Genomic DNA, 134,711 nt, shown 5'->3' with positions numbered 1-134,711 from the left:
CTACTACCTCGACGTCGTCGTGACAGACCTTGAGTCGTCGTCTGTCAGCCGAGACATTGTGAGGGCAACGTACGCGGCATATCGGGCGCTGCAAGCCCCGAAACCTTCGTACAGCCACTTCCTTCGGGATAATGCCCCGGACGACAATGAGGTTTGGCACAGCCGTCTGCGGCTGCTACAACTTCTGGGAGATGCGCATGACTATGATGCTGCGGCAATCAGAGATCGCATCTCTACTCTACCAGATGACCTGCTTGTTCCCGAGACCATCATCCTTGCTGGCCGCGAACAGAAACATGACGACGCCCTCCGTCTCTTGATCCACAACCTTGGCGATTACGACACAGCTGTCTCGTACTGCCTCCGAGGAGGAGCTAAAACCTCGGGCGCCGCCCCTGCTGAGCGACCCTCGATTGAGGACCAACACCGCCTCTTTCACGTTGTACTACGCGAGTTCCTCGCGATAGAGGATGCCAGCGACCGTGTAGAACAGACAGGTGCCCTGTTGGAACGCTTCGGTGTGTGGTTTGAGATCGACGAGGTCCTGGGACTCATCCCAGATGACTGGTCGGTCGACATTGTTGCAGGCTTCCTTGTTGGAGCACTCAAGCGTCTTGTCGGCGAGCGACGCGAGACTATGCTTACGAGAGCGCTCAGCGGGGCAGAGAACTTGCGAGTGAATTATGATCTTGTGGTCAAGATAGAGGAGAAGGGACCAAGTGTTGAGGCGCCCAATTGACGAGCCAATGGCAGGGAGCTGGGCTGCCATTTTAATATAGATGATATGATGTGATGGGTGGAAGAGAAGGATTTCTTGGCGGATTTGTGTACGGTCGAGGTATATTCAACCCATTCAACGGCCACGTCCAGCTATGATGATGTTTGCTTTGATCTCTCACGATACATTGACCGGTCATGTTCAGGTCTAGCTACAATCCTACACCGTCTTTCTACCTCTGTTACATGGCTCATTTACTATGCTTAGTCTAACTCCTCCGTCGATCCATGGGTGTCTTGTGCTCTGGGTCAATCTTACGCCCCCTCACGACCGCCGTGCTCCGCCCCAATGCTGCGGGCGGTAGTGAGACGCGCAAGCGGGCAGAGAACCAATCACCCAGGGCTAATGAACAGAGGCCGTACGGCATTGTCTTGCTCCGCCACGGGTGATACCGAGGGTTCCGGGTGTTGCGAGGGGTCTGTGGTCGTGGGTATAAATGAGCCTCTCAACCCCCTTTTTCCCCTTGTCACTATTCCACCACTTGACGAACCGAGTCTCCCTCACGATGTCGAAATCCACTTGAGCGAAGCGACGACGAGCCATCTCTTCCTCACGGTGACGTCGTCTTCTCTGTCGGTATCCCATGGTCTCTCCTCGCCGTTGCAGTCCCTCTCCCAGATCCTCTCGGCCTTGAGTCCGACCTCCTTCAACGCCTCCGCAGCGTAAAAGCCTCGCATCTTTTCCCGGCCCGTATGGAATCCAGCGACGACCCAGCAACGAGCCTCAGGTGTACGCCGTAGGAAGAAGGCGATGGAGCGGTGGAGGTTAGCGTGCTGCCAGGGCATCCAGAGACAGTCGGCGACAATAACACGGTCGAAAGCGTGTTGGTTGGAAGAGCTTAGGGAATCTGTCAACTCGCCCCACGAATGACCCTCGACGACGATGGACGATGTTGGTGTCACTACTTCAGGGGATGGTGAGAAGGATGATTGGATATTGCGGGCGACGTTTGTGCGGAGCGTCTTGAGGACGGGTTCAGCTGGATAATCGGTCACGACGACTCTCTTGGCGCCCAACAACCCTCCCATGATGCTAGGAAGCGCAGTTCCAGCACCGAGCTCAAGCGTATCCAACCCCTTGACATCAAACGAAAGACTATCCTGCGCCTCGCGGGGTTTTTCGAGGGGAATACCCAACGAGTCAGCCTCGATGAACTCGGCCAGCAGGAGAGATGCGTTCCAGAGGTAATGAGAAAAGAGCTTGCGGTCATCTTCCTTGACGGGGTCGGCGAGGTCGATGAGGAGAGTCTTGGGGAGGTGCGGCGATGCATACGAGAGGGAGTGCTCTGCGTCGCCGTGCTGGTTGGTGATGTCGTCGGGGAAGATGACGCCGAGGGCCGTGGAGAGGTAGTCTTCTGGCTGGTCGGCGGTTTCTCCCTTGAGGGAGATTCTCCAGGTGAGGGACATATTTTGCCAATGATTGAAGTTTTGAGTGGTGATGTCTTGTTTTTGGTGTTGATGCCTAACCAGCTCACGCGAGCACCTTGATGACTCCCCGAGAACCACTTGGTCTCATAAAACAGGCTCTAGAATGAATAATTAAGTCCGTCTAGTGTGACAAGACAGGGATTTTCAAAGAGAGATGAGTTGCAACTGTTGAAGTGCAAGAGTTGAGTGAGTGAGCGACAGCGCAGTAGGGGCAGATATCTAGTTATCGATCGATCTGGTGGGGCAAACGCAACCTTTCCATCGATGGAACTAGAAAATTTGCCAAGTCCGACCGCTTTTCACTGAGTAACACGGATGCCAACATGAGTAGGGCCACGAGTTTCTCTTTAATTAAGGGTTGAAATTATTATCATGTTTTGGCGTCTCTCTTGAGTGAGTAAACATGTTGTTTGTGTAGGCAACGTCCCGTCTTCAGGGTCTAAACCACCCTTGATATCCAACCTCGTGGGCAACTAAAGCAATCGTGACCAATCCTTTCCTCCAGAAATCTCGTAATATAGGACCTCTGACACTAGTATACATACCTTATACAGAGTTGGAGTTGTCGGCACACGACCAAGCCGCTGCCCCTTTCGTCTCCTTGAAAGCCTTGATAACCCCAACAACAGTCCCATACGTCCCAGCAACCGTGAGAAACATTCCCGAGACGACGACAAACACAGCAACGCAGGCCTGGACAGTCCATCCGAGACTCCTCCCCCCGGAACGGCCACTGCTCCAGTTGTCGTACAGCCACATGCACCCCATCGGCTGGAAGCACATGAGCGTGCCCAGGAGGGCTCCCACAAGGGAAACGAGGGCATGGAAGATGGGGACACCGCTAGCGATGGCATATGCGCTTAGTGAGACTGTGAATGTGCAGCCGAGCCAGCATGCCCAGTGGGTGAATGTGTTGGCGGTTAGATGCCTCGATCCGCGGAGGAAGCGGATAAACGGGTACTTGCTTGCGGCCTGTGACTCTTAGCCATGCCCCCCTTACAAGTCGACTCTTGTTTACTTACGTGGGCATTGATGGTTGCGCCAGCAAGAAGACCAGGGAGAGCAAGTCCATAAGCAATCTTCTTGATAACAGGCCCGGCAGAACCCAAAGCCGGCGACGCAACAAAAGAACCACAGTAGTAGTACACCATGATGCCGATGATGATGTACGTAGCTGTGACGGTCGACTGGCAGAGTACCAACGCCTTGGTGTACTGCCGCGGATCCCGCATCTCGGCCGCGATGGGGAAGAAGAGCGGCGTGCCGGCGTAGGCAAACACAAAGGTGCAGATGGCAGAGATGGCGTCGGCAAAGCTGGGGTTGTTGGAGAGCTTGTAGTCGGACACCCAGAGTCCCTCCTGGGGGGCTTCTGAGGGACGGTCTTGGACTGCTGCGGCGATGGTGACGATGTAGACTGACGAGTTATAGTTGGCATAGGTGTATCAGGGGTTACGGTAGGGGTTTACTTGCCTGCGATCGTGAGGGAGATTACGCCGCCCCAGGCAATCCAACTTATATTTGCCAGAGTGCGGATACTGCTGCAGGCAAAGACTGCGATGGAGGATACGGCGACGAAGACGGCGGCGCAGGCTCCGTGAGTCGACATGGCGTTTAAACTGATCGAGATGCCAAGAATCCCCGACGCAGCAACAAAGATGGTATCTACATTACATCAGTTAATTCATACAATTAATGAAGAACTCTCACTTACACAGAACAAACGCAGCGCCGAGGAACTCTTGCCCAACTTTACCAAACATGAGCCCGGCGGCATCATCAATGCCCCAGATCTCTCGATGCCTCAGCTTAAACATGCCAATCACGTAGTCCGACCAGCTCGTTAATGCTGCAACGGTCAAGAGACAGATGATGCCCGGGATGATGCCCAGCGCGTCAAACGCTGACGGGATCGAGAGGACGCCGAGGCCGATCTGGGACTTCATCATGAGGGCAGCCGAGCTGAGCCATCCGACCTATTCACAATTAGTCCTTGTTAAGGGGTAGTAGATACGGGATATGCACGTTGCGGTAGTTGGGTCCTTTTTCGGTGATGTTGCCAAAGACTGCATCATGGGCGAGTGTAGGATCGTTGTCGACTTCCCCCGCTCCGGAAGGCAGAGTGGCGAGTCCCTCCTCTGTGTCTTCTTTGCTACCTCTCATTGTGCTGACGGTATCATGTAGTAAAAGGTTGTTGTACGGACGGAAACTTGGTGTTGTTGTCTAGACACCTGCGTATAAAGAAGACTACCAAGATTCGATTGAGGAAACGTAGCCGTGTGGCAGACATGACAGCAAACGGCAGACATGGATATTTTATACCTGGGCCTTATCATTCAAAGGCCATATCCAAAGGGATTCAGTTGCATCACCATGCACGCCCATTACCGCCTCAACGAACCTTGTTCCACAATCTCCTATGTTTTCCCCCTGATTGAACCCCCAGTCAACTATCCTCCTCGTCAACTTCGTGTTCCAACGTTTCCCTCCTTCATACCCAAGATTCTCTAAACAAGGCATCTCCTATATCTTGGAGGGGCTTGGGAAGAGTTGATCATGGAGATTGTGTAGTGTCTAGCCAGCCAGGATGTCGATTGATATACAATTACATGTTCTCGGCGAAATTGGCCGTCTTATGGTCACGCGACAGAGACTTGTTCTCTGTTATCAGGGTCAACGACCATAAACTCTAAGCTTGCCAGGTGACGCCTACAATATGCACCTCCTATCATGTGGAAGCCAGTCTATGAGGGGATAGTCGATATCAAGGGTTAGAAATCGCTTCTTTATCATAATCAAAGCTGTGGGAAAGAGGGATGATTTGTGTCGATGCCGTTTTCAGGGGCCGGGATACATACACTTCGCCCAGGCACGTTCATGCGTGCGTAACCAAGTCAGTGTGAATGGAGACGAAACTTGAGCCTCAAGGCAATTGGATTAAACTCTCTAGTTGCTTACGAAATTCCAAAAGATCTACTACATTAGAGGTCAAGACCATCAGGAGACCCCTATACAAAGTCAATAAAGCATCACCTGCTTTGTCTCGGTTCACCAACAAGCATAGTTTACCTTGAGAACCTCAAGCTAAACAATACATCTACACTCGGCTCAAGTGTCCTCAAGAATCACATCGAATGAACCAAATTGTGTTGGGCATTGTACATTATCATTCATCACTATATCAGGTTGATGTTTCCTCCGATATGTGGTCCCCTTTCCATCGCAACTCCTTTCCAAGTCCTCCTCCATTAATATACACCCACCCCCATATTGCGTTCCAGCTCTGCCGAGCAATGCATAAAAACTAGTCATGTCAGACAAGCCCCGAGAAGCCATGTAGACAACATATGCAAAACAAAGATCCAGGTCCATTCAGAAAGTGATTTGTCAAAAATCGTCCATTATCATCAAGCCATCAGATCGGGTTGTCGGGAGATGCCAGTCCCAAAAGAAAGAAAAAGTCCAAAAAGACAAGAACGAATAAAACAGGGGTATCGATGCGTCAACTCCCGGCGCAGCAAACAAAAGCCCAATAATCCAAAGGGAGTGTTTTCCCTTTCCTGTCGTCCCATCCCGATTGTCATGAATAAAAATGTGTCCCGATCCAGAACCCGTCATAAATAGTAGTAGTAGTCCGTACCCATCTGGATATTCCTTTGCTCTAGTACAGTTCGCGTGCGCCGCCCTTGCCATGCCTTGCCTAGCCTAGCCTTTTTTGTAAACAGTTTTCTGTTGCGTGTGCTTAAAGAAATGGAGTGTTGTTGGTTTCATAAGGTAGATGTTGATGTGTTGAGGTCATTAAACGGTCGTGGTGCTGCTGGCAAGCATCTGCTGCATCTCGTGGAGTTGCTCGACAGTAGGGTCGTCAGAGATCCAGGGGCCCTTCTCCTCATCCGTGGCACCGTGGAAGCCGGCGGCTCGCTTGAGGGTCTGGACATCGAGATCCGTGACGTAGGACTTGCCATCAGACAAGGGGATGCGCACCTCGTGGTCGGTGGAGAGCATCATGTCGTCCTTGGCAAGGCGACGGGGACCATCAAAGACGGCCATGACTCGCTTCTTCATGGTCATCTGGCCCTTGTCGAAGCCCCATGAAGAAGGATAATCGCGACGGTTCTTGCGGCTGCGTGTCTTGGTCGTCAGGGTAACACCACCTCGAGAGTGAGTGACACCCCGAGACTTCTGAACACCGTTGGGAGGGTTGCCCTTCTTGCGGGTGGTGGGAGACGTGTTGGTTCGTGGCGAGTTATCCTCGTCCTCATCACCAGTGTCGGCCTCCTCATCGTCATCCTGAGTCATGGTGGCCTCGGTAGTAGTGGGGAGGTTGTTCTTCTCCAGAGTCATGTGGACATCCTTATCGTTCTCAACCTCAGCCAGGCGCTTGGCGTTGATAGCCTCGGCAGGATCCTCCTGCTGGACAATGCGCAGGACACAGTCGTCAAGATGCTCGTAAAAGTCCTGAGCGTTGGAGAAGGTCTGAGAACAAGTGCTACACTTGCCAGTGGCATCGGGAGCATAGCCAGTGAGCTTCTTGGCAGCATTGACACCAGTCGAAGACTTCTTGCGGCTGTTGGGGGGAGTCTGCTCAACACCGTGAACAGCAGTCAGGTGGCGCTTGAAGACATCGGCGCGGTTGAACGACTTCTCCGCGGCTGATCCGGATCCAGGGCAGAAGCCGCAGACCATGGTGCCCTTGTAGTGAGTGAGAGTGTGGCGGTTCTTGTCGTACTTGCGAGCAAAGCCCTTGGTGTGGTACTCGCAGGTCTGTATGGGGCACTTTTCGGGGCGCTCGTTCTGGTGTGTGAGCATGTGCGCCTTGAGGTCCTTGAAGGTCTTGCCACAGTCGGGCCAGGTGCATCGCTGCTTCTCCTTGGACTCATTGTCGCTGTACTCGCCAGGCGTAGGAGGGACAAACTGGCTCATACTAGGGGCGCGGACGTGGTTGTCGATGGGGGCACCGTAGGGGCTGCTGGGGAAGGCGGATTGGAAGGTACCGTTGTGGAGGAAGGGCGAGGAGCTGTTGGTCCTCATCATATGAGGCTGAGGGGACGAGGATGACACAGAGGGAGAGGTGGGATAGGTGTGGTTGGGCTGCTGGAAGTGAGTATCATAGGAAGGGATTCCCATGGGAGGTCGGGTAATCTCAGGCTGAATGAGAGTAGGATCTATCATGGAAGGTGCATGGTCAGCAAGCAGAGTCCAAGTCTGAGTGTGAGACTGAGAAACAGTTGTGGTGGAGTTGTGGATGTGAAAGCGAGAGCGAGAGTGGGAGAGGGGGGACGGTGACAGCTGCAGCACCCTGGACTGGGAACCATTGGAGCTAAGCCCAAACGAGGTTTCCAGCTGGCCACTGCCGTGAGAAAAGCAAGCAATGTCGCGTATCGATGGCGGCGGAGGGAGACAGTCAAGTGCCGATTGGGTTGATTGGTGAAATGTCTCAGTTGGACAAGCAGGCGACGGGCTAAGCCGTCGCTTGCAAGACGAGGCCAGGTACGGAGAAGACGTTGACACTGGCACCGACAATGATGTGACCGAGGTGGATGTGGATGCCGCAGTGGAGGGGACGGGGCTGGAAGAGGCAGGGGACGACACGGCCAAGAGACAGGATGAGGAAAGGGCAAGATGGGGATCGACACCCTTCAGCTCGCCTTGCACCGCTTGGAGAGCCGACGACGTGGTAGAGACAGACGCAGTTCGACACGTCGACTCGGCATGTCCAAGAGAGCAGGGATGTGAGGGAGCTAGGGCATGGTGGTGGTGGGGAACATGAGGCCTCGGGCTGGGGCTCTGCCTGTGCCTGTGTCTCTTGGTCTGCCAATGCCCTTGCGAGGCAGGGAAACGGGAGCGCCGAGCGCTTCCAAGCGAGGAATTGGACAATGATAGTAGTAACTTACCGACGAAGCCCTTTGCCGCAGGGAAGTCAAAGTTGAGCTCCTCCATGCCGGGCCCAGCAAACGAAGCGAAGTCGGCCCCGGTCATGAAGTCGCTGCCTACAATAGCTGGTTGAACTCCGAGGCCTTGGGGCGCCCACTCGGGCACAGCACCCATCTGGCCGTGGTTGGACTGGGGCGATCCAATCGCCGAAGATGCGGCCGAGGGAGCAGAGGCCGTCGAAAGGCTAGACGAAGAGAGTCTCATGTCCGACTCGTCCGTGTACATGCCCGGCGAAGCCCGGCTGTTGAGCATGTAATTGGGAGCCTCGGCGTACAGAGGCTGTTCAACAAAGCCCATCGATGAGGCGAATGCGTCCTGGCCGGCAGTCTGCTGAAAGCTGAAGGCATCCGCGGGGATGCTAACGTTCATGGGGCCGGTGGTGAAAACGGCCTGGGCACCAGAGTGGTCCGGATACCGGCCGAACTCGTCCGAGGAGTCGGTCTGGTGAGCAAACATGGCGAAGGGTTGCTCTGTCAAGGATGTCATGGTGTGTTGGTCGAAGAGGCGAGATAGAGAAGCGTGGGGATAGGCGAAAGACCCGATGTGGGTTTGTTCGAGGCGAAGGCGAAGACGGGCTTGAAGCGACGGAAGCTCAAGCTCGGGATGCGATCACCTTTATCTAGAGTCGCAGCACCAGGCAAATGTCAGATTCGGAGCTCCAGGTAGAGCAGAAGAGGATATGTTGCAGGTGTCCAGAGTATGGATCAGATGTCATATTCCCGGGGAAGCTCACCTGCACTTCGCATTCCAGAGACGGAGTGAGGCTTGGTGTGAGTCGACGTCTCGCAGGGTCCAAGATGTTTCTGGTAGATGTGGACGTGGACGTGGACACAACGGACAAGGTACCTATTATGGTCGACTGATGGGACTTGTATCCAGTTGACGACCTTGGCGGTTTGGAATCCTGTTGCTCAAACCAAAGTGAATAGGTGAGCAATACTGTGTATGTCTGCGCTGGTGAGGCCGAAGCGTGGTGCCGGTGGTGGGTAGGCGAGAGGAACACTGATGGTGAGGGAACCTCTTTTATCTCTTGTTGTCGTCAAGACGTGCAAGAGTCAAGAGACAGTGTCGTTCGTAGAGAACAATGTCGTGATGATAGGACTGGTAGAGGTTATAGAGCAACGAACTCTTCCTGGACCCAAGGAACGGGTTGGGGGCTGCCAAAGTAGATATAGACAAGGCACCACTGCAACCTGCATCCGGGCCCCGTCCGCAACGGATCGGCTCTCTCCAGTTGGAGTGATGGAGACGAGCTTGAGCCCACGACAAGAGGAGGCTGCTGGGGTAGACGAGCCCAGAGGAGAGACGGACAGGCCTGGTACATTGGTACACTGGTAGGGCAGGGCCTAGTGGAAGTAGGGGCCAGGGGGGGAGGGTGAGCCCACGCCCCATTCGCCAGACAGCCAAAGCCCATCTGCCCAGGCGACGAGGGTGTGTATGCGTGCATGTGTGTGTGTGTGGTTGCAGGGGCACAGCCGTGTCAATAATAGAGTTGTGTGGGTGACTTGAGTGAGAAGACAAGGCCAAAAACTAAGGTCAAAGTGGTGGCAGAGGTCCAGCGCCAGACAGCGCCAGCCTCGAAATAGGAACCAGGGTATCCGTACAGAGACATTTAGTTGCAGAAAAAAGTTACTCACGAGAATGTCATGCCGTGCCTTCAAGTCAGTTCCAGACTCGGTATTGAATGGCAGCAGTGTCTGGGGGTCCTTGACATGGGTTTCGGGAGAATCATGGAGGGGGAAGAGACAGAGGTTGAGGCGTGTCGCCTCCCGTCTGTCAATCGTCTGTCTGATGAGACTCGTGAGATCAACTCGTCCTGTCGAGACATGGCAACCCGTCTGCCAGGACAGCAAGTCCCTGCGCCGCCGGCCTACTTCTGGTGACTCGACGTCCGGCTGAGGCCATTCCAAAGGGGAACATCTCGAAAAAGGCGGATGTTACAGAGCATCGCGAGGTAAGAGAAGAGAAACCCACGGATACGGAGACGGGGTGTGTGCCCTGACGACCGAGGCGTGCGCCGCGGACACAATTGATCTGCCCATGGAGGGTGGATAGACCTACCTCTGAAGTACCGATACAAGACAAGCAGGCCTCCCGGCATGCCAGGGCCGCAGCTTGGCTCTCTGACAGGGCAACTCGCAGGGATTCACAGGGGCAAGGGCTCTGACCGGGGGCGCTCTAACAAAGTCTCAGTACAAAGAAGCAAGTACTTCTCGGAGGCGGACCAGGGGGACAGACAGCAAATCCTCGCCCAAATCGATTGTCAGTGGGACTGTCTCCATCCGCAGTCGATGGTCCCACAGCCGCCTTTCCCATCTTCAGGGGTCCCCAAGTCAATCCCGCGTCACGGGCGGCCCAATCTGTATAGCAGGTACCTGGCCGTCGAGCGCCTGGTACCTCTCGTCTCCTGCCGGCCCAGGTCTTCCGCCTTCCGTGGGTGTGCGTGTTGCGGGATGAAGTTGTCTCTCAAACTCATTCATGGCACTGTTTGTATGCTGGTAAACGGCCAGGTTAACCGCCATAGCAAGGGAAATTCGAGTATTTGGCCCAGTCGAGTTAGGATAGAAGCTTAACCCAAATCAAAAGAATGAAGAAAGGACGGGATGGAGCTCAAACCTTAAGGACATTCTCCCCTCGTCCGCCCTCCATGGTCCGCCATGATCCGCCTGATGCTTGCTGCTTGCTTGCTTGCTTGCCTTGCCTGGTGTTTGCCTTTGTTGACCCCTCCTCCTCATCACCGTCATCATCAACCATCATAGTCTTCCATTCCCCTCCCTGCCCTCCCTTCTGCTGCCCCCCATCCCAATGCAACCTCTAACTGGCCCCCCGTCAGTTGTCCATGGGCTATCTGTCTGATCTGACATGGACCAGCCCGTCGGTGAGCGCCAGGTATCGAGGCTCGAATTGATGAAATTGACTTTTCAATGTCCGCGACGCTGCATCCATTACCGCCTGCACCAGCCAACCGTTCAAGTCTGGCGTTGCGAGTGTGTCGCCGCCACGAGGTCAGTCTGTACTGTAGTCCCAGGTACTGTGGCCTGACGTTAGCCACGCACAACGTTTTCTTCCATTCTATGACTGCGCTACTTCCAACGTCACATGCGCAGCACTCCTCACTCTCCCGAAATCAACTTACACATACATAATTCTAATCGGCTTCAGGGTAAGTATCAGGCATCCCGCGTCTGCAAGCCCCCTCCCCAGAACGTGGTGAAGGAGGCTTTGCCCTCCAAGCGGTGGAGGCTCTGGTGCCCTAGCTCGAGGGGATATTTTTATCCATGGATCCCAAGTTATGTAGCCCCCTGTCCTAGGGCTCGAAGGGTGCGTTGTGGTGCTGCGGTGTGCTGTGCTGTGCCTCTCGTCCTTGCCGATATGCAAGCGCGGGTGCTGTGCAAGATGTCTCCCATCGCTGGGACCAATCCGATGCCTCGGTTGCAGGAAGCCCAAATCGGCCCCGAGCTCCAGAGGCACAGCCCGGCCTCGCCCGTCTTGCCCCTGTCCTGTCTGCTTCCTCTTGCCCCATCTCCCCCTGTCGAAACGTTTCCTGATCACCGTTGCTCGTGGCCGCCTGGTCGCTGCTCGTTTCTCGTTGGCTCTCAGTCGAATCTCCCGGGGAAAGCGTCTCGGGCATCTCATTCATCCCTCTGCTATTCCCAATTTGGTCACTCGTGTCTGGGGCCTTGCGCTCCCGGAAGATCACTGATGTCAATGACTGCCCCATATGAATCTCTTACACTTTGATGACGGTCGACATGCTTGTCAATCTCTTTGCGCTTAGCCCAACTAGTCGAGCGCCCCCAGATCTCTATCAACGTCCAACGTCTTTGCTCTGTGGTTGTTGAAGTTGGTGCGTGTTTCACCCTGAACTATCGCCCCCATAATCCCCATCTCACCATCTCACTCCAGAAGCTCTGTCGAACAAAATTGTCCGGCCACCTAGCATGACGCCGACATGCGTTCTCCACATGGCGCCGACTCAACTCGGCGCGCAACGAGAAAAATATCGGAATCCCAACGGCCGAGGCGGTGGAGTCGGGCCATTGAGGGCTCCATGATGGGAATAATCAGGGAAATGGGCTCCAAATATCTGCATTTCCAAGCCTTCCTGTGCTCTTGTCGGTGGGAAGACCACCCAGTGAGATCCTCCACAGCACGACTGGTTTGCGCACTCGCCGTCTGGTGCTACAAGAGCGGCTCACACCGTGGTGGTCCACATATCGACCTCCAGCCCAAATTACGAGAAGAGCAGTGACTGTTTAACCAAAGGCGTATCGTTTCACCAGAGTCATCCGAGGGAACTCTCCTAGTGAATTTGACACGGAGCACAAGTGTGAGTGTTAGCAGTTGAGTCGAGCTTGTTCTCACAGGCGGCCGCCCATATTACCAAGGCCGCAGAAGATAGAAGGTAGAAGCCACATTCCATGCCTCGCAGCAAACTCTGGACGCAATAGGAGTTGCCAATGCTGAGATATCGACTTGTTGGCTCTCAGACAGCAATTAGATGATGCAAATCCTCTCGCCCGGAGACCCTTGTGGCGCCGGGGCTTACACCGTTTGAGGTTGGAGATGCCCCCGCCTCTGAGCGCCATGTCCGGCACTGCTTGCTGGAGCTCGAGGTGAAACGGTAAAAGACGCCTTGAGAAGGTTGAATCCCAAGCCTCATCCCCCACCAGGTCCTCCCACTACATGTTGTGCAGAGTTCCTGCGTTTGGCGGCGGCGGTGATGGTTCGAGTCTCGGAGCTGCAACCGGTCTAGCGCGGGCTGAGCCATTGTTGACGGGCATGTGCCTCTTGTTGGATGCCGTGCGCCAACACCCCTCGCCCACTGGGCATCCACCCAATCGTAGAGGGCCTGTCAGTCAAGTGGTTGAGGTTTAAAAAAAGAAGCGGGATGGCTGTGCAACGCATGTCTGGTTGCTCGATCAATCCTCGATAATACCTATGCAGCGCACCCAAGAGAGGACTCCAACCATGAAAGCATTAGGCAAGTTCATGTGGGAAGAATGATGGGCGTCAGTAACATCCCGCCGAGAGTGTTCTTATTGCCAGCCATTCATGGATGCATTCCTCTCTCCCAGCGAGTCAGGGGGTACCGGATGTATGGATGTAACGAAATCCATGGCCTCGCAGCATTTGCGGTCGTCTTGTCGTCGCATCTCATTGTATCGCGTTTCCGCTTAAGCATTTCCATTAGCGCTTGTCATATCGAGCGCCTGTGAAAGCTCCAACGTCATAGGCGGTAGGTAGTGCGCGGGCCAGTGCTCGGTACATGGAGCACAAGAAGGCGTAGTAAGGGATAGGCAGTTCACCTACCCAACTGGGCAACCTTGCTCGACGATTCAAATGCTGCCGTCGGGCAAGGCAGCCGTCTCTCCGATGCAGACTCGGCTGCCTACCCAGGTAGGTCACATCGGGATTGCTGCCTGGGTACGGAGTATGGTTCCATTGAGATCCCAGGATTGAGCAGTGCACAGTCTCTCGGTCAGAGGTTGGGAGTAACACCTTGCTGATCAGAGAGTCATTGAATCGAATGGGCAATGGCGTATGGCTTCTGCCGCGGTGTTGGTGTATCCAATAAGGTGATCCGGACCAGGTGGTCAGTCTTTGGTTCCCACGGCAAGGAGGTCGCGACTCGAATTGACTGTCCCCTATTACATGCAGGCACTTCGACGCCGTGAAGGTTGATAAACGGGGAGATGATGATGATTTCGGGGACTGATGTGGGCGCCTTGTCACCCTCGGGGACCATTCGGGCACTGGCATCCAATCGTTTCAGATTAGCTCCTGAGCCTGATACGTTGTGCACAACCAGACTTTGTCCATCCTTGACGTGGCTTACCCATATCGGCACGCCAAGGCTGCCAACGGCTATGCCTCCCCCGGCTTGCAGTGACACTTCCTGGGTGCCATGTCCTAGTTCACGATGATCCGACACCCTGGTACAGAGAAATCATGATATAGGCAAAGAAGTAATATCAGGGCCATAACTTGGGTAACAAGAAGCGAAAAAAAGCAACGATGCAAGAAAATACTCCGCCAACAAAAATGACATGATGAACGACGAGTTTTCTGGCTCGGAGAAATCTCCCATGGTGAACGGGAAACGGAAGGGGCAGACATTGAAGGGCACTTGCAGGGGTTAACAAGTGGGTCACGAGAAACGAACCTCGAAATCCAACACAGCGGCCTGGCCGCTCATTTGCTGCTACAATGATCCTTCCTTACATGCACCACCCGGCCACACAGTTCTGTTCTCGCATTCCACAATTAATCCCATACAGTACATCGCCTGGCTGGCATAATTTGTCCTCGGGCTCTCACATCTCACATTTTTCTCCTGCTCTTGTTGCTCCTCATCTCCGGGTTCGATGTCTTCCCCCCGATCACTTGGGGTCGAATCGAATCCTGCTGGCCGGTTCTGTGGCTGACTGAAAGACCCGTCGTCAGCATGCGTCAAGTGCATCGGTCAAGGCCGAATTAACTTATTCCAGCGATTTGGCAACCCAAGCATGCAGATGAGGGGCTCCCGAATGAGACCCTGCGCCGGTGCCCTCTCACCAGCCGACGACGCACACCACGAACACGACGTTGAGCCAATAGCCACGCATACCCATTGGCCGTTTATCGGCTATGCGCAGCGCAGTGCACCAACCTTGCACACGGGTGCACCGCCATCACGATGTGGCACCGAGGTACGAAATACTCAGCCCTATCAATCTCGATACCTGGCTTGCTACCCGCACTCCGTATTATGGTGGATGAGCAAATACGACCGAGGCTACTTCCTGTTTGACGGATATCATCGATACGGGACATGAATGGCCATCAAAGCATCGACAAGTCAAGCAGTAAGACGGAGAGACACCAACAGTCCGGTCGCCTGCCCCTGTCCCGTCCGAGCCGACTCTAGTGTCCGATGCCCATTGATCGTAACATCGGGAAGAAACAGCCACAGGTTCAACAAGACCCCGGGTCTGGTCTATCGTCTTGTTCCCGGCGGCCGCTCGTTTTACCTCAACATTTAACGCGTGGGAGCCTCGCGTGTCTGAGTCGTGCCGTTGATGGCGGCTCAGAACTTGGGTGACCACTCGTCTCGTTTGCTTAGGCGCGATTCCGCTCGTGGCTTTCCGCGGCGTTCATTTGCCCAGAGCGCTTTTGGCGAATGCGAGCGGCACGGGCCAGTAATGGACCGAGCTTGTTTCCCAAACAGTCAATGCCCAAACTCACGCCCTCCGCCGACTAGTCCTATTCTGTAAAGGCGCGCTCTTCCCCCTGACCCCTGCTTGGAGGCTTGGGCGGCGGAGAGGACGACCCTGGGCATCACCAACAGAAGACATCGAGGATCCGCCTTGGCGTCATCAAAATGTTTTCTAGTCACATTTCACATTATCGCGATGCTTTTTTCAGCGAGATTGTCCACGTTTCGTGACAAGGTCGTCATGGCCACATGGTGGCTCGTCTATGCTAGCCCATCAGATGAGAGTCTGTTGAGTTGGGGAATCAATGCCTCGTCCCAAGACACGGCACGACATTCGAGAGAGAGGTTCCAGACCACGCGGGACCAGCACATGTATCGCTCGACGACACAACGGCGCCATCAGGATGCCGGCAGTTACTGGATCATGGATTTCCTGCCCGATATGGAAAGTAAAGACCGAAAAGATCAACGAGGCCGATGTTTGTCTTGTAAGGGCGGAGGCACCGCTGCATTTGCTTATCTCTTGCATAAGGTTATGTGTCGTGGGCTCCCACGAGTTCTCCATCATTGAGCGATGCAATGCACATGCCTCAATGGCTAACAAAAGACATCCGCTGCAGAGACACAGCCTTCACCGTCTCTTCGCGATGGTGTTGCTCTGGCTTTGTTGGTGCACACTGAGTGGGTGTGGGCTGGCGGGAACGGCAACGCTAGGCGTGGCTGATGACGCTAATAATAAAGGGTCGCATTTGGTGACCAGGCTCCTCACTTTGCTGGGAGCGAGCCGGTGTGTAGGGCTGAGCACAGACAGGGCGGGCAGGTATGGACGGTACATGTGGCTACCCTCTACCGTACCGCGATCTGAACAAGCCCGGCAGTACCGCTTGGTACGTACCTGCCTGCCTGCCTCCACACCCACCCACGTCCATCTGATCCACCTGTCTCCCTGCAGTCGAACTCCCAGGCTGTGCCTCCCAGCGATTCATTCATTGCTGCGACCCCATGTAACCTCCGCCATTTTCCCCAAGGACTTCCCGCCCTCAGACCAGCGGCCAGCCCAAGCGTCCTCATTCAACCCTAGATGCCAAGCCCACACGGCGTCGTCCCCCGTCCGATTCATCCAGCAAGTATGCTCCTCGAAGTGGTAATGTGCAGCGCATCTGCCAACCGTCTGTCTGCCTGTCTCGCGTCTGTGAGGACAGCATGCCACGGGGGCCTCTGTCGCATCACCGCCGTCACCGTAGCCGCCCGCCATTCATCGACGTCGCTTGACATCTGCCGCTATCATGAAAATCCACATAGGGCCAAGACCATGTCAGGCTGAGCAGCAACCATCACCTTGCGACCTGCGGCCTAAGCGATGATACCACAGGGTACGGAGGACCTGAGACAGTGAGTTGACTGTCGAGATTGTTTACATCATTGGCGGTGCGATGATGTCGCTTGTCTGACATGCCTGTATCTCGTCAGAGTCTTCAGTCAAGACGCATTCCTCAGCTCCTAGTCGTCGCGGAGTTTCTACCAAACTCGGCGCTTGGAGGACCCTCACTCCAAGGCAGGGTATGCATCCTTCAATGTCCCCATGAAAGGCAAAGCGACGCCAGCAAAGCAAGGGAAAAAGCAAAACATGTCGATGAGGACAGTGGGAATACGGAGCTACGCAAAAGCAACATCTCCGGCATCCTAGTCACCGGCGCGCCAGACTAACACTGTTGGACAGCTTTCAGAGCCTCGGCACCCGCGCTCCTATCCCTCCACATGCCCACCCACAGGAAACGCATTCCAGAGTCGGCCGCCCGAGCAAGCTCCCTGAGCGCCGTTACCCTGTCCTTTAGCGCCCTCTCATTGGACGCGGCCATCCTAGCAAATCGATAAAGTTGCCAAGCCCTTTCGGCCTCGCCGATGCGACTAACCAGCCATCAATCTGACTGCCCGCACCGTCCGGCGCCGCCATTTCCGTGGCCCGCCCTCCGCCTCGTCCTCTTTCAGAACTGACTTCATCACGGGTTCTTCCATATTGGGATTGAAGGGAGCCGAGGGACATACATCATCACCACATCACAATGGGAGGAGGCTGTTCATCAGTCCACCCTGGCGCGAATCTGTCCCTCTTGAGCAAGACGAGGGTCGATTTCATTCAGACAGGTAGAATGACGGCCCAGCATGTCAGACAGACAACGAAATGGCCCCCACCCCTAGCCGAGACAAAGTGACACCAACAATACGACACGATTCGGAAAAATCAATTATGCCAGCCCTTGAGATCTTGCGCCGTTTCTTTTAGCACTTGAGAAATCAGGCCACTGCTGTCCCGCAATTCAGACCCCTCAAGGACACCACCCGTCTCATCACGGACGACGGGTGATTTGCAGATCCCCAATGACAGCGGCTAGGGGCAGAACTTGGGCGTCTGCCCTACGCGCTTTGGGAGATGCAAGGACCCGTTTAATCTCAGATATGGACTCGAGACTGCAACAACCCATCTCCGAAACTCAAAGGAATCACTGGGCGTCCTATCAAACTCGGGAACCGCTCCACTAGGAAATGCTCCGCATTTCTAGGCTGCATTGAGTATCGCCCGTGTTTATCACCACTTGTCTGAGACGCAATGTCTCCGGGCTCCTGCTTCGGCAAGAATCACCATTCGTTTCCCTCGTGTTGCGCTGCCAAAGACAAAATCCTGTGTTGAATCTTGGCACCGGTTGACCGCCTGCAAGCCGACTTCCCGGGCGTGATCACGCGGGCCCAAACAACACACCATTTTTTGGATCACAAGCCTAATGGGTTCGCAGTCGCCTCCTGAAGCGGCAGAAACAAGCTCAATAAAGGTTACTACTACATGTCAGTTAACCTTATATCACCACGCTTTCCCAGCCATCCACGAGACACGACACATTTTACGGACCCAGCATGGATTTTCCTCTGAAGCATGTGAAAAGACCACCTCCCCATGTCTATCAGAGGATGTCACGCGAAGCAGCGGCACGATACAAGTTACGGTACTCATACCTCAAGACAATATCCTCCTTCATCAGATAACATGCTTCCTCTCCCATGCACACCGAGGCTCCACTCGTCTGAATTTCCATAGACTTGCTTGACTGTGCCTCCTGGGGTATTACATTCACAAGCGAGGAGGGGTTGTAAGCACGGTCAAGCTCTGTCGATCATGGGCTTCGACCTTGCTGTAAACGTTTTTATGAGAGTGAGCGAGTGCCCAGAGACCGACCGTGGTGTTCCGCCTTACCCCCACTGCCCCAGCCTGATTTCGCTCGTCATATCATGAATGAGAGTCTGGACAGCGGGACAACTGATCTCCCGCAATACTCCGCTCAAAAGCCAACTCGGAGAATTAGACACGCCTCGTTCTCCAAACTTCTCCCAGCGGTGCTAACTCGCCCGTAGCCCACCGCTTCTTTCTTGACAAAGAGTATGAGGCATGGACTGGAGATGGAAGACCCACTGCCATCATTTTCCCGGTGTTCGGCGAGAAGAGATTCAACCTTTCGGCGCAGGAAGGCGTCGACCCCATCCATCATGACAACACCGCAAACTCCACCAGGCCTAGGCCCCCCTTTGTGATGCATGGCCCGTGTGCAAGTTTGGTGTCTGTCGAAACACCCGAAGATCGAGGTTGAAGCGCGATTCTATTCAAGCTTCGAATTTGGTCTCTAGCGTTGGTCTAGGCGTTCGTCACTCAGGGGACAGCCTTGCAACATCGAAAAACCCGTTGCCGACCAACATCAACTGGACTAGCCTTACGCGAGCGCCACCAGCCTAACCGTCAGGCTAACGGGAAATCACAATCGCGTCGGAATATGATCGAGGCCTAGAACGTTGAAGAGATGGGAAAGGAACAATCGCTATTCGTAATCATCTTCTGTCGGGCCGTCAGTACTGCTCTCCAGGAACTTGGGTCTCGGTCCAGATTCAACCACGACATCGTCACCTGGTCATAGTGTCACATCGTCTCCGCACATCAAGGCTCTCGAACGATGTCCCCTTCAGGCCAGTGTTGCTTTGTTACCACGATATCTCAATGCCATCTTGGCCAAGCGACGCTTTATGGTGTGAAGGGGCAGGGGGCGGGTCGAACGCCATAAAAGCCACACCCAAATTGTCGGATGATTGAGGCAAGGCCCTGAGAAGCAAAGTGATGGAGCGAGATCCCCCGCGAGACAACCGCGGTTTAACGGTTCCAAATGCAGCAACGGTGTGACTGGGCTCTAATCGTGTCTTTGATGGCATGCATGTCTCAGGGAAAAGGCACACGATACACGCCTGGCGAGAATTGTCAATTGTTGGCTTCTTGCCACAGTGAACCCGTTCGGAAGGTGCTCAATGAAGCACTTCGATTCTCCGCCAAAAGCTGTTTCCGCTGGTTATCGGCGACATAATTGCGGCCGCATTTAACACCGAGTGATCTACAATCTGCGGCTCGGGTTCATCCTACGGGTACAAAGACCGAATGCTACCATACTCCATCGCGCCCGGGTGATATCTGAACTCAATGCGAGCTCAAGCCTTCAGAAAGCTCGGTATCCTGAGGGCAGACTCGGCGCAAGACCATGGGCGCTGTCCTAGGTAGGCCCCGAGTGTCCACAGCGCTTGGAGAGGTGTGCGGAACTAGGCGGTAGAGGTTCGTTTCACGTCGATTCGTCGGCAGCAACCTCGTCCTGAGTGACCCGACACAGTGGGTGATGCGCGCCTTGCCGCTTCCGGTCCCCCCTGTCAAAGACAGAGCATCGGGGGCTTGACGTGCCCGCCCCTCTTGTTGGCCCTTGGCCACGTGTAGAATCAATCGACAAGGAGATGGATGATGGGCCCCTTGGCAGCGAGAGACGCCTTGGAGGCCCTGTCGGCTTCAAACCCAGACGCTCTGGAGGCGAAAGCCGCAACAAGGCCTGCTGGTGCTGGGGGACGAGGATCCAACTACCAGGCCTTCGGGGGAGTGTAGGTCCCCTTCTAAACCCCGGCCCTGGCGATTGTCATGGCCGGCCTTTTCTGGCCATTCGCTGGTCTCAGCGAACAAAGAGAATGTGTGTGACAGCCTCGGACAGCCATGCATCCGAGATTATTGCTGCAAGTCGATGTCGGTCCAAGCCTGGTGTTTGGCTGCAGTTCAACCAGTTTATCCTAGCCTTCCTGCAGCCCAAGAGAATAATGCGACCCTTCCCCGACCAGAATGTTACGCTTTATCCTCAAATAGTCGCCATGGTTGCCTCTATTGGAGGTTCCCAGTTGCCGCTTTCGCCTACGAGCAACACTATCGGGCTTCGACCAGAGTCTCAAAGAGGGTGTGGCTGGTCGGCGAGCCGTGGGGTCCAGAGCGATCCCTGCATCATGTGCTTGGTGGGTTGTTTGTCTGTTCGTCTTGAAGCGATTGAGAGGGTTGTGGTGTGGTTGGACGTCCCACTGAGTCCTTTCCTTTGACTGCGCTGCGACATGGCTCCAAGGGCCCGAGGTTCCCCACATCTAGGCTTTCTCGTCTTTGGAGTCTGAGTCTGCCCGCCCAGAGTCGGCATGACGCAAGGGGAGCCTGGGTTGCTGGACCTGGGGAGGCTCCTTTTCGGTATCAGGAGCTCTCTGGTGTGCTGGGGTCGGCCGATCGGTGTGGTTCCGCTGTCTGCCTGCCAGAGGAACAACCCACGGACTTAGAAACAATCATACATGGACGATGACGGGGATCAAGTGATTTTGACCCGACGAGATCGACAGGACGAAGGATTCTTTCCGCGTCCCAGCTTCTCTCACGAAAGCAATTGTCGGGGGATACGGAGTACAGATGGATACTGTACTTTCTGGTCCAGATTGTACCAAGTGCCTGGGGTACCCATCGCGACGACAGCCGACCTAGGCGCACACATCCGTCACCAGATGGTCAAGTCGGGTGTTGTGGGGGTTCCTCTCAGCCTGATGAGATACATCCGGCAGATACAGGACAGCAGACCGTTGAGGAGAGTCTGACGTGGCGACCCGCGTCAATTCCCCAGGCGTCTTCAAGGTCGAGACTCGTCAAGTAGTGTCTCAACCCCCCGACGGTTGAAAGTTTGCCTTTACTTTGGCCACGGGAAGCTCCTGTCGATGAGATGTCGAGGGTCCCCTGCAGCGAACCAGCATTGAGCAGCATCAGACCAGGACCATGGTGCGCCCGAATTTGGCCATGGCTGGCCTCGATTGCCTCGAATCTGCGGGTAGCAAGCGGCATTAGACATTGGCTCGCGCCCCGGCTGCCACCCCCGGCGTCGCCCCTCTCCAACTCTCCGGCCCCCCGAACCCCGGTTCGCAAGCTCATCCTTTCCTCATTGCAGTTAACTCGTTTGGTCGATACCCTGGGCTAGGCGCGTGACCTCGGAACTCCAACGCCTAGATCTACGCGCAGGCTCGCCTAACTGCGGAACTCATTCCGTCCTCCAACACCTTTGGCGAGCAGAGCCCCAACTGCCCGGGGAGCAGGGCAACTCAACTGCCATCGCTCCTCCACAGAGGGGCAGAGACACGGACGTTTTGCGGTCGTTTTGCACATGAAACGGAGCGCTATCCATCGTACGGGCCCGTATGAAGAATGGAACCCTATGCTTACTGAAGATTCTTTCCGAGTGAGTACGCACTACGTACGCAATGAGTTTCCTGGAATGGGCATTCGTAAGGCTGTTGCTTGCGATAATGAGATGGGTCATGATCGATTATGATCGACGGGAAGTTGCATGCATGACATATAACACTTCCGTTATTATCATGACACGCATCTGGGGTTGTACGCTGAACGTGACTGGCCCGGCAATGTGGTCCGTCATGTCGATTTATGACACCCATGATGGGTGGTTCAGGGTATGTCGTGTACATGCGAACAAGCCGTGGTCATATCCAATGGTGCTTCATGTGTATGCTTCTATACTGTTGCGACTTCACTTCTCCAGCCCCATCCCCCGATGGCATCTTCACTAAGCCTTTTCATACCAGATGCTTCACAGATCTTTATCACCACATCTCTGACTGCCCTTACTTCCTCTACACTGGCTCCTCCATTGAGTGCTCCCCGCAAGTGACCCTTGAGTTGAGGGTTGACCTAGGGTAGACCAGTCAGTATAGTCTCCAAGGTGAGACAGGAGCAGTCTGATGGGAAGTTTCTCACTCACGTCTTGTGGTATAAGACTAGCGATGAGCACAAATGAAGTTTCTGCTGGCGTGAGGACATCCGTGTTGCTAAGGACGTAGCCGTACGTCAGTTTCGCCATCAGGCCCAGGTCCTCTGCTCCTGAGCGGTCCATCTGCCCCATCACACGCCTGGAAATCTTGCCATATATCTGATTGAAGAAGGCCTGGCCGCGCTCCAGCACCTCCAATGGCGGTGTTTGATATACATCCTTAAACCTCGGGGAGGGTTTGTCCCCAGGAGTTGCGTCGAGGAGGTCCTCTGGCGTCACGGTCTTGAGTGTCAGCAGAGCATTGATGGCCTATGTGCGAAGTCAGTTTCCGGCTTGGCATTATGTCCTCCCGTCTTGCGTACTCTTGGCATGCCTCCAACTGCAGATGCTTTTAGGAGGGCCTCGCGAATGCGCCTTGATATGCTTAGCTGCTCGTCCCGCCCTGGTATAGCCTCGGCTATGTCAGGACTTGCTTCAACAGCATGCTTGTAGACATTGGGCAGTTCATCTGGCCGATTGAGCGCAGACAATGTCGTAGCAGCAATGAAATACCACGTATTTTGGGGTAGATTGGGTTGTTTCCGGATTGCCGCAAGTAATGCTGGTGTGAGTATCGGCACTGCCATGACGGATATTGTATGAAGCTCTGCCAACAGAACTCACTTAGACGAAGCACGGCAGGTTGGAATCAGCAATTGAATAACGGGGTCGGATAATCCGGGCTTAACTCACATGGAAAGCCAAGTGTATGATCTAGCTTACTTCATATCAGACAATGGATTGTCAGAATATGTAGGTTGAAGTTGAAGTGTTCTCTTCAACCTGTCAGAAACTCTTTCTTCGTCCCCGGCTTTAGGGTAGGCTTCTCATGATCAACCAAGTTCCCGCCAAATCTGATGACTAAGCGGGTAAACACCGGCAGCTAGCGCTGCGAACTGAGAAGGTGCGATAAGCATCACGTGCCTCGGCCGCCACCCCTGCGTCATCGCTCGTGTGGCTCTGGCTCTGCTTAACGTGGCATCAAGAAGCACATTAGAGGCGCCTTTGTTACTCTTGTCGAAACACTCACCAAGCGACGCGCGGTTTTCGACAATGGGGATGCGGGAATGATCTGTTACCATTTCCAATTTTAGAGCTATCCCACTATCGCTGGAGATTCCATGCCCAACAAGATGCGGCTGGGCTGGTATGCTGGGGTAAGTAATGGATGGATCTCTCGGTGGAAGCTTGGGGAAGCTATCTGGAGCTATGGTAGATCACGTAGAACCCACGCTGACAGTTGTACATCCAGGCTTCGACGGCCCTCGCGGGCACTATCGTGCTTTCGGCCTTTTACCAGCGCGCCAATTTCTACTCGGCCATGGTCTATCTGGCCCAGAGCAACTCTTGTCTGCTGGTATGTGTCCCCCCGCGGTCCCGGAAACCGGAGCTCCCCTCATCGTGAGCGTAATCACATGCTGACCTCACAACCACCAGGTATTGGTCAACTTTTCGCTGCTGCTGTACAGCAGCATCGTCTACGGACTCATCCGGCTCTTCTTTGGCCCCCTCCGCGCCGTCGAGGTCGAGCAACTTACCGAACGAGCCTGGTTTGCGATAACAGAGACATGCCTGGCCATGACCATCTTCCGAGACGAGATTGGGGCCTGGTTCCTCGTCATGTTTACCGCCCTGGTTACGGGCAAGATCTGGGGATGGATCGGCGACGCGCGAGTCGAGCTGCTCGAGCAGGCACCACCACCGAATCCCCGTCTCTTCCACTTGCGACTCAGCGCGTCCCTGTTGCTGAGCTTCGCCTACGACATGTTCATCCTCCGCTATACGGTCAACACGGTTATTCAGCAGGCGAAGCCCAACATGATGTTTATGTTTCTGTTTGAATTTGCCATTCTGGCGACCTGCTCATGGCGGACGTCGGCTCGCTACGCACTCTCCCTGGTGGAGCATCGCATTGAAGAGACACAGAAGCACAGGCGTCTGGCTGCGCGGAGGGCCGAGGTTCAAAGGGAGCGGGATACTATCGTGCAGCAACGGCAGGCGGCGGCGGTAGCAGGCGAGGAGGTGTCTGATGAACCTCTGCCCAACCCAGACGACATCGAAGAGATGGATATTGAGGTGCCAGGATGGTCAGCCAAGGGAGAATTCGTGCTCTGGCTGGACCTCATCAGCGGTAAGAATCGTCGATTTATAATCCAAGTGCAATACTGACGAGACTAGACATGATGAAGCTGGGCATTTACGTGGCTTTCTTCTTCATGCTCCTTGCTTTCTATGGCCTCCCTATCCACATCATGAGGGACTTGTTCATGACCTCAAGGGACTTTATCAAGAGACTGGGAGCTCTGCTGCGATACCGAAAGGCCGTACAGGAGATGAATCGATATCCCGACGCTACCGAGGAGGACCTGGCAAGAGAGAACACGTGCATTATTTGCCGTGAGGACATGCAGCTCTGGGATCCCCAAAATAACCCAGACACGATTGACCGAGTCCGGCCCAAGAAGCTTCCCTGTGGGCATATTCTGCACCTTGGCTGCCTCAAGAGCTGGCTTGAACGCCAACAAGCCTGTCCCATCTGCCGTCGCCCCGTTAGCCTCAACGATAATGCCCGAGCAGCCGAGAACAGAGCTGCCGGACTTCGGATTGAGCTTGGAGCTAGGGGTCCTGCAAACCAGCAAGCCCCAGCAGATGCTGGAAACGCCGCAGCTCAGGGGCAGCAGAACGGGGATGGAGCTGGACCTGAACAGCGCCAAGGCCCGAGAATATTCAACTTTGGTCCCATACGGATAGGATTCGGAGCCAACGGCCAGCAAGTGCGAGAGCTTGCTCAGCAGTTCGGTATGCCTCAAGCTGCCTTTAATCAGGGCCTGGCTCCTCCTACACCAGCGGCTGCTACTCCCAACCCTGCTGTCCAGACTGGCCCGGCTACTCCTCAGCCGCTCACTGGAGACAACATTCAGAATATTGGGACTCTGCTGTATCAAGCGGATATGATGATTCAACGCGAATTGCAGTCACTTCAGGTTGCCCAGCAAGAATTGCAAACCGTCCATCTGCTTCAGGCTGAGCTTCAACGCCTCCGTCAAAGGCACCAGCAACAGTCTCAAGAGCAATCGCAGGGTGGCCAGTCCCAGTCGGCGCCCTCCTCTGCTCTTCCCACGACGCAACCTCCCCTGATTCCCCATCACCATCACCACTATCAGATGCCACCTCAAGTGGCCGTGACCCAACCACCCGGTTTCCCCTCATTCCCCACTATCCCTCCACGAAACTCGAGCCCTCTCATGGCCCGGCACGGCGCACCTGCCAATGCCGTGCCTATTCCTGCTGGAAGCACCGACCTCCCAGAGGGTGTTGTCATCCCGCCTGGTTGGTCTCTGTTGCCCCTGCATAGGCTAGATGGGGGCCAGAGCTCGACTCAGCCCTCGCCTCAGGCTGGGCCTCAGGCGACAGTGGCCGATGGTAACAATGTGCCTCAACCTACGCCTACTGCCAGACAGCCGTCCCCCAGTGGAAGTGGAAGTAATGACGCCCAGGCCTCGACTGAACCCAGCTCGTCGGTGTCTGCCCCTGAGACCACCATCTCTCGTTCTTCCCAACCCTCTCAGTTCACTTCTCAGTTTATGCGCGCCGTGGACCCTCCTACTGTAGTTGCACCCAGCCCTCGCATGCCTAACTGGGGAGGATCGGCTCAGCTGTTTGGTGGCAGCGGCGCTCGCCTGGACCAGACCGATTCAGTACCTCGAAACGAGCCACATGTAACTGCAGGCCAAGCTGCCCCTATTGACTCATCCTCTCAGCTAGCCCACTCGGAGGCAGAGTCTCACCAGCAGATGCAGCAAGACGATTCGTCGGCGCAGTCAAGTGACTCGGACGACTTGCCAGAGACGAAACCCGCCAAGGGAAAGGCCCGAGCTGTGACTGTTGAGGATGTAGATGACGAGGAGGGCATGGCCAGAAGTGAAGAGGGCACCAGCAGCGAGCGGAGGGAGGATTAGACGATGATTGAGCTGAAAAAGTTAGATGCGTTTCCCCCCTACCTCTCTCTCTACATCGGCATACCCACTGCATACATACATACATACTCAGTTGGCTCATTAATGAGCTCAAAACTCACATCTTTTACTCCAAGTAGCGACATGAACCTGGCGTTTTGGGGGAGTTTTTTCGTTCCTTTTTCATATTGATTTTCTTTGCTTGATTGTATGGGGATTGTTGTGTACACACATGACTAACAGTAGTCAAGATGATGGATGGGCTGTAGAAACGTGGATATTGGTTATATCAGAGACAAGACATAGCAGAATGAGAAGCGTGATCAGGTCACCCACTCTTTTTTTACCTGATGGTAGTATTATCGAACAAGTATCACATGTTCTGACTTGACATCATTCATGTTGGACTGGCTGATAATATACTGCAATACTCAAGAATACAAGTTTGTGACTGCCGAATCGAATATTGTACATCTTCCAACGCTGGACACGCGAAAGTAATCCGTACTATACATCAAGTCTCGACATGACCCAGAAACTCCTATGACGATGATGATGATGCCATTGGTCGTCGCAGTGACGGGATGCTGATTGATGAGTAAAAAGGAGATGATGCAGATATGGAAAGTCAGGGGGCAAGACAAACAATGCATCGAAACATACCAAAGCGAATAACAGAAACACACAGCAGAGAGATGCAGGATACAATGAAGGAAGAAGACAGGCGAGTCGAATGAATCCAAAAGGCAGCGGCTCAAAGGGAAATATGCTTCCTGCTCTTGATGACTCCTAAAGAGACGTTTCCATAGTGTCGACATTCCGAGACAAAATATACCCTCCCCTCCTTGCTGTTCCTCCACCGTTGACCATGAGTGTCGAAGCAAAGCAGAAGAAAGAAAAAGAACGGTGGCCAAGGTAAGCCACGAGGGCAATTGACAAAGAAAACCCGTATCCGCGGTACGGTTACCCAAGAATTCCGCCATACCTGTACCTGTACCTATACCTGCTCCCATGTTTGTCCGTTGAAACGGTGCGCATTAATCATTCCATCTCATCTCCGGAGGCGTCCATGTCTTCCAGTCCAAGAGTGTTAGTCGACCCCAAAATCACCTTCTCCTATGTCTCGAGCACATCCAATTCCTCGTCCTTGGGTGGCAATGGGGTCTCGCGCTCCAAGAACTCCTCTCCCCTCTCCCATGCTGCCCCGGGTCCTGAATAGCTCGGCTCGGGAATCGATGACGGTTTCGAAGTCGTAGTCGTGGCTTCAAGGCCGCTGCTACTACTACTCATCTCCCGCAGGATGCTCGCCGACCTCTCGCCTTTCACCGGCTGGGGGCTGAGCACTCCTGGGGCCGACTGCGCAACATAAGTAGGTGACTTTATATCCTCTGAGCCAAAGGGCAATGGGCGTGATGGGATCTCGCGACTCACACCTCCCGCACCGCTCTCTCGCTCCTCGCCCTCGTCCCCACCACCGAGCTTCTTCAGCAACACATCGTGCTGCTTGGCCAACTTCTGAAGCTGTGCCAATGGATCCTGGTGATGCAGCACCAAGTCAGTCAACTCACACAGGCAGTCTGCAGGCCCCCATCGTCTCCCATGCACACATACCCAGTCAGACTGCGACGGCACCCCCTCAGCTTCCGGAAGCTGCCTTGCCCCTCCATGGCCCCCATGTTCCGTGTCATCTCCCGACCAGAATGACTGCCGGTGGATCGGCGCTGGTGTCACCGGCAAACTCGGACGCTCCGCTGCGCTGGGGAAATCAGTGAGCTTCATACCACGAAGCCTCACACCACCCCGGTCATCTCTCCACGGGGCAGTTGATGGGCTCTTGATACGTCCGAGGGAGCCCGAACTCTTGCCACGTCGGTGGCCGCGCAGACCCTCAACATAACGCTCAATCTCTGGGACCTCATCCCAGGCATTGACACGCGTGAATGACGTCCAGGGATCTGATGGAATGATCTGAACGGTTGGCGTGACTGGCGTGGATGGCTCACTCTTTGCTTCGGTCGTAGACGAAGCTACTCCAGCGGATTCAGTAAGGACCTCAGTCGTTGCAGATGGTCCTATGGAAGATTCTGCCGAAGATTCCACCAAAGGTTCTCCGGAGTATTCTCCAGATGGCTGTCCTGACTGCTGTCCTGGCTGTTGTCTTGCCTGTTGTACCGAATGCTGCCCTGAAGGTTCTCCCGAAGGTTGCCATGAAGGTTGGCCTGGAGGTTGGTGTGAAGGTCCTCCCGTATGCGCCACCGGAGGCTGTGGCGTGGGCTCGACGACAGGCTCTGGTACAGGCTCCGGTGCAGGAGGCTCTGCAAAGCTTCGGGTCGGGGGTGGTCGGTTGCGCTCCCAGGGGAAGATCTCAGAAGGTGCCTTGGTGGGCGGTGCCGGAGGCTCTTTGGGAACCTCGTACCACATATTCTTTGGTGGACTCGGGTATCGTTCGGGTGGGACGAACGGGGTTGTGTCCTGGGACATCTCATAATGCGTTGATGGGAAGTTCATCGCTTCAGGCTTCGAGTCGGAGGGAGGTGGTTGCCTAATAAGGTCAGTAATTCACTCGGGGGTTGGAGGGCTGCAAACGCTATGCCTACCTTTGAGCATCCCAGCTGTGCATCGTAATAGGGGGAGGCTCATTCTTTGGCTCTGTATGTTGGTGCACATGCGGGGCCCCTTCATGGTGGTGATGCTCGGTGCCGTGGTGCTCCGAGTGGTGTTCATGCTGAGCTTGTTCGCCCTGGGGACCGGGAGCTGGAGCTCCACTGTGAGAGCCTTGGTCATGATGTTGTTCATGATGATGTCCGGAATCTTGTGGGTGGTGCTGATGTCCATGATCATGCCCATCATGATGCGGTTGATGCTCAGGATGGTGCCCACCAGGAGCAGAGCCCTGCTGGTCATGAGAATGGTGCTCACCAGCAGGTGGCTGCCCATGTGTCGGCTCAGGGTGCCATTCACCCTTGGTAAAGTACTGCACATACTCGGGAGCAGGAGGCCCCTTTTCTGGAGTAGACTCCTAGACAATTATGTCAGATCAAACTTTGCGACTCGCAAAATGTCAAGAACCTACTTGGTGTCTATAGTGTCTGTCATAGACGGCCCACCACCGCCCTACCATGTCGTTGAAGGGATCGGCCCCGCGAGGGGCGTCTCGGCCAGTAAACCATGGCTTTTTGGCGCCGATAAAATGCACCATATTTATGCTGGACTGGAAGTGCCGATACGCTGGGACGTATTGGTAGTGGGCAGACGGAGTGACGTTGTAGGTGAAGCTGATGCGGTTGTACTGGTTGCCGAAATGCATGTTAATGAGACCTTGGTCGGCACCATCAAAGGAGATACCCCTCTCAGCCATTGCAATCATGGCATAGAAATCACCCATGTTGGGCGTCAAAACCATGACACCCGTGTTGAAGAGATCTGGCCATCCAATGTCGGGGGCGGCAGAAAAAGGGTGGGTGATATCGAAGAGCTCATCGGGAGCTCTGTATGCGACAATGTCGGCGTCGATGTAGACAATCTTTGAGAACTGCGTGAACTTCCAAAGATTGATCTTGGTAAAGGCTGAATGCAGATCGCCACGATTCATAAGGTACAAGTTGGCTGGGTTGTCATTGCGAATGCGCGGGACGGGAAAGATGTAGTCGTAAACCGCCTAAGGGGGGGGGGTGGTTAGCATCGGCAAATCTGGAAAACCTAGGGCATTGGGAACTTACCTTTAGCTGGGTAATGGAGTCAGCAGACACAGAGTCGAGCGTGACCAACACGGCCAGCTTGCGATGGGTTCCAGCATCGCGGAGGGAGTGTGCGAGAACCAGGGCGCCTGAAGGAGGGTCAGCGAGATGTCGAGAGGGCACGGAAGCTAATTGAAAGTAATTGACGGACCAGGGAGGTAGGAGTCGCTCAGAAGAAGCTATCTCAGAGTCAGTTTGCCGATATCCAAGTCGGACGAGAGCTCGGAGGGCGCGGATAGGGGACGAACCGTAGCATAGACCTGCTCCCCGCCTGCACCTGAAGCGGCCATTGCGACTGAGTTGACCTTGGCTGTAAGACAGACCTCGGGAGCAATCCGCCCAGGTCAGCTACAGGTTGAATATGCCGGTCAGCAACGCATGGATGGGAGCTCGAGAGGAGGAGATGCTGAGAGGGAGTCGGAGGTAGGGAGGTTTGACGGGGTGTCGCGGTTAACGGACGGAGCGCGTCGAGAAGCCGAGGAGTCGTCGTCGTCAGTCAAGGCAGAGGACGTCGGGAGCTTTGACTTGGTAAAAAAGCTAGCGAATTAACTAGTGCGTTTGAGAATATTGTAAAAATCCCCTCGTATCGACGGGTGGACTCTCGGAAAAGAGAGAAATAAGATTGGAAGCGAGACGTGACGTGATAACAGAGAGGATGGTAGGTAAAGAGAGAACGAGAGAGGCAGAGAGATGCACCTGGCAATGGTGATGTGATGATCCGATGATGGCCCTGGAGGGGGAACCTGGCTAGGAACCTTGCGCCTGCTACCCGAGCGAGCTCCTGTGGGGCAGAGGCGCAGGGATTGCCGTTTTCTAGTGGAGCAGGCGGCCCCCACCAGCAGGCATGAACGCCAAAACGCTCCCTGCAATTTGGACAAGCTTCAGCGAACTTTTCCTCTCCCTCAGGGACCAGAAACTCTGCTGCAAGCCACGGCTGGCTAGCAAGGGGCGTTCTAGAAGCGCCGACGAGGGGAAAGTCTGAGGGTAGCAGTGCGTCTGTGATAAAAAATGAGCATAACGGATAGACATGTTTTTGGGGTTGCAGCGGATGATATGTTGGTACGTATGTACCCCCCTGGCAGGCTCGAGTCCCGGCCGAGATGGGCTTTGACCAGTGGCAGCGGCTCTAGCAAATCGCCACTAATTTCAACGGCTGCACGATGATGGAATTCCTTTCATCTGATGTGCATGCTAATTATCATCCTGGGTTAGACGACTTATCCATTTTCAATTCGTAAAATCGCAATTGCTCGAGGCATTTCCGAGTCCTCCATGACCACCGGTCTGAGGCCGTCTCCTGCATTCATCCCAAACTGGTCATGTTCCCCTTGTAAGCCGCTGTAAGTATGCGACGCGCCCTAGCATCAAGCAACAAGGCTTGCCCGGTCTGGATACGCAATCTCAACCATTCCTAGTCGTCTTTCCCTTGATCGATGTTGCAGATTGGATGTTAACACCGCATATACGACCACTGCGCGCTGCAGAGCCCCCTCTTCTCTTCATCCCTTATAAAGACATCCAATCTCCTCTCATATGCCAGTCGAAATGCTGTGACGTCTCTTGCTTGCAGATGTTAACCCTGAGGTCTTTTGCGCCACGCGTGAGATTCTCCTCTCCGAGACATCCATGTTTAATCGGGCCAAGTACATCCGAGAGGAGGTGTCTTTGCCCATGCCAGTCCATCTCACTTCCTTCAGCCAGGGAAGCCTCGTCTTGCTACCCCGGACCCCAATATGCCGAGATCTGCAATGCGCCCACATACCCGCATCAAAGATGTCTCGACGATGCCTGTTTCATCTACCTATTAGGTCGATCTTTGCGCATCACACGATCTTACTTGCATGGTCCACGTGAGCTTAAGTTGCATCAGTGGTGGTATCTCTTTCCTGTTTCCTAAAAAATCGGTCCATGATTTACACACTTTACCTGCTACAGTACCGAGCTGGCTTTGACTGGTTCGAGAGCTGCGTCTATTGCTCTCGGCATGTCATCTCCCCATCTTACACTTGGGTTCTAGAGCTGAATCTGCCAATGTGTTCAACTGCATTGTCTCAGCTCTCCTGTCTCTCTTGGGTCATGTCTCAAGCCACCATGACCCCTTCAACCACACATTTCAACACCCGATACGAGCTTGTTAAACTCCTCAATCACTCAAGACGCCCTCATCCCCTGAAAATACATTCCGCAGCTAGAACTACAGATCCTTCTTGAACTTGTGTTCTGGTTTGTGTGTCGTTTCGTAGTCAATGTGGACATACGCTCGCTCAATGTCGGGAAGATCCTCAAGCTTGAACTGCAGCGCCTCGGCCACATCGTGGCTCTCCTGCAGCGTCTGAGTTGGGTCCATGACAATGTCGACCTCGGCGATCAGACGCGGGCCCGAGTGGTATACCCGCACCGTGTCGATGCCCTGGATGGCGTCCGAGTGAGTGACACACACGTACGTGATGAGCTGCTGCATCTCGACAGAGCCCGTAACGCCGACGACGAGGAGGAACTCGCCAAAGGCGGTGCCCAGCCAGATACCAGAGATGAGCACCGACAGGAGGATGGCGCCCATCGGGTCAATCCACCAGAGGAGCTTGGCACCGCCGACGGATGTCAAGATACCGAAGCCATTGATGAGAAGGTCGTTGCGGTGATCCTGCCAGAGAATGTTGATCTGGCTGTACTTGTCCTTAAGCGCCCAGCAGTATAGGAAGAGGGCAAACTTGGTAGCGAAGGCGCAGCAGACGGCGACAACAGAGGGTAGGTAGAACTTCTTATCATCCTTCTCTTGAACCAGCTCCTGACAGGCAAACGCAATGATAATGAGAGAGACAGCAATCATGAGGAAGCAAAAAACAATGTTGCCCACGGTCTCGAGACGGGCCTTGCCCGCGGGGAAGCGGCGGGGATCCACGCGACGAATTGCTCGGGCAGAGAGGATGAGAGTGAGGTTGCTCAGAGGGTCGAAGATGGAGTCGGCCATGGTGGTGAAGAGCGAGAGGGAGCCTGACGAGATGGCGGCGTAGAGCTGGACGGCCGACAGGACAACGTTGGCAGCAAAGGAGCCCCAGACGGCGATGCGGAACTTGAGCTGATCATCGCCATGCTCCTGGCGGGCCTCGTCGCGGTGCTCCTCGACAGACTTGAGCATCCGCTCAATGGCCGCGTTCTGGTTCTTGTAGAAGCCCTGGAGCTTGCGCGCCTTGACTTTGGAGCCCACCTGGTCGGGTATGCACTTGCGGCCAGCGGCGCCGTCGCGCTTCCGCGACGTGTTGGCCTTGATCTCGTCCAGGTCCGATTCTGTCTTGTACGCCCGCGAGAGGCCATATGGGTCAGGGTCGAGACAGCTGGGGTGTCGGCGACCAGTGGCGGTGACCTGGCTTTCGACATCTGTCAAGTGAGAGGGATTCCGGGCAATGGTCTCGTTGTCGTCCGCCGTCACGGGCTCAAAGGCGGTGCTGGATGCATGACGGTTGGAGCTCCGTGAGCTGCTGCGAGCTACATTGAGGGACTGGAGGTGGATGGCGTGTGGGTGGTGGATGACGGTGCTGGGGTTGTCGGGAGACATGATGGGCGACTGCAGTTTTCAACCGACTTGGGAGCTGTGAGGAGGGGGATTTGAGAAGCTGCGAGGGCTCGTGAGGAGTCACGCGAGCGATTACTGAGCGAATGGGAAATATCCCAAGTGCCGAGGATGGCGGTCAGTGAGGTGACGAGCTTGAGGGGAAGCTGTCCGAGAAGAGAAGACCGACACAATGCGGCTTCTTGATGTGGCAGGAGACCGGAAGACCGGGTAAGACAACGAGACTCCTGAAAGTGCAAACACACAAGAAGAGAGATGGAAACACAAGAACCAAGATATTGTGGGAGGATGAACAGGTCCTAAAGAGCGGAGTAGTATTTCTCTCCTCCTCAAAGAGGCATCTCCTAGCGTTGCGATGAGCCAAAACGGTCGTCACCAATAACCAAGATCAGTCACATGGATTTCTTGGCCCTCCCTACCATCCTTACCCCAAAAGGAGAGGCGAGACTGATAGCAAAGCGATTGATAAATACCACAACAAACATACCCGGTCCGGTCTGGCCTACCAGCCATGTCTTCTGGTCCGCCCACGTGGGTTGGGCATAATTGCGAGTAGAGGAAGCGAAGACAAAGGGACTGGGTGTTTACGTCAATAGCGTCAAGGCCCTCAAAGATCCCACGCCGGGAGATGATCGCCCAAAGTGTAAAAGGTCGCTTTCGACGGGCGTCTTAACAGAGAACCGCGCAGGTGCACTTGCAGGAGCGATAGTGCTAAGGACGCGGGGTACCTGAGCGAGGGTCGGGCAGGGGTTAGTGAGTCCCCGCCCTGAGCGATTGGGGCGGAGGGTCGTCTCCGAGCGGCGTGGGAGAGGTGGGAGAAATGGCTGATATTACGGTGGTAGAACAAGGGCAAAGACGACGTTGAATTAGGGAGCGGATGAGGTTCAATTATAGTCTACAACGGCGCCGAGAATGCCTCGAAAAACGGCCGGGGCTGGGTTCCGCGTCCCGTAGCTTCGGGCGTCTCGAAAACGCCCTGGGTTTCGGGCGTCCTCGGAACAAGATACGGGCACCTGGGCCAGCCCCTGACGCAACAGGAAACGCTCATTCACCAGCGGAAACTCCATATCACAAATCGATAGCGTGAGAACGACCCAGCTGCTGCGTTTCAATCTATTGGTCTGTTGGCTGCTGCGTTGTCAAGAAACAGCAATAAATCTGGGGTAGTTGCTGGCCAAGCAATCGATAGTCAGATAGGTCAGCTAGCCACAGGGTGATGGGCTGATGTCCATATAAAATCTCACCTCGTCGCTCTCTAAAACATGAAACTTCTCTGAAAATACACGAAACAGGTGTGACTGCATCAAGTGATGCTTCACTACATCGCTCACATCGTACAGGTGCCCGAAACCCCAGAGCCCAGTGGCTCTTCCGTATCACACGTTCCCCACCCTTGGCTTCCATCAAGGTAGCACGAGAACCGTCGCCAGCGCAGCTACACTATAGCTTCGCCTCGATCTTGCTGTTATCCGGGCTCCTCTCTAGGACCCAGTTGACGACATCCTTTGCAAACTCATCCTGACACAGGTCCAGGTGCAGCGCATGATACCCGCCCTTGTACGTCTTGATGACCTTGTCTGCGATGTCCTGGTTCTCCACGTACTTGATGGCCGCATCGTAGCTGCACGCCATGTCAACATCGCCATGACCAAGCCATAGCGCCTTCACCTCGCTCCCGAGCTTGACGGATCCCGACTGCAGAGCTGCGGTGCGGTCGAGCAGCGCCGCTAAGCACTCCAACGTGCCTGTATCGTGGCACAGCGGATCGTCCCGGAACCCTTTGCCTATCTCAGGCCTTCGCGTCAGGTTCTCTGGTGTGACGACATGCTTCAACTGGAAATGCGGGAGAAGTCTGCCCATCAGTCGTCCAGCAGCGATCTTGATCGAACTGGGGACCTCCTCAGGTGCGAACCCGACGAACGGCGCCTCCAGTATCCAGCCGCGCACCTGGCTCACCAACTCGGCGTACTGCGGATCAGCCGCGAGCGTGATAGCCTCGCCGCCGCCCATGGAGTGGCCGAGGACAAAGACCGGCACTTCCGAGGGCAGCTTGCTCTGCAAGAAAGCGGCAATGTCGGCATTGACCTGGGACGTCGGGCCGGTGTTGCCCTTGTCAGAGGGCTTCCTGACACTGCGACCCCATCCGCGCTGGTCGAAGCCAAAGACTTGGATGCCGTTGGATGCCAGGACGCGGCAGACGTCGTTGTACCAGCCGATGTGGTCACTGAAGCCATGCAACAAGACGGCCTTGGCCCGGATGGGTCCCTCGGGCTATTCAAGCATCAGCATCTCTCTTGTCTCGACCTCACATTCAGATGGTTCTACTCACCGTCCAGGTCTTTGTGTACAGGCTGGCACCCCCCACCTCAAACGTACCCTCGGTTTCGGTTGACATGGAGCTTGCTTGTCGGGGTTGTTGTAACAAAGCTGACGAAGAAGTGAAATGCAGCAAAAAATACCAGTATCTGATGTATCAGACGATGCCCAAGATTGTTTTTAGCAACGAATGAAGCTGTCCAAGGTGGGAAATCGTGTTGCGCCGAAGCTCAAGGCAGCCTTGAGATTAAACTGGCCGTTAGGTAAGGGTCATGCCGCTTGTCTTTGATCCATTTGGGTCACATGTGACAGCCGTTGCCGAGAAACTCAACCTGCGATATAGTTACTGGCTTCACCACATGAACGAGGCTTGAATGGCGTCGCGCTAGAAGAATACCACTCAAATCTGCTTACTCTCATCATTTCGAGGACAGAATACGGATATGCATATGCCTTGCAGTGATATTTGATGCAGGTCAACTCATATACGAATAACTGCTATGGATCCATTACTGTGTATGTCGGTTAGTTAGTAGGCGAGGCCCCTGGCCAAGAAACACCATAATGAAACTCTGCCTTCTATTCACGCCCGCCTGCCCGCCCCCAACCCCTTGATCCATTTTCTCCATTTTTTGGGATTAAATAACAGACCGGACCGACGACGCCAACGAGAGTAGGGTACCTGTCGAGTGGAGTTCTCTCTGCAGCTGCTGGCAGCAGAATCATCTGCCACAGAACCCAGACGTAGATATCGGGATATATAATGTACATGATTCGTCTAAAACCTGTTCTCCCCCCCCAAGTGGCCCAGAGTTGAGCCTGTGGTATTACATCCTTGCGACGAGAAAGGGTGCTTGCTCTATGCCATGCGCGTCACTTCAAGGACGCTTCTCCTCATCCTTGGATTCCTTCTTCTCCTCCTCTTCAAAGATATCCAGATCATCCTCCTCTTCTCGCCTCTCCAGGTCATCCTCGAGCTCCTCTGCCTCGGTGATGTGTGCCCGAGAGGCAGCGTTGCCCTTCTCGGGGACCTCACCACCGCTCATCTGCCACTCCATCAGCTTGCTGAACGCGCTCTCCTTGTCCGCTGCGAGCTGATGATAGCTGCCGATCTCAGCAACCTTGCCTTCGTTGTTGAGAACGATGATCTGGTCAGATCGCTTGATGGTGGAGAGACGGTGAGCAATGGAGATGGTCGTGTTACGTCCGCGAAGGAGACCAGCCAGAGCCTCGTTGACCAGGGTCTCCGACTCGGCATCAAGGGCAGATGTAGCTTCATCGAGGATCAGGATATCGGGGTCCTTAAGGAGGGCTCGCGCAATAGCAATGCGCTGCTTCTGCCCCCCAGAGAGCTGGGAACCACGGGCACCAACCTGAGTCTCCAAGCCATCGGGCAGATCGCTAATAAAATTGCAGTTGGCTCGTCGAGCGGCGGAGATGATCTCGAGGCGGCTCGCCCGGGGTTTTCCGTAGGCAATGTTCTCGGCAATGGTACCAGAAAAGAGCACAGGCTCTTGTGAGACCATACCAATCCGTCTTCGCAGAGACTTGATATTCATCTTGGAAATATCTTGACCATTGATGGTGATGGATCCACCAGTAGGGTTGTAGAACCGGAGGAGGAGAGAGGCCACTGTTGACTTGCCTCCTCCTGATGGACCAACAACGCAGACGTTGCTGCCAGATGGAATCTCAAAGTTGATCCCGTTGAAGATCTTGACGGCCGGCCGTGTCGGATAAGCAAAAGAGACATCGGTAAACTTAATGGGACCCTGAGCTGACTTGACTTTAACACCAACGGTCTGGTGGATCCCAGGCTTACGATCCTGGAGCTCAAATAGTCGACTGGCCGCGCCAACTCCCTTCATGAGCTCCGAGTAGAAACCCGAGAGACCAAACAGACTGGAGCCTGCGAATGCCGTATACATCATGAATGAGGTCAAGTCTCCAATTGACATGGACCCGTTTCGTACAAAGCTGCCTCCCACGACCAGCATGGCCAAGATAGTCATGTTACCGGCCCAGCCAGTCGAAGCAAAGAAAGTAGCGGCGATCAGAGACTCCTTCTTGCCAAGGGCAAAGATCCTTCTGATTTGTCGGTTATATCGGCCGATTTCCTGAACCTCACCAACAAAAGCCTGGCTAGTCTTGACGTTGCCAAGACGCTCCTCGGCAATCTTGGTCAGTGTACCCAGGTTCTTCTGAATGGACCTGCTGACATTCCGGATGGCTCGACCATAGATGAAGGCTCCCACAGCGATAGGGGGAAACATGAGTAGCAAGAGACCAGTGAGCTTGGGGCTCGTCCAGACCATGATAGCAAAACCGGCACCTCCACTGAAAAGGGCTCGAAGACCGTCGCTCAGATTCTGAGTCACCGACTTGCCAACAATGACGGTATCGGAGCTCAGACGGGAGATGAGATCTCCAACTCGGTTCGCATCGAAGAATTCGGCATCCTGAACGTATGTACGTCGGTAAAGCTGGGATCGCAGTCTGGCGACAACACGTTCGCCGACAATACGGAGAAGAACCACTCGGCCAAAGTTAGCCATGGCACCCAGAGTCAGAATTGTACCAAGACCAAAGAAGAACTGGTTCATAGTCAACCCGAACAGGCGGATATCCTCAGCTTCGCCTTTGGTAGCAAGATCCAAGATTCGACCGACGGAAAAGGGAATAGACATGGTGACACTAGAAGAGATGACGAGGAAGACAAAGGCAATACCGAGCCATCGAAGCTCTGGGCGCGCGATCTTGATCAACCGCCAGATTTCGTCCAGGCCGGCTTTGGCATGCACCTTGCCTTCCTTGGACAACTTGGCGGACAGATTGACCTGCGCAGCCCGAGCAGCCTTCTCGCTCTTGGTAAATTCATGCTTCTCATGCTCCTCCGTCTGTTCTTGCTGAGCTTCTACCTCAACAGACTTTTTGACGCCCTCCTCGGCCTTGGTTTGGATCTCCCGTAGTAGACGGGGCGCCGTAGAGAATTGGCGCAAGGCATCAGCCACCGAACCATTCTGAAGAGGCCGAGTCTGCGCTTGCGTCTGGGAGAGCGGATTACGGAATTGGGTGTTGAGCGCCGATGATCGGAAGGCGGCGATAGAGAAGGGCGGCAGTGCGGTTTGGCGGGTGGAAGAGGCATGGAAGAACCTCGCCTGGAGCGGAGAAGCGTCGGACTTGTAGGGAGAAGCTGACCATGAACTCCGCGATGCAGCGAGAGACACTTGTAAGGGCAGCGGGGAGGTCTCGGCGACGCGTGGGAGCAGCACCCGGCGTGCTACTCCCGAAACCATGGTGACGGCGGGGGATTGTTCAGACGCCCACTCAGCGGAGCATGTTCAGAGGCCACGCTGTTTGCCAGGGCAAAGGGGCAGAGCAGAGCAGAGCAGGACCGAGCTAAGCCGTGAGGAATTCGTGTGTTGGAGGGACGTAAGAGTGGAAAAATCAAAGTTGAGGAGGTTGCGATGCCGTCATCGCCGCGGCATTTCTCAGCTTCCGATGTTGCGACGGACGAAGCAAACCTCTGTCTGCTAAGGCTCAAAATTTGAGTGGGCCCCTCTATCGCGCCGGTGGCGTCCCTCGGTCGGAGCTACGCGCTCAATGTTCCCGACCGATCCGACTGACCGAATGAACTCGGTTTCTGCCCGAACGTGAAGGGTATAACTCCGGCTGAAGGCGGCATTGACTGGATATTACATGTTTCAATTGTTCCGCTTTCGTCAATGGGTCTTTCAGTCCATTACAAGGCGAGCACTTTGTGCTTCAACTCAATTTCTGACCCAGGATACCCCACCACAAACTACTTTACAACGACCATACCTCCATAACCATGAACCACAACGGATCCAATCTTCCTCCATTTCTTGGAAAATAGGAAATTTGTCCTTGTCGGGATATTAAGAATACAGTAAATCTTGCCAAGAAACCCGTGTATTGCCCATTAGTGTCCTCCAACTGAGCTTCAAAAGGAACTTGGAGTCATAACGCTGGCTTCCCCTGAACTGATGCTGGATCATGACTTGGACTCCTCCTTGAGCATTTCAGCAACGTCAGCATCAATGCCGTCATCTCCTCCCAAATCCGGAAAGTCGTCACCATCGTCGACCCGACGCCGTTTGTTGGATCCATTGGTTGAGATTGGCAGCGACTGGTAGGATGGCGCTTCATCCTCAGCTGTAGTAGCTGCAGCAGGCGGGTTACCCTCCGGAGTCAATGCCTCAGGGGTAGGCGCGCCGAAGGGTTCCATAGGAGGGGGAGTAAGTGCTTCCATCTCCGGCCTGTCAGGCTCTGGTGGTGTGCCAGAACCCTCTCCCTCTCCTGAAGTACCGTTGCTGTCCGCCGGACCCAAGGCTCGCATGATGCCCACCTCCACCGCATGTTTCTTCTCCTCAATCTCCGTCTTTCGAGACGTCAACTGGGCCGCGGCAGTCTTGTCTTGTTCCAATGCAGCACGATTGGCACCAAGCAGCTTCTCCAAGCCAGAGATGAGGTCCTCTCGTGCCTTCACACACTCGGCAACTGCACTCTCGGCATTGGCAAGGGTCTTGAGGAGACCATTGAGACGAGCAGCGTAGACAGGGGCCGAAGGAACTGGGGTTGAAGAGTTGGTTTGCTTCTCGTACTCTTGGTCTGCTGAAGCGACCGTGGCCTTCAAGGGGATGCTCAGCTTGGTGACAGTTTGATGAGCAGTCACCAGTGGTGCAAACTCGGCTGGAACGAGAGCTGCACCACCACCACCACCGAAGGGAGAGCCCCCAAAACTGGATTTGGCTGTACCGCGAGCTTTGTCAAGCTCTATACCACATATTAGCACTTACTCTGCTGGGTTGTTTTCGTAGAACTGACCTTCAATACGGGCCTCAACAGCGGCCTGGATGGGCGATTCAAAAATTGTCCGGTCCTTCCAAACGTCCACCACACGCTTGAGTTTCGCTTGGAGCTCAGCGGGAGCACCCTTGTACGCGATAGACACAGCTTCCGCGATGATTGGAGCAAAGGCTATGATAAAGTCATCCTTATGTCGGATCTTGGACTGCTGGGCCACCTCTGTTGAATGGTTGTTAGCTGTTGTTGGAAACCTCATAATGACCCATGTCGGACATACCGTTCGCGAGGTAGATCAAGCTTAACCTCTTGGTGCTGGACGAGTCCTTGAGGCGTTGCAACCAGAGCTGGACTGTACGGTCTGCATGTCTCCTACAGACTTGCATTAGTCCATTGTTTCTCATCCAAGCCGTCAAGGCAAGCAGACATACCGATGAAACATGATCCATTGGGCAGCAGTAGCAATGCTGTCGTGGGTCTCAGTAAGCGATGAGAGCCGCGCCAACACAGAATCATCATTGTAAGCCATGTTGACTGCGCTAGTCCTCCTTGTAGCGAGAAATAGAAACAGATGAGGATGGAGAGAAGCGCAGCCTCAAGCGAATAAGATAGGTGGCGTAGGGTATCAATTTAAGAGCCAACTTGGAGTCGTTGCTGTGGTACCACTTGAATCGTCTACGACAGCTACTTGCAGGGAGATTGTTCAGAGCTCGCGCCAACCGACTCCCTCACGAAAACAGCACCAGTTGGAACGGGTTGCGCTGCGCTTGACCTGAGAATGTTTGCCGTATGACTGAAAGTGATGCGTGACTGAGTTGTGCGATGAAGTGAAGTTTTCTCTGGTAAAAACCAGGAGAGTTTATAGAACAGGAGCTTGGGCAAGTATCCAAATAAACATCCGCTAATGCGAAAATAGCTTCTATATGCATGGTTTCATGTGAGGATATGGTGTTATCGAATATTAGTGACCCACACGCTAAGCTTCTTCTGGAACAAGGCCACTCACCGCCCGGCAGATTCCACATCATCAGCTAGGATGGCCTATTTGGCAGGCGGTACCTGAATAGGAGGATCGCAACAACAACAGCAGTGAATCCCTGACGTCGTCGCTTCGCTCGTTACCATCTTACCTTCACCCTCCTGCAACTGCGCACATCTTCTTCGACAAAACAAAACCCTCGCGCATCGATAAAATGGCCGACCGATTCCCATCTCTCGAGGACTTTGATTCTGGGGGTGAGTCCATGACGATGGAGTATGAGAGAGCTGGGAGCTAATGTGAAATGATCAAGCGCAAACCGATATCAAGGACCCATCCGCCGATCCCTCGACTGATGACTTCCTCGCCCGCGAGAAGGCTCTTCTCGGAGATGATGCTGACCAGTTCGCGACCAACGATGACGCTGCTGCCTTTGTCGATACCGAAGGCGATCTCCTCGGTTCCGGCGGCAATGAGCAGTCAACATTCGAGTCTCAGTTCCCTGACTTGACTCAGCCTGATGCGGTGAGTTGCCCCTTCCAAAGAGGCCGTGGATGCAGATGCTGATACGTGTACGGATACAGGGTACTGGACTTGCGCCCGGCGGAACCGCCATCACCGGACCTTCTGTCAGCTACAACTCGGGATATCAGGCTTACGCTGAGGAAGAGGAGGAGCCTGAGGTTATCAAGGAGTGGCGCGAACGACGAGATGCCCAGATTGCGAAGCGTGTCGAACAATTTGCCGCCCAGCGAGAGGAGACCATCAAGGAGGCCCAGCAAAACATCGACGACTTTTATGACAACTATAACAACAAGAAGGAGAAGGGAATCGCCCAGACACGAAAGGAGGCCGAGGAGTTCCTGGCCAACCAGGAGGACACCGTTTCTGGCGGCACCAGCTGGGACCGTATCGCCAAGCTGGTGGATGTCAGCGGCAAGGGTACCAAGGGTGGTGCCTCTGGATCCGGCAAGGAGCGCTTCCGTGAGCTGCTCGTGAGCCTGCGCAAGGATGAGAAGGCGCCTGGCGCCACGGGCTACTAGAGTGAGCTCGCTTGTCTGTCAATCCCCCAATCTTTCAACGGACAGTTGCTGGTCGGTGCAGAGCACTAGACACCATCGTTGATATACGCCGGTTCCCGGCTTTTCCCGTGCTGTATTCTAGAATTTAGGAGTCCAGGTTTAATGGCAATCACGTGTGAATAGATGAACACGGTTCAGAGCACCAACAGAACACAGTGAAACGATGACAGCTCCGTGGGGATATCATATTGGGTCCATCTCCATCTATTGACACACTCTACTAGTCACATTGACCATCCATCGTCTCGCAAGCTATAGGACAAGTCGACCAAGCTCCATCCTTTAGAAGTAGGAGTTGTAGCCAAGGACCTTGCGGCCGGCACCGTAGACGCTGGCTGCATGTTGGTCAGCACCGGGGTTCCAAACTCCAACGCATGTCTCGGATTCAATGTAGGAAACTCACCGCCGAAGGTACCCCAGAGGAGGATGAGGTAGGGAGTGAGGAAGACGCGGCTGCGGGGGTTCTATCGGCTCGGTCAGCGGGAAGGTCGGCGAGAAGCGAGATGATCAATTCGGGTCGTACAATCTTCCACAGACGGGTGTGGTTCTTGTAGGCGTTCTGGTAGAATCGCTGGTGCTGAGGCACCTGGTTCTTAGCGTCGACGAGGCTGCGAGAATGTCAGTGACGGATTCTCGTATGATGTGATGTTCGGTGCCGTCCGGGCTCGGCAATGGCCATTGGGATCGAAGAAGGCGATTCTGGTCACCGCGAGAGTCGGCTAGGGATCAATTGCACGTACCCCATTTTGAAAGAGGTTGATTGAGAGGCGTGGGAGATTCCGATGGTTGGTATCGTGTGGGGTGGTTGAGTGGTGAACGGAGGATGTCGATGTTCGGTAGAAGAAATGAGGCCATAACCTGATTGGAGCCGGAAGCAGAGCATGACTCAGCATAGCTTTCAGCGTTCCCGTTGGTGGGCACGTGCTAGCGCGACCCATGCATCCATTCCCGCGAGCGAGGTCACTGATGCGCGAATCAAAAAAGTCTTGGAGCTCCGGGTTGAAGATTTGGATATTCATGCCGAATTCTTGACATTGCGAACTTCCATGCTTTTGCTGCTACGACCTTTGCATGACCCAATGCGGTGATGTGAATTCAACTGGAGCTGGTGAACCCGACTACCGGCTATGTATCGAATGCTGAAGCGCATTCAACGCTTCCCGGATGCACCGACACCAGCACGAATTTCGTCCGTCTCAAGCCCCCGGTCCTTGAGCATCGCCGTTCGACTCCGACCCCGGTGTCCGGCTCTCGTGCCCCCATTAGCGACACCAAGCTTGCCAGATTGCACCACATGCTCTTCGACTGCTGAGAATGCAACAAGCCAGAGGAAATGGAGGTCGATAACGTCTGGGTCGCTGAGAATACGCCATGAGGATGGAGCATTGGGGTCACGCGAGGCGAGAGTACCTACGCCTTTGGGTATACGGTTTCGTGGGAGCGGAAACTTGAATCTATCTGCGCACAACTCTGTGCTGGACGAGATTTCTGACTGGGAGCGTCGAATCGTAACAGCTCGCCACAGTCATGGAGATAAAGGCGTATGGGCGATGTTCAAGGAGCTGCGAAAGGCCGGAGAGGTGCACGTTATAACTGAACCTCGAGCAGAGTTTCTGCGTGACAATATTTTGAAAGCAGCGTTAACAAACGCAGATCGAATGGAGGAACTCGTCGCATTTGCTGAACAGCTTCGCGACGAATACGACTTCAATTGGCCTGAGCTGTACATGAAGGTGGTTCACTTTTATCTCAGTCAGAGCGACTATGACGCTGCATCTCGTTGGCACCTGAAGCTGATGCCAGGCTTTCGTCCTGACCTGGATAGCTTCGGTGCTCTCCTGACCAGCTTCGTCATTGATTTCTCTCCCGAGATTCAGAGAACCCTGACGAGGATGTATGTGTTCAGTCCATTCCGTGAGCTGTACGACTACGTTGTGCCGGCTCTCTTTGACTCGGGTCAATCTCATCCAGCTCGAGTCTGGAGGAAAAGGTTCATTCTTTTCAATGACCATCCAACCTCGTCAAAGTCGAAACCATTCCTCCACTTTGCTTCACGATACTTTCCCACAATTGGTCTTACTCAAGAGGAGCTGAAACTCCTCGGGCCAGATGGTAGCGATCAAGGCGCCCTGGCAGATTCGACATCCAAGGACTCCCAATCAGACCAACCCAAGGGCATATACAGCGACAAGTTCACAGCTCGATGGTTTGCAAGCTCCTGGACTTCTTCAGAGTTTGCGATCAATCTCATGCACAAGCTTGGCTTGCGGACCATTGGGCCACTCTCTCTGCAGTCTGTTGCCCTTCGAGAAGACGACGCTCGTGGCGTATTAGACCGCCTCACCCAGCTTCAGAAGCTGAGGATTGCCATTGCCCCCAAACTTTACTGCAAAGCCATCGTGTCCTTTGCTCAAGGAGGCAATGATGACTTGCTTAGGGATCTGTTACATTGTGACATTCACCCTGATGAATTCGACGACCCAGAAACACGGCAATTACTGCTTGCGGCCGCCGCTCGACAGCAGGACTGGGGGCGAGAGCGGCTTCTTCAAGAGGTGGAGGCTTTGGAGGTTTTCACGTCTCAGCAAAGATATTCTCATGCAAAACAGCTCAACAATCATCTCCGCGCAATGCTGGACAGGGAGGACCTCCACAAGGTGAGGTTGGTCCTTGATGAGATGGACACATCCCATGTTAGTCTGTGGCAAAAAAACTCGGCTGCGCTGCTACACCGAGTTTTCAAGGATATCTGGTACCACCCAAAGACCAGCAAACAAAAGTTTTACGGGCTCCAGGAAGATCCTCAACTTGACAGGGCCATCAACCTTGCCTTGCGGGTAGCCCGCCACGATGTCGCTATCCCTATCAGGTACTGGCAGATGCTCCTTTACAACCTGGGGCGTCTCGGCCGCTTCAGTGAGCTCGAGGAGCTGAGCTATGAGATCTGCGAACTATACAACCCCGAGTATGGAGGCCTGATCCCAGTTCACTGGAGAGACCTGCCCCCTAAACCGGGCGTAATACAAAACAAGGAATCTGAGAAGACGGAGCTGTTGCTAGACCCCTCAGTTGAAGAACCACAGAAAGGCAAACGAAGCCATTTCCCTGAAGAGTTTTGGAGAGCTGAGATGGGCCTCACAGAGGAAGAGTTCAAAGGCGACAAGTCCGAGCCGGACGAGAGCACTTATGACGGCTGGCAAAAACGGACCAGGAGGGTCAGAAAAGTGTTTCGCATACCAGCTGATCTACCCTTTACACACAGACAGCACCCAGTGCAAAAGATATTTGACAACAGCCTCCAGCGAGCAATCCTGAGATGGGGTTTCGACAAGACGTTGGCTCAGGCACCGACGACACTGTCCCTCATGAAGGTCAAGCAAGCAGGGGCTCAAGACTTTGACCTGGCGTATGGAGTTCGCCTCCTGGCTCTGCTGCGCGACAGGGGCGTCTTCATTGACAAGCAGATTGTGCGGAGCGCCATCATCAAGCGCATTGCCGTGGCACATTTACCTGGACGAGCGAGAGCCAGGGCGAGGGACAATCGGGAGCTATCACCCGAGAACATGAAGCGTCTCGTGGATGAGGCATGGGGCTCTGAGATTCTCCCTGGAGTTGCTCAGCTATCGAAAGAGATTGAGAACCAGAAGCCCAAGATGTGGAAGAACTATCCCAGGCTCTTCAAGAAGACCTATGATAAAGATGGAGGTGATGACGATGAGGAGATATGAAAGGCCAATTAGCCCACACTCTTGGCCATGAAACGCATAATGAAAGCTGAATCTAGCCATTGTAATATATTAGACAAAAAAACCGTGACTCCAAGTACATCAGCGACATGACCCTCATGACCTGCTTTACATTGTATTGGTACATCCGTGTAGTAAAAGCTGCCTCCTTGAGCACCCCAGATCGCTATAATAGCAGAGCGTCGGATGGCAGCGGGTATCCCTGACATTGTCAATCACCAGACGCCTTCTAGCCGTGCTTCTTGGGCTTGATCAGCAGCAGAATGAACATGCCAAAGATGATAAGAATTAGGAGAAGGATGATCTTTCGCTTGGTCGTCCTCCGCTGGTAGCCCGACGCGACCTTGAGTTCCGTCTCGGCAGCCTTGACATCGGTGTTCATACGCTCGACGTTGTAGTCGATGCGGTCGAGCATTGTGCCCTGGTCGATGACCATGGTTTGGAGATCGCGGAACAGGTCCGAGAGCTCAATGATACCCTGGGCGATGTCCTCGATCTCCCGCTCGCGCTGGGCGATGGCGGCATCATTAGAGTGAAGCACCCTTTGTTGAGTAGCTTGCTGGAGGGTAGTTTGCGAGAATGAGCGGTCGGCATCGGATTCTTGGAGTGAGGGATCGAGATAGCCCGGTTGGGGAGTGCTGGATCTTTCGCCGACAGGGCTGAGAGCACCGAGGCCACCCATGCCACGAAGCTCTGTGATACAGGGTTAGATAAAAACGAGCCAGAGTGCTGGTGTAACAAACTCTTTAAATATGCGCTTTGCTTCTTTCTGAAGTTGGCACTTGCTTCTTGAACTCTTGCGGCGAGCGAGATTTGGATATTCTTGGCCATCGTTTCCTCGGCCCTTGTAATGGTATTGGAGTGTTGAGACTCGCGCACCATCTGCTCAATCCGTTGGATACAGCGATGGCAATCATGGAAACCCTTGGTGATATCCTGCGTGAGCCTCTCTATCTGTGCCTCTTCCGCCCTCTTGGCGTCCTCATCGTTGAAGCCGGGTAGTACATGCTTCTGATGTAGCTTCTCGAGGTTCTGACCCTTGGTAGCGATATTGGCGAGCAAGTCTGTGATCTCATCGGAAACATCGGCCCAGCGAGGGGGGAGTAGGTCCATCTCAATCACGGCGTCGCCATCGTCTTCGAATGCGCCTGCCGAGAGAAGGCCGCGACGGTCATCGTTCGCATAACTGGTGGTGTATGAATCGGCAAGGGCGCTGCCGGCAGAAGCGCCGGGTCCATATGGTCTCCGCGGGGTGGGATGGTGCGCGTAAGACTGCCGGTAGGAGATGTATCTGATACCCAGGAGAATCAGCTTCCGCCCTGACAGCGAACAATGATGAGTTGACAATGGGAGCCCTCGTACAGGTTAGTGCGGTCTCGCCACATGGCGGACGCAGACGGGGATAGGAACGACCGTCAGAGTGAGCAAGAATGCGAGATTGGATCGGGCAGAGCGAGTTGCCAAGGGAGCGTCATGGGACGGTCAATGAAGGCGTCGTTGTCGTCATGAGCGAGGATCGCGAACCGAGTCGAATGCGGGTTGAGGCTGGTGGTATCTGTAGCTGGCTTTGGCTGGGAGCTGGACTGGAGCATTACGACACAGCATGGAGTCCCATTCGACAGGGGTTTCCGAGGAGTGTCCCTTTCCGTTCTGGGAGATGAGGTACGTACCGACCGACTGTCGCCTGGGCGGCTCACCTCAGACAGGAGCTTCCTTCCATGCAGTGACAGCTGAGGGAACTGCTGAAACGGAAACGAGAGGGAGCCGCACAGTGTTAGCAGCCTGGAGGCTCCGCACACGCCATCCCCTTCGGCAGTCCCCGCCGCTACGGCGCCTCATGTGCCCCTTTCATAGAGCTCCGGCCACTGAACAGGCTCCCTGGAAGCCCTCTCGAGGCCCCTGGGGCACCTCCATCAGAGCCCCCGGGCCGTGCAAAATACAGTGCATTCTCTTTCCCCTCTCCAGCCGTCCTGTACTTTTTGCCTTAGGTACCTATTATTTCCCCCTGACCTTGGACACTCCCCACGAAAGCTCCAAACCCGTGAAGCGAAAAGGTCCGACTTTCTTGGCTCGACAACCCCGCGACCTCAGAACTTGTCCAAGTCATCCTCCTTTCTCGTGCGATCGACACCCACACTTTTACTATCACGTCTTTTGTTATCACCTACGACCAACATGGTGAGTTGCGCTACCCATTCCGCCTGGCTGCGCGACGTAGTCGCCATCCATTGTTGTTTACCGCCTTGTCCCCTCTCCCCTTACTGCCGATGGGCATTGACCCCGCGGCGACTTGATGAGAGGGGCTCACGCTGATGGTTTTGTTGCCATGTTTTCAAGACCAGAGACTGACGCAAGTTGTCGTTGTAGGCCGACTCCCTCACCGAAGAGCAGGTCTCTGAGTTCAAGGAGGCCTTCTCCCTGTTCGTAAGTTACTCTCACTCTCTGTCGCTCCTCTGGGCGGCCATCTTCTGGCGAGGCTGTCGCTAACCTCTTGCGTAGGACAAGGATGGCGATGGTGAGTGATTCTCCCTCCTGCTCGCAAAGCCCCTCGTCGGTCTCAGCCCGATTCTTTTTCCGAATTACATGATGCATCGAACCTCTATGCGCACACTGCTCTTCAGTCGATGCGAATCGTTTCGAGACGGTAAACTAAACGTTTCGCTCTAGGCCAGATCACCACCAAGGAGCTGGGCACCGTCATGCGCTCCCTCGGCCAGAACCCCTCCGAGTCTGAGCTTCAGGACATGATCAACGAGGTCGACGCCGACAACAACGGCACCATCGACTTCCCTGGTGCGTAGAACTTGACAAGCCTGGGCCGACAAAACAAGACTGACGCTAGTGTCAAGAGTTCCTTACCATGATGGCGCGCAAGATGAAGGACACCGACTCTGAGGAGGAGATCCGCGAGGCTTTCAAGGTTGGTGTGATCATGCTTCGCTGAAGCCTTGACGTGCTAACTCACCGCCAGGTCTTCGACCGTGATAACAACGGCTTCATTTCTGCTGCTGAGCTCCGACACGTTATGACCTCTATCGGCGAGAAGCTTACCGACGACGAGGTTGACGAGATGATCCGGGAGGCTGACCAGGACGGTGATGGCCGAATCGACTGTGAGTCTCTTCCGTCACTGCTGATGACAAGTTGCCAGCGGAGCTTCCCAATACTGACCACGACTATAGACAACGAGTTTGTCCAGCTCATGATGCAAAAATAAACGACCTGCTTGATACCTGAACAACCGAATCCCCAGGCATGCCATTTGCATGCCGACGCTGGCAGCGAGTGCGCATGGTCCTAGGGAGCACGGGTACTCTTCTTTATTTAATAGCAAAACTGCAAGCGATTCGGAGGACATCTTCGATAGTTGGGCCAAAGTTGTGAGGAGTGACTAGCTTTCCGTGTTTACTCATGTCTCCACGGCTGTTGTTGTCCCATGGTTTTTTATCTACATGGCTCATGAATCATGACAACAGAGCAATTTTTCCACATGATCTTTGATCTTGATTCTTGGTGTGATTGTGTGTGTGTTGCCAGGTTGAAATTGTGACACGCTGACGGCTGACATGTGCAGCCAGCCTCATGTTGCAAGACTGTTGAGGCACTGGTGAGGGGCGGCGAGCGGTCAGAAAGGCCCTTTTCAGCATGCACTGAGGAGGATGTCTCTCAGCCCTACAGCCCAGCCCAGGCCTTCCCCGATAAGGGGCTCGGCAAATTGCCCGTATCGTCTGGGCCTAGACTTGAGTGCTTATCTTGATGTGGAATACGTCTCGACAACATCCTACGTGGCATTGAATGGCCAGTCACAGGGCGCTGTGTTGATGCTCCTGTTCAGGGGGCCAGATGAGCCCTTTGTCGAGAGGAATCTGGGGCGTCTAGTGGATGGCAGCTCGCAGCGCTCCTTGCTAAAGGGATTTGGCTAGACTCGGAGCAGGTAGCCGGGTCAGCTTACGAGGGACGCTATGCCCACACATGCTCCATGGATGCGAGTCCATGGTGCAAGGGAGGAGCTAGGATTGACCCCACAAGTACGAGTTGATCTCGTGAAGCAGGTTGTAATTACAAGGTATGCGATGGCGTTCGGTCGAAGTTGAAGTGATTGCCACTCCAGCTGGTTGGAGGTTAACAACGCGAGCTGAGAGGGAAGAGAAGAAGCATACAGCAGTAGTAGCGTATTCTAGCTGACAACCTGTCCTCCAAATCTGTTCTACACTGCGGCATGGGTGTTAATATTAGGATGGACGCCAAGCAAGGGCAGCATGAGCGAGTATTGATGAATGGCCCTGTCGTATTTTGAAGGCGGTGCATTCCATTGCACGTGTTAGACAGCTCGTCGCAATTTGTGTTCAATAGCCACCAGCCACAGACACTGGCACATCAGACATGGCCGGCGTTGGGCGAGAACAGGCCCGGCCTGCACTGCGAGGAGAAGAGGGAGCCTGGGCTGCCCTTCCCTTCCCTTTATACGAGCTCCGGCAGGAAAAGCCGCGAGGTTCAGCCGCTACCAACTTAAGCTGCCTAGGCTCGGTTCAAGTTAGATGAGGCTGATTCTGATTCCCGTCCCTTTGCTCCTAGTCGAGACAGACACATCGCGAAAAGCCAAAACTTTTCTGACAGCTGCAACGTCCCCGTACCCGTCCCCGCGCCTCGTCTTCTTCAGCCTTTTCCCGTCTTGGGCCTGCCATGTGAGGTCCTGAATTGCGCCTCCCTCTCTCTTGTTGACCCTGCGTCGCCTCTCGGGGGTTTGCCCGTGTAATTACTACAAAATGGTCGGCCCTCTGCGTCGTGGGCGCCTCTGGCTTGGTGTCGCGTGCGTCTGGATCCTGTGCTTTTGGTACCTGTCAAACTCGGGCTCCTTTACTCTATTCGGCGATGAAGATCCCCTCGAGGGCAAAGGTCCCAATGCCTGGACGCGACGGCCTGCAAAGTATCCCATCGCGACCGATAAGTTGGCCACATTACCCAAGGGCGACGCCAATGTCAAGATCCCTCAGATCCAAGCTGTCCCGCCCACAGAAAACGCCGTCGCCAAGGAGCTTCGACTGACCCGTCTGGCCGCTGTCAAGAAGAGCTTTGAGCACAGCTGGAGTGGCTACTCAAACTACGCGTGGATGCACGATGAAGTGACCCCTCTGACCGGCAAGTCAAAGGATCCCTTTGGTGGATGGGCTGCCACCCTGGTCGACTCTCTCGACACGCTATGGATCATGGACATGAAGGATGAGTTCACAAAGGCTGTCGCCGCAGCAGACGGAATTGACTTTACAAAGAGCTCGATGAATACCATCAACATCTTTGAGACTACCATTCGCTACCTGGGAGGTTTTCTCTCAGCCTATGAGCTCAGCGGCAGGACTCATGCCTCTCTCTTGAAGAAGGCCATCGAGGTTGGCAACCTGATTATGTGCGCCTTTGATACTCCCAACCACATGCCCGTCACTCGATGGGAGTGGAAGAAGTAAGTTTCCCCTGCTCATGAAGTTAGTTCATCTTCTCACACCTGATTTAGGGCTGCATATGGACAGCAGCAGTCAGCCTCGCGGGAAGCTCTCGTTTCGGAGCTTGGCTCTCTGAGCCTGGAACTCACCAAACTATCTCAGCTCACCAACGACATGAGATATTACGATGCGGTGAAGCGAATTGGTGACCAGTTTGAGTCTACGCAGCTCAACACCCGTCTTCCCGGCATGTGGCCCGTCGTCATTGACGCTTACACGCCTGCCTTCCATGCGGGCACCGACTTCACCCTGGGAGGCATGTCAGACTCACTGTACGAGTACCTGCCCAAGCTGTATCTACTCCTCAACGGCCAAGTTGACCAGCCGCGGCGACTATATGAGAGCTTCATTCCCGTCGCCATTAAGCATCTGTTCAGGAGGGCACTGACGCCTTGGGAGAAGCCTATCATCATCTCGGGTGACTACCAGGTTACAGATCTGCCTGGCGAACAGCCCAAGTATAGCTCAGTCCCCCGAGGCCAGCACCTGACCTGTTTTGCTGGAGGCATGGTGGCAATGGCTAGTCGTATCTTTAACCGCCCAGCCGATCTCGAGATTGCCACTCAGCTCACAGAAGGCTGCGTCTGGTCTTACCATGCTACGCAGACTGGACTTGGCCCAGAAATCTTCCACTTTATCCCATGCGGGAATGCCGATACACCAGCAACTAACGACTGTGTCTGGAGTGAGGAGCGATGGCTCAAGGCCGTCGAGGAGCAACATGCCTCTGAATTCAACCCCCCACCGATGAGAGCATCAGAGTGGAAGAAGCCTACCGTCGAGGATATCGTCAAGAAGCACAACATCCCCAAGGGAATGACGGGGGTGACTGACGGGCGATACATCCTCAGGCCAGAGGCGATCGAGTCCATCTTCATCATGTACCGAATTACCGGTGACTCGAGCTGGATGGACAAGGCGTGGACCATGTTCGAGACGATTGAGAAGGTCACGCGAACAGATATTGCGGCGTCGGCGGTGGACGATGTGACCAAGACGGAACCGGTCAAGATGGACAGCATGGAGAGTTTCTGGCTGGCCGAGACGCTCAAGTATTTCTACCTCATCTTTAGCGAGTTCGACGTAATCAGCCTGGACAAGTGGGTGCTGAACACGGAAGCGCACCCGCTGAGCCGCCAAGATGTACAGTAGGCAGCGAGGAGACATGAATACCAGGAGGAGGAGCATGCATGGAGATGGATGATGAGAGGCATTGGGTTTGAGGGAAGATGGAAACGGCCGAGATCCTATAACAGTAGGCTTGGCGTGTAATTTAGTCTTTCTTATTCTTGTCGAAATTATGCGGTCATGAGCCATGGCATTGATTCTATTTGAGCCCTTCTATTTGACCGTATGGCCCATTAGAGATGAGCATTTAATCCATCAATCCGTCTTGATACATTCATTAAGCTCATGGCGGATGACTAACAGAGGGACGTCGCCAAGGGGTTCAGGCTCGGGGGCAGTGGAGCCCGTGCCCGTGCCCCACGTTGAAAGGTGTCCGCCGCCGCAACGCAAGCAGAAGCACAGCACAGCAGCACACACCGTCACTGACCCGTGACGGCGCAATCTACCTTGCCCTCTTTTTAAACAGCTGCCTTGAGCCAACAGCAAGGCTGCAAATAACTACCTCGTCCGCCATCCTCTTGTCGTCCTGCTCAAGGCTTCATCTGGATATTTGCTTCCTGCTGGACCTGATTGAGCTTTTGGCCACCTCGAACCGCCCTCTCGACCCCTGGATAAGCATCGACAAGACGGCCCAACCGCTGGGTCGTTCTCCTCAAGATGAGTTCCTGTACGGCGCCGACGTCCCTGCTCTACGAGCCATCCCCCCGCGACTTGACCGGACAAGGACTTACTTTGTGTTTCTACCTGGCGCAGTGAAACAGTTCATTCGAAACGTGCGTGCGGCCAAGACTATTGCCGACGAGCGAGCTGTCATCCAGAAGGAGAGCGCTGCAATCCGCGCCAGCTTCAGAGAGGAGAGCCATGACCATAACATTCGGTGGGTGCTGTGTGCGGCCTGGAGGACTGCCGGCTAGCAATGCTATCCTGGAGCGTTGTAGTGCTGACTCTGGGATAGTCGGAACAATGTCGCAAAGCTGCTGTACCTCTTCACCCTCGGAGAGCGAACCCACTTTGGACAGATCGAATGTCTGAAGCTCCTGGCCTCGCCTCGATTCGCCGATAAGCGCCTAGGACACCTTGCTACTAGTTTGCTGTTGGATGAGAACCAGGAGGTTCTGACGCTTGTCACCAACTCGCTCAAGAAGTAGGCCCATGCCGTAACCCCTGATGTAGCCAACTGGCTGCTAACCTCTGGCCCAGCGACCTCGGACACTCCAATCAATATGTCGTCGGCCTCGCGCTCTGCACGCTGGGAAATATTGCGTCGATCGAGATGTCGAGAGATCTCTTCCCCGAAATCGAAAACCTCATTTCCACCTCCAACCCATACATTCGAAGAAAGGCTGCCCTCTGCGCCATGAGGATATGTCGCAAGGTGCCGGATCTGCAGGAGCACTTTCTCGAGAAGGCGACGCAGCTTCTGGCGGATAGGAACCACGGTGTCCTGCTCTGCGGACTGACCCTGGTGACCAGCCTTTGCGAGGCGGATGAGGAGGAGGGCGGAGAGGAAGGAATCGTTGAGAAGTTCAGATCCTTTGTCCCTGGACTCGTCAGGACTCTCAAGGGCCTCGCGACTTCAGGCTATGCACCCGAGCATGATGTTACTGGCATTACGGATCCCTTCCTGCAGGTCAAGATTCTACACCTCCTGAGGGTCCTGGCTGTGGGCGACGCCGAGACCAGCGAGCAGATCAACGATATCCTAGCACAGGTCGCCACCAACACGGAATCATCCAAGAACGTTGGCAACTCGATTCTCTACGAAGCGGTCCGAACCATCCTTGACATCGAGGCCGACTCTGGTCTGAGGGTACTGGGTGTCAACATCCTGGGCAAGTTCCTTACCAACCGCGACAACAACATCCGATACGTGGCCCTCAACACCCTGATCAAGGTGGTCGCCATCGAGCCCAATGCCGTGCAGAGGCACCGAAATACGATTCTAGAATGTTTGAGAGATCCCGATATCAGCATTCGACGCCGAGCCTTGGATCTGAGCTTCACCTTGATCAACGAGACCAACGTACGAGTTCTAATCCGGGAGCTATTGGCCTTCCTTGAGGTTGCCGATAATGAGTTTAAGCCGACCATGACTAGCCAGATTGGCATTGCTGCTGACAAGTTTGCGCCCAACAAGCGATGGCACTTTGACACAATGCTTCGTGTCTTGTCGCTGGCCGGCAACTACGTCAAGGAGCAGATCCTCTCGTCGTTTGTCCGCCTGGTCGCCACTACCCCTGAGCTCCAGACTTATGCGGTACAAAAACTATACATCAACCTCAAGAAGGACATTACCCAGGAGAGTCTGACACAGGCTGGCGCCTGGTGCATCGGCGAGTACGCGGATGTCCTCCTCAAGGGTGGACAGTATGAGGAGGAGGAGCTTGTTCAGGAGGTCAAGGAGCACGAGGTTGTCGACCTGTTCTCCCTGATCCTCAACAGCGCCTATGCCACGCAGGTCTCCACCGAGTACATTGTGACGGCACTCATGAAGTTGACGACCCGGTTCTCCGATGCCGCTCAGATTGAGAAGATTCGACGACTTCTGCAATATCACCAGACAAGTCTTGATGTTGAGATCCAGCAGCGAGTGGTTGAGTACAACAACCTCTTCAGTTTCGACCAGATCCGACGTGGTGTTCTCGAGAAGATGCCCATTCCCCAGATCAAGGAGGAGTCGCGAGTCCTTGGACCTGCGCCCACAAAGAAGAAGGCTGCCAACCGGAAATCACGAGTCATTAAGCCGACGGAACAGGATCTCCTTGATATCATGGACGCGCCAGCTGCCACGCCGTCCAACGCCCCCTCGACGACCAACACTGATCTGCTGGCTGACATTCTTGGCGGCACCACCTCTCCTCCTCCAAGCTCAACCTCACCACCTCCCCAGCAATCCAATGTTTCATCTATCATGGATCTATTCGGTTCTGCTCCTGGATCTTCTACCGCGTCTCCCGCCCCCCCTGCATCATCAAGCTTTGACCTCATGTCTGCTGCTTCCTCCTCGACCCCTCAGCCTCAGGCCCCGGCAGCGCCTGCTGGCATCCCCTGCTACGACAACAACGATCTCAACGTGACGTTCCAGATCCAGCGCAACGCCGAAGGCCTCATCCAGGCCACTGCCAAGTTCCGCAACACATCGGGCGCGGCTGGTCTGTCCAACGTGTCGCTGCAGGCTGCCGTTCCCAAATCCCAGAAGCTTCAGCTTCTGAGCATCTCTTCCTCGGACATTGGACCTGGAGCTGAAGCCACCCAGATGATGAGGGTGTCTGGAAGCAAGGGGGTAAGTTCTATACAGTTCCTATATCATGCTTTGAATATGCTAACAGTCTTTACAGCCTCTGCGACTCCGTCTGAGGATCGGATATACACACCCTGCTGCTGGACAGGTCATGGAGCAGGTTAACTGGACAGAGTCTGCTTAGAGTCTAAGCATGGAGCTGTCTGTATATGAGTTGACGGGCACTGGATGTCGACAAGGTAATGTGGCTCGGGGGGGCCATGACTTATAGGAGCTGGAGCTTTGGGGGGGAGATAGAATCTTAAAACGGACGGTAAAGCATCAATTCTTGTTCATTGCAACAAAATTTCAATAATTAAACTCGTTTGAAATGTCGAGCACTGTTGATATTAAAACACTAGCGTCTTTGGTGTTTCTTGCCTTACTCAGCTTAACTGACGATCGATTGGCTTTGGAGTCTAAGACTTGTGAACCCCACAGTGAGTGACACAAGACTGCATGCAGATCAACCGTTGTTGTTTGAACAGCTATCACTTGGGACAACCTCTACTTATGCTAATCAAGATCCCGCTGTCGTATAGACGCGTGCTTTCCTGGTATCAAAGTTCAACTATCCGTCCAGTCAAGCCCTTCGTGGTAGCCATGTCGACCAACCGGACTACTCACCTCGAGCGAACGGCCCAAGAGCCTCGCGATGAGGTTAGTATGCCCGTCACAATGGAGATTGGATGCTTACACGTGGTTGGCAGAGCCTTCTGCCTGTGAAGCTCAGCAAGATAGAGCAGGTCAATGAGGGAATCCGGTCGTTCCGTCTGCTGCTCCCTCGACCGGTCAAGGCACGTTAAAGTCAAACATTAGATACCCATGAAGAACCTCGCTGATGATGTGCAGTTCTCTGCCGGCCAATGGCTCGATACATACGTCCCCGGCCTCGACAAGCCAGGCGGCTTCACCATCACGTCCCGGCCATCAGACGCCTCCTCCGCAGACGAGCCATACTTTGACCTCGCCGTGCAGGCGTCCCCGGAGAACCCGCCCGCCGCATGGCTGTGGCAGCCGCCATCTGAAATCATAGGTTCGACGCTCCAAGTGAGAGTAGGAGGGAGCTATGTCTTCCCGCCGCAGGATGTGCCGATGGGTGGGATACGTCGTGTGGTGTTTGCTGCCGGGGGTGTTGGCATTAACCCGCTTGTTAGCATGATGGGACACATCGCTGATGGGGGATATGATGTTGATGTGAGGGTTCTGTATGCTAGCAAGGTGCCTAAAGGAGGACTCAAGGAGGTTATCTTCTTGGAGAGGATTGCGGGTTGGTTTGCTCATGGGAAGCTTAAGGGTGAGCTGAAGGCCTTTGCAACGGGAGGAGCAAACAAGGAGGTGGAGAACGCTAGGTTTGAGGTATTGACAAGACGGTTTGGTGTTGAAGATATTAGAGAGGCGGTGGGGGACAGAACGGACGAGGGGCTGGTGTATGTGTGTGGACCTCAGGGAATGACGGATGAGCTTGTTGAAGGCCTCACAGGAGAGGGAGGACTTGACAAGAGACGAGTCCTGGTTGAGAAGTGGTGGTAGATCTGAGATCCCAAAGGAGATAAAGTCGTTTACATCATGTAAAGGGTAACTCGAAATATCAAGATGGAAGTTATCCGTAAAAGGCAATATCTTAAACACCAAGAGAAGTCAAGACAAGACAAGAAAAGACAGAGAAGAGACGAGACAATCTGCCCAGACTATGGCTGCTGATTTTATTGCGCCGTGGTATCGTATCAAAACCAATCTATTCACCAATATCCATGCATGCACCACTCCAGCCCAGCCCAACTCAATGCATCCGCATAGTTGACCCAAAGCCCCCATTTCCTCGCCCCCCGTCCTCCTAGGAGAAGAGATCCTCGGCCTTCTGCCGCTGCTTGGACCTTCCACCGCCAAACAGCTCCTTGCCCGCGTTGCTCCCGCCCAGCTTGGAGGGGAACAGCTCTCGAGCGTTAGCCCCCGCGGCTCCCTTGATGGAGAAGCCCTCGCCGCTGCCTTGCTGGTTCGCCATGCCGCGTATATTAAACGCGCTGCTGCCGCTGGGCTTTGTGGTCGGTACTGAAACAATCTTGGGGCGGTCCTCTTCCCTCAGACCCGCCGATCCTATGGCTGCCTCGAGGTGGTCCAGGTTTCCTCCGCCAAACTGTTTAATAGACGATTTGACCGGGAACAGCTCCTTGGCGCTGTTGTCTGCTGATCTGCGATCCTTGAGCGCGCGCGCCCTGTGTCTGTTGCCGGAAGAACTGGCTCGCTCGCCCATGAGGTCATCGCCGTCACCGTCGCGAGCCGGCGACGCAGACCGATCTCGCTGTGACCTCCGACCAGAAAAGAGTTCCTTTCCTCGGTTCTCATGGGCGTATGAGCGCGGTCGTTCATCTATCAGGTCCGAATCGCGCCTTCTCCGTTCCGGACGGGGCGCGTCGTCGTACATGCTGGCTTCATAAGTCTCTACCTCGTCGTCCGAGTTTCGTCGCCGTCTGCCACCACCGTTCCTGTGATAATCACCATCGCGGTCCCTATACCTGGAGCGGTTCTCCTGGTTGCGTCTGCGCCGCTCTTCGGGGTCGTGCTCCGGGTGGAGGAGGTAGTATCGACTTCGGAGGGCGGCACCGGCCTGCTTCCTGTCGCTCGCGACGGCGAAGCGGACTTGGAGAGAAATCTCTGGCTTGCCCTCAAAGGGCTTCGCGGGGAGGGATTCGCCGATGGCTAGGGCGGTCGCGTCGGCCACGGGGACGGAGCTCAGCGCGACAATGGCGTCGCGCGCCGTGGGCTCGGAGGGGAAGAGGAGGTTGGCGGACGAGTCGTCGATCCATTCGACCCTGTCGACGTCGCCGAAATGGGCCTTGACGTAGGCCTTGATGTCCGAGGTGTGCAGGGTGTCGACGCCCCGGATGTGGATCTTATTGGGGATCAGGGTCTTGGAGTCGTCGGTTGTAGCGGGCTCATCGTCGGCGACCTCACCAGGCTCTTCTGGTTCGTCGGGCTGCTGATAATGGGAGTCAAATCCAGTTGTCGCGGAGAGAGGCAGAGCGGTTTGGTCTTACCAGGATGTCATCGCGACCGAGATCGGCAACGGGCGCGTCGGGGGCCGTGTCGACGGCGTCGTCCATCTCGATATCAAGATCCATGGTGGTGAGGCTGCGTGTGGATGTAGAGAGCACGGAAGAGGAGCGAGTTGCGAGCTGTGGTTGAGGAGAGGAGAGGAGAGATGAACAAGCTAGAAGAGCATTGATGAGTTTCGCTATGCCGTGATTAAATGTCGAGGGCAAATTTATTACACAGGCTGTGATTCAAGATGGAAGAAGGATGTGGAAAAGGCCAAGGTTGAGGCTGATGTCCCGTTTGGAGGTTGTCCCAAATGGGCCGATCGGAGTAAGAGCCCGGCTTCTCCGCCGCTAAGCTTCCAGGCGCCCTCCGCGCTGTAGGTACCCGCTGAGCCGCTACAACTTGGGACGTCCAAGCCGTTCATACTCTAGCATCGCAAACAAACACTTCCCATTGGATCCAATGCCATGCCGTTGACGATCAAAAGATGGGATGAAAGAACCGGTTCTTGGCTTTTCAAAGATCGCCTCAACACCCTGGTCAAAGTTTGGAGAGTGCAGACTGCCTTGTGACGATGCCCTCACAGGGATGCCACGTTGATCTCAGCCTCATCGTCTCTGGCTGCATGAAACAACGACAAGGCTTCCTCTCCATCTTACAAGGTTGTAGGACTTTGAACGGTTGAATTACAGTTTGACATGATGGGTTATTGCATATAATGACTCGTCAGCAAACAAACTAGGCTTGATCCTGAATCAGCAAGTAACGAGTGTGAAGAGTTACCATGTGTCTTCACGTCCAGATATCACCCCATTGATGATGAGCATTGGATACATATCTGCAGTCTCACGTGACGACAAAGATTATCTAGGGGGCCTCAGATGTTCAGGACCTATCTGACATGAACGACACGCCGCGGTGTATGGATATATTGGCATAGCCCTAATGCAAACAAACAAACATAGTGCACGCAGGTAATGTTTACGCCCGACGTCATGGCCGAGAGCAACTTCATGCCGGCAGATCCAATACAAACGGTCATAAGGCGGTCTGGGACATGAACAAACGGGATGCCCATCCGGCTCTCCGGAACCGAGATAAGCAACACGGCAGTTTGATTAGAGTTCTTTGGGTACAAAGAGACCCTGTTCAGCCTGTATACGCGACTGAAAGCCATGACCGCCTCTGTTTGAGGCTCACCGACCCCCACCACCGTGATAGGACCCGTTTGACGGGCGGACGGCATGGGAAAATCTCACCTTGGCCCTCATGCCGCCTCAGAAAAAAAGATCTAATCGGCCCAATGAGGCCCATTCCTGAGGTGCAGGGGTTCTATCTGACACCGGTGGCTGAGTGGAAGCGATACCACCCGGGGGCGGTATGGCGTTATCTATTGTCAAAGCATCTCAGCCAAGCTGTGTTGTTGTCGCTGTGGTGAGAGGAAACAAAGGAGACCAATATCATCCCAACACATGTCTTGGACCAGGGCAGATACACCGTCATCTCTCGTGTCATCGCCCGCGAGGCTCTGCTTGTGAAACATGAAACCCCTCGTGGCAAAATCGTTATCGTATCGTAGGTAGCAAGTAAAGGCTCAAACATGAGGAATCCTCTTCTTCCTATGTGTACATGTACAGGTATCGGGATGGATATTCCAACCTCTTTACGTCTATGCTTCTAACCAAATCCAAATCCAAAAAAAACAAATCCCTTTATTCCCAAGCCATACCATCCCGAAAAAGAGCGAGCCTTTCTTTTCTTCCAAAAGACGGGCCAGTGCAGTGCCCGAGGTATCATAATAGTAGTTTCCCAAAAGTGTCTGAACGCCCCAATTATATGCCCAGTGCAGAGAAAACCAGTCGCTTTCATAATCCCTTGGTGTCCCTTTTCTAATGCCCGTGAGTGAAATCGCAAAATGGTGTTTAGTTGTTGGTGCCATGCTCTCGTCCCGATCCCTCCTCATCCTATCGCGCAGTCTCGACTCCGCGTCGCATTTCTAGTCGGGACGACTTGCACGTCCGTGGCAGTTTCGTGAGGGGTCCTTCTGTGTCGTCCAGGCTTGATGAGCATGATACTTCAGACATGCTGCGCTTCAGCCCTTTGAAGGCTCCAACGATGTTGCCAGCAGGGGGTGACTCATCACCCCCCTCGTCACCATAGTGATCTCTGGATGATGGGTCTTGGTCGTCCTTCTGGTCAAGCACGACGTCGTGCTCCCATGCAGATTCAAGCCCCTCGAGGTAGATGGGCGATCGCTTCAGGAAGTTCCACGACAGCGTGTCGTGCTCCATGGCAATGTACAGCGAGTCCATCTTGCCACTTACGTCGAGGACGGCACAGTGCTGTCGAAGGAAGGCCCTGTCGTATTGACCGTGGATGAAAGAGGGTTCCAGTTGTCGAAGCATGGGCAAGCCTTGAAGACGCTCGGCATCGCACAGCTTTGCTTGCAGAGGCATCCACGGCCGGCCTTTGAGCAGAGATTGAAAGGCCCGCGAAACGGCGGTTGTGAAGGCGTGGGCATCGTCACCTTCCACTGCGATCATTCGGTGTAAGCCACGGGAGAGGCATCTCTTGTATGAGGTGGTGTCCTTTTCAAACGGAAATGGCTGTTCTCTGGAGGGCATCAGGGAGACGTGGATCGTCCACGGTCTCAGGGGTCCAATAGCTGGGGATCGAAATGTCTGGTTAGGTTGTGGGGGGTTGATAGGTTGTTGTTGAGTGTTGATAGGTGTGGGTGATAGGTGTAAGGGCTCAAAAGGTGTGTCGGCAGAGTCGATATCTTGGGGCGGTGATAGTAAGGGCTCGGCACTTTCCAGCTTCTCGATTCTCTCCTCCATCATTTCGTCGCTATCCAGTAATTCCAGCTGACGGTTGACCAACTCGTCCACCTGTATTCCCGTCTTGGTCATCTGCTCGTCATGCGATTGGACGGTTTCCTGCAGCTTCTTCACCGTCTGCTCCAACTGGGAAACAAGCTGCCATGCGGCGGAGGCATTGCGATAGGAGCCCTTGAGTTCAGCTGAAGCTTCCTCCTTGTTCTTCTCAACAGTCTCCTCCAACTCGCTGATGCGAGAGATCAAGCCTGAGAGGCGATCATGGTCATTCCTGTCCAGGCTTTCTTCGATCTCCCGGACGCGTTGCTTGATGAGTTCAATTTCGGCCTTGTTCTTGATAGGCGAAGGCGCGTCCGCCGAAGGGACATGGAAGCAGGAAAGATGGCCGCAGTGGCATGTGGCACCGGGGAGCGATTTGTTGTGGTCAAAGCCCATGCAGCCGCACCGCTGGCCCTTGAGCTCTGGGATCATGAGGATGTAGCGACATTGTCCCTTTGGTAGCTGAGACTCGTCGAGCTGCGGCGTCGAGGCCGGTGGGGGAGAGCGAGAGGGAGGTGGTGACATTGGGGTTCGTCGAACCTAGGCGTCGATGAGAGGGATCGAGGGCGAGATACGTCGTCCATGGAAAGGTCGGCGGCAGTGGGAGCCAGATATGAGATGGAGCACGGAAGGGAAAACCCACAGGGCAGCAGGCGGGCGGCTCTAATCATAAAGCAGGGCGATGTCGAGATTCAAGCCCCAGGGATGCTGGGTTGAGCGATTCCGGCCAACCGTGTTAGCAGAGTACGCGGGCCAGGTCTGCGGGTCGAGGCGACTGAATGTCAAGTCGAGGCGGACAGAGGACGACGGGAACGGCGATTGCGAGCGATTGCGAAATGCTGGGCGAGGTATCTCGCTAGCGGACCCGAAAGGGTGCTGCTGGATGGGATCCACTGCTGCGACGTTATCATCCGCTCTCGCCATCAACGTCGACGGGCAACCCACGAATCCCAGACCGGTTGCGCCCGCTGGCTGGCTGATGGCATCACAACTCCCACGTCGAGACCCGCAGGGCCATGGCACCACAGGCGACGACGAGGGTGGGGGGACGCGACCAGGACACGGAGAGCCCAGTACAGTACGTAGCCCAGCGGAGCGCAGCCCCAGAACCCAGGCCAGGCAAGGCAAAGAAAGGCCCGCGGCAGCGAGGGACAAACGACAGGCCCACGCGAAGGGGCCCACGGCCAAGTTCACCACGGGGACGTGTTGGTAGGACCTTGAGGGCTTTGGAGGGCCGGGAAGGGCCCACGGAACGCCGAGAGAACACCCACCAGAGGTTGAAGAAAGGATCTAGGGCAGAGCTAGGGGCACGGGGAACTCAGGGGATGCAGTAGAGCCCCAGCAAAGACCCAGAGGACCCAGATAGCGCAGACGTCTTGATTTGCTGCGACGCGCCAACTCTGGTCCAAAACTGTCCCAGCCCGCAGGACCCTCAGACCCTGGGCGCGCGTGCACGCTCTGTATTGATGGGCAGAAGGGCGATAAATTTTTTTCTTCCCTCGGATGGACGCCCACCCACACCTGGCACTGATTGATAACCCGTCCACGCTTGCTTGGCTGGACCCCCCGACCCCCGAACCCCCCCCTAGGCTCCCATGACTCTTTGACCCTTGGTTCTCGGTCCCTGGGTGCCTGTGTGTCTTGTCCCATGTGTATTCCCGTCTGTTTGGGGGACCACAAAGGCAAGGACAATGGATGGATGGGTGGTTGTGAGCAAGTTGGGGGCGGCCACGCGGTGGTCGTGACGGGCGCAAGGGGTTGACCTCAAAGAGCCAGGGCTCTTGCATCATGAGTTGTGATCCGTGGTCGGGATTGCGCTGGTGATTGATGGACGCTTGGGTCGAGACAAGAGACGACAAGGGCGGGCCGCTTGGAGCTGATTAGCAGACGCTCTCTGGCTGGTCCACCCCCACACCCTTTTGGCTGCCAAGATTGGCCTCACCCTCCTGCTCCTGGTGTTGACCTCTTGTGGCTCTTCCCGCACCCGCTTGCGCCTGTTGATCTCTCCGGTTCTCGCGGTCCCCGTTCCGTAGTATCGCGGGACCTGATTGACGGGAGGGCGAAGCCGTCATCGGTGTGTCACCTGTCACACTTCCCCCCAACGCCCGCCCAACTTTACTGTACCGTACCTTACTCAGGTCGCTCGTAGAGTCGGCCCTAAGGGCGTTATTTCTTGACTCTGCTTCCTTTTTAAAGTCTCCCTTCTGCCCTTCCGCCTGCACTCTTGGCTCCTTGGCTCCTCGAATGCCGCCGTTATCGACGCCATTGTTGATGCAGGGTTATCAAACAAACTTGCTCGTTTGGGCTCACGTCCGCCAAGGTTCACATCAGCGGGTCCCTTTGGGATACATTCCGAAGTCGGTATTACAATGCGTACGTCGTAGTCTTGTCTCCATCCATCCATCCATCCATCCTTCCATGGATCCATGGCCATGGATCTCTGGAACCGGCTGGACTCGGTACGGTGTGAAATCCCCAATCTCTCTTGTGTGCGGATTCGTGGACACGAGAGCTTGGACCAAGGCCACCCGCCATCGATCATGATCCCCATCCGTGAATGCTCCGAGCGGAAACGCAGTACGTAACGGACATCAGGGTGGGTGGTCGTGGGTGATGACTGTGGGCGGGAGTGGGAGGCTGTGGGCCGCTGACTGCCTGTCCCTTGACACCCACAGCACGCCTCTCCTGCAAAAGAACTTGTTTGCGCCCACGTGCAGTCCCCTGTGGCGGGCCCCTTTAACGTCGTCTCGCGATTCTTATGCAATCTGGCGGAGCAGTTTCGGGTCTTGTTTTGTTGTCGCTGTTACTGTACGCCACGCCGCCGAGCCGAGTTGTTATTACACCATATCATGGGCAATTTTGGGGCCACTGTTGCCTCCTTGCTCGACACTTATACAGACTGCCTGTCTCTCCTCAAGCGTTTCCGCAGCAATCGTCATGAGGCAGCCGCCAGCGAGACCCGCTCCGAGCTGAGCAGCTCGCTTCGTTCTGACCGAGCCCGAATTCGCCGAGCATACTCCTCGCGCCTCTCGCAGAATGGTGCTCGGTTTGAAAAGGGCGATGGTGAGTCATGTCTGCGTATATTTGTGAAACAAAATGAGCCGTGGATCTGAAGCATGCCCCAGCTCCTGCGCGATCTGCTTTGAGACATATCGTAAAGAAGCTCACCACCGCCCTGGCCAATGTCGTCCACGCCCTGGGAGGACATGAGCATCAGCCTGTCGACTACGAATCTCTTATGGCGTTGTCGAATGGTTCGAGCCTGGATGCCATTCGTGCCATGAACGACCTGTCGAGCAGAGTCGGCTCAACAGTAAGCTCCAGATCCCGGGGCAGCGTGGTTAGTAGGGGGAGGCAAAAGTCTCGCCGAAATGACCAGCAGAGAGAAATCAGATCTCAGAAAGGCTCAGGAGGGCGGTCCAAGCGAGACAAGACAAGGAGCAGGAAATCCGCATCCGCAACCACAAGCCGGCGGGGAATGCGGTCCGCAGATCGGCATCGCCAACAAACTCCCGGAGCCGAACGTACCCCGGAGGCTCCCGGAGACCGGAACCGCATCTCTATCGTAACCAGGTCGTCGGTTTCCACCAAGCTGGGAGAAGTCAGACGGCGCGGGTCAAGGCAGGGGCACGGCGATCAAGATGTGTGGACGGCATATCTGCCTCGTTCACCCCATGCTGAAGAGGTGCAAGGCCGCAAGAAGTGGTGGAACCCGTTTAGAGGCTCATTTTAAGAAGAAATTTCGGTTCAAGACTTGTAAAAGACCTGTCATCTCGTCCTTGGGAAAACACCACCAACCGAAGATTGAGGCAGGAGAACCCAACTCAGGGACATATCTGAGTGGCAGTACAAATAGAAATTTACACGGTACAAACCACACTGTCGAGGCTGCCACAGAACAGCTCGAATTGGCGAGCCCCGCAGTCCAAAAATGCCACTGAGCAATGAAAGTGCCCCGCCACGGACAGAACATCACGACAGGACATACGACACCATATTGAAGCTATCCGCGACCTACCTTTACGCAACACTCGAAGACGGCGGTAGGCGGTGACGAAGACGATACGATCTGCAGAAGGATCACTTACTCGAGTCGTCTCGACCACCTCGTCGCTGACATCGCCATCAACCTCGCTTCACCCGGACATGCATTCGTCTCTATAGCGCCGCCATCATGTCTCCAGATCCTGCCGCCGCTCTGAGCGCCTTGCTTCGCCAGGCCTCCATCGAAGACCACGATGAAATGCTCAAGGCCGCCAACGCTGCCATCAAGGCCAAAAAGAACGACGTCGTCAGCCAGCACACCCGCATTGTTGCCCTACTGAAGCTCGATCGCTTCGACGACGCCCTGCGCGCCATCGCAGAAGGCAGCACCGCCCTACTCTCTCGATGTGTCCTCGAACATGCATACGCGCTCTACAAGACAGGAAAGCTCGAGGAGGCTACTGAGGTTTTGCAATCTGCCGGTATTGAGAGCAGCCGGGGCTTCAAGCATGTCGCTGCGCAAGTTGCCTATCGAGCTGAACGATTCGACGAGGCACGCTCCTTATATAGCCGCCTTCTCGACACTGACGCTTCTGATGAGGAGAACGATCTCGGAATTAACATTCGAGCTACCTTTGCGCAGTCTGACTGGTTAGGCTACTCGTCAGTGGATGCCATCACGGTTCAGGACTCTGATGGTTTCGAACTTTGCTACAATGCTGCTTGTGCGCATATTGCTCGGGGCTCTCTTGAGACTGCCGCTGAGCTTTTGCTACGTGCTGCCAGGCTCTGCGACGCTTCTGATGATCTTACCCAGGAGGATAAGAAGTCTGAGATGCGACCCATTCTCGCTCAACAGGCATTTGTTTATGCGAAACTGGGCAAGCTTAAGGAGGCCCTCGAGCTATACAACTCACTACCAGGCTCAAGGTGGGTTTTCTAAACTTGAATACGCCCCGTGAACCTACAAACTAATCATCTCCTAAGCGACGAGGATATTGATCTCTCGTTGATCACTGAGAACAACCTGGTGGCTCTGGAACCCAACGTCGAGAACCCCCACTTGCTTAAACGCAAGTTCTCATCAGTGGCAGCAAAAGAAGAGCATGCCAAGCTCTTCAAGCAACAGTCCAACATCCTCCGGCGCAACAAGCTGGCCATCGATCTTCAAGCATTCAAGGCCCCTGGTGTCAAGAGCCGTACCGAGGCTCTCCTTGAAGACGTCGAGCACCCCACGACATCTGCCGACGCAGGCATTCTCTCTGTCTTCAATGCTGCTGCAAGCTCTCAAGGAACCACTGGAAAGGAACTTCTACGGAATATTCACAACCTAGCTAAGAAGCGACCTCTCGATGTCGGCCTCGCTTTGACTCTTGTTCAAATACAACTCAACAACGGTCACACCGGCTCGGCACTGTCGATCCTGGAGTCATTCCTGCAACGCCTCGAGAAGATCGAGACTCCTGATGCTCTAGATGCCCGCTTCAGCCCTGGCCTTGTCGCCCTGCTGGTAACACTCCTGCGAGCCCAGAGCCGAGAGTCATCCGCCAAGGCTGAGCTCGTCAAGGCGGCGACACACTGGCAGTCTCGTCACAGCACTGCCACTTCGCTACTTGAGGAGGCCGGTATCGAGCTGATGAAGTCGTCCAACGCTCAGGACCTGCAGCTCGCTGGTTCTTCGTTCCAGAGACTCATCAACGAGCAACAGGCCTCAGATATTGCTGCTGCTGGCTTGGTGGCATCCCTTGCTCCCTCCAACCCTTCCCATGTTGAGCAATACCTCGGAAACCTCCCCGCAGTCGACTCTCTCATCGAAGGCATCGATATCACTGCCCTTCTCGGTGCCGGTGTCGCCACCGCGAGCAGCAAGGCTTCGCAGTCCCTCAAGCGATCAGCTCCTGAGTCGGTCGAGAAGACGCGCAAGCGCCGCAGAAAGATCCGCCTGCCCAAGAACTACGTGGAGGGCACCAAGCCTGACCCTGAGCGATGGCTGCCGCTGCGCGATCGGAGCTCATACCGACCCAAGGGCAAGAAGGGCAAGAAGAAGGCTGGCGAGACACAGGGAGGTATTGTTAAGGAGGAAGAGACACTGGAACTCGTAGGCGGAGGAGGCGTCAAGGTGGAAAAGGCGCCTCCCCAAAGCTCCAAGAAGAAGAAGAAGGGTAGAAAGTAGAATATCTCGTTTCAATGACTCTAATGATTTATGTTGATTCGCAACATTGTCACAATGTCAAGGGAAATAGCAAGACACCAATGAACACTCATCTTCTCGGATACTCTCTAGGCTCTTGTACATCACTTTGTTTCAACGACATCTCTCGATACCCAAGTATATGTAAATGCAGCAAGGGGGATAGTGATGGAATTCTAACGCTTACTTTTTATATGTGCTCCGCCAAGATAGATCATGAAGCCCGCTCAACAGTCGACAAAGCAAAACAACACGGGCTCAAGGGACACCGCAATATCTAAATACACATGAATCCTCATCATGTCGGCTCGGCGTCCACCATCTTGTGGGAACCACCGAGCCTCTGACCAAGGCCGTCTCTCCCCTGGTAATAACTCATTTTTCACCCATCTTTGTTTGAGCCCTTGGCAAACGAAGGAAAAGCTCCAAGCCAAAATGCCCCTGACAGCCCATTCCCACAAAGAAAGAACGCTAAATACACACAAAGTACATGTCACACAAGAGCCTCCCGCTATCTCCTTTTTCAAATATCATGCGTTGACGGGCTGCATGGGCTGGCTGGATCGCTGCTCTAGGCCTTGCAGCGATTCCGCGTCCGAGCCGCGACTCTCCAGCTCGTCTCGTTTGATGCTCCGACCCCTTTCCTCACTGGTATCATCACCTTCCTCGTCCGTTTCTGTTTCAATAGGGGGCAGGGGGCTTCGCCGCCCATCAGAGAAACTGACTGCAACCTCGCTTTCAGTGTCCGAGGGGATCGTCAGTCTCCCACCAGCCGAAGTGCTTCTGGCTGCTTGTGCGGTCGAGTATTTCCTGTGAAGCTCTCGAAAGCTTCTGGCAGTAGCCGTGCTTGCACTCGCGACTGACTCCCTCCGTTCATGCGATTCCATCCGTTCATGCGACTCCATTGGCACACCAACAGCTGAGTAAAAGTCATCATCCTCAGGACCACTAGGCATGGGCGACAACGGCGGTTCTTGCTGCTGCGACTGCTTTCGTGCGCGGATCTTCTCGTCTTGGGACATGTTCTGGAGTCCATCACCGAAATTGATGACAGATGCCTTCTTGCCGTGGACCACAAAGCTGCCTGTGCCTCTGGATAGCTGTTGGTCCTGTCCCGACTCCTCTGCTGATCCTGTGACCTCTCTACCTCGCCTGCTGTTGCGATGGTGCGAGAGATGCCCAGCGCCCTCTCTAAGGGTTCGCTGAAGACTTCGGCGGATCTTACTCCTATCACCCTTGTCAATAGAAGTCCCACGCTCGACGGTTCCGTCTGCACCCGTCGACATGGTTGCCTTGTCTGAAGGGTCACGACTGGGTCGCGATTCAAGAAGGCCAGCCTGCTCCAAGAAATCTCGCTCATCAGCGTCAGGGTCGTGCTGGCTGCCATGCTCAGACTGCCGCGAGGGCTTGCTAGCTCGTTCGTCATGCGATGACGGCGGCTTCGCTTGTGGGGTTGAGGGAAGTGATTTCACAGGGGATTGCGCAATGCTCGAGATAGAGCCGTGCCTTGTGCTGCCAGCTTCCGGTCGAGTAAATGTGAGATCCCGCGAGCTGTGGCGACGGCGAGTGGCGCTTTGAGGGGGCGTCTGGAACACCTGGTCCAGGGGCGAGTCCACATCCTCCGTGACTTCGGCTGGGTAGGGGATGTGGACGGCCTGAGGCTCTGTTGGCGTTCGAGGGCTGGCATCGCTTGTTGAATGATGCGTTCCCCGCGATCCCCTGCGTGTAGTATTAGAGCGCGGAGTAGGCGAACCAGTCCTGTGAGGAGGCCGGTTAGGCTGCTGTTGGGTTGGGGTATACTCCGGGGTCGGGTGCTCCTCTTCAAGATCCTGGATCAGAATGTCACGATGACACTTGCATTTCCAGATCTCTTGGCGAGTCCACTTCAACTGTGCAGACATGCGAGCTGCAGCCGACAGGAGCTGCTCTCTCGTCCTCGGTTGGATAGGCGCAAGGATCTGCAGATGGCGTGCATTTCTGAGCTGATCGTCCAGTTGCTTCTGGGCCTCTTGCAAGCTCTCATTCGCCTCGGCAATCTTCTGTCGCATGACATCTCGCCTAGCAGCCGAGATATCTTCCGCCATCTTATGGTCTATCCGGCTCCGAGCGATCGAGACAGGTCCTGTCGGTGTTTGAATGAGCGTGGCCGCGTCAGAGCTGTCAAGTCGTCGCATGCCTCTTCGGCCCTGTCCGTCATAATTCCCACCGATGACCCCCCGCATTTTGACTCCCGTTGTGCGGAAAGCCGCAGCGTAGTTAAGCTTGGCGAGCCAATCGTTCATCTCTTCCTCATTGTCCGCCAGGAGCACCTCTTCCAAGCCCCCCTGTCGCACGTAGACAAACGCATTCTTGTGTTTCTTGTATGTCCCGTCCTGCAGAGCAACGGCACCGTGAGTCGACATCAGTGCGTCCGGTTTGAACTCCTCCAGCGGCGGTTGAAATATCAGCGGGATGCCGTCATGGCCGGCCTTGATATGATTCTCGTATTGGTGCATCAGAGATTTGACCCAGCCTGTATTGCGGAAGAAGTAGAGCTGCGCTCCTGTGAGAATGGCACCCCATTCTTGCCAAGGGGAGCGTGCCTTGCGCTTCTTCACATCTTTGCGCCATAGGAGGCCGACCTTGGTCACCTTGATATCAACGATGCCAGGGTGAGCTTCCGCAGGGTTCGTCGCTGTCTGCTCCGTCATGAAAGCGTCCGGACGGGATCGAGCTGACACGATCTGTAGCACACCGGTCCTGAAGAAGGTCTTTTGGAGGTCCTTGAGGTTCAGGCTAGTTGCAGTGCCTAAGTAGTTGTAGTGGTCCTCCAGGTCCATAGCGTCTTTCAGGTTTGGCCTCAGAGCATCCATGGCTCCTTCTAGAATCACTGTATATGGATCTATGGGCTCCTTGATGGCCCGTTTAGTAGGGTCGTTGCTTGTCGATGAGATCAGAGGGTTTCGCCTCGATTTGTGTGAAGCAAAGCGGTCGCCATTTACGTCCAACTCGTCTTCAACATGGATAAAGGGGGTATAAGTGATGTTGTCATAAAAGCATTCCAAAATGTCGTCAAAAATGCCCTCCCCGTGCGTGTTCTTCAAGTAATCCGCTTTTTGCATCTTGTGCTTGTTGTTCTTGTTGAAAACGTCAGTATGAAGGATGAGTAAGGAAAATGCAATGAAATAGGCCTGGTCTGGTGATGAGTAAATCCCCGGGTTGCACTCATGGTAGCGATTCGCAAAGGCTTGCAGACACCGGTCAATCTGCTGCGTCTCTTTGGGCAACTCGGCCTCCATGAGAAGCTTGCGAATCGCCATGTCCATGGGGTCGCCGAAGAAGCTAAAGCTGCGCATGTAACTCCTCAAGACAGATGTCATGAATGTGTCTGCGCTTTTCGAAAGGGTAGCGGCAATGATGCCTCGGCTGGCAACATCTTCGACGCGGACGAGATACTTGGCTGCTGACTCGTCTTCTCGGCGCTCTGGCAGGACGAATGATTCTCTTGCGAGTTGCAATGAATTGTTTTTAGACCCAATCGATCCGGGAGTTGTTGGCGTCAGAGTGCCCTGGCGACTAAGCTCGGAATTCTGGCGCAAGCGGCTTAACCCAAACAAGTCACCAAAGCTTTTTCGGCCAGTAGAAGACGATGTGCGAGTTGTCGGAGGTAGAAGATGATCATCTGTTGAGTCGCGGCCCATGGAGCTCATGGTCGAGGACCTGCCTCGCAAAAGATTACCCCTGGTTGGAGAGGAATGTCCCGACTGATCTCCCCCGGGTGCGAACAAGTTCCCCCCAGGCGACTGGGTTGGTCGATGGCTCTGTTCGCCCTTGGTGGTACTTCCCCCTGCCGTTCCGCCGCTCTGTGCGGATGCCGGGCGCGGAGTGGTGGAGATACCAAGGGAGGACACGGAGGATATCCCAGGGGGTGCCCTTCCTCTCTGTTGGAGATGCGCGAAGGGGAAGAGTGGTTCCGGTGGCTTCTTCGCCCTCCGCAATTTGAAGCGTCCAGTGGATTTTTTGGGGGTCGTCTCGGGGCTTTGGTACGAGGAACTCTGGTGGGACAGGCGATCGTTGGAACTGGCATCCGATCGTGACGACTCGGATGGTCGGTTTCCCGGAGGCGTCAGCACAGTCCCGTTAGGACTGCTATGCGTAGCCGTTGTAGAGGGTCGGGGAGACTCTGGTTCCTCCAGTGTTTCGAGCGCAGGACGGCGCCTCTCGTCTGTAAAAGATTTGCGAAGTGTTCTCTGGCGCCCTGAAGCACGGTTGGAACTATCATCATCACGAGGTATGTCTGTCGAACGGCGAAACTTGGCGGCCAGGCTCATGCGGGACGGTTTCTTCTTAGGTCCATTGAAGTCGTTGGTAGGAGCAGTGGTGATGATCTCGGGTGCTAGGTAAACGTCAGCCAACTATATCTATATCTACCAGAGGAAGGAGGGATAGTTACGTCGCGGTAGTGGAGGGGGCTTCTCAGCCTGCTGCTTCGCTCGGAGAGACAGCTGGGAGTCGGAAGCATTGCGGAAGCGAAGGACAGAGAAGCGACGATGCTTGCTATTCTCTTCCTGGATCGGAGGGGTATCCGGACGGCTTTCGGGACGGCTTTCTGGGCGGTTGTTGGTTGATTCTTCGGCAGGCTGGGGGTGGACATGCTGCTCCTTGGGACCGTCATCATCATCATCGGTCTGTTCGGGTTGGGAGGGCAGCGGAGGAGGGAGGTCGCCGGAAGTGCTGGACGCAAAGTAGGTATGACGGCGTATATCGGTCTCACTGGCCATGTTGCCGCGGCGGCGTAGGAAAGGCATGGCGGCGACTGCTCATGGTACGCGGCCAGCCCGGGCGTTGTCGAGATCGATCCAGGCGGCGTTTGGCAAGAGAGCGTGGCAGGGCGGCAGGCGTCTGACGACCTACCGAGCTAGAGTCTTGACCCAGGCGCGGCGGGTATCATTGAGGCAGCTCCAGCGCGTTGATGGCGATGATATGATGGGAAAGTGCGGATAGCAAGGGAAGAGATGACGAGTGCGGGCGGGATCGCGAGGCTCGTGGTCGTCGATGCTCCGAGTTGTCTTTGATCACTCTGGTACCCTGATGCAGCGCCTTCCCACCAAGGCCCAGGGGCTGGGCCACTTTACAGCCTCAATTGGCCCAACGCCTGCTAGACTCCCATGTACAGTGCCAGCCCACTGGATCCCATGTGGCTGGGAGGTACCTGAAAGGCCCACTGTAAAAGGCTTTTGCGCGCTAGTCCCTCACGTTGTTGATGTGGCTGGTGCACAGTGCATGTGTGTCGGCGTGTCCTAGGGCGAGCGTTTTTGGGGGCCTGATGATGGCGCGTCTCCGTGCAATCTTAGCGGTTGGCAACAGTAAGCAAAGAATGCTTGGCTGGTGTTCCAAGTCGAATTCCTGTCCGCGGAATCCGACAATTTCAGTGCGTATCAGTTGCAGCATGTGGTGACATTAACGGTGCTGTTCGCCATTTTAATGAGGCTGTTGAAACTATTCGCTTAGGACTTAGCTTGTCGTGAGAGATCAGAGCAATCTTAAGCCTCGGTGATCATCCAGACATCCATTTCTTTTCACCACAACCACCACCACCTGGGTACCTAAGCGGGACAGGAAGCTGAGCCCAAGCGAGAAGCCCCCGCTCTCCGGACGACGGCATCATGCCAGTTGGTTCTCCTCCTGCTCCTGAGTGGGAAACTCGCAGGAGGGAGAGAATGGGAGAGGACCAAGGACGGACCTAAGCGCTTACAGAGGGGCAGGCCGACCGTGGCTCTGGTCAATCTCGCACTGTACCTATTCCACCCTTGCGCAGAGGCACCTGCTCTTGAGGCTGTGCATCCAGCGACCACGATCCATCTCCGATTCCACTACATCATACTTGATCATCCATCGCCTCTCATATCCAACTTATCACTCCCCTTGCCGAGGGCTCGGTAATCCTCAGCATCGGGTACTTTTATTAAGAAATATCAATCGGCTGCGCCGACTGCGCTCCCCGTGTCAAATATGAAGTTGAAGCTTCTCGCTGCAGCATTGTTGCTGCTGCAGGCCTCCGACGCCGCCGGCATCGATACTCAACGGGCCAGCCTTAATTCCCACGCCGATAAGACAAATACTCGACTGTTTCCTTTCCTCACGAAGCTTCGCGATAATGCGATCGAGTTCATATTCGGGCGACACCCCACCAAGGATAGCAACCAGCCGCCCATCCTCAACCAATTCCGCGCCCAGTATGCCAACCAGCTCGTCCTTCGTTTCAATGTCACTACTTCCCACGAGGAGGGCGCCCTTGCCGATGCCGCTGCTCGACTGTTCCTTGATGTATGGGCGTTTACCGAAGACTACGTCGACATTCGAATGCACACCGATGAGGTCGGCCCTCTGCTCAGCCTACTCCCCAAGTCGCTTCACACTTCGCATTCTACTCTAATCCCCGACTTGGCCGCCGCGGTCTACAATTCTCTCCCAACCGATGGCAACCCCACGCGCTCCGACCCTCAGACCGTTGCCCCCATGGTCAAGACTAATTTGTCGCCTGGTGACAACCTCTTTTTCCAGAATTACCAGCCGCTGGCGGTGGTGGTCCGCTGGATGCGTCTACTTGAGGCCATGTTCCCGTCATATGTGGAATATATGAACATTGGCAAGTCTTACGAGGGGCGCGACATTCCTGCCCTTCGTGTGGGTGTTCCAGTACTTGAACCCGATGCGCCTAGGAGGAAGACGATCATGGTGATGGGTGGCTCCCATGCCCGCGAGTGGATCTCAACCAGTACTGTCAACTATCTGGCTTGGTCTTTTATCACAAGCTACGGCAAGGAGCGAATGATCACCAAGCTACTTGACGAGTTTGACATTGTCTTTTTGCCGATCGCCAACCCGGATGGCTTCGAGTACACATGGCACATTGACCGGCTCTGGCGCAAGACGAGACAACAGACGAACCTCCAATTTTGCCGTGGGCTGGACTTGGACCGCGCTTATGGATACGAATGGGATGGCTCACGGGTTCAGCGCGACCCATGCTCTGAGAGCTACGGAGGAGAGAAGCCTTTCCAGGCGACTGAAGCTGTCCAGATTGCTGACTGGGCGCGCAATGCGTCGTGGAACAACAACGTTCGATTCGTCGGCCTGATTGATCTGCACTCCTACTCCCAGCAGATTCTGTACCCCTATTCTTATACCTGCTCGGTCGATCCACCAAACCTGGAGAACCTCGAGGAGCTCGCAGCAGGCATTGCCAAGTCGATCCGGCTATCGAACGGAGAGTCATATACAGTGACCTCAGCATGCGAGGGTGCTGTATCAGCACGAGAATCCAGCGGGGGCCGTTTCTGGTCTCGCATCGAGTCTGGTGGCGGATCCGCAGTCGACTGGTTCTACCACGAGATGAGAGCTCATTACAGCTACCAACTCAAGCTTCGGGATACAGGTAGCTACGGCTTTCTGTTGCCCAAGGAACACATTATTCCAACGGGAGAGGAGATTTTCAACGCGATGAAGTACTACGGTGATTATCTCCTCGGAAACAATGGAATCGAGTGGTTCCCGGAGGCCGAGAAGAACCACAGGGCAAAGGCGAATGAGAAACAGGCTGTGCCCGCTAGCGAGGAAGATGTTCAATTCAGTCAGGAGCTCAGGAGGAGAAGGATGCGGAGATAATGGTAAGACTGAACTGAACTCTTGGTTCAAGGGGAACGGATATGCAACGTATGGGTCGGAACACGGGCGGTTGGTTATAGGTCATGAACTCTCGGTTTTGTTTATATCATGCTATAAGGTACAAAGATTGGGGCGTCCATTGGTCACTACACAAGGCGGGGCTTGGGGAAAATGGCGCAGGAATATTGTGGGTGGCCTATTCTTACACGGAATCAAGTAATATTGAAACAACAACATGGTCTCTTTTGCAACAGCCCTTGCTTATTGGCCTAGAGCGTAGCTGATGGAGGTGTAGGCGGCCATGAACTTGAGGATGGTGTCGCAGAGGAAGCTTCCAATAGATCCTCGCATCCTTCCTTGGGGGCCACCCGCCGAATAGCCAACGGCATAGATGACACGAGAGAGAGCCCAACCGCCGCCGATAGCAGCAGCGGCCACGGGGAAGCGTAGGCCAGAGATGAGGAGAGCACCGAGGAAGGAGATTTGGTTCTCAGTGAAGTTGGCGTGAGATCGTTGGGCTAGAGAAAAATCAGTAAGAGGGCTTCGGGGTGAGAGGTAAGAGTTTTGCCACAACGTACCGCAGTTGAACTTGTAGGCGAGGTCATTCTTCTCGGCCAACTCATTGCTGGCGTAGGGGATTGGGTACTTGAGGCCGCTGGCCTTGCGGGCATTGCTTGTGAGCACCACATGAAGAGTGTTGATGAAGAAGGTGGATGTGGCGGCGACGAGGACGTAGCTTGAGGCCGTGTTAGTTGAGTTTTGTTTGACTGTTGGAGATGAAGCTATCCTTACCCGTACTCCTCAGGAAGTTGGATGGTGAGAGGCATGATGGCGATTGATAGTTGTTGCTAGTTGGTGAAGAGGGAGGTTCTACAGGGTCAAGAGATGGGATTGTTGTTTCAGAAAGTTGTGTGTACAGGTTAAACAGTCTCGAGATAGTTACGTGGTCTCCCAGCCTTAAATATTCGCCAGGCTTGCAAAACTTGGGTCCGCGTGGACCAAGATCTCCCGGAGCGGGCCAGCCCCGGGAAGCTCCACCCAGAAGGGAAAGCCACAGAAAATGCCACGGGGGGGATTAATTGCAAGCAGTTCGGCCAATGTTTGGCTAGTAATTACTCCGTACATGCACGAAACACTCTTTTTCGCTCTACGCGTCGTATCAAAGCCTGCTCCGTGCCGCACTGGATGGTACGTCGTCGGATCGTCGCCTATGAAAAAAGGGGGTGTAAAGGCGAGATGCCGACGCGAGACCCGCTCCGCCCGATGCCCCGATCATGAGTATGAGCTGAGGCTGGGGAAACAACCCCTCCTACCGATGCAAAAGAAGGCTTGTTACTCAGCTCTCATGTAAGCGGCCATTGGTCCCAAAAGGAATTCGGACGTTAGATAATCGCCAACTCCTCTCAGCTCCAGTCTCTGGCTCCAGACGACGGGGGGTTTCAAGCGCCAAGCGCCATATCCCACACAGTTGCTTCCTAATGGCCCCTGACGGAAGCGGCAAGGTTGTGCCGACGGCCTAACTGAATTCCGGCCAAGTTTCCGATTTGTTCTGTGGCGCTTGTTTTCTGTTACGCGGGCTCGACTTAAAGTCCGCAACTCCGTCCCAAAGTCCGCAACTATTCATGCCCGATTTCACGAGTCATGTACAACGTAGCAGGCACAAGACACAAGACGGATAGCATGATCTAATAGGAATGAGACAGAGTGACTAGAAACCCAAGAGTGCAGGGCAAACATACGAGTTCAAATAGCCGCCTAAATGTCTTGTGTGTCTTGCTGGCTCCGGCCGAGTTGTCGGCGCCGGGACCCACACCTCCGCCCCGTCTCACCCGGTGCATCTCTCCTCGGGCGGTCGCCACGTCAGCCCGAGTCCTTCAAACACTCTCCGTTCCGCAGCCTCCATATCCGGAGCTCCGTCTCCAGCGGGGCCCTTCTCCAGATCCACCCACATCCCATCAGACCTACGCCGGACGCCACTACTATCAAATTTGAGCCCCTTGACCTTCTTACAGTATCGTCGGAGGTCTCGTTGGAACGTTGTTCCGCCGCTCCAGCCTAAAAGCGCGCACCCTACCGTTTTCCATGGACTGATTATGATGTCGACTCGTCGATGTGGTGCGTCCTCTTGGCTCGGGTCTTGCCATACAACCATCGCCTTATCCAGGGTATCAAAGCCCGACCCGCTTGCGCCCTCGCCCTTCCATGACACTGGCCGCTGTCCTCGCTCGCTGTTGTGGAGCGACATTACGAGGTTGTGCGTGATAAATTGAGCTTGCTCAAGGCTCCGGATCAACGTGTTCACAACTCTCAGTGTCTTGTTTTCGTCCCGGTGGCTCAAAATGACATCAATGTCACCACACTGCAACTTGCCTCGTCGATATCCTCCCGCAATGACCATCTCAAAGCCAGGGTCAATCTCCCGTGCGTGCTTCAGTATAACGGCGCCAATAGACTCAACTTCATCCCGCGGGATCTTGAGTAGAAACTCGTCGTAGAACTTGACCCCAACCTGCTGGGAGCGGCTGAGCGAGTCCCAAGTAAAATCGACAAGGTCGTTTAGATCTCGCCATCCTATAGTCCGTCAGCCTTCGATTCTAATCCTCAGGACCTATACCTTGGACACTGACCCTTGCGGTAAAGCTCGCGTGCCCTCGTGTCTCCAACTCCCCAGATGTTGTAGAAGAGTCTGAGTACAGAGACCATAGGATCTGCGTCAGCTTTACGAACCTCCGTCAACTCCCCTGTCTCATTCCACTCACGCCAAAGCTCGGCAATCTTAGCACCGCAGCCCGGCAATCGCTCCACTTCTATAGGGTGTTTAGCTATGTAATATTGCTTGGCAGGGTGAGACTCACCGTGTGTGTTCTGCAACTTGAGTGGATACGCCGACACCGTAGCAATAGAAGTAGAGTACGCCCTGACACCAACCTCGTCGCCTTGAAGTTGGCGAATGGTCCTGACCTCGATCAAGGCCTCAACAAAGGCCTCATTAGGCGGGTTCATCGGCGTAGGCCGCTGACAAGAATAGGGCGTTTCAAGGAAATCGGGGACTGAGGGCAGTGTGATATCATGCTCCGAAGTTGTCTGATGAATCAAGCTGGGTACATGATCAATTGAGGTTGCTGAAGTATGAGAACGATGTTTGGATCGATCACGAGGTGAATTGCTCGCCGGTTGCGCTTGCTGGTCTTGTCTGGCTCGCTCTAGTATGCTTGTTGTTGAAGAATGCTGGACCGTGGCTGATGTTGGCGTCGCATGTTTTGGGGAGACCTTCTTGCCTTGGTACAGGAGATACTTTTCAACGGGTAAAACAGTTCCGTGTTCAAAAGAGTCCTTTAGCCATGCCAGTTTGACAACATTGACAATATCATTATCATCTGGTGTCAATGGCTCAGCAACTCTTCTCCGCTTTGAGCTGGGAGCATCTTCGGGGTCCCTCTCTTTTATGCCGGCGGTTGTGTACGTTTGCTGAGACTTATTGTCACGTATCTGTGGGCTTTCGATGGGCACAGTCTCGAGTTTCGCCTTCCTCAGCTCGAACTTGGCGCGCTGCGCTTGCGAGATATTGCCCACCACAACGTTAGCCTCGTTGATGTCATATGTCAACGTCGGGGTTTGGTTCTCGAGCTCGTGTAACTCGTTGACGCTGAGACGCGTCGAAAGCAAAAAGATGCGTGGAAAGTCGGGGGCCATGACAAAGCTGCTAGTGTCGCTCTGGTCGAGCTCGATGGGCGATGTAGATGAGAGCTCTGGGCGATTGATGGCGCTTGTATCAGAATGGTTAGGAACACTTTGTGGAGGGGTATGCTTGGCGGCCGGCCATTTCTCTAGACGTTTGGCTCGTTCATCGAGGGATTCACGGTATAATCTAAGCTTCGGTTTCGACTTCGCCTTTCTATCGCGCGTGCTTGGGCGCTCGCTCAGTGATGATTGCTGACCGGTCTCTTGTTGTTCACCTGGGAGGGTTGTTTGAGCAGTAGAAGTATCGTTGGATTCTCTGCTGTGGCTAGTTTTGTGGTGCGAACTGCTCGTCGGGTCAAGGTGGGAGGAGGAGTTGTCGCTCTCTTGCGAGAAGGTGCCCCTCTCTTGGGGTGATTGGAGATCCCCCTCTCCAGTGATGGTGTGTATCCATTCACATATCCTTTCATGGTTATGGTGCTCGACTTCGTCGCCTAAAGGTATCCCACATAATAAATAAGAGCTGATTTCCGCCATTAATTCAGGGAATGGAAAAGAAGACGAAATGGGCGTGTAACGTGCTTCCCACAGTGAACCAAGAATAAGAGGCATGGCATGTGCTCACACACCAAAATGAGAAACTCGCTGGACTGTGCAGATGCTAAAGAACTGTGGCGATTGTTGAAATAAGAAACAGACGAACCAACAGGTGTCTAGACAAAAGCAAACAAACGGCACACGCCCGGGGACGGCCTCTCACGGGTAGCAAACAGAAAGTGCAAATGCTTGGTTGGCCCATGGGAGCCTTGTCCTTTGTTGCTTATCACATTTCCATCACCTGCAGCAAGGGTGGCTGCTGCTGTAGAGTTGGTTCCCTCCAGCAGATGTGTTTATTGCAATTGAATTGAATCACCTGAGAATTAAATCGTAATAATTTGAAAAGAATATTAGAACACCTAATCTACAAAGACCGTCATTGTCGCTCCTTCACTCATATTATCTACAGTAGTCTTTGCGCCTTCTGACGTTCATCATCCCTACCCTAGCCAAGGGATGTACTTGGTGATGTTTCAAGTCGCGCCACCCAGGGTGTACCGACGTGGTTAATATATTCTTGCGTGACACCGCGGTCCTTGGCATTTGGAGAGTGATTAAGAAACTCGAGCATTTTCGATGTTGGCCCTGGTGGTTGGTTTGTGTTATGGAAAACAAGACACCAGGAGGTGCACATATATCAGTTTATCACCCCCTAAATGCAATCAATGAGGGATGGAAAAATGGATAAAAGAGCTCTCGAATATTGCCACTTAATATGATCTCTCCGAAGATTTCATCCAATTCAATATAAATTTACTCGGTGTGTTTAAGAAGGGTTGGTTGACCGTCTTTGCTGTTCCGAACTTGCGTGGTTTGTGAATAGGTGGGCAACAAAGTTTGACAAGTCAAGTACTGCGGGATAGAATCAGTTGGCCCATCTGGACAGTAGAAAGTTTGTCATAGTATAATTGTCCAAACTATCTAATATCCCCCTTCTCTATTACACAGAAAACTGGAAAGTCGGGCGGGTCCAGAGGAGAGTGCCGATGTAATCTTCCCAATTCGAATGAGAAACGGCGCTGTCACGCATAGCTCAAACATCAGGAGCGTGAAAACACAGCAGATCTGAGGTTTGGGTTCATTCGACTCACATCTTCTTGCTGCGAGCCCTCTCCCTGGCGAGGATCTTGTCCCTGAGCATTTGCTCTGAAGTAGCGCCTCTGCAGCACTACATTAGTTTTAAACACTTTGGCCTGGTAAGTACCAAGTCTAGGCCGATCACAAGCATCGAGACTGAACGAAGGGTACATGCAGATGTAGTCGCTCACGGCGTAGCAGAGTGCACTGGCCATAGTTCTGTAGAGATGGCGCTGTTGTCGCGATTTAGGTTGAGGGACTTGATGTGACTAGGTATCGTGTAAGAAAGCGCTCCTAGTCACCAAGGTTTGGGACTTGTTGTTCTCTGGAGAAAAATATCAGACTTGTATCTACAGACAGCAGAGGAGTTGACATACCTGTCGTGGGGAGTGCTTTTACAGAATCTTCTCTGCCATATTGCTTGAGCCCAGCATGGAACATAGGGCTTCTGGTGGCGAAGGGGTCTGACACAGGTTCATCGGGCTCCATATCAGATGAGTTGAATGAGAGTAGAGATTCTTCTCGAAATATCAACCAAGGGGGTGGGGAGAGTGAGGAAGAAGAGAAGATAAGATACAGAAGACGCGGAGATTTTGACGAATGCCTGGGAGCACCTTCCCTCTGGGGGAAGGGGGAAGAAGTGAACCGACCTAGCGCTGAATACATCGAGAGAAGCAAGTCACGAGAATTAGTATCGCGACGGAGGGAGGGTTCTCCAAAGGATGGTGCGATTGTGGTATGTCTGTTCTACCTATTTAGGTACCTATGAAGCCAACCTGCAGGGAAGCACCTGGGGTTGTTGAACGATCTGGGCCGTGAGAGCTATCTTTTACTCGTCCATATCAACGTCAACGTCTCTCTCGGGAGTGGCTTCCTGATGGGTGGTGCCGGAGTCGTCCGACGACGTTGTGTCTCCAGAGTCAGTTGTGTGACAGTCTTCTGGTCCTGTCGACTCAGATTTGTCGCCGCTTGAAGACTCGGCGTCGTTGACATTGGGCGAATCGTGAACGGAACGGATCTCAGACATGCCACCAAGAGAATCTCGGTCGCCTGGGAGACTTAGTGACAAGTCATGGCTGGTTGAAGCCACAGTTTGGTGTTCATGCTGGGCCTCATTGCGCGCTGTCTTCCGAACCTATCCAGTGGGATACTATTAGCTCTGAGTGATCTGATTGTGAGCCTCGAAGACGCTTGCTAACCTTGGTCTTGTTGATTCTCCGAAGGCGAGGATGAGTGCGTTGTGCTGTATTTTGGCTACGTCTCGACTCGGCTTCTGCATCCCATTGCCTGTCCTTCTCCTGAAGAGCCTGCTCTGCCATCTTTTCGACTTGCTCCCAGGACTCTAGTCCCAGTTCCTCCAAGTACTTTTTCCCCCAGATAGGAGGCATCACGAAAATAATTGAGCCGAAATAAGAGTTTCTGTGATAAGAGAAGAAGAAGCTTGAGAGGAGAAGCTTGAAGGAAGAAAAGGATGAGATAGGAATTGCAAGAGCTTGGCAGTTATCGCCAGCTGGCAGATAACTTCAGTGATTCACTGTCGAGAACTCGACAATGAATCACTGCTGTGTGTACCCGGTGCTTTTTCAAGTAGAAGCTAGAGAAGGGGAGAAAAATATACAATGCTTCTGCACACAATCTACACATTTTCTCCTGGCATACCCCCCTGGGTTCTGCGATCCGAAGCTACGCAGCTTTGTCAACGCAGCTCCCGAGACAGGATTTATGGTCAAACAGCTCAACCACACGAGATGCAACCTCTGCCTCTTGCACGACAGAAGGAGGGCGGGTTATACCGCAAGTCTCCGCTTACGATGAACGTCGGAGATGGGGCCTTCTACTACAATGAGGGGACGAAAGGCATTTAGTATATATACCCAGGAAGAGCAGCGAGAGACTGCTTTTCGTAACGGCATCCGCACACCAAGGTATATATATATTGAAGACCACAAGGACGAGTTTCCCGACCCCGCTCACCCACTCTGAAGGGTGAACAGAGTCACTCCCGAGGTGATAATTCTCTCACAATTTCACTTAGCGTTCGAGCTCTGGGACCAACGAAGAGAGGCAGGTTACCTAGAGCAGGTGTATGGTGCTGTCTTGGGGAGAGTCAACTGGGAGGAATTGCAAGGAACCGGTGTGAGAGAGCCCTTCAAGACATTGCAGGAAATGATCGAGGGCCACGGGGGATTCGATATGTTAAGATAACGTTCCGGCGTTAGGATAGGAACACAACATAACATCCATCTTACAACAAATTGTAAGAGGGCCGTCATAATATAATGATAAACTGCGCAGAGCTATGGCAATATCATGATAGGGTTGTATAACTATCAGTTATTCCTCTTTGAAAGCATGTTATCGTGAATAGGCAGTCTTTATGATATAGTGTGAATAGAATGCTCTGAAACCCCCGTCGCACGGGTTGGTAGTCTCGTCTTGTCAAGGTGGAAGGAGGAGTTGTCGCTCCTTGATTCATATTGTCTATAGTAGTCTTTGCGCCCTCTGCTGTACCCCTGTGCAATCATATCAACAAAGTATCATGTCCCTACCCTCGCGGGCTTTTTTAATACCAATCTGGCTGGTTCTTTCTCCCGTCTCAATGGATCCGTTCTTGCCAGTCCTCCAGGTCCATCCATACCCCCTGAACAAATCGTTATTAAAACATCAAGCCAGTCTGCCCATGGCGAGCACTTGTAGCCTCTAGAAAGGAGAAAGAAAAAAAACCATTGGCGTATGCAAATCTGCGCCTTTTATACATCCTCGAACTCAATCTCTTCTTCGCTGTCCTCATCTTCCTCCTCCTCCTTCTTGACCACTGGCTCAGGCTCAACCTTGACTCGTTTCGCTTGTCGCTCATCCGAGTTGTCTCCGTCTGCAGTCGCTTCCCGCTTGATTGCCGGTGTGACAGGGGTGTCCCGGCTGGATACGTTGCCCGTTGGTGGCACGTCTTCAAACTCATCTTCGTCCTCGTCTTCTTCCTCAGACCCAAATTCGTCCTCTTCCCGAGCCCGTTCTGCAGCTTGTTCTGCTTTGAGCTTCTCAAAGATATCATCAATCTGAGTGGTGGCCTTGGTGTCAGGCGCAGCAGCAAGTGATGAGTTTGCAGCGGCCTCCTTCTTGATAGTCGTGGTAGTGCCTGGTGTAGCAGTCGCCGAGAATGACTCTCCGGTGACTGTACTGTTGGACATCCAGGATGGCAGCGCGTTTTGCTTGGCAATCTTTTCTTTGCGCGCTTGCTCCGCCGCCTTTTCAGCATCTGTTGGCCCATCAGAAGTCGAGATATTAACTGCGATAGACTGAGGCCCAGTATTTGTCAAGCCCTTAACCGCCATGGGTCGGTTTGCGCCGGCGTCCGCTGCGACGGTTTGGGCACGCTGATGTGTCGCATCTCGCTTCACTGGGCGGGCGTTGGCAAAGGCACGATCAAAGTCGCATTCGGGGATGTGGACTGCGTCGATCTTGGGTAGAAGCTCGCTGATGAACTTGAACTGGTTGTTGAGGCGAGTCGACTGCTCATGACCGGTCGAAGTTCGGTCTGCTTCAAACGTGAGCGTATGGTGGCAGCGATGGCACAGGAAACCATCCGGACCAACGTTGTCCAAGACCTCCATGGCTGTCCACTCCGCTTTGCAGAATGAGCAAAAGTACTCCTTCTTCTCGCTGGCCACTTGCGTGGTGCCCTGCACCTCTTTGTCGATCGTGTAGACGCGCCATTTGATCGCGTCAATGGTATTTCGATAATTAATGTAGTACCAAGTTCGATTGCTCGGTCTCGGGTTTCCTTCTCGTAGCTCTGATCGCGTGTGCCTGCACCAAGAGTCAGCGGCTTTGTTTCCCCTCAAGACTTGAGGACGCATACACAGTCAAGAATCTATCTTCACGCAGCTTGCCGCAGATCTTGTGGAGGTCCTTTGTATTGATGGCCATCAGGTAGGCCAGGTCATCATCTCTCAGCCTGCCACCACATCACATTAGCAGGAGCCTCACACTTCTCCAGATCGAGAGACATACGCCTCATGGAGGATAAGCGCATCGATGACAAGTATGTCGCGAGTTTGGTAGAAAGCCCGCATCACGGACTTAATGAGAGTGACTGCGAGATCCATGGTGTCGGTCGCGAATCGCAGGATGGTCGCCACTGGAAGGATTTGCGCAGACGGAGAATAGGATGATATCGGGGATTTCAATCGGGTCGATGGTACGATGGTAGGGTTTCGAGAGGATAAGATAGCAGGAGGGGATTGCGCGGGTCCCGATCAGATTGTTGCGGCTCGTCGCGACAAGAGCATGGGAATGCGATAGAGGTTGCCGTCTCGAACAAAGCGTGGCTCAACAACCATTTTATGGGCGATCGAACATGGCGGGAGAGGAGGCCTAGAATATGCAGCCGATTGAAAGACTTTCCAAGCTTCGCGCGGGGGCGCAAAGAGGTCCTAGTACGCCTTTGAATTCTTGATGGGGAAGAGTTTGGATATCTAATGTCAGGTTGGAGGAGTTTCTTTTGTCTTGAGACAGGCTGCCAGCTGCCTGGGATCTGGTGTGGCTTGGTCTGCATGGGACCCACCCGTCCTGCATGAGCCTAGCCTCATCTCAGCCCCAACTCTCAGCCTTATGCAGCTTCACCTCCATCAATAGTACGAAGTGTGATTAAGTAGGTAGGTAGGTAGGTAGAGAACAAGTTGCGCCTAATCAGTGTTCAATCCGCCAAGCGCTGCATGATTTACGTATTCGGTGTAATTTTACATGAATTCCCAGCGCAGTAACAACTCATAAACTCATATGTGACACAGCGCGTGCAGAGCTCGCAAGGCTCAATACTCCAAGTTGCAGCAAAAACTCTCATGAGTCCACCCATGCTCCACGAAAGAAAAGATTCAGAATTTTAGTTCTCATCATGCGTAATTTCTCAACTGTATCCAAAGTCAGTAAGCGAACGGAGAACCACGTGGGTTGGGGGTGACTCACATCCAGAGTAAGGGTGCGTGAACTATTCACCTCCTGATCGCGGTATACACCTACGAGACTGTCACTGTCTTGGAAGAGGCCAGCCTTAAGACTGATGACAATGAACTGCATTCCAGGTCCCGAATGGTCCTGGATGTACTTCTTGATCTTGTCAACGTTGGCGTTATCCAAAGCGGCATCCACCTCGTCAAGGACGAAGAAGGGACTTGGCTGGTAGCTGTGGATAGCAAAGAGAAGCGCGAGTGCAGCCATCGTCTTCTCACCTCCCGACAGGTGTTCCATGTCTCGGAAGCGCTTTAGCGGTGGCATCGCATGATACTTGATGCCCGACAGGTATGGCATATCCGTATCCTCTTCAATGTCCAGGTACGCCTGACCACCAAGGGGGTATGCCTCTGATCGGGTAAGATCTTTGTAGACGTGTGATATTTGCTCCTGGATGTGGGTAAAGGCCTTGTTGAAGAGTTCAAACCTCTTTTGCTTGACTTCGTTGAAGGCCTCCTTGGCCTCGTGTGCTGCCGTTTTGGAGTCCTCATACTCTTGTTCCGTGAGTTTGAGCCTGGTTTCCACGTCCTCCAACCTCTGCATCGCTCGCATGTTGGGATTCAGCTTCTCCAGCTCGGAGGTCAGATTTGCAATCTTGTCTGACAGGCTCTCTTCAACACTCGCATCGTCCGACTACATGCAATTAGTGAATTTGTCCAAACGCAGCCCAGAGGGCCACTCACGGCTTTAAGCTCTTCGTCGAGGCTGTCAAAATCGATTGCAATTCCGTAGGTCGCCATTGCCATATCCATCATATCCTCGTCCTCGTCATCTAGATCCATGGCATCTGGATCTTGACGAAGGAGATCGTCTTCGGTCGGCAGATCATCCAAGGTACCTTCCTCGAGGGGTATGCGAATTTGTTCCAGGCGACATCTTCTGAGCAGTGCTGACTTGCTGGCACTGTTCTTTTGCAGGGTCGTTTCGAGCGCGCTGATCTCTTTCAGGTTTTCATCGATGTCCTTGCTGCGTTTTTGCACCTCGACCTTGGCCTCGGACACCTTCTGGTTCTTCTCAGCAAGCTCGGCCTTGTTCTCCTCAAGAGTCTCTTGGAGAGCCTCCAACTCTTCCTGCTCATCTCGCATCGCGTTCTGAATCTCGTCCTTCTCCTTTACATACGTTTTGGCATCGTTACGGACGCGTCGAATGACGCTTTGCAGTCTGTTGATCCGGGCGATTGTGTCGTTGTTACGGGACTGTTCCCAAGTCAATAGCCTCGACAGTTTCTGCTTCTGGACCTCAAACTGGTTGCGCTTTTCTGAAACCTCCTGCTCGAGCTTGCCTTGAGAAGCGTCGTAAGCACGGATATCACTGTAACCGAGTCGCGCGCAAAAGTCTGCGAACACCTGGTCCTCAACCTGTGCGATAGCATCTCGAAACTCCTGGCATGTCCTCTGGGTATTCTCGAGCTGTGCCGCCTGCTCTTGGTATTTGGGCTCCAGCTCCCTGAGCTGCCTCTTCTGGTTGTCCAACTCACGCTTCTTGCTTGCATGGTTCTTGTTGAAAGCAGCCAGCTCGTCCTTGGCAGCTGCTAGGCGTCTCTCCAATCCAGCCAGATCGATTTGCAGTGATTCTTCTTGTGTGCCACGTCTGTCAGCCTTTGGCAACCGCTCAATCTCATCTTTGAGCTTGGAGGCCATCCGTTGAAGGTTCTGAACATCAGCTTCCTCAAAGCGCCTCTTGTTCTTTGACTCAGGCCCACGACCACCTGTCATAAGACCTGCTTTGTGGATGATATAACCCTCGAGCGTAACAGCCTTGACCGGAATCTTCTTGTCGTAGCAGATGTGCTTGGCGATGTCGAGGGTATCGCACACAATAGAGCTGCCGCATGCATAAGAAACGGCTCGCTCAACAACCGAATCGAATTCGACAGTGTCAATGGTCAACCGGGCTCCAGAAAATCCCTTGACTGCAGTGTTCACAGCATTGACCTTGATGTTGTCCAGGGGGATGAAGGTCATTGGCGGGAACCTCTGCTCCTTGAGATACTGAACGCACTCGACACCGATCTTCTCTGTGTCGACCACAACCGAGTCAAAGTCTCTTCCAAGGGCGACAGAAATAGCTTCGTCAAACTTCTTCTGCTTCGGCTTGACAAGTTGACCAACGCGGCCATGGACACCAGGGAACATGCGCTTTAGAGCAGACACCATCTCCTTCATCCGGGTGTCTTTGGCGCTCTGCCGCCTGCCATCATCGGCCTCCCTGAGCTTCCGGGCCACGTCCTCAAGCTTCTCCTCGAGCTCGGTTCGTTTTTGGCTGGTTCTGACACGCTCTGACTGAAGTTGGTTGAACTCCTTCTTCTTGGTATCAATTTCCTGCGAGAGTTCCTTGGAGGCAGTCTGTGCTGCGGCTCTCCTCTCGTCGATGCTCGTGAGCTCCGCTTCGATCTTCTCGATGCTTGCCGCAATACTGTCGACTTTTCCCTTGAGGTTGTTGACCGTAACCTCATCTGCCTTTCGCTGTCGCTCGAGATTCTCAAGCTTGGCTTGATTTGGACCGGAGCGAGACATGACCTGGGCGCGAAGAGTGTTGTACTCCCTTCGGTCCTCGTCGCTGACCTCTCGCCCTTGCTTCTTCATCTGCTCCTTGTAGTCGTTCTCGAAGACTTCTCGGGCTTTCTCCACATTCTCAATATCCTTCTGGATCTTGAGTACGATCTCTGCCTGCTGGTCGCGCTCTTTTGTGACCTTGGCAATTTGGGCCTGTAGGCCCTCAACTTGTTGTGTTGATTCATGAATCTTTTCCTCGATCGGAACAAGACTGCTCTCCTTGTCTTCAATACTTCTCTGCTTGGCCCGGATATCCTTGTCGATGCGAGCAACCTGGCGACTCGCTGAGGCCTGCTCCTTCCGGGCAGCCTCCAGACGCTTCTCAAATGATTCGACGTTACGGCGCAGCTCCTTGAGTTCTTGTTGGTGGTCTTGTATGGCGTTAAATGAGTCGTCAATAGCCTTCTGGAAGTGATACAGCTTCCACAGGCTGTGCGTGACAATAGCAGCATCACGGTCATCTGTTTTCTTCTGGAAGTTGTCGGCTTCTTTCTTCTGTTCGCGGAACTGCTTGATCTCGGAATTGATGCCACGTCGCTTGTGAAGCTGATAGTTTTGGTTCTCAGCCGCCTGCTCCGCCTCAGCTTGTGTCTTCTCGTAGTCTGTCTTGTACTCCAGACTGCCTGAGATCTGCTCAATTAGGCGTGTGAGGTCCTGAGGGGACTGTGACGCAATCGCTTCAACATCTCCCTGGAAGACGAGGAAGTTCCGGGCTTTGATGAGGATGTTTTCCGACTCGAGGGCTTCGTTGTACTGCTGAGCGGTGACGACACGGTCGTTGATGCGGTATTCGCTGGCGCCCTGGCTGGTGATTGAGCGCTTCCACTTCTGCTCCTCGCCAGCATCGTCCTCGTACACGGCCATGACCCAAGCGGTCTTGGGGTCACCTCGGGAAGCCTTGTCGTCTCCATCGGCATGGCCGTTTGCGTCACCATTGGTCTGAGCCGAGCCATCGTCGTTGATCTTGGCAGTTTTGAGGACTCGCCCTCGGTAGACAAGATCCTTGAGGTGGGCGGAGCGCAGGTGGGAAGATTTGATGCCCAGGACGAAGGAGATAGCGTCCATACTGGCGAGATTCAGCAAAGCGGGCGGCGCAAGGACGACGGCATATGACTTACGAGTTAGATTTCCCAGATCCATTGGGCCCGATGATGGAAGTGAAGTATGAATCGCCAAAAAGAAGGGTATGGTGGCCCTTGTAGGACTTGAAGTCTATCGCGCGCAAGTCAGCTCTGGGATCCTTCGTCGCTTAACTCAACCCGTAGCAAGAGAGGGAATAACGCACTGAACAACTCGAGACGAATGAGCTTGCCCATGGTGGCGTCGGTGGGCAGCAAGCCCGGGTATCGGTGGTCGAGGGGAGGTTTACGGATGTGAGAGAAGAGAGTGAGGTTGGTTTAGAGGGGTATCACGGGTCGCGAAGCGAATGCGACGGGGGAAGAGGGCGCGTCAAGTGGCCGGGGACCCAGTGCGCCAGCGAGTCGCGCAAAGAAAAGGCAGAAAGGAAGCGCGTTAAGACTAATCTCGGAGACCGAATAATGCTATGCCGCAAAGTCTTCCAATTCGATGTGACGAGCACGCATAGTCAACGGCGAGAATGGGTGGGTAAAGATGAATGGCGTTTGCCGTATTGCGACGCTTGAAAATGATGGATAACGCGTCGCGCGACGACCAAGGCTGGCTGGTTGGTACCTGAGGCGGGAGCCTCTTGGGGCTTCTCTCAGTGCGACAAGCTTGGGGCATGGCCCGTGCGTGTGTGCCGCCAATTCCATCCAACAAAAAACTGCGGATAAGGCACTACCGATAAGCGGTACGTACCGCCTAAGCATGAATTAAACCCAGCATGCCCAGATCCACTTCAGTTTGGGCGAGCAGCAGTGGCTTGCATCATTCCGCAGTCTGGCAAGAAAGCAAGACGGGGTGTACCAAAAGGTAGAAGAAGGAGAACAAATGCGTGCGTACTGTTCCTTTCCATAAACAGAGTAATCATCAGTTGTATACAGTAAGAGAGCTAGAGTGACGTCCAAACCCAGACAACCAGTCAGAAGTCAACGACGGTACACGTACATCCCAACTTGGCAGAACAACCAATAATAGAACGGGTCTGCCCTAGGTCAAGGGTTCACATGATGGGTTGGGGTATCGTGATACTCGCAGTGGATTTGGTTTTGAAACACACTTGGAACTAGAGTGCATCTGACTCCAAGGCATGAATGACATGCAGTTGCAGGCGAGGTGACGAAGCAGAGCCCAGATTCAAGGGCTTCGCTTGGTGGCCTCAATAGGTATGATGCAAGCGATTCCTGCCTGGACGATGACGGCGAAGTTGTGCCCTGAAACGGCCCTTGATCGCCAGTCGATGGAAAGATCCAAGCTGATATCCAGGTTGTGGCGCAAATGCATGTGCCAGTGGCTACCTGGCCCCACCGATGGTGTCAAAGGAAGCTGGAGCTGGAGCCATGAAGTGACTTGAATCCGTAGTTTCAGTGTGAAGAAATCTTCGTCAAAGAGTAGGTTAGTTAATAGAAGAGATATGGTTCTACAAATATTAATACCATACAAGTGTTTCGAGCACAATATGGACGAGAATGAGCTGCGGATCGACCGAGTACTCCATACCTACCCAGCTCTTCCAGCAGTGTGTGCCACACTACCCCAGCAAGCTTTCAGCCCGTCGCTTTCATCATAGGCAGCCCGGGTCTGGGGTCCAGCTTCGACGTGAGAGGTGTTGGGGACTTGAACATCCAGGCAATCCCACGTGGATGTTCCGTCACCGCTGGTGCTTCCCTTCACTTTCTGTCCCCTTTGTTCTTTCCTTTCTTTTTTCCTCGCTTTATCTTCTTCGTCTGTCTTATTTGTCCTCTCCATTCCTAGTCACCGCTTCTTCATAATCTCGCAGAGCACAAATGACTTTCTAACCGCCAGGCCCCTCCCTCCCTTGTCTTTGGAGCTTGTGCAGCGGGCCTTGTATAAGTACTTGGACTCGCGCTGCGCTCCCTTACACCGTCCTTCCCCCGTCCGTGCTAGAGCAGCCCCTGCATCCCTCGCCTTGTGAGTATTTCTTCTCGTTCCTGGCAACCTTGATTTTGCCTTTCTGTTGGTTATTTATGATTGCTAACGCTCGTTTCAATAGCTAGGAGCTTCGCTACCACCTACACGGCAACCCTCGACGCGCGGATCAAACACGACGTCAACCAAGAACAACGCCATGGATGACGATACCAAGGCACCTTCGGGTGCCTCCCACGGCCTCAAATCCGACAACATCTCTACTGATAGCGATCCCGTCCTTACCCCCGGGCCCGAAGCTCCTGCCTCTCCCAACTCCCTGCCCGCCGACTCTTCCCTACTTGATACACCAATGCTAGGTGCCACGACACCCAGAAGCTCGCTTCACTCGAGAAATCCATCCTTCTCTGGCAGCAGCTCTAACCATGAAGACTGGGACGCTCTGCCACCTCTCGATCGATTGACAGTCCTCGATTTACTCGACAACTTCGCGCTGCCCCAGCAGCTTGAGAAGCTGCAAAAGGGCATCTCTGCTCAGACGGACAAAGTTAGACGATCGAGAGAGGCCATCAAGTCCAAGACAGCGCTCGCTCGTGATCGCATGGTTGAGGAATGGCGGCGCCGCGTTCCTTCGGCTGACGAACAGCTCGATCGATACCGCAAGCAGATGCAACGCCGTGTCGACAAGCTAGGGAAGCGTTGGAACGACACCAAGGTCATCAGCGCACGGGAAAAGGTGTCCTTCATCTTTGGCGTCATGAACATATTCGTCAGCGGATACCTCATCGGCGGGTTCCCAGAGTACTTCCACCTGTGGTACACGGTGCAACTGTTGTACTTCATGCCTATCCGCTTCTTCACTTATCATCGACGCGGCTACCACTACTTCCTGGCCGACCTATGCTACTTCGTCAACTTTCTACTCTTCCTGTCCATTTGGGTCTTCCCTAGTTCGAAGCGACTTTTCCTTGCCGCTTATTGCCTCGCGTTTGGAAACAATGCAGTTGCTATCATCATGTGGCGCAACTCACTCGTCTTTCACAGCTTCGACAAGGTTACTTCGCTCTTCATTCACATCATGCCTTGTGCAACTCTACATTGCATCGTCCACCTGCTGTCTCCGGAAACCCAGAGGGAACGATTTCCAGCGATCTGGACTGTCAAAACCTCACCTCCAGGATCACCCACTGCATACGCGAACGTTGTCTCCATGCTGGCTTGGAGCACGATCCCGTATACTATCTGGCAGCTTTCGTACTACTTCTTCATTACCGTCCGTCGGAAGGAGAAGATTGCGGCCGGTCGACCCACCTCGTTTACTTGGTTGCGAAAGTCGTACTCCAAGACATGGATCGGGAAGTTAGTGCTGGCACGACCTGAGCGCATGCAGGAAGCTTGTTTCATGATGATTCAGTACTCTTACGCCGTTCTCACCATGCTTCCGTGCCCTCTTTGGTTCTTGAGCCGCTGGGCCTCCACCGCGTTCCTCATCACGGTCTTTACCTGGAGCATCTACAACGGTGCCACATACTACATTGATGTATTTGGTGTTCGGTTCCAGAAGGAATTGGAGGCTATGAAGGCGGAGGTGATTCAATGGCAGAACTCGCCAGAACACATGCCACACTCGCCTCCTTTAGGGCCTCGGCCGGAAGGATCCTCCGCCCCTGATCAGATTCACAAAGGAGCGACTGGTTCCGTGTCTACCAGCCAGATCCCATCGATGAACGAAGTAGCCCGCGAGAAGGACATGCTGGGCGACACCTCCCTACCCACAGATGAAGCCGCTCGGCCGGTGAGTGTGGATAAGATCCCTCTTCTCGATGAGACAAGGGGCTCTACCAGTACTGGAGTTGACGGCGAGCGCAACGACACGACTCGGGAGAGGAAGTCGGGTGAGACACCCACTGCTTGATGTTGAACTTTTGATAGACGGCTACGTAGTCGATGTTCTGGGCTTTGTTGCGTTCTTGTTGTTCTGATGATTCCTGCAATCTCATCCTTGGCATGACGTTTGGGCGCTTATTACGATTAATTGGCTGTTTATTACTTTATTTGGCTGGAGGTGTATGGAGCGTTTGAAGTCCTGCTGGTTCTTAAGTTGATGAGAACCCACCGTTCATTACAACCAATATGCACGGAGAATACCCCTCGTTTTGCAGACACCTCAGAGAGATCAGACATGGGTAGTTTACAAGTTGTGATGTGATGTGATCTAGAACTACGTCGTGTGAAGACCTTCGATCGGCTTCTGACACCTTTTGAAGACTCATGTGTCGAATTTGTTTACATATCACGGCATGCATGGGACAAAGATGACGCTTTAACTTGAAGGAAGGGTATCAACCCGTCCATTATATTCATGTGGCATCTTTGTGCCCTAGCTAAACAGCCACATTGCGCTATGCAGGCCAAATGACAAACAACAAAAGTGCAGATAAAGACAATTGCTGTAACTTCAGAGCTTGTTTCGCTTGCTTGCTTTGCTCTGCCTTTGCCAGCCGGACCAGCAATGCGCCCAAGATCATCATCCCTCATCAAACCCGTCCATTCATTCAAGGGGGCATCTCCGCCTGCCCCTTCCAATGTCCCAAAATATTCCCAATCAAAGCAACCCGACCAACACCACCACCCGTGAAGCCCTCCGTTAAGCCAGAGGAGAGCCTAAGTCCAGATGCGACGCCGTTTAATGCAGATGATGCGATATCCCTCAGGGTATTCTTCCATAATGCGTGAGATGCGACTTTTGAGAACCACTTGCTCTCCACGCCCAAACTTTTTTTTAGATGGACGGCATGTAATAAATCGGCCGTTCAAGTGTACGGATGACACGTCGTCAATATGAAGAATCCAAGCTGGCCAGAAAATTCGATGGGGTGACAACCAAATGAAAACATGTACTGCCTCCAAATATAGAAGCTCATCGAATAACAGCCCAGTCAGCAAGTCGACCTCCATTGTCACCATCCTCTCGAGTCCCTGGCCGCCGACCAAATGTCGACCAGAACCTCAAAGTCTCGTCTCCAGCTCCAGTCACAATCGTTCGGCCATCCGGGCTCATAGCCAGGTACAGCACTCGATAGGTGTGTCCTGTCAGACTGGCCACCTGGGTCATGGAAGGGTACTTCCAGACAACGATCTGGTTCTGGCTGTAGCCGTGAGTCGAGACGATTTCGTTGGAGTTCTTTGACCAAGCAATATTGCAGACCTGGCTACCTGTGTCAATCTCGTTGATGACTGATCCCTTGACGGTGTCGTGGAAGATGATACGGCGATCAGCAGTACCACCTCCAGACGCGAGCAAGCCGCGCTGGTGAGGAGACCATGAGATAGCCTTGACGGCTGCGGTGTGGTCCGAAAACTTCCAAAGCGGAGTTTCTGAGAGCTTATCCCAGACCATGAGCTTGTTGTCGTTACCACCACTCGCCAGCTGCCCATCCTCGCAATTCCACTTGAGGCCACAAACTTCTTGCTTATGGCCAACGAGTTTCCTCAACCACTGGTCGGGAGCTCGCACGTCGCGGTGATAGATGAGTCGATCGCGCGACCCAGAGGTAAGAATGTGGGTGTTCCAGGCCAAGGATCCCACACGCGCTGTGTGACCAGTCATTGTTCGTAGTCTTCGTGCCTTTTCCGCATCCCAGATCTGCACTAGGCCCTTGCCCGTCCCTATAGCAAGGTGTGTGCCTTTTTGTATCCATGACACGCTTGTCACGGTGTCGTCCTCCAACGTGCAAAGTTTGTTTACCTTGCTGGTTTGCGCGTTCCACATGTAAACACTGGAACCCAGGCCGACACCAAGTATGTTTGCACTCCCCCAATCCACCAAGTTCAGATAGAAATCATCGGCCAGTTCGGGGGCGTCAAGGACCTTGTAGGGCACTTTGCTAACAGCCCTTGGCTGGCGCCTAGGGCTGAGCAGCATCTGTTGGCTGCCAAATCGTACTGGCGATAGGCTGTATATCTCAGCTCGAGTATCCAAATTGGGGCCGTGGCGGCTTTGTGGTGTCTTCGAGGGAGTCGGGTGTCCAGCGACGTTGCTGTGGTGGCGTGGTGACATGTATGAGAAGAGGTTCTTGTGGGGTGTTGATGGCGTTAATGAAGAAGACGGCAATGAAGGCGCGGTTGCATTAGTGGGAGGTGTGTGAGCCCGAGTGCCATCGTTGGCGGGGATGTAAGAGGTTGTGGGGAGAGCTTGGTTCGGGGAGAGAGTTGGGGTTGCTGCTTGGGGTACTGAGTTCTCAAAGAGCTCAGCACGAAGCAGGTGTGAGAAAGTGCGGTTTGCCTCCTCCGCTACGATAGTTGTCAGTACATCAAGCACTTACGAAGTTATCGGACGGGTTCATACTCTTTTGGAAGTGCAGTTCACCGTGAGGAGTACGCTTCTTTTGTTTCGAAGGGGTAGCAGGTGATCCATCCTCATGGAGAAGACTGAAGCTAGCTTGCAGGTCTTGGCCGGAACGAGTCGGGATGAATCTACGGAAGGGTAAGCAAGGGACGACATTGATGCATTGCATGGTTGACCAACCGATCACCGTTTATCCGCTGTCGCTTACGATGAGGGCTGGCACCCGGTGTGCTCTCTCGCTGTGGTCGTTGGAACTCGCGCAACAAAGCGTTGTCGACGGCGTCGACATCGAACGGGCTCGCACGGGTGGCATCGCTTTTCCTTGCGTTGCTGCGAAGAGAACGATTGGATCCATTGTCGAGGGTCTGTCTGGGCTCCAAGCGACCGCGATCTGAGCGGGGAGGAGTAGATGCGCGAGGAGCGGCGGCATGGCTTTTGGATTCGTCCATGGCTCGCTTAGAGCGATGATGACTCGAGGCAGCGATGCCGGCGGCTCCAGGAAGTGCCACCATGGTTGAGACGCGGTCGGGTTGCGACTCCTAGTACCTGATTAAAGAGATCGTGGGGGAAGCGGTGGGGAGAACGGGTCGTGACGGCGCGAGAGGATAGCGGAGGATTGCCAGGCAAGCGAAGCGACGCTTGATTGAGGAGGTGAACAGGCGGCGAGGGCGGAGGGAGAGTCCAGGCGAGACGGTGAGGGCGCAATCCCAAGCACCGTCCAGCAGATCTCGGCTTTGTTTTTCGGAAGGCGTCTATCGCATCGTCTCGATCTCGCAAGGACCCAGCAACTGGGGGGTTGTCGGGCACGGTGCTCGGCTGAGGGCGCTCGTTTGGCCAAGTGGTTGAAGTCAAAAAGAGATGAAATACGCAGCAGAAAATCCGAAGCCGCGATGAGAAGGAGAATAACCTAGAGAGGGGAAGCTCGTGGCGATGCAAGACGCGGCAGCTGGCGATGCGAGACGTGATGTGCGAGATCCAAGTAGCAGGATAGAGGTTGAGGTGGGCGGGTGCGGTACTGGGCTTTGCCGGGTTTACGCTGAGAGGAGCGCTGGGGGTGGCGGGAAAGAGGGTCGCGGGCTCAGGTTCGTGAGGGATGTTGCTGCTGGAGGGAGGTTGACCTAGGACTCAGAAGGGCGCGCTAACAGGCGCGTGGCCAATCAGGGGCCCAAGACGCCAGGATGGGACCCCCCTGCGCCCGGGCGGGCTCTTACAAGGAAGACCGCGGACGGCCAGGAAACGCGCGGGTCAATAACAACAACCACCACAATAATAGAGGACCGTGATCCCCTGTTGTTCCAAGAATCGAGCCTGAGAATGGCATTGAAGGGGAATCGAGGGGCTGGATAATTTGGTTTGCATCCAGCATTGTGTGTCAAACCTTTGATTGTTTTGCCGATTCTAGTTGTACCTGATGCATGCACCTATCCTATCCTCCCTCTCTGCCTCCCCTCCAATGCTTCTCCAACCCCGTTGCAAACATGGACCGATTGACGGGTTCTCGGTTTTTCCCGCACTTCAGCTCCCGTTAGACCCCTACCTGCTTGGTCGCGGTCGCTGCCTTTCTACTGCCGACTTCCATTTGGAGGTAGTTCCCGCGTCCAAGAGCTCGGTAGGTGCCGACGTGAGCAGGCACATGGAACAGGGCACACTGTCTGCTTACTGGAGCGGCGTCATGGTCAATGATGGCCCCCAAGAAAGGATAGCTTCAGATAGATAGATGGTGTGGACGTCTATTTATTATTCCCATAACAAATAAATACGGGCACCGGCCATAGCATTTTAGCAAGTCTCAGTTGGTCTAGTGTTCTGCCAAGTGTCCCGTCCACCGCTTGTTGTGTCTTTGCGCGCCATTTTGTGGCATTGCCCGCGTGCATATTTGTTGTTTTTGATGTGAGTTGTGCATCCATCCATGCAAACCCGGTATGTGGTCGTGTAAGTGCGCGTTTGTGTGTGTTTTTTTGGCAGTCCGACGTACATGACCCTAACAAATCAGCGATTCGCCCTCTCAATCCTATTTTCTGAAGGGATTCAGTCCAGACATGGCCAGCGTCATCTACTTTCCCCAATACTTTCGTCCCGTTGCTAGTCTTCTCATCTCCTACCTCTGTACTCCCTACCAGCGTGAGAACCAGTCTCGGGCTAAGGATGCCTCCAATCCCTTTCCTGACAAGACTGGCCAGCAACGCTTTATCAAACAGTAGCGGGACGTTCCGCAGCTAGCTCAGATTCTCAACCCGCAGCCGCAGCCCTGTCGTCAACACGATGTGAAATCGTCAGTGTGTGCGCGCCAATGTGCGGACGTCGGTGCGTGCCTGAGCGTGCCCAAGGGCAGCCGTCCTGCGTCTTTGGACTGCGAGTCTGGTGTGATGATGCATTCGCCAGTGGGTAAGATGTTGGTCTGCGCTGCGGGCAAGGACACGCGCGTAAGGGTAAACGTGATGCGCGGTACGTGGTGCGGCAGAAACAATGCCTCACCCCTCCCGCCCAAGCCAGGCCGTCAGACTCGATTGGTTATCTAGCTGCCAGTCATCCTGTCGCTTGTTTTGGTGTCCCTTCTCTCGCTGGCCTGTCAACTCAAACTCCCTGGCGTGGAGACTCCGGCCAGCGTGTCACCAACCAATCGGGACGAGTCGGCCATCGCGCACAGTGTCTGCTGTAATCTACCTCCCCAGCCACACCGACTCCCGATAGCGCCGTGCTCAGCCTGCACAGTGACACTGGAAATGGCACTGTTCCAAACACGAGGCCCTGGAGACGGGAATTATGAGGGTCGCGTCAACGGGCGACGAAACGCCACTCAACGCGTCTCAGTCGCGCGCGTCTTCCCCCTCACTGCCCCCTTTTTGTCTCCCCCACCTGAATTCCAGTGCATGTTTTGGCCGGGTCTTGGGCCGCAGGAAAAGAAACCTGGCCTGCGGCCGCTTACAAGTGGCCTCCAATCTACCTACCAAACAGTGGCCCGGGGAGAACACGGCTGCAATAACAGAGGAGCAGCAGGTCGCGATACGATGGCCTCACACACGTGTCCAATGAACTCGACCGCCTGCAGGCCGTGTTGCTCTGCATTGTCGAGTCCGGACGTGAGTCAGCCTTTCGGCTCACTCGCTCACTTATGCGTATCAGACGCCCAGGATCATCCAGTCATAATTCGTTCTTGTGCTCGTTCTTTGACGATATCTCTAAACAAGAGCTACTTCTATCTATCTATAGTTGTAGGGTCATCCTCCCAATATCCATGCCTCGCTGCGGCTTTGTTCTCTCCAGCATGTGATCAAGCCGCCCCAGAAATAGACAAAAGAAATTGCAAGGGGTTGTGTGCAAGAAAAGCAAAAGAAACGAAAAGGATGATATCAGGTATCTCCCCATAGACAAAGAAAACCAGATAATGATGGGGCACTATTGGCCACGGGTGATGTCCTGCACCGCCTAATACGAGTCCCTCAACTCATTCCGTCACCTAGGCCTGTGCTTCTGCTTGCGCCAGCAATCTCTCCCGCCATCCGTTGCAGACCTCTTCGAATCCGCCGATCACTTCTCCGCATACGCCTGCGCACTCTCTCTTCTCCAGTCGCTCCCCCCAGTTACCCCTCGTAAGCCAGCGCTCGCCTTCCTCCCTAAGCTCTTCCTCTCTCCTCATCTCAGCAACGATCTCCTTTGCGCTCCTCAACCTTCTTGTTGCTGTTGTTGTTGTCTGCCGGGACATGTGCAGCGTGTCCGAGAGATAATTCAGGGCTTGTACCAAGTCAGAGGTGATTGAATGGAGGCCTGTCAACGAGTTGAATGCCGATGTTGAGGGTCGTGGCATCGTGTCCGAGAGCGATAAGAGCAGCGGGATCAAGTCGTCGATGGTCTCGGGGTCCGGGGGTGCGACAAGAGGCGATAATAGAGGAAATGTGAGGTTGTGGATTTGACGGGTTTGATGGTTCAGGTGAGTGGTCAGCGCAGAATGTGCCGTTATCAATCTGCCGTCTCTGTTAGCTTGGCCAGATTCCTCATGATCAATCGGATGGTGTTTCAAACCTTGAGGCGCTGGCCTCCACACTGGACTGGGACCCGAGATCCCGCAACGCATTTGTGACTCGCTTGAATACGTCGTCCGTTGGGCCACCGTAATTCTCTGTCCCCCGCCGGGCCAGCGACTCTACAGCGTCCATCTTGGCAACCAGTCCGGGCGGCATGCCAGGAGAGTCCAAATCAGACTCGGACCCGTACTCACTGCCATCGTAATTGCTCGATTGTCGTTGGTGTTTCCGGCGTGGGGAGAGAATCGTCAGGTTCGCAGCTTTTAATCTGTCGCCGTTCTGCTTTGTTGGACTACTGGCGCCCACCTTCTCCTCTTCCTCTTCAGTCGAATGCCCATGCTGGACCTCATCTTCCTCCGGGCCTAGCATCTCACTATCGCCATCTCCATCGATGTAGTCACCTTCGTCTCCCGAGTCCGAAAAAGCATCTGCGAGTTCGTCCGCCAGGTTACCCATGCCATTCCCGTTCAGCTCCAGAGCATCCTGTTGATTAAAGCTGTTGCGGAATGAAGCTGAGGGGTCCTGTGCTGACGATCTGGAGAGCCGCCGAGCTTGTGGGGAGCCCGAGAAGCTATCGAAAGCGGACGAGTTCCGAGAGTGCCTCGGCGTATGCGGTGAGGATGGCATTTTCGTATGTCGGAGCCGGGAAATGCGGATGTTGCTTCCCTGGACCTAGATGGTCTAACCTCGCGAGCCTGTGACTGCCCTGCTGAATATGATAGATGCGGCGGTCTGGACGGCGGATAGAGGCGGACAGTATTGCTGCAATGGCTTTTCGGGATCGACTCGATGAGGCTCGTTCGCAACGTTCGTTTGTGTGTATCTGTGCCGCGGGGTGGATGGTCTCCTTTCGAAATGGGGGTGTCGAGGGAGGGAGAGTCGGCGTTGCTCGAAATGATATTGGCTTGGGCGACCAGGGATCCTTTATTAGGTACTAACTATTGATGGCACCAAAATGGCGGCCAACAGTACACAAAGGACGGAGGAGCGAGAATACCGGGCTTCCGGGAGATTAAAAAGTACCCGATCTCCCCAGCCTAGGAGTCAAGTCAGAAGAACTTGTATGTGTCGACACGTGGAAAGATCATAAGAAGGGTGATATGATATGCCCCTTCATGCCATTGTCACAATGACTGAGGCGCTCAACGTTGTCGTGGCGGCGTGATGCTGGCAAGCGAAAACGGGTGGTGGGCCCCTTTAGCGTCAACATACATGACGAAAAGGTACATTAACTGTGTGAACTAGAAGTGCAGGGACTTGAAACTCAGGTATCGGCTTGGGCTAGGTTGCCATGAGCCTGTTCCCTGGATGCCCCTGCCCATTGTGGCTTCAATGCGAACTCCGGTCGCACCGCCACATGACACAAAATAGCTCCCTAGCACATTCGCGGGGCAGCTTTTCTTTCCACTATCTTACAGAACAAACACAACGGTTCCACGAAGGCACGAGGTTCAGCTTTCCAACAGCCTATACATTCTCGAGGAGCGGCCTATTCCTATACCAATACCACACTCAGTTGCTTGGGAGCACGCAGGGTTGGTCCCAAACGGCAACTCCTCCCCTGTCAAAATGGCTACATTTCGCCGATTTCGACCCGACGATGTGAACAAGTTCTCAAAGTGCAACCTCGATCCGCTCACCGAAACATACGAGCTCAACTTCTATCTCCAATATCATGCAAAATGGCCGTCACTCTTCCAGGTTTGCGAGGACATTGATGGGAATATCGTCGGATACAGTGGGATTGCTCTTGGGCGTATTGGATCGCTAGCTCGATGCTAATCTTGGTTTCCAGTCATGGGGAAGGTTGAATCCTCGCCAGATGCCTACAAATTCTCCGAGCATTACCTACCGTGGCACGCCCACATAACGGCCCTCACTGTTGCCCCAGAGGCGCGACGATCTGGCATTGCCAAGATTTTGACCGACCAGTTGGAAGTTGCGGCTGATGCAGAAAACGCCTGGTTCGTGGATCTATTCGTCCGGAGAAGCAATGAGCGCGCCATCAAGCTTTACAAAAGCCTGGGCTATAGTGTTTTCCGCGTGGTCAGGGACTATTATGGTGACCATGCGACTGACCCTACCCAGTCAAGCGAGGATGCCTTCGACATGCGCAAGCCGATGAAGCGAGACAAGGACCATCAACACATTCGGGATGACGGAGAGAACCATGTGGTTGATCCTGAGGATGTGTGGTAAGCGCAATCCGATACTCGATATTCCGTTCCCGATATTCCAATCAGGCTCGATACGTCATTCTCCTGCCCACGACGCCAGCTTTTCCCAGGACTATCGTGAAAGTGTTGGGACGTAGCTTTCATCGAGGCCGTTCAGAGCCAGGCTCCGTCCACTTCATACACACTTCCGCTCACAAATGTGCTCTCCGGGCCAAGGAGGAAAGCTATGACATTGGCGCATTCCTCTGAGGTTCCTTGGCGCTGGAAAGCACTCGGCTCGTCGAACGCAGCGTCATCTGGTCGATTGTGGATGACCCAGGCCTTCTTCATCAATGGTGTATAGATAGCACCTGGGGCGACAGCGTTGACGCGCACTTCCCTGTGACCATTCTCCTTTGCAGCCGCTCTTGTCAGCCCAATTACGCCGTGCTTGCTGGCATCGTAGGCGCCATGCTTGGCGAATCCTGTTCACTCCAGGTCAGAAGGGGACAGGTATTGTGTGGCAGCTGGTATGGCGTACCCTTGGTACCGTGGATAGATGAGACATTGACAATGGATCCTCCGTCCGCTATCCTGCGCAGCTGCGCTCGCAGGCAATACATTGTTCCAGTCAGGTTTATGTTGATGATCTTGTGCCACTCATCATCCTCAAGGTCGGATACAGGTCGAACGCCGTGATGCTTGCCAATGACACCAGCCACGTTGGCTGCACCATCAAGTCTTCTATACTTTTTGAGAGTGTCGTCTAGCCAGTCTTCGACCTCGGCTCGCTGAGATATATCAACCCGAGTGGCTGAGAAAGGGATCCCTTGCTTTCTAAAGTACGAAGCTGCACTCTCCCGGGCATCGGGGTCAATGTCAGCGATGCTCACAGTAGCACCTCGTTGCGCGAGGATCTTGGCCGTTGCGAGACCAATGCCACTGGCTCCGCCAGTGATTGCATAGACCTTCCCTATGAGCGACATGGAGTACGGTACCGTTGAGAGTTGTGGTGTGATTGTTGTGAAATACGCTTGTTGGTAGTCAAAGTAGGAGGCGAGATGTGAGGGATGGCTTCGCTCTATTCGGTCTTATATGCGGTCGGGGATTCGTGGGTCGGGCCTTTGGTACCCGAGCTGCCACCCCCGCAGGAATAAATGACGGTTGATTGGGGGGTAGACGATGGATAATATGGACGCATTGCCGGTCTCCGTCGCACACGGCACATGGTAGTTCTCATCGGCGATATTGAAGGAAACGGTTGGTCTACCCCTAGCTAATGGCTAGCTGGATAACGGTCCCTTGTCTAGACAGGAGGTGCTGAACCCTATATGCTGCAGTACTTGGCGACAATGTTTAACTATTTGGTAGATCATATATATTCGTGAGGCGATTCGCAACTTGTTTTTACTGTGCCGTTTCCCTTGTGGTCTAGGTAGTTGATATTAGGCTAATCATTGTGTCTCTCTAGGGTAGGCATGACGAGTTCTATGGAAGCCGAAACAAGCACGACCTGGTTGAATTCACATCGTCCTCTCTCCTAGTATGTATGCGGTGACTTCCGTGCGATCACCCCTGGCTTAATTCACTTTATAAAAATTGCGGGTTCAAAGGTGAGTGTGAGGGTGGGTAGGATGTTTTGTGTGCTTGTTCCAAGTCCCCAACACCAAGGGCGATCGATCTGTAAGTTCACAAGCCAACAACGGTGTTAAGGAATCGAAGACAAGCTTACCCATACGCAGATTAGTACACGAAACGAAGAGGGAATTCATCAGAAATGGGTCAAGGATAGGCTTTGGACCAAAGCTGAGTGATGTAGAATTCGAGGCAGTCATCAACCAGTCTGCCAGTCAATCCGTAGCATGGAAGCTCGTCACTGGATACAGAGTGGCGCAGCCACCTTGGCACTAGCCACAGCACTGACAGTTGGCTGGCCCTAGCACCTGTGTTGACTGGAGACACCATGCGGGTCAGTCCTGAGCATATCCTGTGTAGCTGGTACCTACCGTGCAGTGCAGCCCCCACCCATCCTCAGGTACCATTACAGAGTCGCCTCGCTGACGGCACCAACGAAATAATTCGCCAGTGTCTGCCTGTTTCCCCAGGCGGCCGTCATCATCCAACCCTTCATCCTCCTCCCCCATGCCCCATTTCGAGCTTTCTCTTCGCTATCCGTCATCACCTGGCCCTTAACTGTGTGCCTTTCAGGTTTTCTTTGTTCTCTCAACGCGCCCGCTCATTTAGAAAGCAACCGGCGAGCTTCTTTGTTACCGCGCGCTCACGCCCTTTAATATTAGGCTTGCTGCACCTTCCCGAGCCGTTCCTTTTCCCCTTCTCCCCAGCGCCGACTTTTTTTTTTTCTCCTTCTTCTTTCAACCTCACTCCCACCACACGGCTTGCGATTGAGCTATCGTCAGCCACCGCACCTAACCCATATTCGGCTCGATCTTCTACCTGGCTCATCTTCAAGAACATCTGTCGAGATGGCTACCACCGCTATGGACTACGAGGCTGCTAATGGCGATCGATACGAAGGTTCGTTGCCGTCCCTGCGGCGCGTTGCGGCGACGCGTCCGCACCACACAACCGTCGCTTGCCCATCTTGCATCACCGCCACCCATCGCCCATCATTTCGATCCTTCCTCACATCTCATCGACCAACCAGCTTCGCCATGATTCACAAATAGCTGACCCAAGATTCAGATGAGGCACCTCGTTACGAGCGCGACAACCGAAGCGCTTCGCCCCGTCCCCGTGACGACAACGAGGGAAGCCGCCGTCGCTCTGCATCGCCCGGCGGCCATGGCGACAGGTTAGTTCCCGCGCTCCTCTCGACCAACACATCGACGCCTGCTGACAGTAATTTTTTCTCTCACAGCAACATGAAGGATGTTTCCGCTCCTCGAGACGATGATGATGGTGCTGTAAACCCTGGCTCTAACCTCTTCGTCACCGGCATCCACCCCAAGCTCACCGAGGCCGAGGTCTCCAAAATGTTTGAGAAGTACGGCGATGTCGAGAAGTGCCAGATCATGCGCGACCCTCACACCAAGGAATCCCGTGGTTTCGGATTCGTCAAGATGGTCACCTCTGAGCAGGCTGAGGCTGCCAAGGAAGGCCTTCAGGGCGAGCAGATCGAGGGCCGAACATTGAGCATCGAGAAGGCCCGTCGAGCTCGTCCTCGCACCCCGACTCCCGGCAAGTACTTTGGTCCACCCAAGCGAGGTTCGTAACACTGCATAGCTACCTTTCGTTGCATTCTGTTGACTTGACACCAGAGCCCCGTCCCCGATACGACGACCGCCGACGTGGTGGCTACGGTGGCGGCGGCGGCTACGGCCGCGACGACCAGTACCGCTACCGTGGTTACGAGCGCAACTACGAGCGACGATACGAAGACCGTGGCGGCAACTACGGCGGCCGCGACTACGACCGTGGCTACCGTGAAGAGCGACGCTATGAAGACCGTGCCGGTGGCTATGGCGGCCGTGACTACGACCGCGGCTATGACCGCCGCGACCGCGATGAAGGCTATGGCCGGGACCGATATGCCGGCCGCGAGGATCGGGATCGCTACGGCCCCCGTGGAGCTCCTGGCGGCTCCTCAGGTGGTTACGAACGTGAGCGATACGACCGCCAAGGCGACCGCGACGCCCCCCGAACTCGAGACCCAGCTGCCGGTGCTGGAGCTGCCGGGTACAGCGAGTCTGCCTCTCGTTCCGAGACGCGCGACGCCTACGGAGGTTCGGGCTACTACTGAGTGCTGCCTTATATGTATCCGCTAATCCTGCCAGGCGCCCCCGACCGCAACATCCAGTGATCGCATCACCGGCCTTTACTATTGCCTGACTGATCGATCAGTCGTCAGAGTCACGACTCCTCTCCTTACCTCTCCTAACCTCCTTGTTTTGCTCGTGCGCTTTCTTCTGTTTCACTGTTTTTCGTTTTTCTTTTCCTTCCATGGACGACAGCAGATCTAAAATCAAGCTCTGCTTACACAGGAGTTTCGTGTGATTGCGACAGTTAAGGGATTGGAATCAAAAAATGGGTACTCGGCCTGCGTCACTTGAGTTTCTTGTTGCTGGTCAGTCTTGCGGCGACGAGGTCACAGAAGGACCACATTTGGCAGCTTCCGGATCATTGCAAAATCAAACACTTCATCAGTCATCCATCGCGTCTATCGACGACTACTTGATAGCATTGGCAGCACAGCATCAACCAGATGTCGACGTCGGCCTCATCGGTGAATCCCGTGGATCTATAAACACAACATACATCGAATGCGGTTTCAGTTACTCGCAGCCCCCCGTGCCGTCTTCAAAACACACAAGAATGGGCTCTGCGAGTTGTCGCGACGGCGCAACTCTGAGCGGGTTCTGGCTCTGGATGCTGCCCTGCTCGCCTTGACTGACATCCTCTTTTTGTCTCAGACATACCCGTAAATATATCGCCCATCGCCAATCAATCACCTATCGCTGTAATCAACTTGACGCCATGCAACCTTAAAATACTTTTGAACAACGCCATAGCTGGAGTCATTCGTCGGTGAGGGTAAAATGCGAAAGGGGCGAGTTCGTTATTGTCATGCTCGTGGGCTTCTCAACAACTCTACGTCACCGAGGCCCGCTGAAGCATCCCTGCGCTGGATCTTGACATACACCGGACCTCCCTTGAAGCATCCCATCGAGATGCAGCTGGAAACATGTCAATTGGTAAGGTCTGCAGGCCGGGGACTTTACTGACTTTAGTGGCAGGGAGAATCCCTTGACAGCGAAGCCGAAACAGTGCGGCCCTTCTACGATTCACTCCATATGGTGGACTTGGACATGGCGATTACTTGGCTGGTTCGTTGGGCATTTCTTCACCCTCCATCGCTCAGAGGAAGTCGTGGTAGACCTTGCTTCCTGAATTAGGCGGCGTCATGTACTTCCACCTGCTTGTTGTCTTGAGTGTTTGGTTGCAGTAGCTGTATTTCTGCACGGTGAATTGCTGCATCAAGTGATGCAATCAGACACCGAGATCCTTTGCCTAATAGTGGTTCCAAATCAAGATAATTATCAAATGTGATTGAACTGCGTGAGTCTTGTGGGAAGTCGGTCTTGGCCTTTCATCCTTGTACCTCTTGTTGATCGAAGTAGGAGGCAACCTCGTAAGGTGCTTTGGACTCGACATATTGTTGATTCGAGCTACCACCATGGAGACGTGCATTGTTTTGCTTGTCTGTCTCCATGTATGCCTAGATTTAATAGACTTGCCCAACTGCCACCGTGTTAAGTAGAACTGACTGCAATATGAGGCCTCACATTGGGAAAACACATATTAATGTCAAACGCAAGTCAAACAGGCAGCGACAACTGCCCTCGGCGTAAAACCACCATTTAGTACATTTAATTACGTTGGCGCTCATAGATCATTACATCTGCCATGAAGGCAAATCCTTTTCTTTCATAGGTAGTGACCCCTTGAAGTCTCGAGAGCTGGGTCTACCATCAGCTTCCACCACTTTCAAGTCCCGTCCACTCGAATCGCCCCATATCGTGATCATCGCCAGAAGAGCATATATGCCACTCTATCTAGCTATTGCTGGCTACTTCCGGATCGAGTTGGATTGGCTCCAAGAAGCCATCCAACACCAGAAACAAGGGTACCCGTCGCGGCCTCCTTTAGCTGGTCTCGCTTTCTCACACGGTTATGGTCGTGGCCTTCCGTATCCGATGTCTCATGCTCCAGTGCCGTCTTGTCTGAGGTGAAGGAACTCTGCAGGGAACCCTGCAAGCTGGACAATGACGTAAAGTTTCTCTGCGCAACTCGGGCTGTAGCCCTTGAGAGATCAAAGAGGGACATTGGTGCTTCTTCAGCTTGACGAGCGGTCGCACTGGCGGTGATGTTGCGGGGCGGATAGGCCTTGTCTGGGTCTGGAGTCTGAAATGCTCCTGGGAGGCCGGATAGATCGCCGGCAGCATTCCAAGCGTCCTCCTTGGCAGCCTCTTCTTTGATGGCCGCGTCCAGCTGCTCTTCACAGCGGCGGAAGGTTTTCAGTACTTCCTGAAGCTGAGGGGGAGGCGCAATACGTAGAGCAGTAGCAAGGCATTCAATGCGCTGCTCAAGATGGCGGATCTCAGGGTTACCGCTCGCCGTTCCAAGGTGGGTTGGTCTCTGTGACCTTTCGGTGCGAACGTATTTTCCAGCATCTAGTGCTGCCTTCCATGACCATTCGTCACTGAAAATGGAAGATCGGAATTCGCTCTCGCTACCATGTGTAACTCCAAGACGACTGACCACATACGAATATGCCGTTTCGAAGTCGTCCTCATGTAGAGCGGCTTCTATACACATGGCGACAATGCGCTTTTCGACCATTGATCGGATGAGATCCTGGTCATCGGGTGTTGGTGACTGCTTCCCTCGAATAGTGTATGTAGGCAAGCCGGCATTGACCATGTTGTTGCCGAGCTCGACAAACTCTTGTAGCCTGGTATATGCTTTGGGGTTCTGCTCTAGAACCTTTCCAATGATGGAAACTGGATCAGAGTGCACCCTGAGGACAACTGGACTGAAGGGCTCGCCTTGTTTGAGCACAAGCCGGTAGTCACTAAGGGCATGTGTAGCCCTGAGCAATGCCTCAATCCGTTGTCTCGCTGGATGAGTCTTGTCTACCGTCTTGGGAAACGCGCCGATACTGTTTCTGCTGTTAGCTTCGCTCTTCTCTACTGTAATGCACGACTTACATCTCATTGCACTTCTTCAACCCCCCTCTCGTCCGATTGGGATTGGACGCATTGTCAAAAGCTCCAAGAGCAGAGTTCTGCACGGTGTTGAGTAGTACTGACGCCGACAGTGGATGATCCGGCGTTGCTTCGTAGAGGGAGTTTGCAAGAGAGTATCCTAGGAAGCGTTAGAAAACGAAGTTGTCAATTGGAGACCTTTATGCAACTTACGCCCACTTGATAGCAAGGCTTTTAGAAACTCCGTCTCGATATACTCTACAGGGACATGTCCAAAGATGCCCCGTATAGAACCATTTGCTACAGGGCCAGGTTCATTTCCCCAACTGTGTAGCCAGAGGACTTCCTGTCGTGCTCTAATCCAAAACTCATCATCATTCTTGGGCGCACGGGCAGAGAGTGTTCGTATCAATCGCCCAAGTTCGGACTTTTGGTCCTGAACGTCCTGGATGAATGCGAGATCTCCGGCCTTTCGGACCGTGCAGGGAACACCAGACCGTGTTAGGAGGAAGGCACTTTGGATCAGGACAGTGAGGAGGTCAATTGACTCTTCCTTGGGTGTTGTCAAAGGGTTTGAGGGCTGTAATAGATCGTTCCGCAAGTGTGCCGAAGCCTTTGCTCCATCGAAATCGCTGGCATCAAAAGGCTCAACAGGCGCAAGAGCTGCTACTGTCGACTGGAGGTTGCCCTCGGGCTCCTCGTCTAGGAGAGTCTTAATCTTGCTGCACATTTTGTATGCCCCCTCTAGTGCATCAACCTCGGAGTCGGGAATAAGGTATGCTGAAGCCAACACAGCTTTGGCGTATGTGCGGTCAAGGTACTGCTGCTGGTTCTCCCGAAGCCAGGCACTGGTTTCTTCTCCTAGGTCGGTATCTGACGGGCCATCCCACGACTCGATCGCCCTCAGCGCTATCTTCCACGAGCCTGAAGCCTGCGATATGAGCCACTCGAGAGTTTGCTCCCAGCCGGGGCAGGACAATTCTAATGCTGCACCAGACTCGCTGGATGTGTCCTCGTTGAAGAGATCCCGCTTCCACCTCGTGTCGTTGTAAAGCCATGGTCCGATCAAGCCTCTTAAATCGCGACCAATTAGGCCATACTCATCATCCGCGGCGCCAGTCTCAGCAAGCAGGTACTCGACAGCGGTCCGATCTGGAAGATTCTCAAACTCGAGAAGCGAAAATCTTGCCTGTTTTTGGGGGTAGTATAGATGGTTTCTCCTCAGTAGCGGCAGGACCGTTGATATCATCCACGTGCGTATCGACGAGGCATGGTCGAGGAACGGTACGAGTAGATCTGGGACCAGAGAGAGCATGCCCGCCTCTTCGTCCATCCTATAGCCCCTTGAGAATAGGAAGGAGATTAAGGGGTCGACATCGGTATCATGGGGTACATCGGGGCCTTTTAGCGGCAGGAGATGGAGTTTCTTGATCTTTCTTGAAGCTTGCTCGTCCGAGAGGCTATCCACGGGAGAAGTGTCAAGTTGGTTGTCGGGTGTCGTTTGCGACAGAGGCTCGCCCGAGGTTATGGCATGCACAAAAGGCGCATAAATCGAGGGACTGACGGTTTCGGGAAGGTACGTGAGAAGAATTCGAAGTATGAGTTCCTGGCGCAGAATAGTACCATGTTGGGAGACGAGGGAGGATAGGCTTTCAAGGTCGGAGATGGTCGCGAAATGCACCGCCAGAAGGACCACCTTTGCAGGAGAGGGCGGGAGACCAGCCATGGCGAGAATCGAAATGTGCTGCTTGATCAAGCCCGAGAAGTCCCTAATGGTGCCGGATTCGTTAGATTCACAAGGGTTTGCGGCGTGCTGGCAGAAGAAGCACTCCTTCGCATTGAATCCGACGTCGTCATATGGTTGGCGACAACTAACAAAGTGGCAGGTCCATGATAAGATAGAGGCGTGGTGGGACAGGTAGCTCCAGCCACACGTTGCTTCCAAGCTGTCCCTGGTTTTGTGTCTCAATGCGCCACGGATGGCTGAGGCATTTCCGGGGTGGCAGTACTAGCAGTCGTGACCGAGATTTTAGGGATGATCTCATACAGCAAGAAGTATTCTCAGTTATCTCTTCAGCCCACCCACTCATCCAATCGCCGCGCAGCGATTTGCTACACTCATCGGGTGAACTCATGTGCCGGAACACTTGACGACTGATACTTCAACATCGGACAGACGCGAATTAACGACAACACATCGCCCGACCCGTAACAAGCCTCGATACATACTCAATTGGCTCAAGATGGCGTCGGGATATGGTCTGAACGGCGGTAAGTTCGACACAGCGACACCGGTATTCAATTTCGAGCGGGCTCGAGCTGATAATTGCACCTCGGTCTTTAGGCGTCGGCCGCTGCTTTCCCTTCTGGCAGGAGGTTATGGGCTGCTACGTCGTCAACACCTCGGCCACTGACGACTCGGGCAAGAAAAAGTGCGGTTTCGCCCTCGAAGACTACTACGAGTGCCTTCACCACAAGAAGGAGGTGAGTTCGGGACCGAGAGAAGCCGGTGCATTCGGCATCGCGGGACAGGAGATTGACGATGCTGTACAGCACGCCCGAGCCCTGGCGATCCAGGCCGCCTACGCCAGAACCGAGTCTTCGACTGCCCGAGACGACGCGCCGAGCGTTAAGCAAATACGGAACCTGGGACTCATCGATAAGGAAGAAGACACGAAGAAGGTGTTGGGGCAGAGCTAGACGGCGGGATGAGGCAGATCCGATAAACGCATGTGGGAGCCACTGATGTTTCAGTGTGTGACCCGCATCGTCTGTATATGATGATGGAATAAATCTTGGTTCAATTCACCTGGTCCAGCCCGATTTGTCTTGCGACGACCGACGACTTGAAATCATCACGAGTGCCGAGATCAATGCTTGTTGGAATCTGAGATGTCACGCTGTTTCGCTACCTACCTAATGATGCTCCCCAGCCCAAACGTCGTCCGGCCGAAACCTCAATGGGTACCTATCTTGGACGGCAAGAATTTCGAGATGAGGCCATCCAAAGTTCCTGGGTCGTCATCCTATGATGCAGAAAGTGTCATGCTGATACACATGAAAGCTGTCGTAGGCGGCTGAGTGCCGTCTACAAAGCCATGTAAATGATTAACTGGCCCGCAGTAATATCGGAATTGAAACAAAGGGGTTCCTCGGGAGAGTGTGACATAACTTATCCTATTCGAGCCCTGTTGGCGGAGTGCGCAATGCGTGGGCAGGAAGTGGTGTATGTACGGCTGGTGGCAGCTGGTCGTCAGTTCCTCCTCCAAAACTGGTCGACTTTCTACCTCCAGGCCCTGCCACGTTTTCCAGCCATCACACCCTCCTTTTCTCAATCCACTTCGCATGCTAACGAGCTCCTCAAGTCATCCTTGATCAATTTGTATAGCCTCGATTTGCCGTTGCTCCCCTTTGCGGGTTGGTTCGATTAGCCAGGCTCGTCGCAATGCCCTGCTTTCGAGGTGTTGACATCTCCATCATCGCCCAACCCGGTTCCAAAAAGCTCCCGGAGTTTCCTCACTCAGACGCTTCTTCAGTCCGTATCTTGCCACCTGCCGATCGCTCTTCCAATCCGACCGGCGCTGGCTCGGCATCCCTTGGTGCAGACTCGCCGCATATCCAGAAAGCCAGTCCTCGGGTCTCTGTTTATATCCCATCCGTCCCAGGCAGGTCGCTCTTTGAGCTCTTACTGGCAGGGGCCCTCTGACACCAGTTGTAGGCGCTCAATTCGGAATCCATTACTCGCTCAGCAAGATACCCGAACCGCCATGCTACCTGTACTTCAAGATTTTCATGAACGGCCGAAATGTCACCAGCTGTGGAGTAAATCCTGCTACCCAGGCCTCGGGCTCCATCACACGCTCTCTGTGTGAGCCCAGCGACCGATGGCACTACAAAGAGAACGGAGTGCTGCACAAAAGAGAGGGTATCGAGGCACGTTGCTTCTACTTCCTTCCGACTTCGAGCAGGACCTCCGTGGCAGATGACGGCGGTCTTATCGAAATTCAGGTCTTTCGAGCCAAGGGCCGCAAAAGAAGGTCGCATATACTAGGAAAACACCGCAATCAGGATACCTATGGCATAGCGTTTGTCTTCATATGGCCCTTCTCCGACTTTGCGAACTAACGCCATGGTAGAACACCATCAGGGGGGCTTGTAGAGTCCCCTGAAACCACCTGCTACTACGACTGGATTCTGATCGACCCCAAGGAGTTTCCATTTGTCTCGTTCCACTTTCACTACCGCTCCTGGTCCAATCTTTGCCAGCTGAATCTAGCACCAGCTTTCACGGAACTGGGCGAGTTCCCTCTCTTGATCCAAGGGACCCCGCGCGGAGCCACACCAGGTCTTTCGACCCGTGACCATGAAACAAAAGGCCAGGAGTCGATCAGATCCGAAGATATTTGTGACCAACATGCGAACACTGATAGCGATGAGGGTCTTCTCGATTTCTTATCAAGGCTAGCGCTACCACCCAAACCACCAGGTCGTCCCCTCTCAGGCGAAGAGATTCCCGAGTTGGCACCACCAGGGGGTTCTGCTCGCCCTCTTCCAGAAATCCCGATCAAAAAGCCAACGCCGAAGAAATCTTTCGAATCATGTACACCTTCTATTACGCCATCTCTTCTGCCATATATTGAGGAAGAGCCAAGCGAGGTCGAGGAGGAGGTGGAGATTGGCCTAGCCAAGTCGATACCCGTACGATCCGAGTCTCTTCGCGGCAACAAGCCCCGACCACTCAAGCTAGCTGGGCTTGGAAGCCTTCCAGAGCCACTGTCATTGCCTAAAGAAAGAATGCAGCCTACTCTTCGCAAGTCGTCGGGTTTTCCAATCAAGACCCCTGGCCTCGATCACGGCCAGACCTCACGAGAGTCCACGAACGGCAGAAACAATCAGGGGTGTCAAGCTCAAAGTGGACTGGGATCCGAGATCGTATCCATCGTCACGGAGACAGGGCAATCTTTCAAAACTGGATGGACCTTGAGCGAAAGCGAATGGATGAAAAGGGGTCGTTGATTACATGACAGAGATATGTAGGGTATTGCGCTTCGTCCCATGAGCCAACCGAACTCTCAGGAGGCGAACGGCGGGCAGTTCATGGGCTTCCTTGGCAAGGATTACGACTACGATGCACATTTGTACGAGCAAAAGATGTATAATGATCTTGAGGTTTAGATGGAGTGCTTTAATCTCAAGCAAGCGCTCAAGTGAAAAACCACCTAATGGTAATAAAGCGTCACGATTCACCTTACCTAGCTTTCAGAGCAGTCGCTACTTTCCCGTTGTTTATCTGATATACAGATTGCCACTGGCAGCCCAGCAGCTGGCAACAGCTGGCAACAGCTGGCAGCAACTGGCAACTCCTGCTTCCTCCTTCCTGTCCCGTACCTTCTTGGGATGACGCCCTCCCTTCCGTTGATTCGCACAAACCTTCATTCACCTGTCGAACCCTAGCAAGCAAATAGTGAATGTCGACATCACAACACCATTGACATGGCCGACTCTGGCTTGCTGCGGCTCCTTGGGGCCAACAAATCTCGCGCCCACGGACTATCGTCACCTCGGTCCGAACCTGCTCTCAAAGATCTTGTCAATATGAGTCAAAGAGACACCGACGTACAAGCCCCTCCCGATAGGCCAAGCATGGCACGCATGGCGAGCTGGCAGGGTTTGGCCAGCGCCGAACAGGCAACACCGAGTGCTTCTGTTCCTGAGCCCCCAGTCGTCGAGCCAGACGATGTGGACAAGCTGTTCATCAACGCAAGTCAGCAAGTCTGGCACAATCCATCGATGGATCAGATAGCAGGAGCTTTACGTGCTGCATTGATGACGAATCCTTCAAACCAGCCTCTCTCTGCTGAGTACCGCCCGCACGTCTTGTACCTACTAGAAGGGTACAGCAACATCCACCACAAGATTGCCAAACTCGAGAGAGACTTGGAGAATACGAAGGATGTACTTGAGAAACAAGCTCAGCGACACGACACCATTGAGGAGCACTGGATGGTTCAAGAGGCGAGATACAAGGCTGAAGTCAAGCGTCTTGAGCTGGTCATTCACGAAGTGTCCGGCAAAGGCATGCAGGCTGTAGCGCTGGCCAGAGCCGGCAGCCTCATTAGAAACAAGCCAAGAGCTCTATCCCAGGAGGGAGTGGCGCCAGGAGGAGATGCAGCCGATGACCATTCTCCAGGCAGCAGTAAGTGTTCGCAAAGTATTCTCATGAGAAATGTCATGTGCAAACCACTTACAATATCAGCACCTGGGGCCTTGCAGCACAAAAGTTCAAACGAAGTATCACACGGGGGATTACGAAGCCGGCCTGGCACGATCCGTAAGTATCTATTATCGGCACCCAGTTGGTTGTACAAGTCAATGCTAACGTGTCACAAACAGTAACACGAAAGCAAACCATAGACATCAGCAACGAGGTCAGGCTGAGTAGGCGTTTCCGACGACTGGATAAAATTGCCCTGAAGAAGCGTGCTGAGGGAACTTGCCGGGTAGACGAAGAGAGTGCCAATCACGGAGAGACCTACGACGAGCAAGGCCGAGCCGAACAGCCTTTCCGGAGAGAGGCCGGCTCCCCATCAGGTACAAGCTCGTCTGGTGTTGGTGATGAACCGCCACAGGAAGGCAAAGCCAAGAAGAAGCGGCATTCCGCCGAAAGAAGAGCATCACATGGTGCTGGTATTAGCGGTCAGCCCAAGGCCGCAACGCAGATGTCGCAGAACGACAAGGCTGCAGTACATGAGCCTAGGAACGATGACCAGCGGGCGCGTGGTCATCGTCGCCAGTTCTCGTTCGTACCTGGAGACGATGGGGCGGCAGTGAGGCTGGCAGGCACAATGGCGTCGCGAAATACCGCAGTGGCTCAGGAAAACCCCGAACAGACAGCAGCGTTGGATGAACAACTGAGGCCACCCCTCTCGACAAAACCGGAGGTCGAGATCGGCCGAGTGGATAAGGGCAGCAGAGGTCCTACGGCCGGTCACTGATGATACCACCGGAACCACGGGGTTTGGAGGACCCAGCGAGCAGGTCTCGTGCCGTTCTCAAACTGGACCTGGAGCAATTCGACTCCGTAGAGCGGAATAGTTAGCCATCAGTCGAGAAATCCGGACAGCGAGGCTGGGGCGAGCATTCTTGGCAGCCAGTGAGTGATGGATATGCGGCCTTGCCGAGCGAGAACAGAGTTTCTCACAGTGGTCAACGGTGAAAGTTTGTTCAAGGGGTGAGGCCGAGGAGGACCCATCTGGTCACAGGAGGGGTGCCCGAGAGGTGTTGCGGCGATGAACGATGGCAGCGTGAATCCTGATGTTCCTGACAGCGGACGGCACGGGTATCCGCAATGGGGAAGTCCGGGGCAGGCAGGTCTGGCAAGACCGAGGGACGTCGGGTTGACGAGCTCGACGGAAGAAGCAAGGCGTGTGATGGCGGACGTGACACGGGCACAGCGGGCGAGACGGGATCTAGCCGTACAAGACAAAGACAGGTTGTTCGTTGAGCAAAACGCGGAGGAGATAGGCTAGACAAGCCCGGACCTGCCTGTCATGAAGCACAAGACGCCGGTGCCGAACCTTAGATGAGGCTCAGTGTGCTGACAACCGTCAGAATTAAGGTTAAACTTGGAGCGGCTCTAGGGTGGCGCTCAGTAGACTCGAGGACAGGAATGCTGTTGGCGTTGGTTTTCCATGTGTGCTGAATCGAGCGTTGGTGAATCGGCAGCGGGAAGGGAGGAATGTGACAGCCACTGTTCAAGGAACCCACCGGTAGGACGGAAGATTGAGCGAGCTTGTCCCCTTGGCTGAAGGATGGCGGGAACAGCTAGGCTAGGGCAGCTCGTCTGCTGGCAGAGCTTGGTTGGCTGATAGGGCCTGGAGTCGTGCGCGAGACGGATCGTGGAGAGGTAAATGGAATCCATGATTCGTGCACATTCTGTTCTCCCTCACCTGCCCCTACCCCTCATCTGATCAGTCAAAGAAAGTAACATTCCCTTGCTTTCGGGTTTTCTCCTGTTATGAGGTTTTTTTATTATTTTTTTTATTTTTAGGATGATCGGAACCTCGTCGGCGATTTTCTCTTGAGTTTTCCGAGCTCGCATATTGATGGAGGTAGCAGCTTAGACGCTCAACAACGGACACAGTTGGCGGTTGATGCGTTGGTCAATGAGCCAACATGCAAGTGTGTTTGAACACGGATGGGGATGGCTTCACTAGCAGCGATCGAGCCCCAACGTCTGTCGAGTGGAGGTTCAGCTCAGAGGGGGGTGTGAGCTAGTTTTGTCCAATCAAAGTGTCGGGTACCTTGACAGCCCCAGGCACCTCGAACGGGGTGATGACTAACTAGCGCCTTGAGCTGGCAGCGGATCGCGCGGCGCCCCCTCCCCTTCCCTTCCCCGACCCCCCGAACGACGATAAGCGAGAGCACTGAACCCAGATCCCCGGGTCTTGCACCTCCTGTCCGACGGGAGCCATCCATATTCGTCGTGAGAGGCTCGCTCCCGTCCTTCTGTGTTTTGCTTCCCCCCATCGCACCCCTTCCTGCCTTTGGTTAGGGCAATCGAAATGGAGGAGCCATCGCTTCAACCGTCGAGCAACCTGTGTAGGTTTACCATGATCTGACTTTGCCCGTCCTTTCTTTTTGTCGGCGACCATTAATTGAGGCGCCTGGCTCGGCAAGATTGTCGGGTTTGGCTGTTGGGGCTGGATGCGATCCACGCTGCTGGGGATCAGACAGTCCCGGCAACAGGCGCAGACGGTTTTGTGGGAACGACGACGGACGGACGCGACAATGGGAATGGGAATGGGAATGGGCATGAGAATGAGAATGAGGGACCAAAGGGAGGCGGAATGCGTGCGCCGCGCGTGTTGCCTCTTGTCGCGGGTCTAGACAGACGCCTCAGGGCCCGGAAGCATACAAAGATTTGTCATTGATTGATTTGAGGTGAGGCATGGAGATGGATGTTGGTTGCACGCGATGGGGGGCACAAGGTTTTGCGCAGTGAGCGTGAGTGACACGATGCACCCAGCCGTGCGCGTTCTCGAGGCAGGTGCTTCCCTGCTGAAATGAGCAAGACGGGGAAGAGTTGCCGTGTCTCGATGTTTGTCCCCATGTCAGGATAGATTGGATGTGCATTGCATGGCATCACATTTGCCAACTGAGTTTTTGTTTCCTTCCTTTTGCTTCGCTGGTGGTTTCGCCTCGTCGATCCATGACCGTTTCATCAGCAACACCACCACCCGCGAAAACGCAGCACAAAGTAAAAAAAAATATAAAAAAAAAAAATAAGGTACGGTGATGGCATCGTCAGGAGCGAGGATCCAGCAACGATTTGCAGCACGCAAGCAGCCGTCAAGGTACCACCGGTCCCAACCAACCTAATCCCCCCTCCTGGCACGCACGATCAGAGGGGAATGATGAGCGGCAACCAGATCGCAGCGGCTTGCGACGTCGTCGTGACGCAAAAGGACAGCCATGGCTTGGTGCCGACGGTGCACCAGGGACGGATGCGACGTCGGGATATAATACGGGTACGTACTATGCCCACATGCATTCTTGGGGTTGCACGATTGAGATGAGATGAGGTGCAATAGAAGACTCCCTGGATACCCAAGATTCGGTCTGAGACCCTCGCAACGGGCCTTGCCAGAGCGACCCTCCCAGCTAGCCTGCCCGTGAGGAAAATTGGACAAAAACGGGGTAGCACGATGCAGTCTCGGAGGGGTTCAAGATTGAGGCAGGGGCCGTCGTCCAACTAGAGCTCGATGCTGGAGGGGGAGTGATTTTAGCCAACGGTGAGAGGTGCGTGAGCGGGAGCGGCAGTGGACCTCCTAGACCTCGTAGCCGGATCCATGATCCATGCTCTTGATCCAAGACATTGGCATGGATGGACATCCCATCCGCCCAGAGACAAAATAACCCGTGTGTGGCTGGCCCCGATGGAGCAAATAGCGGCATGTTCTAACCCGCAAGCAGTCGAGCAGTTGTAGACAGTTTTTCAAATAGTTTCAACCGTTCAGCCCAGGGCCTCGAGGGGACGGCGACGTTGGTTTAATGACTGACCAAGGGTCTCTGAGTCGTGCACAGCTTCAAGGTTTCCAGTAGCGAGGGACTAGCCCGCCAGCCAGCCAGTCAATCAACCCGGCAAGGAGGCGAGCCTTCTCTCAAAACGTCCAATACACCACCTGCATACCCACGACAGGACCGATCCATCCATCAGAATGGATCCGATCAACAACGGCCATCGCCCATCGACAGCAAACCCAAGCTAGAGCGTGCGTCTCCAGCACAGGCGCCAGAACGGTGGAAGAACCAGGGAAGCGCATGTTTGACAGGGGACGACAGGGTTCAAGGGACGACAGCGAGCAATCAGAGACAAGGAACGACCAGCCCGACAGGGAACAGGGCATGATTGCTTTGGCCCGTCGGCAAATCAGAGGTTTCAACGGGCGGGAGGCCAAGGGCGACACAAGGCGACAAGGAGACCAGGGGCAGCCCCCGAGGCCGAAACGCAACGGGCGCCCGAAATTCTTCGGGCACTGGCACCAGCCCCAGACACGGGCTGCCATCGTGACGTGACACTTGCAACCAGGTAGGCCCCTGGCGATCAGTAATCGTGAAAATAAAGAAACCGTTGAGACTGCCCTCCTCCTTCTCCTCCCCATGCAAGTGCCAGCAGCCCTTGTCATGTCCCCTGTCGTGGAATTTCGGGCACGCACTCTCAGCGATGTTCGTCGGCGCGCCATCGTCATGGGGATCGATCTTGGGAGCGACCGACGACAGACCGACCACGACGAGGGTTGGGGGTGTGCAGGGCAAAGGCATGAGCGAAAACAGAAGCTGCTGGATTGCTTGCAGATGTTTGGGGGGGGCAGAGAATAAACTCGTTTAGTTGAAGATCGCAATTGAACAAGGGAAAGTGCGAAAGGGGCCGATGTTTCCCAAAAATCGCATGTCGCCTGTGCATGCGATTTACAGATGCTGTCAGGGATTGTCGTCATCGAGGCTGCAATTGCCTCTGTTGATGATGCTGCGACGACAGCAACACCAGCAGCTCTCCCACTGGGTCCTGGCCTGACAATTCGATGGAAATGCTCTGCCAACATGCTACGAGAAACAAAACGCATCTGCAGATTTATCCTTGTGGTTGCACATCTGCGACACCTTTTTTTTTCCTGCTCACTACCTTTTTTCCCCTATGTCGGACTGGTGCGTAGAAACACTGGCTCGGTTCTTCTTGGTGTTTCGCCCTCCCGTGTTTCGTGGTCGTCATCGGCAAACGTCTTGGTTTCATGTGAGACCCCCCCGAATGTCATCGACTGCACACCAACATCCCTGTCTAGGCCTGTTCAGCTTCAGTTCGCAAGCCAGCCTCATCGGTGATACTACCCTGTACGCGCACCAAATTTCCAGGTCCCCTTGGTTTCGCCCATCCCTCGCCGGCTGAGGGAGTCCTCGTGCTGTGATTAGCAGCAGGTCTTCATTTGAGGCTGGCGCCGTCTTTGATTGCGATGCCTATCCATCTTTCCTTTTGGTTGTGCTCTTCGCTGTTGTATCATCTTATTTCATTGCTAGCCCCAGTTAACTCATGTCGCTCATTTGCCTCTGGCACCCCAAACTCGACCTATTGGCCAATCAATGCGACTTCGTATCCTGGCAAGGGTCCTCTGTGAAATACCCAAGCAGCTGCCCATCCACGCCTCCCTGGGTGCAGGACATCCCCGTCGTTCAGGTCGTCAGGGTTCCATCTCCCGCAGCCCCTCCCTCCCTGGCAGCCGTTGAGGATGTGTGAGGCTACGTCGGCGTTGGCTGGCATTGGATCTCGAGTGTTACATGCATGCACCGCCCGAACAGGCATCGAACCCACGGCGGAATCGCCGTCGCAATACATACGTAACTGAAGACGCAGAAAATAGCAGCTGTGTGCAGCCTGACTCGGTGGGAGGGGAGCACAGCAGCACAGCAGCACAGCAGCACAGCATAGCACAGCGACGAGTTTCACACGCCGTGCGCATGTGTTTGCATGGTGCAACGCCTAGCCAAGAACTCGAAACCACCATGCGCTGACCTGCGTCAAGCTCATCGACAAAGGCTTCCGAAGTTGTTCGGACAGTCATTCTCATTCTCGCACGGGGACGTCATAACAAAGGGCCGTTCTACAGCTACAAAGGTGCCATCGACAAGAAGGGAGGAGAACATGTAGATCCCCCATCAAACCAGATCCGCCATTTTTGACAAGACATGGATCGTGCGGTCGCTGGGACCGAAATTCCGCAGTGTGATTGGATCCTGGGCTCTCGGAAGATTCGACATCCAGATTACCCTGGTCCATCCGTCGGATCGGGCCAAGGAGGACCGCAACGTTGCGGGTGAGGCAGGTCAAAGCAAGACCCCAAGACCCAAAACCAAGACCAAGACCCCAACCCAAGGGCCCGTTGACTCCCGTGCCGTGCCCGCCAGGTGTGTCGAGTGCCGAATCGTGAGATTAACCGCCCTACTCATCGACTGCAACCAAACAAAGGAAGCACCACTAGTCAGAGACCTCATTTGCTGGCCGGCTTAGGGCTGCTTTTTTTCTGTCTCTGAACGGTTGTGATGCGCACCTGCAGCTCGCATCGGTGGCGGTCGACGGTTCCGCGCTGCATCTCACCGGGGCCAGGCTGGGAGACCCTTAGACCTAGGTCGGGGTGCTTTTCAGCGTGAAAAAGCAAAGACGATCAAGAATAGCCAATCTAATCAAATCAACCGAGCTGGGAAGAAAAAGAAGAGAAAAGCAAGCAGCCGGGCAGACACAGGGGCGCGTGCAACAGGGCGGACTGAAGAGACAAGAGGAGAACAGTAAACAAGGGAAGGCCTCTATTGCCCCCAATAGAAGGGAGACACAAGAGATCCAATTCAGAGCAGACACCGGGGCTGGTAACGGCTCCCCGATCTCTCCACCACGAGACAGCGAATGCCCCCTCCCCTCCATATCCGCGCCCTTGGGCACCCAAGAACGGTTTGCGCTGACGGATGGGATCATCGCCAGAAGCCCGCGATGTCACCTCGTTTTACTTGCACTTCCCTGTTGGGCCTTGTCGTCTGCCAACTCTGGACTAGCATGAGCGCCTAGAGCAATAGAGCCCCTTGTTCGGGATGCTGTCCAGCCGATAGATGCATCCATCAATCATCGATCAGTCATCCGCAAATCATCCCCTCACACTCTCTAGCCAGTCGAGTAAGCCTGACATGCAATAGACAGCAAGCTGACGAGACGCATGGGGACCCATCCACCCAACATCACCGAGACAAACAAGCCTGGCCCGGGAATCAGGAATCCCTCCCGCTAGCAGGAAAGCGTAAATATGCCACACCAGCACCCTCAGCAGCAAATCAAAGCGCCATCCCCGGTGGAAGGGGTCCCTATTGGGTCCGAGCCGCTCCGGGCGCCAGTCCGCCGTTCTCCTTACCGCTAGGGCCGCTGTCTGGGAAGCCAGACCCTGCTGAAAAGCAAAGCAAAGGGGAAAAAAATATCATGGTCGACGCTGCTTGGAGGCCCAAGCCTGTAGTCGACGCCCCTCCTCCACCGTCGGGTCGGTCGTAGCTGGCGTTGGCGCGATGGATTGATGGAGCTGGGCTGGCCTGGGCTGCTGGGGGCCTTGGCTGTGGACGCATGGATTGGATCCCAGATTCAGCCATCTTTTTGATGGCGGGACCAGGGGTGCGAAATCGAGATTTTACATCTGGATCTGGCTCATGACAATGCAGTCCTCGACCCTCTGCAGATCGACGTCGATCCTGTGTGCGTGCGTGTCTCGGTTTCTCTGTCTGAGCCCGAGTCTACGTCTGCGTCTCGTCTGCGTCTGCAACTGTGCATGCGTCTCAACAGCCATTCACCACCGACTGCTTCCATCCTGTCTCTACCCGTATTAGGTTGCTGCTGCTCTTCCCGTGTCCCCCGCTTCCGACAATGCATTGGTGGTAGGTCGACGCCAGAGATCTGTCCAGATGTGATGAAGGCCTTGCCTGCAGAGATTGGCACGCAAACAACACGACGGGCACAACTCTCGTTGGCCTCAACTGCTGTGTCTCCTCCAACACAAACAAAGATGCAGTTATCAGCTAGCTAGTTAGTCTCGTAATCCAGTCCTGTGGATTTCTTCCACCGGGCATAATCCCAGGCGTCCGGGCATGCTCCTCGCTCCCGCGTCCCCATCGAGCGCCATCCTCCCCACTTACGCAGCTGGTGTCCTTGCTACCTGTCGGCTGCCACATTCCAGTCTCACTTATCCCAGCTAGTTACTCAGTTAATCGATCGGATTGCCCGCGAGACAAGTCATGACAAACAACGACAAATCACAAATTCTTCCCTGTACGGTTGGAACCGACGGACGCCAAACTGGAGCCGCCAAGGCTGCCTGGTTTGTTCAAGTCCTCGTGGAGCCACATGCCGCTCTCAACGGCCGCAAAAAGTCTCATCTGGGTGAAGGCACTGTGGTTTTTGCTTCACGGCCGGCAACGGATTCATCCAGTCTCGAAGGTTGGGGAAACATCTCCATGTGGGGGTATTGATTCAACTCATTTAACTCGTCTTGAACACTCATCTAGCATAAAATAAACACTCCTGAAACGCCATATTCGCCCCGGTTGTACAATTGCTCCACCATGGAGACTTAGCCGAGCCCTTCAAGTCACCAGCTCCTTGCCTGAACGCCTGGTATCTCCCTTATGCCATTCCCAAGTGCTTCTTCCTTGTGCTCCAGGTCATACCGCCAGTTTGGCGAACCGCTGTGGAGGAAAACCAACGCCGAAAAAACGAGGCCACCCAATATATAGCTGTCTGTAGGAAATCCGAATTTCCGTGCTCCGTTACATGCACTCACCCAGATCGGTGATTGTGATGGTTTGCGTGCCGTAGTTACACCAGAGCATGTGCTGCGTGTGCTCCGACTGATTTAGTTCATCGCAGGAGAGAAGCCAGCTTCATTCGGGAGTCCTGATCCGATGGCTGCTGTCGGGTCTGTGCTTGCGGCTGCACAGGCGAGTTGGGTGCGGTAGGCAACTGCCCTTGAGGAGGAACAAATTGATGCTGTCGGGGCTGGCAGTCCATTCGGTCTCCAAAAGAGGGAGAGGCGAACTCGCTCAGGCTGGGAAGCTTAGAACCAGCTGGGGCGTGGAGGTGGTGAGCATCCCTGATCGGCGGCAACTCGAGTGGCATGTGGAGGGGGATGTGGTGACGTCCAGGCGAGGTGGTGTAGTTGGAGCCTGCATCCGACTCGGCGGACTCGGAAGTGCAGGGCGATGGAAGAGGTGCCTCGACCCAAGGCACGGGGTGGCGGTGGTTTGTGGCCGTCATAGGCGATAGCTGTGATGGCATGGATAGGCCTGGTGTCGAGATGGAGAGCGAGTGTCGGGAATGGGCGTATTGCTCATCGTAAGGCTGAGGGTTACGCCGACGATCCATCCTCTTGCGGCGGTTCTGGCTGCCATTCCACCAGTTCTTGACAGCATTGTCACTTCGACCATTGAGGCGGCGAGCAATCTCGGCCCAACGCTTTCCAATCTCCCGCACCAGCTGATCGATTTGGGCACCCTCCTGAGGGGTGATGGGCTCGTGGTTAAGACTCGGCTTCAGGTTTTGGTGATAGCGCTCGCGGCATTGCTTGGGTGTCCTGGATCCAAGGGTCTGGGCAATTCGTACCCAGTTGAGGGGGCCATGGGTGTTGACGAGTTCCATCAAGTACGCATCCTCGGCGTTCGACCAAGGACCTCTCCGGTGACCCATCGACATGATTGCGAGACTGGTAGGCCGTAGTAGATGGAAAGATTCCGAGTCGGGATGCCCAGTTGAACAGCGACCCAGTGGGCGAGTGGGAGGATGTGAAGTCGTAAGCGAGGAGAGATGTCGGAAGTCGGAAGATTAAAAAGTGTAGTAAAGAAGTGTGTTGAAGACAGTTGAGAATGTTTGATCAAGCGTTGAAGAATTGTGCGTTGATCTGAGATTTGTAGATGTCGATGATGGGTGGGTGAGGGGGGAGTATTTGAGGCTCTGGAAAAGAGATCTTGACTCAGAAGGAGGGTTGTGAGGTGATGAAATATCCGTGGGAGACCTGGATGGGGCGCGGCTGGGCCCAACGTAACTATGGCATGAAGTGCAAAGGAGTATGGGGAAAGCAAAAAAAGTCGTGACACCGGGAGGGGGTACGATGGGGAGGCCGATTCCCTGCACCCCCCAATAACAAACTTTCTCGATCTGCCACCGGGATGCCGCTGTCGAGATAGATGTGCAGCCCATGGATGTTTGGGGCAGGTAGCGCCCTGGTAGGGGGCGTGCAGGTGGAGGCTCGCGAGTGACCCGGGGGTGTCAAAGGCTATTGACAGGGGGTAGGGTAGGGGTGTCAACAAGCCCAGGACAGAACCACAGGGACAGGGGCCACTGGGCAACAGGATTGGATGGGCGTCTCGACCCGCCGCCGTCAAAGCAACACTGACTGACTTGACGGGACTCTCGAGGGAGATGGATGGGCGTGTTGATTCTGGAGCCCGGCCTGGGTGGTTGGCTCTTCCTCCAGCTACCTACCTACTGTACCAAGCTTCGCAGCAGGCACCTTGACCGGATGCGATGAGCTCCGACAGCTATCGTTGTGGCATCGTCCAGGGCCCAGCTCGCCTCAACCATTGACCAGTGCATCGTCCGAATCCCAGGATCCAATCCGTCGGGGCCACCTTTTTTGGAGCCACCTGCTGGTAGTCGACGCCTCCAGGAACTGACAGAGTCCCTTGCACTGATGAACGCGGGCCGTCGTTGCTGTCGCAGACGAGCGACATGCCCTCAGCCTGCGTGCGGTGCGGGCCCCTGAAGAAGACGGGACGGGGTGGGAACTTGACAATAGCACCTGGGTGATCTGGAGCCGCTTTGCGACATCTACACTGTTGGTCACATACACGAGGAGCCACGCAGGTAGATGATTGACTTGACATGCACACTGTCTTTTCACGGTATTCGTAGCCGCAGCCCTGGCAAGCTCTTCGGTGCGACAAGGTGCCTGACTTTCTAGGAGGATGCTCATCCGAAAAGCGAAACAGCAACGCGGGTGTTCCCAGAAACCCAGCAGCTGGAGGTCCTCCCACCTGTCAGATGTCTCAGGCAGTGAAGTTGCGTTGCCCTCTTGCAGACGCCTCCCTCGCGACATCACCCTTGGACTCTTGCCGCTCTCTTTGTTGCCTGTCTTGAACTGATGTCGAGCTGCAGACGGCGGTGGGTCTTTTGGTCCCCGAGCCTTGTGCCTCCGGGCTTGTCAACGAGCCTCGCGCGTCGTCTAAATCCGGTCTCGAGACTGACATCTCCATCAAAGGAAAACATATGTATCATCGGTCCATCGTGGCCGGACCTTGCCGCCGACCCAAGCCACCAGAGTCTGCTTCCAATTCCAGCCTCTGGCTGCTCTCGACGACCCCGAGTTGCATTGGGTAATGAGCTCGCAAAGTAAGGTTTGATACGATATCGTCAACGACGCCGCTGGCTCTCGATCCGTCCATCCATCTGCCCGTGAGCCCGTCCCCCCACTGGGTAATTGTCATCTAGTTAACCCCTGTCAATCGAATTGGTCCGGCAGACGAGTTGGCGGGCCTTGCTCGGCCGTACATCAGTTCTTGAGTGTTAAGCTCAGAGAGGGAGAGAGATTGAAAGACAAGCTGTAGCTGTAGGTGGGTGCTACACCCACGATATCACAAACAGGTGATTGACGGTGTCGCCCTTGGAGTTACAGTAGGCACAGTAGCTCTGGGCAGCCAGCAACGCCCTTGGGTTGCAGGGCTGCTCGTCACTTTCACCGTCACCATCGCTGTAAGCGTCAGCGCCGTGGGCCTGTGCAGGGACGGCGAGCGGGGGGTTGTGGCCGGGACCAGGGTCTGAGGCAGGGCGATCATCGTCAACGGGTGGCTGCTGGCCTGAGCCATCTGGTTGGGATCGTCGGAGTGAACGACGGATGCGTAGTCAGCAAGGAGGAGATGCCGGCTGATCGGTGGAGGTGCTTCCGCTTCCACGTCGGTCCTTCTGGCATTGCGCCCGCGTGCATGGGCATGGGCAACGGCAGGTGCTGCGCAAGGCAAGTCCGTTGCTTAGGGAGGTACGTAGGGCTCTCCGAATTCGTTCGGCTGCCTCGTCTTTCCCATGGCGCTCTTGATTGAGTTTTGCGACGATGGCATCCATCCGTGGGAGCTGGCTGGAATGACTGACGGATAATATTGATGGGCAGAATTGCCGGGCCCCTGTTGTAGCTTCCACCGTCAGCGGACATCTGGCGGACCCTCTCTTGCCCTCTTTTTTTCCTGCAAGCCTCAGGCCAACAGCGACCATTTCGACCTGACTCGCCTGCTCACCTGTCGTTACACCAACAAGCCTATCAGCGAGGCACGCTTTGGATCAGCCAGGAGGGCACGATGCTACGCCCGACGGACGAAATAGGATGGACTCGAGATTGCCAAGGTGCAGCCAGCAGACAATCGATCCTCGGACCCAACGCATTGCGTACTGCCCCGTCCTGTTCTGTACGCCGGAGCATTCATTGATGCACGCAAAGCTGGGACGGACCCTGGCCCCGCGCAGCGCAGTGCTGCGCAGCGCTGCACCATTGTCGCATCGCTGTCTCTGCTACGTCACTGCCTGTTCGCCCAAGTTTGCGGAGAGGGCCGTCTTGGGCCTGGCCTGGCCTCGCGTCGCCTGGGATGGTGACAGAGCCGGGCCCGTTGAGAAATGACGATGGACGGTAGAAACGAAACGAAACAAAAACGCTCTCGTTTAAAGGCAAAGATTGACCAGGGAGCCTGTCTCGCTCGGACATCAGCCCACGCTTTCTTGGTAACAACGCATAACGCACAGGCACAGAATAATCAACAAGTCATATTTTTTTTTACAGCCGGCTGTCCATCTTCTCGGTGACCTTTCACCGGCCTGGGAGCAGTCAAGGGCTAATGACATCTGACTCGCTTGCCCTCGCTAGGTGACATTGGCATTGGCATGGTAGGCGGTGACCGGCGCAACCTCCGCCAAACGTGGACTTGGTCCCTGGATCGATAACGCTTTGAGCTGCAGCCTCCAGCTCGCTGCCCTGTATCCGTGTGTGCTTGACGATATAGACTATTGGTACCTGGAGCATGTGGCCCGTCAGCTGGCTAGCAGGAATAGCCGGTGGTGTCGATGCTCCCGGTATGCGCCCAGCACCCAGCACCTCGGCCAGCGATAGCGAACGGCCCCCAGAGAACACCTGCTAGGACCAAAGCAGCAGAGAGGCCCGGGTGACCAGATGACGCTGCTGCCAATAGTCTGCATCTCCGCCCCGACGGTAATGGAGCCCCTAGTCCTTCTTAGTCGCCCTCGGCCACTAAAAGCAAAAACCGTTGTGGCGTCAGGCCTCCCTCGCTGTTCTAAACCCTTCCGGGCCACGCCAAGCGAGCCGAGCAACGGTTTTTCAGCTCAGCTCAGCTGGCTTCTGCTTCTGGTTGTGCTCACCTTGACCAATCATGTCGCTTTATGCCCTGTTTGTTCCGCGCTTCCTTGCTCCATGCCCTTCTTTCAGCTGCGGCCTGGCCGCCTCTGGCATCTGTCCAAGACATGACGGGTTGCTTTTCGGAACCATGAGCGCCTGTGCCGACCTTCTCGTACATTAGTGCAACGCGTCTGCCGGATACATCATCAGCAGAGGCCACTCACTCCTTGACCTGTCGGATAGACGCCCCTCCCCCCGGGGATGGATGAGTGAATGTCAGGTTTTGACAGCTGGACCCAGCTGGTCAACTGTACTTGTCAAACCAACCATGACCAAACTGACGGGCCGGCTGACGACCCCTTTGGCTGTTCGCTTATGACCTACCGACTTCAGGCGCCGTTTGATGCATGGCTGAGGGAGGGAGGCCTTGGCGTCCAAGGTATTCGAAGCCTGCCAACCAAGTCGTTTTACCCGTGCCATGAACTGATTGATGCCTTTCTTCCCCCATACATACCTGCTCTGCGCCGTCCAGTCAATATCCATACCTCTTTGGATATGTAAGGAACAACGGGATGGAAGTGGCCGATTGACGCTTTGGAAATAAGAAATAGATAGGTTGAAAGGGCGAGTGTGTGCTGTTATCCACCAAGACCTGTCTCTCAATTGTCCAGATTCGACCATGATAATCCTGTATAGCACCGAATTAGATGGCATTGAAGCCAAGCAAGCGCATGGTGCATCCATTGACATGCCAACGCATCTCTCGTGCTTCCCGTCCACCTCTAAACGAAGAGAAAAACAAACCACTCCCGATCCGATCAGGAACTCGCCCCTCTTTCAAGGTCACCAATATATCTTAGAAATAGTGAATAGACACGCCAGACTCCGGCCCAAACCAGCCCTCTCCACCATGTGGTGGCTTACCGATCCATCTCGTCTACACGTTGGACGTCCTGTCTCGTCATTCAATCATTGAATCCCAAACCGGTTCTGTTTCTCGCCTTGACGGGTTGACATGAACCATTCTGCTTGCTCCTCGCTCACAGATGAATGTCACCGCCTTCGCCAGCGACCCATCGCTGCCATGCCTGCTCATACGCGGTCTCAACATCATCAACCCATCGCCGAGTATCGAAGAGCCCGCAGTGCCACTTGCTATCCCAGAGCAACTTGCGCATCTCAGCTAAACGCCCATGGCCATGGCCATATCCGCTCCTCGACATGGTGTAGCTGAGACCACCAGCAAGCTGTACCGCCCGCTGTTCATACTCCTCTTCGCTGCTAGCAATCAACTCTGCTGCAGCCTTCCGCCCATCCTCTGATTTAGGTAGGGCCCCTTTCAGAATAGATGCCGCCATCCGAGAGCACATCTTGTACGGATACCTTGGGAGTGTGAGGAGAGGTGTGCTTGACCAGAGAACGTCTGCGGCTGTCGTATGGGCATTGCATTCTGGCGTGTCAAGAAATAGGTCGCAAACACGCGCTCGTGATATATGTTGGCTCTTGGGTGCAACATCAGTGAAAATTAGTCGACTGGCGACCTCTGTGCCAGCCCAAGCCTTGGCCGTACGTCGTAGATTTGCCTCCCCAAGTTCCGGAAATCGAAGTAGCCATAGGACCGCCTTTGGCACTTGTGCCAAGATTCGCAGCCATGACCTGAAGGTTGTGGGTTCAATCTGACGAGGGTTAGTCCGATGGGAACCTCCCAATGCCGCCTCTCCACGTACCTTGTACAGCTGATTGAAATTTCCCATGATAATGGCATCATCAGGTAGGGTGGGAAAAAGCTCTTTCCGCATCTTCCAACGACGTCTCTGTTCTTGTTCCCATGTGACTTCGTGTTCGCCCGCATCACAGGACTGAGCATGGTCACAGCAGAAAAACGTGTCACGACAGAAGATGATGTTCTCCGAGTACATCCAGCCTTCCCCGTCACCCTCTGTTTCATCGCGGAATACGTCTTCAACTCCAACGTTGTTGCGCCAGGGGCGTAGCGTCTCGGGCGGGATGGCGGTGCTGTCTGCTAAAATGTAGTCGCACCATTCCGCTCCTAGTGTACCGGCGAAGCCCATGAAGGACATCTGCACAGGGGCAGGCCGAGCAGCAAATATTTCGTTGCGCGCCCCCCTTGTATAGCCGTTGAGGTTGACAAGAATATGGATTTCATCTCGAACGATTTGTTCTACCAGCTTGTCCGCCGGCCAGCTGCTGACGTCGCGGAAAACAGGGGCCTCACGCTCAATCTGTTGTCGATGGACAGACCGATCACTCGCTGTTGTGGCGTAGCAGAACGCACGCGCGCGTCGAGGATTGTGGAACCCGAATACAGATTGCATCCTGTTAGTTTGGTTTTGTTAGCAGCCTGTACCGTTTTGGCTTCCTCATGATCAATGACTTACAGGTGAGCCAAAGGATGATTGTTGAAGTCAGACGACACATAACCCACGTTCAAGTAAGGGCTGGGTGGAGGAGGCGGGGGATAAACTGTCGATGGCAGCCATGGCAACCGCAGCGTCGAGCAAGATATTCGAATTCCATTTCGCTGGGATATAGCTCGAATGTCCTTCGCTGAGAGAGGGCAAGTAAAAGTGTGGAATGGTAGAACGGTTGGTGCCGACGGTACTGTGAGGCTGTTAGGCAGACGTAACCGTGTGTATCGGGAAGCTGTTTCGGCGCCAGATATATAGCGGTCTCGGTACCATTTCCATTGCGTTGCTCGAGTCGCACGCTCCACAAGGCGAACGATGTGTGAACCCTCCCATGGCTTCTTGCTCCATTCCCTCAATCCTTCTTCGAGTGGGAATGACCCTGTCAGGCCAAGATCCCGTAATTGCTTTGCAATGGTGGTGATGATATTATCGCCGAGAACACCGCGCCCCCAATGTGATGCCTCGCTGAGTTGGCGACCGATGATGCGGACGACGCGGTCCGTAAGACCACTCTCATGTCCCGCAGAACGTGCATCAATGAGGAGACCTTTGTCGTCGACGTGCCATCGATCATATTTTCCAGACTGAAGCATGACTCCGCCCCGGCCTCTCCAATCGCAAACAGAGTTCAAGGCGGTGGACAGACCACAGACAGCTTCAGCAAAGTCTGGGTTGGAGCTCACAGCGCGCTTGTAGTATGCAATTGCATCATTAATACGTCCCCTGTCCTTGACGGCGTTGGCCAAATTCGTCAGAGCGATATCAAAGGTCCCATCGCATGAGACTGCCTGCTCGTACATTTGAATGGCTAGATCCAGTTGACCAATATCTTTCAATAGGCTTCCGAGGTTGGTGTGAAGATGAACGTGCTTTGGGTCCAGACGCAGGCCGTAGTGGTAATATGCCAGAGCCAGAGACAGACCACTGCCTGGGACGATACCAGGAATGTTTGGCTGGGGGAACATTTCGATGCTTGCGTCGGGAGGATGAGAGGTGACCTGCTGCACACCTGCCAGGAGAATGCCGACATTGTTCGCAGTAGAGGGGCTTTCCTGGAGCGACAGAGAAAGATAGTAGAGGGCCAAGATGTCTTCGACGCCGGAAGGACGCCGCAGGATGTCCGGGGCAGCGTGCCCGCTGGAGAGGGCATCTTGAAAGATCTTGGCTAGGGACAGAAGCGAGTTGCTGGTGGTTTGCACAGCTGCCCTCTTTGTTGAGCCCTCAGCAACATATCGCAGTCCGGGCAATTCACCAGTACCACCGAATACAAGATGAGCGGTATGCCGAGCTCGTTCCGGGGGCAACAGCAGAGGCCGTGAAGCGTGACGGGGTTGTCCATTTGAAAGCAAACGGGCATCTGCTGGTGACAAAACTGTCTGGATTTGACGGACAAGGTCTTGGATGCCGCTCATCCGGCGACCGAGGCTGATTAAAACTGCCTCTTCAAAGGCCGCTGATGCCCTGTTGACTTCTTTGAGACTGTACAACATGGTTCCTTTGGCATGGATCAGAGCCAGGATCCGGCCATTCTCCTTGCCTGGTAGGGCGTAACCGCTTGATCCAAACCCGTGGGTCTTCATCACTTCGCTGTGAGGCCCAACTTTCTGATGTTGCGCCTGCTCCAAGTCAGTAATCTGGAAATCTCGAGTCGTGGCAGTTCGAGGATAGCCGTCGCGAGTAGCTGCTGGCCCACTGCCGTTGGCGTGCGGTAAATGTGTAGATGACGGTACTCTCAAAGCATGCTGCACATAGTCGATAATGTCCACAGCTTCCTTGCTGCGCTTCTTGTAAAGAAGCCCGACTAAGTGCTCGACGGCTTCCAGATAACTGGGTTGCACCTTGACAGCTCGGATCCAATGCTGTTCAGCCTCATCTTGTCGATTGAGGCAGTATAGAGTAGCGGCTTTGTTTGTAATTGCCTCGACGTGACTGCGAATGCGTCAGACACCAGGAACAGCCACTTGACAGTTCACCCGGGGAAGTGTTTTACCTCGAGTCAAGGGTCGTAATCCTCGAGAACCATTCTAATGCCTCCTCGTATTGCTCGAGCCCATAGTGCAGGCATCCCCCGAGCATGATTCCATCAATCCAGTTCCAACTACTTTGTTCACAAAGACTGCTCAACATATCCAATGAAGATTTTGCTCCTGCGAAGGGCGTGGCTTTGCCCATGGACGGATAGTTGCCGAATGCCCCCTGAAGCTGTGGCGCCGAGTTCCTCCCAGCGTGGTAATCCTGTCTGCGATCACCTTCCGCTGCAAGCCTCATCCCCGCGATTTCCTTTCCATCCGGTGCATCAGAGAATTTTAAGGAGGGCTTTGGGGGTTTCGGGTATACAAGAAGTTTCGGTGATGTGTTGTGACCCGAGGTTCCCTTGGTGGGATGAGGTCTCCGGATAGTTTGGAGGTAAGACAGGAGATCAACATAAGCCTTGTGAGCCTGTGATAGCACCTTTTCGCGGAAACCTTGGGGGCTGCTGAAGCTTGCAGGCCGAGGATAGGTTTGCATCGCCAGGCTTGGGTTGAAAGCGGGATTGTACTGGGGCTCGAGGCCGGCCGTCGGAGTGAAAGAAGGCCGATGAACCAAAGACATGGGGTGCTGTGGAACAGCTCCAAAGTCATGCTGCTGGACATGCCTTGGCGGAAGGACGCCAGCTCGCGCGTGGTTTTGATAACTCCATGGAGTGTGTATGGGCACTTGGCCAAATGGTAATGAGTCGTTCATCACCACTGGGGGCGGACAAAAAGCCCGGACGTTGTATTCATGGGCCCTCATTAAGGGTTGATATGCGTTGGGAAACATCCCAAGCGCATCAGGCTGGCCATGTGGTGTATAGTGTCCCTCGGCTGAGGGGAATACTTGGTGACCTCCAAGAAAGGGCCCATCATGCACTGATGTATCGTTTGGAAAGGGCCAAGGCGAAGAGCCCAAGCGAGTTTGTCGGATATCATCGCCGAGTCCCATATGTCCAGCGGAGGAGGGATGATGGTGGTCAATGCTGGCGGCATAATGGGGCTGATGTATGAGAGGCCCTGTCGGCGGGAATGCTGTGGCAGTCGCAGATCGAGGTAGGACCAAATGTTTCGAGGGAGGTGGGCCATGCGAGAACAAGGAGGGCGACCCGTCATAGCCGGCATCGATGGTACCGTTTGGAGTCTTTCGGCGAAGGTGGTGCTCTGGCCGTAACGGGTAGAGAGGAGCGGCAGATGCCGATGCACGCCGCTGCGATTGGGATGTGCGAATCGGGAATGTTCGCTGGTATGG

General features: G+C 54.3%; 38 protein-coding genes across 38 annotated transcripts in view; 14 read left to right on the top strand and 24 right to left on the bottom strand.

Annotated features, from left to right (window-relative positions):
* The window catches only part of LRP88_12044 (CORVET complex subunit VPS3), a gene marked incomplete at both ends in the record, with an annotated part of 3,693 nt that extends 2,954 nt beyond the window's left edge, over positions 1-739 (top strand). Inside the window, one exon of the mRNA XM_083248452.1 lies at positions 1-739. This exon is cut by the window's left edge and continues 2,261 nt beyond it. Within this exon, the coding sequence (XP_083095882.1) occupies positions 1-739 (739 nt within the window).
* A 539-nt stretch (positions 740-1,278) lies between these two features.
* LRP88_12043 (uncharacterized protein) lies at positions 1,279-2,184 on the bottom strand (the record flags this gene model as incomplete). Its single annotated transcript, XM_083248451.1, has 1 exon — positions 1,279-2,184. The coding sequence occupies one exon, from the start codon at positions 2,182-2,184 to the stop codon at positions 1,279-1,281; it is 906 nt and encodes a 301-aa protein (XP_083095881.1).
* Positions 2,185-2,751: 567 nt separating this feature from the next.
* Positions 2,752-4,365, bottom strand: LRP88_12042 (transmembrane amino acid transporter protein-domain-containing protein; the record flags this gene model as incomplete). Its single annotated transcript, XM_083248450.1, has 5 exons — positions 2,752-3,177; positions 3,228-3,619; positions 3,718-3,867; positions 3,917-4,178; positions 4,228-4,365. 5 exons carry the CDS (start codon positions 4,363-4,365, stop codon positions 2,752-2,754), a joined length of 1,368 nt encoding a protein of 455 aa, XP_083095880.1.
* Positions 4,366-6,000: 1,635 nt separating this feature from the next.
* On the bottom strand, positions 6,001-8,622 carry LRP88_12041 (uncharacterized protein; the record flags this gene model as incomplete). The annotated part of the gene is made up of 2 exons (XM_083248449.1): positions 6,001-7,367; positions 8,097-8,622. The coding sequence occupies 2 exons, from the start codon at positions 8,620-8,622 to the stop codon at positions 6,001-6,003; spliced, it is 1,893 nt and encodes a 630-aa protein (XP_083095879.1).
* Positions 8,623-22,226: 13,604 nt separating this feature from the next.
* Positions 22,227-23,108, bottom strand: LRP88_12040 (AhpD-like protein; the record flags this gene model as incomplete). The annotated part of the gene is made up of 3 exons (XM_083248448.1): positions 22,227-22,403; positions 22,474-22,791; positions 22,845-23,108. 3 exons carry the CDS (start codon positions 23,106-23,108, stop codon positions 22,227-22,229), a joined length of 759 nt encoding a protein of 252 aa, XP_083095878.1.
* A 546-nt stretch (positions 23,109-23,654) lies between these two features.
* LRP88_12039 (E3 ubiquitin-protein ligase HRD1) lies at positions 23,655-26,480 on the top strand (the record flags this gene model as incomplete). Its single annotated transcript, XM_083248447.1, has 4 exons — positions 23,655-23,678; positions 23,774-23,878; positions 23,959-24,649; positions 24,700-26,480. 4 exons carry the CDS (start codon positions 23,655-23,657, stop codon positions 26,478-26,480), a joined length of 2,601 nt encoding a protein of 866 aa, XP_083095877.1.
* A 1,113-nt stretch (positions 26,481-27,593) lies between these two features.
* Positions 27,594-30,504, bottom strand: LRP88_12038 (glycosyltransferase family 8 protein; the record flags this gene model as incomplete). Its single annotated transcript, XM_083248446.1, has 8 exons — positions 27,594-28,013; positions 28,089-29,019; positions 29,143-29,406; positions 29,462-29,496; positions 29,551-30,135; positions 30,197-30,303; positions 30,366-30,393; positions 30,463-30,504. 8 exons carry the CDS (start codon positions 30,502-30,504, stop codon positions 27,594-27,596), a joined length of 2,412 nt encoding a protein of 803 aa, XP_083095876.1.
* Positions 30,505-32,408: 1,904 nt separating this feature from the next.
* On the bottom strand, positions 32,409-33,770 carry LRP88_12037 (cation efflux family-domain-containing protein; the record flags this gene model as incomplete). Its single annotated transcript, XM_083248445.1, has 1 exon — positions 32,409-33,770. The coding sequence occupies one exon, from the start codon at positions 33,768-33,770 to the stop codon at positions 32,409-32,411; it is 1,362 nt and encodes a 453-aa protein (XP_083095875.1).
* Positions 33,771-35,225: 1,455 nt separating this feature from the next.
* On the bottom strand, positions 35,226-36,180 carry LRP88_12036 (Alpha/Beta hydrolase protein; the record flags this gene model as incomplete). The annotated part of the gene is made up of 2 exons (XM_083248444.1): positions 35,226-36,056; positions 36,115-36,180. 2 exons carry the CDS (start codon positions 36,178-36,180, stop codon positions 35,226-35,228), a joined length of 897 nt encoding a protein of 298 aa, XP_083095874.1.
* Positions 36,181-36,979: 799 nt separating this feature from the next.
* Positions 36,980-39,397, bottom strand: LRP88_12035 (ATP-binding cassette permease mdr2; the record flags this gene model as incomplete). The annotated part of the gene is made up of 1 exon (XM_083248443.1): positions 36,980-39,397. The coding sequence occupies one exon, from the start codon at positions 39,395-39,397 to the stop codon at positions 36,980-36,982; it is 2,418 nt and encodes an 805-aa protein (XP_083095873.1).
* Positions 39,398-40,116: 719 nt separating this feature from the next.
* On the bottom strand, positions 40,117-41,457 carry LRP88_12034 (RNA polymerase II-binding domain-containing protein; the record flags this gene model as incomplete). Its single annotated transcript, XM_083248442.1, has 4 exons — positions 40,117-40,898; positions 40,950-41,150; positions 41,209-41,300; positions 41,360-41,457. 4 exons carry the CDS (start codon positions 41,455-41,457, stop codon positions 40,117-40,119), a joined length of 1,173 nt encoding a protein of 390 aa, XP_083095872.1.
* Positions 41,458-42,121: 664 nt separating this feature from the next.
* Positions 42,122-42,950, top strand: LRP88_12033 (clathrin light chain CLC1; the record flags this gene model as incomplete). Its single annotated transcript, XM_083248441.1, has 3 exons — positions 42,122-42,164; positions 42,221-42,432; positions 42,492-42,950. 3 exons carry the CDS (start codon positions 42,122-42,124, stop codon positions 42,948-42,950), a joined length of 714 nt encoding a protein of 237 aa, XP_083095871.1.
* Positions 42,951-43,271: 321 nt separating this feature from the next.
* On the bottom strand, positions 43,272-43,734 carry LRP88_12032 (cytochrome c oxidase subunit 7; the record flags this gene model as incomplete). Its single annotated transcript, XM_083248440.1, has 4 exons — positions 43,272-43,324; positions 43,393-43,453; positions 43,513-43,597; positions 43,730-43,734. 4 exons carry the CDS (start codon positions 43,732-43,734, stop codon positions 43,272-43,274), a joined length of 204 nt encoding a protein of 67 aa, XP_083095870.1.
* A 913-nt stretch (positions 43,735-44,647) lies between these two features.
* Positions 44,648-46,717, top strand: LRP88_12031 (uncharacterized protein; the record flags this gene model as incomplete). Its single annotated transcript, XM_083248439.1, has 1 exon — positions 44,648-46,717. The coding sequence occupies one exon, from the start codon at positions 44,648-44,650 to the stop codon at positions 46,715-46,717; it is 2,070 nt and encodes a 689-aa protein (XP_083095869.1).
* Positions 46,718-46,964: 247 nt separating this feature from the next.
* On the bottom strand, positions 46,965-48,120 carry LRP88_12030 (t-SNARE syntaxin TLG2; the record flags this gene model as incomplete). The annotated part of the gene is made up of 3 exons (XM_083248438.1): positions 46,965-47,428; positions 47,479-48,026; positions 48,098-48,120. 3 exons carry the CDS (start codon positions 48,118-48,120, stop codon positions 46,965-46,967), a joined length of 1,035 nt encoding a protein of 344 aa, XP_083095868.1.
* A 790-nt stretch (positions 48,121-48,910) lies between these two features.
* Positions 48,911-49,952, top strand: LRP88_12029 (calmodulin; the record flags this gene model as incomplete). The annotated part of the gene is made up of 7 exons (XM_083248437.1): positions 48,911-48,913; positions 49,103-49,159; positions 49,235-49,250; positions 49,403-49,528; positions 49,585-49,655; positions 49,707-49,848; positions 49,918-49,952. The coding sequence occupies 7 exons, from the start codon at positions 48,911-48,913 to the stop codon at positions 49,950-49,952; spliced, it is 450 nt and encodes a 149-aa protein (XP_083095867.1).
* Positions 49,953-51,501: 1,549 nt separating this feature from the next.
* On the top strand, positions 51,502-56,786 carry LRP88_12028 (AP-1 complex subunit gamma domain-containing protein; the record flags this gene model as incomplete). Its single annotated transcript, XM_083248436.1, has 6 exons — positions 51,502-52,193; positions 52,245-53,381; positions 53,978-54,238; positions 54,317-54,505; positions 54,562-56,644; positions 56,700-56,786. The coding sequence occupies 6 exons, from the start codon at positions 51,502-51,504 to the stop codon at positions 56,784-56,786; spliced, it is 4,449 nt and encodes a 1,482-aa protein (XP_083095866.1).
* Positions 56,787-57,244: 458 nt separating this feature from the next.
* Positions 57,245-58,174, top strand: LRP88_12027 (FAD-dependent oxidoreductase; the record flags this gene model as incomplete). The annotated part of the gene is made up of 2 exons (XM_083248435.1): positions 57,245-57,301; positions 57,461-58,174. The coding sequence occupies 2 exons, from the start codon at positions 57,245-57,247 to the stop codon at positions 58,172-58,174; spliced, it is 771 nt and encodes a 256-aa protein (XP_083095865.1).
* A 304-nt stretch (positions 58,175-58,478) lies between these two features.
* LRP88_12026 (NCBP3 domain-containing protein) lies at positions 58,479-59,763 on the bottom strand (the record flags this gene model as incomplete). The annotated part of the gene is made up of 2 exons (XM_083248434.1): positions 58,479-59,621; positions 59,680-59,763. The coding sequence occupies 2 exons, from the start codon at positions 59,761-59,763 to the stop codon at positions 58,479-58,481; spliced, it is 1,227 nt and encodes a 408-aa protein (XP_083095864.1).
* Positions 59,764-61,644: 1,881 nt separating this feature from the next.
* LRP88_12025 (uncharacterized protein) lies at positions 61,645-63,078 on the bottom strand (the record flags this gene model as incomplete). Its single annotated transcript, XM_083248433.1, has 1 exon — positions 61,645-63,078. The coding sequence occupies one exon, from the start codon at positions 63,076-63,078 to the stop codon at positions 61,645-61,647; it is 1,434 nt and encodes a 477-aa protein (XP_083095863.1).
* Positions 63,079-66,727: 3,649 nt separating this feature from the next.
* Positions 66,728-68,710, top strand: LRP88_12024 (signal recognition particle subunit SRP72; the record flags this gene model as incomplete). The annotated part of the gene is made up of 2 exons (XM_083248432.1): positions 66,728-67,467; positions 67,525-68,710. 2 exons carry the CDS (start codon positions 66,728-66,730, stop codon positions 68,708-68,710), a joined length of 1,926 nt encoding a protein of 641 aa, XP_083095862.1.
* A 548-nt stretch (positions 68,711-69,258) lies between these two features.
* Positions 69,259-73,515, bottom strand: LRP88_12023 (Arf family guanine nucleotide exchange factor SYT1; the record flags this gene model as incomplete). Its single annotated transcript, XM_083248431.1, has 2 exons — positions 69,259-73,103; positions 73,161-73,515. 2 exons carry the CDS (start codon positions 73,513-73,515, stop codon positions 69,259-69,261), a joined length of 4,200 nt encoding a protein of 1,399 aa, XP_083095861.1.
* Positions 73,516-74,719: 1,204 nt separating this feature from the next.
* On the top strand, positions 74,720-76,375 carry LRP88_12022 (M14 family metallopeptidase; the record flags this gene model as incomplete). Its single annotated transcript, XM_083248430.1, has 1 exon — positions 74,720-76,375. One exon carries the CDS (start codon positions 74,720-74,722, stop codon positions 76,373-76,375), a length of 1,656 nt encoding a protein of 551 aa, XP_083095860.1.
* A 261-nt stretch (positions 76,376-76,636) lies between these two features.
* Positions 76,637-77,202, bottom strand: LRP88_12021 (MAPEG family protein; the record flags this gene model as incomplete). Its single annotated transcript, XM_083248429.1, has 3 exons — positions 76,637-76,893; positions 76,954-77,111; positions 77,168-77,202. The coding sequence occupies 3 exons, from the start codon at positions 77,200-77,202 to the stop codon at positions 76,637-76,639; spliced, it is 450 nt and encodes a 149-aa protein (XP_083095859.1).
* A 998-nt stretch (positions 77,203-78,200) lies between these two features.
* On the bottom strand, positions 78,201-80,068 carry LRP88_12020 (type-X family DNA polymerase; the record flags this gene model as incomplete). The annotated part of the gene is made up of 3 exons (XM_083248428.1): positions 78,201-78,946; positions 79,003-79,179; positions 79,231-80,068. The coding sequence occupies 3 exons, from the start codon at positions 80,066-80,068 to the stop codon at positions 78,201-78,203; spliced, it is 1,761 nt and encodes a 586-aa protein (XP_083095858.1).
* A 4,409-nt stretch (positions 80,069-84,477) lies between these two features.
* On the bottom strand, positions 84,478-85,833 carry LRP88_12019 (uncharacterized protein; the record flags this gene model as incomplete). Its single annotated transcript, XM_083248427.1, has 4 exons — positions 84,478-84,579; positions 84,673-85,534; positions 85,587-85,682; positions 85,739-85,833. 4 exons carry the CDS (start codon positions 85,831-85,833, stop codon positions 84,478-84,480), a joined length of 1,155 nt encoding a protein of 384 aa, XP_083095857.1.
* Positions 85,834-86,619: 786 nt separating this feature from the next.
* On the bottom strand, positions 86,620-90,608 carry LRP88_12018 (uncharacterized protein; the record flags this gene model as incomplete). The annotated part of the gene is made up of 5 exons (XM_083248426.1): positions 86,620-86,637; positions 86,693-87,370; positions 87,421-90,358; positions 90,411-90,504; positions 90,578-90,608. The coding sequence occupies 5 exons, from the start codon at positions 90,606-90,608 to the stop codon at positions 86,620-86,622; spliced, it is 3,759 nt and encodes a 1,252-aa protein (XP_083095856.1).
* Positions 90,609-92,500: 1,892 nt separating this feature from the next.
* LRP88_12017 (glycerophosphocholine acyltransferase) lies at positions 92,501-94,216 on the top strand (the record flags this gene model as incomplete). The annotated part of the gene is made up of 1 exon (XM_083248425.1): positions 92,501-94,216. The coding sequence occupies one exon, from the start codon at positions 92,501-92,503 to the stop codon at positions 94,214-94,216; it is 1,716 nt and encodes a 571-aa protein (XP_083095855.1).
* Positions 94,217-95,221: 1,005 nt separating this feature from the next.
* On the bottom strand, positions 95,222-97,098 carry LRP88_12016 (WD40-repeat-containing domain protein; the record flags this gene model as incomplete). Its single annotated transcript, XM_083248424.1, has 3 exons — positions 95,222-96,594; positions 96,650-96,777; positions 96,830-97,098. The coding sequence occupies 3 exons, from the start codon at positions 97,096-97,098 to the stop codon at positions 95,222-95,224; spliced, it is 1,770 nt and encodes a 589-aa protein (XP_083095854.1).
* A 3,008-nt stretch (positions 97,099-100,106) lies between these two features.
* Positions 100,107-101,298, bottom strand: LRP88_12015 (uncharacterized protein; the record flags this gene model as incomplete). The annotated part of the gene is made up of 2 exons (XM_083248423.1): positions 100,107-100,611; positions 100,670-101,298. 2 exons carry the CDS (start codon positions 101,296-101,298, stop codon positions 100,107-100,109), a joined length of 1,134 nt encoding a protein of 377 aa, XP_083095853.1.
* A 942-nt stretch (positions 101,299-102,240) lies between these two features.
* On the top strand, positions 102,241-102,870 carry LRP88_12014 (GNAT family N-acetyltransferase; the record flags this gene model as incomplete). The annotated part of the gene is made up of 2 exons (XM_083248422.1): positions 102,241-102,409; positions 102,467-102,870. The coding sequence occupies 2 exons, from the start codon at positions 102,241-102,243 to the stop codon at positions 102,868-102,870; spliced, it is 573 nt and encodes a 190-aa protein (XP_083095852.1).
* A 131-nt stretch (positions 102,871-103,001) lies between these two features.
* Positions 103,002-103,813, bottom strand: LRP88_12013 (SDR family NAD(P)-dependent oxidoreductase; the record flags this gene model as incomplete). Its single annotated transcript, XM_083248421.1, has 2 exons — positions 103,002-103,312; positions 103,378-103,813. 2 exons carry the CDS (start codon positions 103,811-103,813, stop codon positions 103,002-103,004), a joined length of 747 nt encoding a protein of 248 aa, XP_083095851.1.
* A 1,497-nt stretch (positions 103,814-105,310) lies between these two features.
* LRP88_12012 (RNA recognition motif domain-containing protein) lies at positions 105,311-106,587 on the top strand (the record flags this gene model as incomplete). The annotated part of the gene is made up of 4 exons (XM_083248420.1): positions 105,311-105,362; positions 105,531-105,639; positions 105,706-106,052; positions 106,106-106,587. The coding sequence occupies 4 exons, from the start codon at positions 105,311-105,313 to the stop codon at positions 106,585-106,587; spliced, it is 990 nt and encodes a 329-aa protein (XP_083095850.1).
* Positions 106,588-108,404: 1,817 nt separating this feature from the next.
* Positions 108,405-111,278, bottom strand: LRP88_12011 (Sec39 domain-containing protein; the record flags this gene model as incomplete). Its single annotated transcript, XM_083248419.1, has 3 exons — positions 108,405-109,506; positions 109,556-109,712; positions 109,766-111,278. The coding sequence occupies 3 exons, from the start codon at positions 111,276-111,278 to the stop codon at positions 108,405-108,407; spliced, it is 2,772 nt and encodes a 923-aa protein (XP_083095849.1).
* A 517-nt stretch (positions 111,279-111,795) lies between these two features.
* Positions 111,796-112,252, top strand: LRP88_12010 (uncharacterized protein; the record flags this gene model as incomplete). Its single annotated transcript, XM_083248418.1, has 3 exons — positions 111,796-111,823; positions 111,897-112,036; positions 112,106-112,252. The coding sequence occupies 3 exons, from the start codon at positions 111,796-111,798 to the stop codon at positions 112,250-112,252; spliced, it is 315 nt and encodes a 104-aa protein (XP_083095848.1).
* A 2,895-nt stretch (positions 112,253-115,147) lies between these two features.
* On the top strand, positions 115,148-116,547 carry LRP88_12009 (uncharacterized protein; the record flags this gene model as incomplete). Its single annotated transcript, XM_083248417.1, has 3 exons — positions 115,148-115,748; positions 115,809-115,883; positions 115,946-116,547. 3 exons carry the CDS (start codon positions 115,148-115,150, stop codon positions 116,545-116,547), a joined length of 1,278 nt encoding a protein of 425 aa, XP_083095847.1.
* A 7,943-nt stretch (positions 116,548-124,490) lies between these two features.
* Positions 124,491-125,321, bottom strand: LRP88_12008 (Homeodomain-like protein; the record flags this gene model as incomplete). The annotated part of the gene is made up of 1 exon (XM_083248416.1): positions 124,491-125,321. One exon carries the CDS (start codon positions 125,319-125,321, stop codon positions 124,491-124,493), a length of 831 nt encoding a protein of 276 aa, XP_083095846.1.
* A 4,737-nt stretch (positions 125,322-130,058) lies between these two features.
* Positions 130,059-134,039, bottom strand: LRP88_12007 (glycosyl transferase family 41-domain-containing protein; the record flags this gene model as incomplete). Its single annotated transcript, XM_083248415.1, has 4 exons — positions 130,059-130,694; positions 130,746-131,355; positions 131,418-133,376; positions 133,438-134,039. The coding sequence occupies 4 exons, from the start codon at positions 134,037-134,039 to the stop codon at positions 130,059-130,061; spliced, it is 3,807 nt and encodes a 1,268-aa protein (XP_083095845.1).
* Between the last annotated feature and the right edge of the window lie 672 nt (positions 134,040-134,711).

Source organism: Fusarium phalaenopsidis, assembly GCF_050370095.1.
Source record: "Fusarium phalaenopsidis strain FUZ10S chromosome Unknown contig_32316, whole genome shotgun sequence".
NCBI lineage: Eukaryota > Fungi > Ascomycota > Sordariomycetes > Hypocreales > Nectriaceae > Fusarium > Fusarium phalaenopsidis.
The sequence above is the reverse complement of the archived record's forward strand: the minus strand, read 5'-3'. Positions and strand labels throughout refer to the sequence as shown.